We start from the raw sequence: 117396 nt of genomic DNA on the forward strand, positions 1-117396 counted from the left end.
TTGGCAGTTCTGCTTCCCCTTTATGGAGTAATTCTGTTAATGGGAAATAAAAATTAAAACTGACTAAAGCTGCACTTCTGGGTAGATTTTATAATAATTTATTACAATAATTTTTTATTAACAAAAACGTAATGATTTCTTAAAATATTTTCATTAAAGATAATCTGTCTGACCCCTGCTACAACTACACTGAGCTGGACGATCCATGGAGATCCATCAATAATACAGACAACTCCAAGTGTGACCAATCTGTTTCCTGGAGCGGCTGGTATCGTCTCTTCATTAACAACATGAGCGCTCAGATCCCAGACACGTGTGTTCCATGGGGTCGCTGTGGCACTGGTGTCCCACTGTGGATACGTGGTGGACACCCAACAGTTGAGGATGGAGTCGTCACTCGAGATGTCTGCGGTCACTGGGACAATTACTGCTGCTATTATGGGTTTTTTCCCATTAAAGTCAAAGCCTGTCCAGGCAATTACTATGTCTATGAGCTGGTTAGTCCAACTCACTGTAATTCAGCATACTGTGCAGGTAATTATATTTACATGAGCTCTTTCTACACATTCATGATATTTGTGTTTCTGCTTATTAATCACTATTCATACAAACTTTCAGACACTGGCAGCATTAACACCAGCTCTACAGCTGTCACACCAGTGACCATCTCACCTGGTAATGTAACACTGTGTCTATTGGTTTATTTTCTGGCCTGATGAATGTGATGATCTGAACCAGTGTCAGTAGTTGAAGATGCTAGAAATGTAGTTAAAGCTGGGTGTGCAGTTTTGTAGAGGCTACCCTTACACAAAGAAAATATATTTTCTTATATATGAATGATCAATATATTAAATGATTTAACGTATACTGAAACTATCCAGAATAATATATTGTATTAATATATTACAATATATTAAATAATACATAAGGAATTTACACTTTCATATATTGAAAAATATGTGACAATATATTTACTTATTACAATATATGTTATTTTACATTTAGTAATACACTTCATAATATATAGATTTACATGTGATCAGATATGGCAATGCATTTATGTAAACATTGAACATATGTTTACTCATGCAGTATGAACACATATAGCCAGAGACTACGGTTCAGTAACGCTCTGAGCGGGTCAAGCAGGACCGGTTACACATAACCGATGTCCCTCGTGTATACAGGTAGATTGATATCTAAAAGTTTATTTTTCTTCTTCTCACTAACATTTGAATTTTAAAATGAAATAAAATGCCACCAATAAAAGGAACTCGCTAGGTTAGTGAAAAGTCCATAGATAATGCCATCAGTTCGTAGTGCTGTTAACACTTCTCTGACAAGTGGATGATATGAGAACTGCTTTCCTGTTTGTTCATGTGACATTTAGGATAAAGCCCATTACTACATGGTGTGAACACAGTATAAGCTCATAGTTTTGGTTCAGGAGGAACTGTAAAAGGTGGCTTCTGTTTGTTTGTGTCACACTGCGACTGTCTGTCTACAACTCTGCATAGCCTCATGGAACGTGCTGATGACGTGTGATTTCTATCACAAACATTACCTACCCTAGCTTTAAAGAACTACTTCCTTTGCAAGCCACCATCCCTGAAAGAGGCCATTAAAAAAAAAAAATACTGACATCTAGTGAGTGGGTTGTGGCTATATCTGAAATCACATATTTCCCTATATAGTAGTTGAAAAACAGTATGTGACAAAAGAAGTATGTCCGAATTCACAGTACTCATAAAAGAGTAGGAAACAGTATCCAGATGACCCACTACTTCTGGCAAGATTCTGAAGTGTACATATGATGAACACTTTACTATCCCATGAGGCCACGGGAGAGGATTTATGAATGGCAGTGACACAACTGACGCATGATAATGACAACATGGTGTATGTAGTACGTCCAGATTACATTCATACTACACACATTTATACTAGATGTGCCCTTGCCCTTGGGCCCTTGGATGTTTACTGAGGCCTCTGGTTAAGTACTGTTTTATAATAATTCTAGCCACAGTGAAGTAATTAGATTTTACAAAAAAGTATTATATATTTTTAAGCAATACTTTTTTTAATGTTTTCACAACAGCTTATCCATCTGTTGACCCCTGCTACAACTACACTGACCTGGATGAACCATCAGCAGTCAGCAATCAAACTACTACAAGTGTGACTTCTTTGTCACTTGGAAGTCAGACGGCTGGTATCGTCTCTTGGTTAACAACATGAGCGCTCAGATCCCAGACACGTGTGTTGAGAAGTATAGCTGTGGCACTCTTGTCCCACTGTGGATACGTGGTGGACACCCAACAGTTGAGGATGGAGTCGTTACTCGAGATGTCTGCGGTCACTGGGACAATTACTGCTGCTATTACGGGTCTTATCCCATTAAAGTCAAAGCCTGTCCAGACAATTACTATGTCTATGAGCTGGTTATACCAACTAGGTTCTGTTCAGCATACTGTGCAGGTAATTATATTCACATGAGCTCTTAGTATTATTTGTGTCTTTGTTCATTGGTATTCATCAGTCATTATTTTTTCAGATGCTACTATCATCAGCAGCACCAATGCAACAGTCACACCAGAGACAACCTCAGCTGGTAATGTAGTCTGATGTTTCCTCTATTGGATTGTGTTTTGGCTGAATGTTTGTGGATCTGTAGAATTGAACAGATGTGTGAGTGTGTTTGTGTTTAAAGGTATAAATGTGGGGAAAAGGACTGTGAAATGTGCAGTTACATCATTATAGACATTTTCATAAGCATCTGTGCACAAGCTGTTATTAAGAGAAATCATGTTTAATAGTTTCCATAAGGTTGCATGGGCGATGTATGATGATGATATGATTATGTACATTTTGAACAGACTGAAAGGAGGTAGAGTGACATAATCACTTTTACATTTTAATTTCATGTTTTTCCACATTCCTTAAACTTTTTTTTTTTTTTGTCATTCTCAAACATTTTCCATTATTATACTTTTTTTTGTGTTTGATAAATATTTTACAAATTACATCTTTCTTTCATTTTGACTCCTACTGATCTTTTGTGTTTGGTGAATTCTTGCTGAAATAGCTGCTTTGTAAGAATAGATTTTTTTTTTTTTTAGTTAAAATTTTGCAGTTTATTGTCTTCATGCTGATTTCTGTCATTGCAGGTATAAATATAACACTGCCGAAAGGATGCACTGTAAGTTGAGTTTCTGAAACTGAAGTAGAGTTGGACTCAGCTCCTATCAATAACAGTCCAAACTAGAGCAGTGCAATACATTGTAGATATATGTGTAATGTGAAATATGAATGTGCTTTTCTATTAATTATTGATGGTTTTGCTGTCCATATAAGCTGTGAATGCTCGGCATACCCAAGCCAATGAGTTTGTGGACTCGCTAATAAATTAACACTATAAATTACTATAAACTTGAGGTGTCACATAAAGCTTACATAATAAAATGTTGAAAATATGTAACTGTCCATCATTCATTTATTGGCCAAACCACCATAATTTTGTGTAAGCAGGTCTCACAATACCTTTGGACCCTATACTCTCTGTTGTTATGAGAATAATCATCATCATTGTTCTGCGTTCTCATTGGTCTGCTGGCAAATGAGGGATTTTAAGCACTGGGAAAGCTGTCTGTGAATCGCTCGCCCAAGCAGAATTAAATTATAAATAACTGTCATGTATACCCAGATAGCAAGCAATGATCGAAACAATGTTAAATCAATGTTAATGTGTCAACGTTAACCTCATTGAATCAATATCACTTTTGCACTTTTCGCAATTAATGTTGAAAAAATGTTGAAATTTCAACAAAACATCAATGGTAATGGCATTGAATCAATGTTACAATGTGATGTTGGTTCAACATCATGCTTGCACATTAACATTGATTTAACATTGTTTTGATCATTGCTTGCTATCTGGGATAGGTATGAAACAGCTTTACAAACAATCTTTTTAACCACATTGTTGTTATTTCTGTTACAAACAAACTTTTATTCTAGTACTTCTGTGACAAAAGTTTATTAGTTTGGATATAAACACTGTCTACGGTAGTGAGCAAAATACAGAAAAGCACCTTTTTACAATAACTTGACACTTCAAATGAAGATACCAGTAGGTGGCGACAAATGTTTAAAAAATGTGTGTTTCATTGAATTATTCATTCAAGAGATGTTCAAAAACACTATCTGTGTCTCATTCCAGAGGCACTCAGCATAACCAGTAAAAGAAGTCACAGATCGCACATCAAAATCATCAAATTCTTCTCAATTTTGATTTCAGAATCTGACTTCTATAGAATGTCTTCAAAATTTTCTTGATCAGATCAAGAACATTAGAGCTCAAGTGCTTCCTGTGGATGTAAGTCTTTAAGAGAAAAATGATCAAATAATCAAATCAAATGTAATTGTCAGTTACATAATGACTGACATCACAGTTCTGATTAATTGGCTGTCTTGATATTTACATGTTCAGTAACTTTATTTATCTGATCAATTAGATTGTGACCAACCTTTTGAATATGGTGTTCAACGCTTTAAAGATTTTACAGTCATCATCATCATCATCATCATTATCAGTCAGCCCAGCCGAACTCGCCTCCTATGGAAACCGTGTGTTATTAATCAACGAGAAACTCATTTCTACATTGGTGAAGCCGACAAACACAAGTGACAATGTCAGTTTTGCTCTTGCTGCTGTAGGTGAGTGCAGACACAGTTATTATTAATTATTAAATATGACATCAAGGAGTTTATATTTGTTTATTTGGATCCCCATTAGCACTACCTAGATACTCTTCCTGGGGTCCCAGCAAGTAAAAATACAAAAATGCATTAATCAACCACAATAAAGTCAAGTCAATAAAACATACAAACCCAAAATTCTTTCCAAATATCAAAATTAAAGGATTAGTTCACTTTTAAATAAACTTTTGCTGATAATTTGCTCACCCCCATGTCATCCAAGATGTCCATGTCTTTCTTTCTTCAGTCGAAAAGAAATGAAGGTTTTTGATGAAAACATTCCAGGATTTTTCTCCTTATAGTGGACTTCAATGGACACCAAACGGTTGAAGGTCAAAATTATAGTTTCAGTGCAGCTTCAAAGGGCTTTAAACGATTCCAGACGAGGAATAAGGGTCTTATCTAGCGAAACGATGGGTCATTTTCGAAAAAAATGTAAATGTATATGCTTTATATAAACAAATGTTCGCCTTCTAAGTGCTTCCGCCAAAACCGCATTGCCGTATTCTCCAAAAAGTTTACGCTGTATGTCCTACGCCTTCCCTATTCAACTTACGGAAAAAATGTAACTGGCGCTGCGTTCGTTCCGTAAGTAGAATAGGGAAGGCTTAGGACCTACAGCGTAAACTTTTTGGAGAATACAGAAATGCGGTTTTGGCGGAAGCACTTAGAAGGCGAACATTTGTTTATATAAAACATATACATTTACATTTTTTTTCGAAAATGACCGATCGTTTCGCTAGATAAGACCCTTATTCCTCGTCTGGTATTGTTTAAAGCCCTTTGAAGCTGCACTGAAACTGACATTTTGACCTTCAACCGTTTGGTGTCCATTGAAGTCCACTTTAAGGAGAAAAATCCTGGAATGTTTTCGTCAAAAACCTTCATTTCTTTTCGACTGAAGAAAGAAAGACATGAACATCTTGGATGACATGGGGGTGAGTAAATTATCAAGAAAAGTTTATTTAAAAGTGGACTAATCCTTTAACAATTTACTATATGAAGACTTCAGATGCAAAAGCCTCTAAGTGCCATGATCTGAAATTTTCTTCTAACTTAAGCATTTTTATCAAGCTCGTATGTTTAGGTTCAGTTATTTCACTTTAATGGCAATGAAAAGGACGTATTAATTGCCATTAAAGTGAATTTTCAATTTGAGAAATGCAATGTTGTGGTAAAAATTTCGCACATCTCTTAATAACTGACAGACCTCTTTCCATAACTGTTATCATATTTTCTATCTGTTTTCACCACTTCAGCCTACTGTCTAATATAACTCCAAGAAGTCTTATTTTCCCTACCTGTTCAATAGACACGCTCTTTACAGACAGATTTAACTGTGGTTTGAATTTAACTTTGAAATTTGTTCCATATGCTTTTAGTTTTTGTCAAATTTAGAACCAACTTATTATTCCATACCCGCTTTATAACCGATTGTAATTCCTCATCCAGAGTAGTAGACAACTTCTCAATTGATGTTGCTGGTAAATAAAATGTTGCATCATTTGCATACATTAGTGTCCTTGCACACTTTAAAACAAGAGGAAGATCATTGGTAAAAATAGAAAATAATAATGGTCCCAAACAGCTTCCTTGAGGCACACCACATTGCAGCTCTTTCGCCTCTGAATAACTTCAATTATAAAATATACTTTGTACCCTATTAGACAGACAACTTTTAAACCAATGTACAGTATGAGGAGTAAATTTGTAACATTTCAATTTGTCCAGCAATAATTTATGATCCAATACATCGAAAGCTGAGCTAAAATGTAACAATACTGCTCCTACTATGTTATTGTCATCAATCTGAGCTAAGCAATCATCCGTCATTTGTGTTAATGCTGTTCCTGGTGAATGTCCCTCTCGATATGCATGCTGAAAATCAGAGAGTAAATTATTCTCCTTAAAGAAGAATTTAATCTGCTCACAAACTATCATTTCCAATACTTTGCTAAGGACTGATAACAAACTTATTGGTCGACTATTAGCACTATTAAAACCCAGTGGTGCATTTTTCTGTACAGGAATAAACTTTGCTTCTTTCCGAACTAAAGGAAAAAATCGTTTTCAATACTTATATTAAAGATGTGGCAAACAGGTTTGGCTAAACAGCTGTCTGCTAATTTCACAAGGCGACCATCCAAGTTATTTATCCCACTGGTTTATCTGTTTATAGTTGACAATTTTTGTACCACTTGTTTTATATTTACTTTGTTCAATTCAGAACACAGGGATGGCTTATCACTTTTCTTCACACAACATTTCTTCTCTTAGTTTATCAACCTTATTGATATAAAATTCATTCAAATAATTTGCAATTTCATATGATTTAGTTAAAAATGAATAAAATCTAGAAAGCAGCGGTGGATCACCAGTGACAGAAAACAATGAAAAATGCAGCTACAGCAAATATATAATGTGTAAAAGTATAAATATATAAAAGTATATGATCTAAATTGAATTTTAAATGACCTAATCGTTAATAGTGCTTATTTTTACATTGTCAATTAGCAGATTAAATCAACAAGTGATTAAATCAATAACATTTGATGTTACAAACATTGTTTTAAAGTAAACAGAATAGTTTAAACTAGTAATTGGATGAAATTTAATTGTTTGTCTTTTATTGTACTTTTTTTTCATTTCATACATTTTTTATTTGCACATTTGTGAATCGACTTTAATTTAAAAAATCATAACTGCTTATTTTCTAAAACAGAGGTTGAAATCTTTATGGTTGGACCAAATGTCACCTTAGATAAAATCCCTCGACTTGACACGACAAATTCTTCCGTGGACATTGATCTCATTGGGATCGCCAAGAACAACAATGAAACAAGTATGTGAGATGGTTTAATACAATTTTTTTTTTTTTTTTTTTGAAAATACAGTAGTCAACATTTGAAGTGGATCAAAAAAGTTAATCAAAGTTGTCCTAAGAACTAAGTTGTCCTAAGAAGAACGTTTTAGGACAACTTTGATGAAAGGTTTTGATCCACTTCAAATGTTGACTACTGTATATCACTAAACCACATTTACCAGAGGTTTTTTCTGAGTTTTTCAGAGTTTCTTCTGTTTCTGTCAGGATCAGCTGCTGTGACTTTCATGAGCTACAGCACAATGGAGAATCTACTGAAGCCCGACTTCTTCAACACATCAAATGACACAGTTAAAACCATGATGTCCACTGTGATCTCAGCTACTCTTCCCAAAACCACCAACACTAAACTCACCAAACCAGTCAACTTCACCCTCAAACACATCAGAGTGAGAGACTGAAATGTGTTTCTGTCCAACCTGAGAACTGATGAACATCTGAAAACATCTAATATTCAGTCTTGTAATATTTTCTGCATGTTCTTTCTTCTTTTTGCAGGAGTTTGACCCCAACGGTTCTCTGTCCTGTGTGTACTGGAATATCAGCGAGTGGATTGTAGATGGTTGTTCTGTTTTAGAGATCAACAGCAGCTACACTGTGTGTTCCTGTGTTCATCTGTCAACATTCGCTCTCATAATGCAAACCAGCCGTCCATCAGAGGTACGAGAACATGTCAGACAGGTGAGATTTACACCATGATGGAATGGTGTGTCTCAGGCCTGATACCAGAAGATTGGTTGAATAGTCTACCAACAGACTAGTTAATTAGTGAGGTGTTGTGATGTTTATTTATTTTTTATTATTATTTTTATATTATTATTATTTTATATTATTTTATTATTTTATATTATTATTTTTTGTGCAAAGATTTTAAGTGGATAAATTTAAAGAATTTACTTTTTAGTGTGCTTTGGTATGCTGTTACAGCCAACAGTTAGCTCTGTAAACACTCAGAGATGTTTCAAGACAAGTTAAAAACAAAAAACACAGGTGATAAAAAGAGCCGTTTACTGGAATTTGCCTCACACATTCTTGTTTTGATGTTTTCTCAGAGCGACTCACAGCTGGATTTGTTGTATTTGGTGTGTGTGATCGTGGGGCTGGTGTTCTTCAGTTTGGCCCTGTTGACCTTTGCCCTTTGTCAGAGGAGGCCTGGAGTGAATAACGTGGCTCGAATCAACCTCTGCATCAGTCTTCTGCTGGCTCACCTTCTGTTCCTGCTCACACAGCAGTTCCTGAGCCTCATACGCCCTCATCAGGTGAGAATGATGAAGGAGCCCTACAGCTCAGCACAGCCTCTCTGAGAATCATCATAACCGTCTCTCATATTCTCCAGGTGTTGTGTGATGTGATATCAGGTGTGCTGCACTTCCTCTTTCTCTCCGGCTTTGTGTGGATGTTCATTGAAGCTGTGCTGCTCTTCATCTGTGTGAAGAACCTATCACAGATCAGCTCCAAAAAAAGGGAGGTGCTTAGCACTGGATTCCTGTGTGTGATTGGATACACGGTTGCTCTGGTTGTGGTGGCTGTGTCTGTCGGGCTGGTTCCTGATGGCTACGGTAGCGAACAGTGAGTTTACTTTCAGTGGCTCAGTGATCAACACGTTCATCCATGTTTGTTCATTGATTTTTTTTTTTTTTTTTGCTCCAAACAGCTGCTGGATTAAAAGGGATAAAGGCTATATATGGAGTTTTCTGGGACCTGTTTGTGTCATAATAACAGTAAGCACATTTCTCATCATGACTTTATATTAAAAGGAAATCAGTGATTAATGATTAATTACTTTTTTTTTTTATCTTACTGTGCAGCTGAACATGATTCTCTTCATCTGCATCGTCATCATTCTGAACTCAACTTTGAAAAATCTGAATGCTGAAGTTTCACAGATGAAACAAACCAAGTAACAAACATTATGATTTGATCATTCCATAGAAAAATATATGTAGTCAGTAAAGACACATTAACTCTCTTTGTTTCTCTGCAGGACTATGACATTTAAAACACTGTCTCAGTTTGTGGTTCTTGGTTGCTCCTGGATTCTGGGTTTCTTCACTAATGGCAGGAAGGAGCTGGAGATCATCTTCCTGATCTTGAACTCCCAGCAGGGAACCTTCATCTTCCTGATCTATTGTGTCCTTAATAATGAGGTCAGACATCACTACAGACAGTCTACTACCAGAAAATCACCTCTCACCTACTTTATATTAAGTTCATTTTTAATTTTTTTATACATTTATCTTCTAAAATTAACCAGAAACTTTCTTTATGCAATACAGTATTAATTGATTTTGAAATATAACCTGGACATTTTCAGATTTTTTTTAACCAGGTTAAAACAATCTCTCATCTCATTCTTGTCCAGGTCAGGCAGAAGTACAGGAAGTTCTTCAGATATCTTTGCTGTGAACTCAAACTGAACACCATTAACTGTGTCCTCAAGAAACGCTGAGGACTATACCATCCAAATTCAGGAGAGGAAGTGCCATTATTATAAAAGTGATACTATCACTACTTTGATGTTAAATTATAGTCTCAGCTACAAGTTTCAGTTAACATGCTATACATTTACAGATGTCAATACTCTTATGTGAATCTATACATTTTTTTAAGTGCAACATTTCGTTGGTGGAGGAACTGCCATGATTTTAAGAACAATGTATACTGGAGTGATTTATACTTTCAATACACTAAATTAAGAAGGGAAAAAAGTAATCGTTTTTGACTTTAAAGTGTTTTATTAAAGCAGTGTGATAAATGTAACATTTCAAATCTTGTTTTCTTTTAAACAATCTATTTACAACTCTTTAAAGGGGACCTATTATGCAAAATTCACTTTTATAAGGTGTTTGAACACAGATGTCCCATATAGCAAGCAACCATCAAAATAATGTTAAATCAATGTTAATGTGTCAGCGTTAACCGAATTGAATAAACATCACTTTTGCACCTGCAATTAATGTTGAAAAAATGTTGAAATTTCAAAAAAAAAAAAAAAAATCAGTGGCAATGGCATTGTCAGTGTTCATCAATGTTACAATGTGATGCATCATGCTTGCACTCTCAAAAAATGAAACACAAGTACAACTGACTTAAAGCCACACAGCCTGAAATCAACTGAAGATAAAAGACATTAAATCTCTCAAGATCTCAACAGAGGATGATTGAACAACTCCAAAGAAAGCATTAACAGCTTCACTTATTACTAACCAGTTTGACTTTATTTCTGCCATTCATCTACATAAATTACTTTTGAGAATTAACAGAGATTTAGATGTTGATGTTTTATTGAAAATGTTTCACCATTATGACAATCAGTGTTTCATTTAGTCAGGTAGTTTGACTCCTGGCTTTTTATGTGAGTTTGTGTTCTTTGTAACAGTGTTTATACTGCCCTACTAAAGGAAACACTGATCACCACAGTGGTGAGCAAATTGTGACATTTTCAATAAAACATCAATAAACCTCTGTTAATTCTCAAAAAGAACATCTGCTGAGATCTTTTTTATTTGCAGTTGATTTCAGGCTGTGTGGCTTTAAGTCAGTTGTAGTTGTTGTTTCTTTTTCTGAGAGTGTAAGCATGATGTTGAACCAACATCACATTGTAACATTGATTCCATTGCCATTACCATTGATTTCTTTTGTTTGTTTTGTTGATTTTTTTAACATTAATTGTGGGTGCAAAAGTGATATTGATTCAATGCAGTTAACATTGACACATTAACAATGATTTAACATTAGTTCGATGGTTGCTTGCTATCTGATGTGTGTCCACAGTGTGTGTAAACAACCAGCCTATAATGGTAAAAATCCATCCACTCCTTTTTTTATAATCTCCATAAATCAAAAATAGTCTCTCCAAACGCATAGTTCCAGATTTCCCCCTACTCTTATGTAAGAGGAGGGAAACCATGCCCATGACTGGTGACGATCTGCCCTGTTAGCATAGATACCACACTAAGTGAGCCGCAGTAGTCCACCATTTCTGTTTCCTTGCTGTAGCAGCTGGTAATGTTTAATGTCTGCACCAAAAAAAAAAAACATTACAATGCTGGATTTGCACAAAAGATTAGCATGACGAGTTGAATCAAATTGATTCCACAACAGCTACATAAATGTTTCCACGAACCATTCAGAAATGTCCGGTTGCATTCTAAAAGTTGTAACTTCTTCTTGAGTCTCTCCATCAGTGTCCGACTCTGGTTCAAACATGTACAACCTGAATTCCAGAAATGTTGGGACGTTTTTTTTAAATTTGAATAAAATGAAAACTAAAAGACTTTAATATCACATGAGCCAATATTTTATTCACAATAGAACATAGATAGCATAACAAATGTTTAAACAGAGAAATTTTACACTTTTATCCACTAAATGAGCTCATTTCTAATTTGATGCCTGCTACAGGTCTCAAAAAAGCTGGCACAGGGGCAACAAATAGCTGAAAAAGCAAGAAATTTTGAGCAGATTCAGCTGGGAGAACATTTAGCAACTGATTAAGTTAATTGATATCAAGTCTATAACATCATTAGCCAAAAAAGGGATGTCTTAGAGAGGCAGAGTCTCTCAGAAGTAAAAAGATTGTGGAATACTTTAAAAACAATGTTCCTCAACGTCAAATTGCAAAGGCTTTGCAAACCTTATCATCTACAGTGCATAACATCATCAAAAGATTCAGAGAAACTGGAGAAATCTCTGTGCATAAGGGACAAGGCCGAAGAACTTTATTGGATGCCCGTGGTCTTTGGGCCCTCAGACGACACTCATCACTCACCTCGATGCCCAGACGTCTTCAAACTGTTTTGAAAAGGAGATGCTACACCATGGTAAACATGCCCCCGTCCCAACTATTCTGAGACCTGTAGCAGGCATCAAATTTGAAATGAGCTCATTTTGTGCATAAAATTGTATGATTTCAAAGTTTAAACATTTGTTATGTTATCTATGTTCTATTGTGAATAAAATATTGGCTCGTGTGATTAGAAAGTCTTTTAGTTTTCATTTTATTCAAATTTTAAAAAACGTCCCAACATTTCCAGAATTCGGTTTGTAAAAGGCTGAACACCGCTACTGACAATTTCTGACATTTTGGCTGTGTGAGATTCTCCAGTTTTGTTGTTGTATTCAAAGCGTGAGCTGTTAAATTCCCGCCCTCTTCTGGAAAGGGAACAGCAGCTCATTTACATTTAAAGGGACACGCAAGAACGTGTTTTTGCTCACACCCAAATAGAAGAAAATGATCTGTGGGTATTTTGAGCTGAAACTTCAGATACATTGGGGATACCAGAGTCTTATATTACACCCTGTGAAAAGGGGCATAATAGGTCCCCTTTAAAAACAGCTCATAACACACAGTATCTGATAATCCAAGTTTAGCTATTGCCTTTATGCAAAAGTATGTAACAAGAGAAAAAAAAAAAAAACAAACAAACAAAAAAAAAAAACAGAAGATTCTGGCAAGAGAATTTGTGAATCAACAAATTCAATTTCACAATTCAAAACAATTAGTAACATCAATTACCTGTAAGAAAAAAAAAAAACCATTATTTTGTATGAGAAATGAAACAATATCAGTAGTTTGAATCTTTTATAATTACTTAATTTTATTTACAAATTTGTCATCTAGCTGACTTTGAGCTTTTGAGTTTCTGACCATATAACTTCTGCATCAAGTGCTGTTTCACGTTCTTAGAAGTGGGAGGATCCGAGCACGGATCACTTTGGGTCACCACTATATTGGAAATAACGTGGCATTCCTAAATGGTCACATTAGACCGTATTAGAAGAAAAGGTACAGGCTGCTTTCACAGAAAGACATCCCTGAGGTGTCCAAAGGATCAAACTGCTTATAGAAAACTATATTATTGTAGCCCCGCACATCACAACATACTCTACTGTCCATCTTTGGAATAAGTAAACTTAGATGTGTGTAGTTCACAACAAAACGCTGGCCAAGAGGTCACAGCTGGAGACTTTCTGCTGGACTTGACCCAAAGGAAACATGGGTTCAAAATGTACATGACACAGACAAATAAACCAGTCTAGTCCAGCTATGTTTTGATTCAGATAGTCTCTCATTGGCAGTACATTACAAAATAACAGTTCAACAATTTCAGCAGCTCGGGGGCTCGTTATCGGGATGAGCTCAAATATTCATTCTTTAAATACTATGAAACCAAAAATTCCCAATGGCAACGGCTCCAGCATTGTAGTATACACAGCTCAAGAAGCTGGCAAAACACTTGCAATAGTGTCCTTGGCACTCTGGCTCAATCTTTCTGGAAACTTGACCTCGTATTCGACAATCAAGTCCCCACGGCGATCTGGGGATTTCGGAAGAGGAAGACCCTCCCCGGTGACACGTCGTTTCATCCCGGGACGAACAATGTCTTGAGTTGTTAAGTTGACCGTGCGACCATCCAGCGTTGGAACGTTAACCGTGCAACCACAAAGTGCCTGAGAAAGTAGAGAAGAATGGGATTAGAAAAATACAAAGAGAGTAAAAAAAGAATGAACAAACACTTAAAATAAGAAACTGTCTTACCTCTTTGAGTGTAATTTTTGCAGGATAAATGATGTCTGATCCGTCTCGTCTGTACACTGGATGTGGCTTATCCTTCACCACAAACACCACATCTGCGGGGATATTTGTTGGTGTCTCATCACCTTCCTTGGGGAAAGTAATCTTGGTTCCTTCTTTCCAGCCTTTCTTCACTTCCACTGTAAGGATCTTGTCCTCAGAGCGTGTCGTTCTTCCGTCAGGATTCAGACGCTTGCGGGAGATCTTCATCTTCTTGGTGCAGCCAGTCAACACTTCTTCTAGACTGACCCTCAGGTCGTGGGTCACTGGAGGGTCCTGTTTTTTCTCCAGTCTCCCACCGTGACCTTGTGTGTTAAAGGAGCGTGGGAAACCGCCCATGCCACCCATGCCAAAACTAGCAAATGGGTCATCAGTATCCATATTCTCATCCATGCCACCGTTACGGCCAAAAATGTGTTCAAAAGGGCTTCGCCCTCCGAAAAACTCTGCAAACATTGCATGAGGATCACCTTGGAATGTGTAGGTGAAATTACCACCAGTTCCTCCACCGCCAGGGATGCCTCCCTTCAGTCCTGCACATGGTAAACAAAGAGGTCACATATTACAGAATTGTAAGGTGTTGTATATAAAATTATAGAAAATGTATAAATACTAAACCAAGGGACCAAATGTACTTTTTACTAATACTGAGTATTTATTTTTTTGTTCATTACCTTGATCACCCAACTACATTGTTCCTAACTGAAATTTACTGCAACTGAACTTTTATACATCATTAATACTATTAGTTATTATAGTTTAAATCAGGGCCGTAACCACCATAGACATTAAAGGGGACAGGAAGTCCTGATGGGATGACAAAGATTTAAAAGTTAAATTTTTGTCTGGTCTGCTTCAGCAGTCTAACAGCGCTCGTCAATGCCAAAATGTTTGAGATGACCAATCAAATCAAAGAAGGCGGGGCTTACTGTTCACAGAAGATGAGTGCGAATACCAATCAAAGTCCCTTTCAGCGCGACGCTTTAGTTTTTGCAGTGAAAGAGTGCATGGTAGGGTGTAAGCAGATGTGAATATAGACCGCCAAGACCGCCTTCCGTATTCAACGTATGAAGAAAGTGTAAAACTCTTGCAGTTCAAAAAGCTTACGCTATGTCCTACGCCTTCTCTATTCAACTTATGTAAAAAGTCTAACTGACGCGTCACCAGTTTACACTTTCTTCGTAACTTGAATACAGAAGGCGGTCTGGTGGAAGCTTGATATTTTACTTTATAACTTGCTCAATGTGGATTTTTCAGAAGGCCTTTATTAACCCCTCAGAGCTGTGTGGAGTATGCGTTTATGATGGATGGATGCACTTTCTTCAACTCATACTCGTTCATACTCTGTTCACTGCCATTATAAAGCTTGGATGCGTCAGGATATTTATTAATATTTCTCCGATTGTGTTCATCAGAAAGAAGAAAGTCATATACACCTAGGATGGCTTGAGGGTGAGTAAAGCTTGGGCTAATTTTCATTTGAAAGTGAACTAATCCTTTAAATTGATTACTTCATAATTAGGTACAATAGACCTGGACCATTCTTATTTATTTTTCTTTACTCTCTGAAATCCCTTTTAATCATTTAATTCCTTAAAATAAAAATAACAATAGCATCCCCTCCCCACGTAAAAAAATAAATAAAAAATAAATAAATAATAAAATAAAAATACAAAATAAAAACATTGCTCAAGACATGGTTATGGTCTTGGTTTAAATTATACTTCATATTTTACCTTTTTATTCCTAAAAAATATTCTAGATTTGTATACAAATTTCTAGAAGGGGACAACCCTAGCCCTAGGCCAGACTGACAAGAGAAGCTTGCTGAACAACACTGAACATGCACAGAACTGCTGACAGCACTCCGCCTTTTTCTACCACGTGACCATCAGAATCTTCCAGCAAGCACAACATTCCAGAACGCGCCGCTCAAACAGCCAATAAGAATGCATCATCACAAATCAGATCTATTTAACGTAATTGTACAAAGCTGAAGTTTATTAACATTTTAGATTCACTAGACTAGGCTGATTTTCTCGACCTAAAACGCAACAGTTATGTAGCTATACATACGTGAATGCTGTCATCATCAACTAATCCAGTCAGTGATCTCATTTAAACACTAGATAATCTCTAAACACAATTGTTTAACATTTGAAGGAAATTATTTAAAACTAAATCTGCTAAAAGTGTCTCTTAATTCATTCACATCTCAGTGTCATTAAGCAGAGCAACAATTAGAGCCGTACGAAAGGTTACATCATTTTACTCACCTTCTTCGCCAAACTTGTCATAAATGTCTTTCTTTTTCGGGTCACTCAACACGTCGTATGCTTCCGCGATCTCCTTGAACTTTTCTTCGGCGTTGGACGACTTGTTTTTGTCCGGATGGTATTTGAGCGCTTGTTTGCGATAAGCTTTCTTGATCTCATCATCAGATGCGCCTTTCTTAATCCCCAAAACACTATAATAATCTTTCCCCATCTTCACCATTGAGCGTTTATTTTCTTTAAGTAGATATTCTCCAAAAATGAAACAGCGGTTTCAGACCAGTCCTGCTTGCGTTGCGGTGTTTTTCAGTTGAGTTCGGTTCGCATCAACTTGATAAATTAATTAGCAAATAGGTCTCAGGATAAATTTATTGCAGAGCTGTTGTCTCATCCACCTGCAGTTTTTATGCCATGCCTCGCTGCGGCACGTCCCTATTTGAAACCGTGAGGAAAGTTCGAGAAATGTCTCAAAGTCTCTGGTTGTTTCCACACCCGAACCACGTGAATATGCTGCTCCACCCAAAGACCCGCAGGACACCGATGAAACCGAAACTAAATTAAACTAAAATAAACTAAAATAAAATAAAACAGATGCCTCCTTTACAAATACGAAACTATGGCAATGGAATACACAAATGTAAACACGCCTGTGTACGTCGTAACGGACGCTTTTCGTCTTAGTAAGTCGCGCATTTGCATAATCCATTTACAGTTCTGACCGAGTGACCTACAAATACATTCTTCAGTTAGCGCGGTTTTTTTTTTTTTCTTTTTTTCATCGTTCTAATTTTTAAGGATGGGACCTATATAAAAATATATTTTTATTTTATTTGAATAAATTGTAATTTATATTCTAATTTATTTATTATAAACATCTATTTTTCTTACGTTTTCCTATTATAAAATTTTAATTAATTTATTGAGTTTTTATATATATATATCAGAATATTTCTGTTTTTTCTTTTTAAATTTCCTCTCTGTAAACTATATGTATAAAAAGAAATTAAAAATTAGGCCTTCTTCTAATATAAACTCGAACATATTTTCAATTAGCTTGGTATTTTACATACAATCTGTAATTGTTTTATAACAAAGAATAGTTGTCTTCAAAATACTGCTGTCACAAGCATGTTTTCGCCTCACATCACCACTAGGCGGCGCTTAATGTTTGTTTAACGCTTCTTGTGTCTAGTCGGATTCCGATTGGTTACTAGGTCAAAAAGGCGGCTCTGATGCGTTTCACCAATGACAAGATCGAGCGTAGGTCTCCGTATTTGTTGGAAAACGCTCAGCGCTCAATGCTCATTGGATGTGCAGCATCTTCCGTTCCTCTTGATTGGACTTCGTGCTTGTCTCTCACCTTGCTGGGATAAGCCATTCAAACTGCAACAATGAAGCATTACGAGGTAAGATATTGTTACTGATTTTCAGAGTTCTCATTTTATAGGCGTGTATGTCTCAGTTGATGCTATTGAGATGAGGAGTTGATCGTGCCGTATTAAAATGAATGAACTACACACGTTATAAAGACATTACTGAGGTTGCAGATTAGAGAACACACTATGTGACAAGCACCTCGGCCTAATAGGAAATAATTGCTTGGTATGTAGAATTATGAATCAGACAAGAACACACACGCATTCTGTTAGATCACAGATTATGCATACTGGACCTGAAGTAGGAATGGGAGATGTAGTTTGCATTAAATGCTCGCCTCGACCCAGAGAGTGATACCGCATCTCAGCAGATTCTGAAACAACCCCTGTCCTATATTACGACACAGTATGTGTAATAGGAATATCGCTTGCAACATAAGAGGTGGTTGTTGCAATTAAATTCATCCTCGAGATAGGCCTAAGGGTAAAATATCAATGGCTTTTCACAAACGAAATGTAGTTTTGAGTACCTCGTGTGCACTTGACTGACTAGTGATTTGACGTCACTTGTATTCACTAGTCGTTCGGTGTTTCAATAAATACAATTTGTAATTTCTGACCTAAAACAAAGGAGCTTTGACAGGACGGTGAGTATTAACTCAGTAAGTGTGTTCATGTGGGACTCGATCGTAGAGAATTAAGTCCAATCTCTTCTCTCCATAAACCCGGAAGTAGTTGGATGTTTCTGTGTGAATTTACTATTTGTGCACATCACACCTGACCAATGAAGAACTGTAGTCTTTAAGGATATTTTACATGCTGATGTAACACTTTGGCACACATTGAACATGTAGGACATGTTCGGTCAAAGTCTTGTTGATAAAACTGACATAAGCAATGTTCTATGATGTCCACAAGAGGACGCCAAAGGTTTTGAAGATCTCTCAGGGACATAAAACATATAATTCATCGTATTAAGTAACTAATAAATCAAGAAAGAATCAAAGAGGCGAACAAAACAAACATAACACATAAGATCAATAAGAGACACATTCGTGTCCGTTAATGTCCATGTTGAGCGCGCGGAAACCACTCACGTGCTTTTCTTTGGACAGTTTAACGGTCGCTCCTTCTGTCTCCTGTGTGGAGTGTTTCTGTAGTTCGTCTAAAAGTAAATTTTAAAGTAATATTGGTTCTGTTCCTCGCAGTTCTCATTCAGTTGGGGTTTCTCTCAGTGGCAGTGGGGTTTTCCTCCAGTGTCATCTGCTCATGCTCTTTCAAGTTATTAATAGTCTCTCTCTTCCTCCTTCCTAAAATAGTGCGGCTCCGAACGGCGCGCGCTACCCGATAAACCAATGAAAATCAGGGTAATTTTTCACCGCAAAATTTTGAAAAGGAAGCCTATTTTTGTAGAATGCTTTTTTTTTTTTTTTATGATAAAATTTATTCAGATTTTATATTTGATGAATATAATAAAAATATTATTATTTTTATTGCACATAATTACGAAAAAAAAAAAAAAAACAACAGAATCATAATTTCAAATAGCCAGAATGGGAGATTTGCTTAATTGTCATGGAAGTAATGCAACATATGTTTACAAGCTAATATATATATATATATATATATATATATATATATATTATATATAATTTCCTTTTTGATTATTTTTTATTTTATTTATTTAATTATTGTTTAAATATGACCAGGGCCCAGTTACATTAAGACTAGTCTTATAAGTTAGTCATTTTTTTTCTTCTTCTTCTTCTTCTTTAAATCTGTGCCTGACTTTTTAAAGTCAGTTACAAAAAAAATGCACATTGGCCTAATTTGATACAGACAAAAGCATTGTTGGGGGAAGTTACTTTTTAAAAGTAATCCCTTACAATATTGCATTACTCCCTAAAAAATGTAACTAATTGCGTTAGTTACTTTTTATGGATGCATTACATTACTTTTGTGTTACTTATTCTCACTGGGGCTGGGATGTTTGTTTGTTTTAACAACAACAACAGCAAAATAAGTTATATTTTTGGCAAATGTAAAGGCCTTTTCACACCAAAAGTGAAATTACTTAGATTCAGGCTGATTACAAATGTGATGTTTTTCTAAAGTCATTTTTGCTTATTAGTATGGTTGAATTGGCTCATTGAAGGTCAGCAGTAAAGATATTTTGTTGTAAATATAAAAAGTTACTTGAAAAAAGTAATCTGATTACGTAACTCAAGTTACTCGTAATGGGTTACCCCCAACACTGCTAGTGGGTCATACTAGATCTTAAGTCTTAACATAATGGCTATGTTTATGTAAACATATTTTTGTGAGAATAACCTTTATATTATCATTATACTAGCAGATTTACCCCAGCACAATGGTGCAGACCTAAAATCTTAATACTGTAATGGTTCTGGTCTCTAGATAAGAGCATGGCTCTGTTGCGTTCGTGTGTGTGTTCATGTGTGCATCCATAAGGCAAGTTATAATTAGCACATATTGGGATGACTGGAGAGGGGTCACGTTTCCTCTGGAGGTTCAGAGAAAAAAAGAGAATTGGGTGCATATGAGTGAGAGAAAGAGATAAAAGTTTTGTTTAATTGTTTGTGCATGTGTTTTTAGGAGGGCTGTGGGCCAAATGTACAGGTATAAATGAAGAAGAGGGTGACAACAACATAGAGGAAGGGGAGGGTTGAGTTAAAGCGAGAGAGAGAGACCGAGAGGGGTGGGGGCTCAGACAGACAGATTTATTTCCACAGCTGACAGTAAAGCTCATGCTTTCCAGAAAGTCCTGCACTCGTTTTTGGAGGTGAGAGAGGGGATACGAGAGGAAAGAAGTTTAAAAACTCAGAGAAAGTGGATAAATAAAGCAGACAATATGGATGCCTTGGCTTTAGAGGCCACTCAGCCCAAAAAGGCTCAGAACGGGGCCATGCTGGCAGCACCCGGGCTTCCCACCCCGGCCAAACGCAAACCTGCTAAAAAGACTAAGAAAGCTGTTGTCTTTTTCGAGGTGGAGATTCTGGACGCTAAGACGAAGGACAAGCTCTGCTTCCTGGACAAGGTAGGAAAGACACATACCTTCATTTGGATATTTGACCTCCTGTATGCATTACCCTATCTAAAACCATTTTAAACAGCATGATCTCATGCATAATTATGCACATGCACATTTTACAACCTCATATTAATTAAAAGACAACATGGGATGTTTGTGCTTTGAAAGGTTTATTTGTCATGCTGCAGCAGTGTTATATTACTATCATTAATACACTATAATAATAATAATAATTATTATTATTATTTTAAAAATTATTATAATTTTATTATATTACAGCTATTATTATTATTATTATTATTATTTTATATTTTTTTATTTTTTTATTAATGTTTTATATTTTCTCTTTTCATTTTAAAGTTTTAGTAATTTAGTTGTGTTTTGGTCAGTTGTATTAGTTTTGTTTTTTAAAATGTGTATATAGTTTTTATGAACTTCTTTTACAGTAGTACCCCAACTTAAACTACACAAAAATTAGAAATGTTGCCTTGGCACCTAACTGAAAAAAAAAAAAAAAAAAGTCTTGTTTTTTAATATTATATTTCAGTTAACATTTACTTTAAGAAACAAAAATGTTTTTTGATGGTTTTAGTTTTAGTTAATGATAATAACCCTGCACAGCAGAGCAATTTATGAACTGCAAAAAAGCTAAAATAATATTAAAATGTGAGAATAACTCAATGGAAAACGGCAACCAATCTGTTATGAACTTTGCAAGAACCTAAAAATCTTCCAAATCAGTGTTATTTTTCAACTACCCAGTTATAGATGCTACCTTGTAATCATTAGCTTCAGTCAATTCACTTACCATTTACTCTTGATTATTTTCAAATGAATGAAAACATTTTTCCCCCTGTAAAATGTGAAGTTCTCATCCCTACAGTGGTGCTATCTATAGAAAATGCTCGGGCTGTGCGCTCAGGGTTGTGGTTTACTCTTGCATGGAGCTGTACCTTTGGCTTGAGGTCTTGCTGTAGTCGTCCCTGTAAGGAGGTGCCGTAATAAGGCCTCTAGAATGTAAGGAGCCGCGCTGCAGGATTATCGAGGATTGCACTCGTATGTCCTTGGATTAACTGCCACTTCCCCTGCGATGTCACTGGCTACTGGTGTTGTGATGTCACAGAGGAATGCTAGCCTGCGATGATGACGTCATACGTACAAGGCAGAAAGAAATGACCAGCTCAGGAACATGCTTTAATACAGACTGTTTTAATATATATACTAATCACAGAGAATGACATTGAGTTTACTCAAGGTGCTTCAAAGGGTACTTTCAATGCTAAAAAAATAAATAATAGTAATATGTTGGTACTTTTTGGAAGTAAAAAGCCTTGCATGAGAGTGCAAGCACCAAGGTTGTTTTTGATCCTTAAAGGTGCAGTAAGCGATTTCTAAGAATCATTGTTGAACACTGTTGAACACCCCTCCCTTCATTGCTCCGCCCCCAAAATGCACAGTGCAAGTGGGTGTCTCTTTACCACAGCAGGTGAAGCAAAATAATGCTTCATGAAAAATGAAGTGAAAATGACGAGGAAGAACAAAAAATGAACATACAGTACACAAGTATATACAAGCAGGTGTTCATTGTTAGTCGGCAGCACCACACACTCAAATCCAATGTTCCCATATGGAGCAGGAATATCGCAACCTCTGCTTCTTTTTTCAGGCCTTCCCGCTTCAGTCTCTCCAGTGCTGGAAAGCTTTTCTAATATTACCTTGGGTCCTAAAGCGCTTGCCTGATCATAACCCTTTCAGTGACATTCCTCTGAGCTTTTCTCTTTTGTAATGTCTCTCAGACATCTCTCTTTCTACAGTCTTTCTTCAAATCTCCCTCTTGCTCACACTCTCCCCTCCCACATCTTGACACGCCCCCTACTTTTAATTTGCTCACTCTCTTTCCTCCCCATCATGTGTGGACATGCCCCCTATGGCTGATTGGCTCACTCTCTCCCCACCCCCATCATAAGTGGAAACACCCCCTACAGCTGATTGGCTCACTTTCTCTCATCCCCCATCATGAGTGGAAACGTCCCCTTCAGCTGATTGGCTCACTCTCTCTCCTCCCCCATCATGAGTGGGCACATCCCCTACTGCTGATTAGCTACAAGAGTTTTTCCAAAATCGCTTACTGCACCTTTAACACTGTGAAACAGAATTTACAGACATTTCTTAAGCAGGAGTGTCATATTGCAGTGGTTTTCATGATAAATACATCTTTGACCATATTCATTCCAGCACTGAGGTCTTGCATGTTCATTAAGTTTTTGTAGTATATAAGATCGTGTCGGTTGGAGAAAGAGGGGGAATCATTGGCATTGTGGTTTTGGAATAGCAGTTAATGTCTCAAATTCAATTATTCCTGCTTTTAGTTGGTTTCACATTCAGTAGTTATTTTGCTACACTGACAGAACATACACAAACATTAGATCAAGCAGTTTCTTGGAGGAATTGTTGAGGTGGAAGACGTCTAAAATCTCCCAGCTGTTTGTTAAATTCAACACTAGACCTTTGGGTCTTTTGGGCTATCTGGTCAGTTGGTCATGTTTGTGTTCGTGGGTCTGTTTGTTTGGTGTTTTGTTTGTCTCTCAGAACAGCTGCTGTACTAAAGTCACATCGCCTGGGGATTGTAGCTAAATTTACCCCTCATTTTAGACACACACTCTAACATTTGTATGATTGGCAGGTTGAGCCCAATGCCACTATCGGGGAAATCAAGTCCATGTTCCACAAGAGTCGTGAGTATAAATGAATTTCTGATCCTCACTCAGCTTTAACTTCCATTTAAAGGTTTGGGACTAGTAAGAAAGACATTTATAATGTTACAAAAGATTTCTATTTTAAATAAATTCTGGGGAAAAAACACTTCCATGCTTTCCACGTTATTAAACAACACAACCGTTGTCCACTGTTACAGTAATCAGAAATGTTTCTTGAGCAGCAAATCAGCGTATTAGAATGATTTCTGAAGGATCATGTGACACTGAAGACTGGAGTAATGATGCTGAAAATTCAGCTTTGATCACAGGAATAAATTATTTTAACATTTTACAATAGAAAACAGTTATTTTAGAGTGTAATAATATTTCACAATATTACTGTTTTACTGTATTTTTAATCACATAAATGCAGCTTTTTGTGAGCAGAAGAGATTCTTTTAAAAAACAATACCAACCCCAAACTTTTGAAAGGTAGTGTAAGTTTAAAATGTGTATTTTACTGTGCTGTAATTGTTTTCTTGTATTTTCCATGTTTGTTTCAGACCCTCAGTGGTATCCAGCCCGACAGTCCATTCGTTTGGATCCCAGTACGTATTGAACTTTTGTTCAACATGACTCCATTATCTCGAATGACTGATTGGACCTTAGATCTGTGTCTGCTGACATTTACTGTTAGCATGATAAGAGATTCATGCTGTCAAAGCTCTTGCAGGCTTTTTCTGGGTATTATATAAGTTGTCTGTGGTGTAGGTTTAAATAAGATTTATACCAAAATCAATATTAGGTTTTTACCTGACGGTACTAGATACTGTTTTTGGAGCAAACTGCTTAAGTTAAGCTGGAACCTGGTTACTGAGAAAGGATAGATTCTGTTGTTACATTTCCATTGTACATCTGTATAGATGAAGGTTTCTATTAGTAGACATTTGCTGATGCATTATGGGCTTGTGGTGCAGAGGGGAAGTCTTTGAAGGATGAGGACGTGCTGCAGCACCTGCCTGTGGGAACCACTGCAACCTTCTACTTCAGAGACCTGGGAGCCCAGATCAGCTGGGTCACGGTGAGAGACCACACACACACACACACACACACACACACACACACAGGTTTGTTTTGCTATCTTAGTGAGAACATTTCATAGGCGTAATGGTTTTTATACTGTACAAACTGTACATTCTCTCCCCCTGCACTACCCCGACCCCTAAACCTACCCATCACAGAAAACTGTCTGCATTTTTAATAAAACATTGATTAGTATGTTTTTAAAGGGTTAGTTCATCTAAAAATTTAAATTATTTCATTTATTACTCACCCTCATGTCGTTCTACACCCGTAAGACCTTCGTTCATCTTCAGAACACAAATTAAGATATTTTTGATGAAATCCGATGTTTCAGTGAGGCCTGCATTGACAGCAGTAACACTCCCTTTTTCAATGCCCAGAAACAGATCATGTGACTACAGTGGTTCAACCTTAATGTTATGAAGCGACAAGAATACTTTTTGTGTGCCAAAAATAACAAAATAATGACTTTATTCAACAATATCTAGTGATGGGCGATTTCAAAACACTGCTTCATGAAGCTTCGAAGCTTTACGAATCATTTGTTTCGAATCAGTGGTTCGGAGCGCGTATCAAACTGCCAAAGTCACGTGAACTATTGAAGTTTCAAAACACTTATGATGTAGCAAAGCCTCATTTACTGAAATCATAGGATTTTGGCGCTCTTAACTACTGATTCGAAACAAAAGTTTCGTAAAGCTTCGAAGCTTCATGAAGCAGTGTTCTGAAATCGTCCATCACTAGATATTGTTGAATAAAGTTGCTATTTAGTTTTTTTGGGCACACAAAAAGTATTCTCATCGCTTCATAACATTAAGCTTGAACCACTGTAGTCACATGAACTGTTTTAAATATGTTTTTAGTAGCTTTCTGGGCATTGAAAAAGGGAGTGCTATTGCTGTCAATGCAGGCTTCACTGAGCCATCGGATTTTATCAAAAATATCTTAATTTGTGTTCCGAAGGTCTTAAGGGTGTAGAACGACATGAGGGTGAGTAATTAATGACAGAATTAATCCTAAGAACTAACCCTTTAAAGCTATTTTAAATATGAGGACTCATGAAATGTTCTCATAAAACATGTTTACATCATAATACCAGTATAATACCCATGTCATTATACAAATTTGTGTCCTCATAAATCATGAAAACAAGCACACACACACACTGTGCAAATGAGCTCATACCATAGACGTTAGTCAGGGTAGCCCCATATTTAATTTTTGACAGGAGTGGAAATGAGGCTGTGAGGGACAGAATACAGTGCGTTCAATGGATTGTACTGTTGTTTAACAACAAACCAACTGTTCAGCTGACAAAACATTCAGTCGACAAAAACTCCATCAAACAGTTTAGATAGTTGTGAGTTATGAAAATGACATGAGAACAACCTTTACGCCATGTTTTAATGCCGTAAAGGTTGCGATAAGATTCCAGCGACAAGCAATTTGTCTGTCCACATCAGACGCGACACGACTACAAGACAATCAATCAAAAAGCACAGCCAATCAGAAGAGTGTGGGCGGAGTCTCTCTGCAAAGCACACTGCACTCGCAGCCAAATGGTTAAGCATATAATCAACTTCATAAATATTACACCATTTTAACTACAATTTTTGTCATAAAATAGACTTGTTCACATTGAGGTGTTTAAACGTTTATTTATTTTCAAGATCTGAGGTGAATTATTCATTGTCGCTTTCATTATGGCTATAAAGGTCACGCAAAATGCTATTAAAACTTGCATTAAATTCAAAAGCACATAATCTGTACTTGATATCGTCATTGTCATACTCTGTATGTTCTTGTTCCAGTCGCGACTCTAAGTCTATCCCTCACAGCTTAGCTTTCATCCACATTTAATTTAATATAGCGTCTAACCTGACTTAGGCAAGATTTCGTCTGACTGTTCATGTAAACCTCAGCCAGAGCTCATAGTCTACTAATGTTATAATTTCACTCGATTATGTGCATTTATATGTGCTTATGTGAGTGTTTGTGTGGCTGTGTGTTAATCTGTCTCTCTTAACCGGCCCGTTTAGTGTCTGTCACATTATCTCTGTGAGAGCATGAGATATTTATAACCTGGAAACGCGAACGTGTTTCCCAACAGCTGAGGAACTCGGCTCATGAACGCGTTATAATGCTTATGTACTGTCGCTCTCTCTCTTCAGGTGTTTCTGACAGGAGTACGCCGGCCCTCTGCTGATATATCTGATGTTTTACTTCCGAGTCCCGTTTATTTATGCACCTAAATATGACTTCACCACCAGCAAACACTGGGTCGTACAGTAAGTCTTGACACTACAGCAACAAATGCACAAGAAAATGCTTTTAATTTCACAGTTGACATTTGAGCATTTACTGTCATAACAATAAAGAAACATCTTTGATTCGCTCCATGCAAATGTTAATATCCATATAAGTATCTATTTCTGTGACATTTTGCCGTAGTAAAAGCTTCAGAGAGCTGATGGGTAATTCAGTGTTTTGTTGTTGTAGTTTGGCATGTATGTGTCATTCCTTCCACTACGTTAAGAGACTTTTGGAAACATTGTTCGTCCATCGCTTCTCGCACGGGACTATGCCGCTCCGCAACATCTTCAAGGTGAGATATACGACTTCCTAAAGGAGACACACACACACATATGCATGTGGTTTGTATATGTTGAATTCATGAGTGACATTTAAAGGATTAGTTCACTTTCATATAAAATTTTCCTGATAATTTACTCACCCCCATGTCATCCAAGATGTTCATGTCTTTCTTTCTTCAGTCGAAAAGAAATTAAAGTTTTTGATGAAAACATTCCAGGATTATTCTCCTTATAGTGGACTTCAGTGGCCTCCAAATGGTTGAAGGTAAAAATTATAGTTTCAGTGCAGCTTCAAAGGGCTTCAAATGATACCAGACGAGGAATAAGGGTCTTATCTAGTGAAACAATCGGTCATTTAAAAAAAAAAATGTAATGCTTTATATAAACAATTGATCGCCTTCCAAGTGCTTCCGCCAAAACCGTACTTTCGTATTCTTCAAAAAGCTTACGCTGTATGTCCTACACCTTCCCTATTCTACTTATGGAAAAAACGTAACTGGCACCGCGTTCGCTCCATAAGCAGAATAGGGAAGGCGTAGGACATAGAGCATAAGCTTTTTGAAGAATACGAAAGTACGGTTTTTGCAGAAGGCAATCATTTGTTTATATAAAGCATATACATTTACATTTTTTTAGAAAATAACCGATCGTTTCGCTAGATAAGGCCCTTATTCCTCGTCTGGTATCGTTTAAAGCCCTTTGAAGCTGCACTGAAACTGTAATTTTGACCTTCAACCATTTGGAGACCATTTAAGTCCATTATAAGGAGAATAATCCTGGAATGTTTTCATCAAAAACATTAATTTCTTTTCGACTGAAGAAAGAAAGACATGGACATCTTGGATGACATGGGGGTGAGTAAATTATCAGGAAAATTTTATATGAAAGTGAACTAATCCTTTAAGTGATTTCCTCATGATGTATGTAAATATATTTGCATAGTCATATTGCTAAATTATGGCATAATAAAGATGTCATCTTTCTTCAGATGTGGTCATCATTCAGGAAATTATTCATGACCAATCAAAACCTATATGATTGATTCATGTTGATCGATTAATCTTTATTTCTCTCTGAGCACACATCCTGTACTGGACTTATACTACACATAATAATAAGAATAATAGATAGATATGTCTAAGAAACAGCCACTGTGGAAACTGCTGGAGCTGGAAATGACTCTTACTGAAACTAGCAATTGTTCAAGTGTGAGCATGTCAAGACACGACTACGATGGAGAGAAACAGAGAATAATATGTTTTTGAATATACCACAAATACTGAAACTTTTACGATTCACACCCAGTGGCTTTTTAATTTATGCAGTTAATAATAGTCTGCTCTGATTGATTGGTCAGATGGTCCAGTCTGTTGTGATTGGCCTACTCTGCTCTGATGGAGACTATAGACTGGCATTATGCAAATTTTTTACATGTAGGTTGGTGCAGGAACCAACTGGAATAATACTGCCTTCACGTGCTACCAGAATTACCAGAATTACGAGTTTCCTAGTTGAAAACTGGACGTGAACGCCCTCTAGAGTCGTATTTACCACTGGGAAGCTCAGGGATAATTTTGACACCCAATTTTTCTGAGTTGTGCGTCCTATAAACTTTAATAAAGAATACCAGTCACAGCAGCAATCGTTCTCCTCTCTACCATGGTTATTTTTTTCCACAGCTACATGGTTTTGTCAGTAAAATAGTGCATATGAATAATCATTTGAAGAATATTGTTTGTTTTATACACAGCGGAAATAGCCTGTATTTGACCGAAATCCTAGAATCGTCAGCAACCTATCTAGGTAGCGCTGTGAATGACTTTTTATTACTTAAATAAGATTTTCCACCCAAAAAAGGGAAGAATAAATCTGGTGTCCTCCATAATTCCTGTTCTTTCCGACAACAAAGCACTTGAATGTTACGAGTTTGTAATCATGACTTGGAAGTAGGAAATTGTGGACAGCAGGTGTAGGAAACGTTACTGACGACTCGTTTCAGCAGTTCAGAATCGGTTCTTTCTTTTGGGAGAAAATAACTCGATTTATCTGCTCTGTGTCTTTGAAACTTAATAGGGGCATTTTAATAAATTGTCAATCTCCCTGTTCAGCCCGTCATAATAATATTTTTAGCTATTATCGGACCTTTGCAGTTATATTAATTCATGTCATTGGGTGTTTTTGCAGAACTGCACATACTATTGGGGATTTGCAGCTTGGATGGCTTATTACATCAACCACCCTCTGTACACGCCACCCAGTGAGTCCTTACTAACCACTTTTGGCTTCATGTACTGCTTCCTGCTTTTTTGTTTTTGCATTTATTTATAAATTACACTGGCATTATCTGGTGGTGTCATTTCTGACGTCAGCAGATAAGTGAAATGTGTGTTCAGCTTCACGGCTCACGCTCTTGTTTGCATTACAGCCTATGGAGAACAGCAGATCAGACTGGCCCTCATCGTGTTCCTGGTAAGATCAGCTCTTATACAGGATCAGTGTGATACAGTATATCCGTGTCATAATATCCGTGATGAAATTGATCTCAGGTCAGAGCTCAAGACTAATGATCTTTTTATGGCCACAGTTCTGTCAGATCGGAAACTTCTCCATCCATATTGCCCTGAGAAATCTCAGACCACCAGGTGAGATCCCATGCTGAAATTCTGGTCTAGATATACACTTTCTGTAACATATTTACTTGCCATTTTTTATCTGTTACTTGGCTCATTATTGGATCAAGACTGCCAAAAGTAAGGATTTTTATTTTTCTTCTGCAGGATCTAAGACCAGGAAGATCCCGTACCCAACTAAAAACCCCTTTACCTGGATCTTCCTGCTGGTCTCTTGCCCCAACTACACTTATGAGGTCAGGAAGTTCTCCGCTCAGATGTCCACATTCAACTGAATCTGCCGTTTTATTGAAAACTGTGCTGATTTGGCATTGTTTTGTGTGCTGATTCACACTTGTAGTTCGGTTTGCTTGGTTCGTTTGGTCTGGACCAAAAGAAACCAAGAACATTTAGTCCTGGTCTGCTTAGCGTTCAGATTGGCATTTTTATCACCAAACCAAAATATACTTAACCTAAAGGCACAGGGATACGTTCACAACCTGATTGGTCGGCGTTTAATACATATTGCCTATTTTGAAATGGAACTTACCGAACATCCAAAACATTGCTGTGTGCTGAGATAAATACACTCGTTGAATGTGTGAACATATGATGGTATTTTGACCAACTGAGAATTTGTGAAGAGTTTATAAAATGTGTAAAAGCGTCAAAACAGCGGCAGGAATCCCTCCATCACACACTGCTGCGAGAGACGGTTCTGACACCTGTACCGAACTGCGATGGGAAACATCACGACTAGGACGAGAAAAAAATATGTTTGAGTATTCTGTCCTTTTTAGGGTCTCATCTTCCTGTTTTTGGTTAGTTTAGCTGTCTTTGGTCCATGTTGCGTTCATATATCATTCGAACCGCACCAGAGGTCATTTGGAAGTGGACCAAGACTCATCTTTTCAGATGAGTAAAATAAAACCCGATCAATCCGGTTTTGAACGTATCCCTATGCCTTTTGGTTCGGCGATTAAAATTGCCAATCTGAATGCTAATCGGACCAGGACTAAGGGTGCGTTCACACTTGTTGTTCGGTTCGTTTGGTCCGGACCAAAAAGATCATTTGGTCCGATTAGCATTCAGATTGGCAATTTTATCACCGAACCAAAAGATACCGAACCTAAAGGCATAGGGATATGTTCACAACCTGATTGGATTTTGACGTATTGCCAATTTTGAGATGGAACATCCAAAACAATGCTGTGTGCTGAGATAAATGCGCTTGTTGTGTGTGCATAGCCTGCATATGATGGTATTTTGGCCAGCTGGGAACTTGTGAAGCGCTTATAAAAATGTGTAAAGGAGTCAAACAGCGGCGGGAATCCATCCGTCACACACACAAACGATCTGCTGCGAGGAGACGTGCGTCTGATGCCTATGATGGGCAAACTTGCGACTATGACTAGAAAAAACAATATGCGTGACAATTCTGTCCATCTTCCTGTTTTTGGTTCGTTTACATCTCTTTGGTCCGTGTTGCATTCATATATCATTCGAACCGCACCAAAGTTCGTTTGGAAGCGGATCGAGACCCATCTTTTCAGCGGTCTTGGTCCGCTTGTTTGGTGCGCACCAGGGTTCGGATGGCAGCGTTCACACGTTCAAATGAACCGCACTAACAGAGCAATCACACCAGGGTTCGTTTTAATCGAACCAAACATGCCAAGTGTGAACACAAGGGTGAAGCTCATGAAAAACATCAGGAAACACCTCAAATCTTAAGACAAAAATGGCATTACATGAATGCAATCTACCATTATATTTTTGCATTGTGAAAAATCATATGAATTATTTTATGTAAATAATTATTGTAATGATGACACCCTCCTCTCCCAAAATTTGTCATTACTGTTATGTGTAGTTTATTTCATTCATTTGTACTGTTTTTTTTTTTTTTTTTTTTTTGTACTTATTACATTACTATAATGCAGAAAAAAATATATATATTAATGAAAATAATTAAAAATTACTATATAAAGTAATGATTCATGGAGAAATGTGCTTAACTATCATGAAAATAACACCACAATGCAAAACAATCTTGAATGTCCCAAAAATATTATTTTCATTAAGCAAACCCTTTTTTCCCTATTTGGGTGAACGTCACAAGGAAATGTCCATGTCATATTTCACCCCAAAACCCTCAGTGTCTGTAATGATGTGTGTTATGTGTGGATTGTGGCTGAAGTATGTTCTATATATTGAACTGAATTTCCTCTGGTCTGTTTAACAGTTGGGATCGTGGCTGGGGTTCACTCTGATGACCCAGTGTCTGCCCGTGGCGTTCTTCACCCTGGTGGGCTTCATTCAGATGACCGTGTGGGCGAAAGGAAAACACCGCAGCTACCTGAAGGAGTTCCGCGACTATCCCACGCTCCGCTCTCCCATCCTTCCCTTCATCCTGTAGGACAGTCACGCAGTATTCCTCTCGTCTTTTTAACCTTTATTCTCTCGTCCTCCCCATCGTCTCTTTTATACTAAACATAGTCTGCCTCCATTCGTTTTACATCCGGCATTTGTTCACTGCTCATCTCTTAAAACGGACTGATTCTGAATAATAATAAAGTCTACTCAGATCCAGAACCTCGAAAGCTTCATTCTAATGGCTCAATATCGCCCCCTGTGGGTTGGATGATATCTTTATCATCATCAAAACTGTCAAGAGCATGTCCAGATCATAATTCTATGAAAATCAAGAAGAAAGTAGTAACTAATAGTTTGCACAAAGACAATAGAGCACATCTTAAGACCATAATTGACATTATTTTCATAAATACGCATGCCATGAATTGCGAAAACATTTTAGTACAATTGTAAGTATACAACACGGTAATAAAATCATTGTGTCTGGTCAATGCGATTTATTTTGTATTGTATTACTGAATATATATTGCATTATATTTATGAAAATTTGGAGAGAAAAGAGCATACTTGTCATGAAAGCAATGTCACAATACAAAATCTTTAATGGGTCATTTACTTTATGCAAAATATTTTTTTTCCCCCCTAGACCTGGACGTTTCTTCATTAGATTCCCCTCATCTAGTATGTAACATCTATAGAAGCTTTGAGGGAAACTGGTCAAACATGTATTTACAGTTTTTCCCCCTTCTGTATCTTGTTTGTGCTCCATTACTGGGATTCTGTATTTTGAGTGCACTACATGCTAATGATTTCTGATATGCACTGAAAATGTGATAGCTGTGACCTCAGTAAAGATGTTTAGTTCTGCTTTAATTCATTATGATGATCTCAAAACACTAACAGGAGGACCTGAAGTATCTGGTCAAAGACCATCGACTGTATTCATACCTGTAGAGACGAGTTTCCTTCAGACACGCCACACTGTATGTGATTATTAGTACATGTGAAGCTAAAGGTAACTTGGCGCGAACTGCAGATGTTAGATCTGTTTTGTTGACCTAACAATTTATATAAAAGAAAAAAAATAACTTATTGTCTTGTGATTTGTCCAAATATTTACAGATGGTAATGTGCAGTGTAATTCAAGAAAAGTGTGTAACATTTTATTATATTCTGCTAGACTGGTTGTGCAACTTACAAGTTTCTAGATAAAAGTCTGCTCATGTGCATCTGTGTTTTAAGAAAATGATCCATTCTGTTGAGCTCACAAGATAATCTTTATTATTGAGAGAGCTATTTATATACACAGAAACAAGAAAATGATGGAGAAATGAATGAAGGCGGGATATTTATGCTGCATTCGCCTCGATCCTCTTCTTCCTCAAGTTCAGTCTTCTCTCTCGCTCATACTCTTTCATCCTCATCACATAACTGCAAAGAACAAGAGAAACTCAATAAGACAACAGTGTTTTAAGAAATACACCAAATCATTTAAGCAAGCAAAAAAATATATATAACCTGACAGCAACATAATGTCAGCCCAGATCCGGCCCACATCTGGTCCATGTGTAATCCACATGTATCAGATGTGGGCCAGATCTGGGCCACATTATGTTGCTGTCTGGGTAGATATGTTTTTGCATGACTGGTGATCACCACAGTATGAAATGTGCTTCACATACACAAAAATAAATGTTCTTTATTGGCATTGATGATTCCATGAAGAACATTTAACATCCATGAAACCGTTTTAATTGCACAAAAGTTTCTTTAATTTAAAAAAAAAAAAAAAGGTTCTTCAGATTATTAAAATGTTGTTGACATTAAGAAAAAAAAGAAACGTTTCTTTTAAGAAGTGTTCACTGAAAAGTTCTTTGGGATTTATGTCATCACTGACCTTTATTTTTAAAAGCACTATATAACTTTTTGATTCAATACACCATCAATCCTTCCAAAACATGTTTTTGTCTTACCCTGATTTACTAAGGTAAGCCATTACCAATTATAAGTGTTTATATTTTAGACCAGGCAGGATGCTTTTTATGTGCGAGTGACATATGTACGCAATTTCACACATCTCTCCTCGTATCCGTACGTATATTTTTGTAAAAGTTTTTCCTCCGTTTAACGTGACAGAGCTGGTAATAAAACAAGAATCAACATTGGCTTGGCTTTTCGGAGATGGCGAAACTGAGGGATTTGAAATGTTGTAAAAGCGTTTTTATTACTCACCAGGTGAGTAAGGTATTTTATCAAACATAAACTGCCATATGTATCTCTCTAAGAGAGTTCATTGTTAAGCATTATCTATTGTGAAGGGTCATTTCATTATGGTTGTTGTAGCGCTGGAATTTATTTTCAAGGAAGTACTGTGTCTATTAATGGCTAAATCTACAGTAACATCTTCAGCTTGTCAGCTTGAAATCCTTTCCATCTAAACTGGTTATATCTCTTGGTAGTGAATGTTTTCTGAGCAGTTGGATAGCCATATTCATGCGCGATGTCACACAGAACCAAAGCACAACCAAAAATGTTCTTCTGCAAAATGCATGCAGTTTTGTTTTGACTGCTGGAGAGCCAAAAGTTACACAGTGGACCTTTAAGAGTCTATAATGATTTACTTAGTAACAATTGTAGGCCATTTGACATTTAAAACAGAGGACTTCAGTAATAAAGGTATTTAAATAATTATTAAAAAAAATGAAAAGTTGCAAAAACAGCTTCGGGGTTTTTTTCGTATACAGTTAATTATAATAATTTTTTTTTATTGTTTTGTATTCAGGGTAATGCTTAAATGTTTTAAATGTTACTCTTCTAAATTAATCTAGCAGGGATGTCAATTTAGTGTGAGCAGCAGATAACAGAATTACTTTTGGAACCAAATTAACTTTCAAAGGCAGATTTTTCAAGCCTGAGGATCCTGCATCAAACTGCTGATTTAAAATCAATTGAAAACAGTCTTAAATGGACTGCCTGCATCTATAATAGGACACATTTGTCTGAATACGTGTTAGTACAGACTGATTGAGAAGATCGTTTCTTACTCCTGATGTTCACAGTAGTCCCAGTCATGTCTCTCATGTTTGCAGGCCAAGAAGTTGGGGAAGTTGTCTCTCTTGCACTTCATGAGTTTGAGCAGGTAGTGTGCGCAGTAATCACGCTGCTCCACCGGCAGCATCGCCAGGTTCATCTGCTCCTGCGTCGCCACCATTGCTGAAAGGAACACAATGCAAACAATTTGAGCTTCACAATAAAATAAATAAAATAGACAATCTATAATTATATGTTAAGTTCATTCTTACAGTCGGTTTTATTACATGACAGAAAAGTGAACAAGATATGACAGATCAGCATTACCTGGAGTCAAATGGGAAAAAAGTTTGAAACCCTTCATAAATTAATATTACATATATATATATATATATATATATATATATATAATTAATCTGAACAACTTTGTTTTTAGAATTGACATTTATGGTGATTCTATTGTTCTCCTCATTTGTAAGTCACTTTGGATTAAAAAAAAAAAAAAAGCATCCGCTAAATGATTAAGTGATTCTAAGCAATTTAAAAACATGCTTAAAAAAAAAAAAAAAAAAAAAAAAAAATGATTTAAATGAAATCAAATAAATGCAAATGACTAATAAACTTCATTTTTGAGTGCAGAAATTGTACCCGTTTCATTTATGTATGAGTATGACTGATAAACATGCAACACATTACACTGATTCTTGAGATAAGGGACAAAACATTATTTTTAAACTGATATATTTGTAGACAAAGGTCTCAGCTAATGAACCATGTAAGGGAAATGTTTTTTCTGAAAATGTTTTTTTTTTTTTTTCTTCTAAAAATGTAGATTCACTTCAGAACTTAATTTTGTCTCAACTCCGTCAGATGCATTAAAAAGCATGATATTTTAATTTGATCCATCCAACAACAGTGTAAACTCTTCAATTATGTAATACTGGTGTTCGGTAAAGGAGCTAGTGAAAAAAATTAATTCTTGAAAATTTTTTCTTGGGTTAAGGTTATTATGATCAATTCGGTTCCTAAATTCCTTAATTATCTACCCTCCTATTTAATATTAAAGATATATAACCAATGTTCTTAGGTAAATCAGACATGATGTCATGTAGTTTAATTGATGTTTTAATATTTTAACACAATGAATTGAAAAAAGAATAAGACACTTCTTTCAAAATTAACAAAAACCTTCACCTGACAGTGTTAAATACCGACGGAGCTGACAAATACCGACCGAGTTGACAAATATTGACGGAGTTGACAAATACTAACAGAGTTGACAAAGCTCCAGCTGGGACCAAATATACAGTATATGTAAACAGAATCATGAAACAACATTAGAAGATTTCCCCATATGCAAACAACATTAAATCACATTATACAGACTTTTTGAGAGCACTTGTCAACCATGACGGAGTTGACGTCTGACGGAGTTGACAAAACTGAATATTTTTCACCTTAACCACATGTTGTACAGTGGAGCAATTTTGTTTTCTTTCTCAGTTGTAGCTGCCTTAATAAACATCAAAAATGCAAGATTTATCCCACAACTATTTACAGAAACTATTACACCGGGATGACGGAGTTGACATTTTAAAACTGTGAACGCAGAGACCTCAACATTGTTTGTATAAAATATTAAAAAATATATAAAAACTTCCAGGACTATGTTTCCTACTGTGAAATCTACAATGAGTAGGATATAGTAAGTGCTCTTCAGAGTTAAAGATGACCGTGACATTGCCTGATTTATTCAGAATTATAAAAAAAATCTGACAAAGTTGACACAAAGTGAGGACACAACTTTGATAGCCATTTTTTATGGAAAATATAATTCAAGATCAAGACTTACTTTTTGTATTGTTCGATATATTACAGAGCTCTACCTTTCAAATTAAATTCATATTTATGAATTTGTTGCCTTTTTAAACGCTGTTTGGCAGTTTTACATTGTGAACGCATGCTGAGAACAGGCTAAATTACATGTATTTTCCAAGTATAGAGCATGTATTTAAATACTAACAAAATAATTTAAAAATAAAAGCAATGAATGTCCTGAATATCCAGATTTCCTTTAGATGTAACTTTTTAAGTATCTTTATTTTGAAGAATTTATTTATTTTTAACATAAAGACGGCTTTTGTGTGTAGGACATGTTTTGTCCTTTATCTCAAGAGTCAGTGATTAGATTATTAGTTTATATTAAAAGGTATTGTGTTTTTGGGAACAATGTTCTTTAGTCAACTCTACATTAATTTGAGTTATAATGACACCAACCCTACAAAAACTCAGGTCATAACTCATAACTAAACAGACATTTTGGCATATTTTGGCAGGAGCCTCTGGATTGGACCTGAGGTTCAAAGTCAATCTGAGGACCTGAAGACTCGCGGGTCATATTTAGAGACTTGATTAAGTCTGACGGGGACGTATAATGTCTGAAATGCGCTGATTAAGTGTATTTGAGCGGTTTTATGTCACCTCTCTCCTTCCGCTCCGCGAAGCCCAGATTCGGGTCATATGCAGACGGCTTCTGCGGGTCTGGCGCCGCGTCTCTTTCCGTGATATAACTCCGCACGAGATGAGACCCCATTCTGAACGCAGTATATCACCACCGACAGCAAAAACAGTTTAACGTCCAACTACAGAGAATAATAATTCCGCTTACAATGCAGAAAGCAAATCAATTCTGCACACTGGCAGTCGGTCACCTCCAGAAACCATCTGAAGTTTCCGGTCTGCGCAGGAAGTAAACACGCGCAACGAGTAACACACTCCTGAACGTCCTCGACACTAATGATGCCGTTCCGCCTCAAGATCTCCCTAAAGGCTGTCAAAAATTAACTCAAAAATCAACTAAATCAATCGCTGATATTGCTGCTGCTTTCATAACACGTAGGTCAACATAACATACGATTTTCTGCTCCCTTCATTAATAAAAATGCAACAAAAGCGCAATCATTTAATATTTGATCACCGAGAGACAGTTGACATTAGCATTAATCGGGATCTATTAAGTATTAACTATTAAATATTTGAGATTGACTTTTATCCCAAACTCGTTATAATGTTCCATAAAGGTATATTAATAAAATTGACATCTTAAGTGTTTACTTGACGAGCTAACTTTCAATGCTTCAGAAATTTCAATTCATTTCTAAGTCCGAGAAGTGACAGGAAGCCCGCCACAGAAATTCAAAAACTAACGGTCAGCAAACTCGATCTGCATTTCTCTTCATTTAATGTATTAATTTTTTTTTTGTTTTGTTTTGTTTTTTTTTGTTTTTTTTAAGTAAAACCATGGTTAATTTGTGGTTACCATCTGTGGTTTTTTGGTTTTCAAAGTAAAACCATGGTTATTTTTCGTAAGGGATATTTTCTTAGCCTAGTTAAGTTAATTGAAAGTTGAATTTACTGTCTTGTTTTGAATATATATATAATATTGACATTATGGTGACCCTGATCAAACATAACTGAACCTAACAGATCTTCTGAAGCACTTGATAATTACAGACAGGTGAGTTGTATCAGGGACAGAGTTGGATGGATCTGAACTCTGCAGGTAGGCAACCTGGATTGGGAACAAGATTGGGCACCCCTGAATTAGAAAGTGGTTTCTACAGCCAGAGGGGTTTAATTAAATTTCCTTTATTAATGTCAGACACACATTCACATCAACACATGTATTTAACAACATCATTTTAAAATTTAATGTGAATAATAGGCATTAAATTTAATATTTCTGAGATTGTTTTCTGGCAGACCTAAAAGAGATCATAATCTCTTACTTATAAATCTCTTACTTACTATAATCCCTGTCAGAATGTGAAAAAAAACAAAAAAAAAACCATAAAGATATGGTTATTTTTCACTATTAATAATCATAATGTGCAGATTCCAATAGCAAGTGAGTTTAATCTCTTCTCTCCCTGTTGCACACACCAGGTGTTGGGCTGGTCGAGGATTGTTGACCTTGATCACTGATAGAGATCATCATCTCCATCATTTCTGAAATGACCCCCAGAGCCTTGGCCTGACCCTTGACCTCCACCTGACTGAGCTGCTGCAGGAAACCTGAAGATGAGTCAAAGAATGAAAGAGATTGAGGAATGAAGTGGCATGAGGTACCTTTGATTTGTGTGTTTGTTTGTTTGAGTACCTGAAGTTCCCGAATCCACGGCTCTGCTGAAGAGTCTGAGCAAACATCTCATACTTCCGTATGTCATTATCACTAACAGACCGACGAGCAAATCTCATGGCTTCCTCAAAATGATCCTTCCTGATCTCAGGCACCGGGTCATAATCATCATCCTGGAAACAGTTATGAAGGTATAAAGCACAGGTATGAATCACGTTTCTTTTTTTCAGAGTATATTACACTTTAAACCAGGGGTCAGCAACTATGAGGGGTGAGGGGTAATCACTGGCATGTGAGCAAAAGCAAGAGAGGTGTATGTATTTCATTCAGATAAAGTGCCTTGTACCTGCATTACAGATCTACAGGTGCTGGTCATATAATTAGAATATCATCAAAAAGTTCATTTTTTTATTATAAATTATTTTTAAAAATGAAACTTTCATATATTCTAGATTCCCTACATGTAAAGTAAAACATTTCAAAAGTTTTTTTTTTTAAATTTTGATGATTAGAGCGTACAGCTCATGAAAGTCCAAAATCCAGTATTTCAAAATATTAGAATATTTCCTAAAATCAATCAAAAAATGGATTTGCAAAACAGAAAAGTTAAAGTTCTTTAAAGTATGTTCTTTTGTGCACTCAATACTTGATCGGCAGGACATATTACAGCAAATGACTTGCTCCTAGCACAAATTACAGCATCAGTGAAGTGTGGCATGGAAGTGATCAGCCTGTGGCACTGCTGAGGCACTATTGAGCCTTCAGATCATCTGTATATTGTTGGATCGACTGTTTCTCATCTTTCTCTTGAAAATATCCCATAGATTCAGGTCAGGCATATTGGCTGGCCAATAAAGCACAGTAATATCATGGTCAGCAAACCACTTGGAAGTGGTTTTTGCACTGTGGGCAGGTGCTAAAGTCTTGCTGGAAAAGGAAATCAGCATCTCCATAAAGCTTGTCAGCAGATGGAAGTATAAAGTGCTTCAAAATCTCCTGGAAGATGGCTGCATTGACTTTGCACTTGATAAAACACAATGGACCAACACCAGCAGACGTCACGCCCCCCCCCCCAAATCATTATTGACTTCAGAAACTTCACACTAGACTTCAAGCAGCTTGGATTCTGTGCCTCTCCAGTCTTCCTTCAGACTCTGGGACCATGATTTCAGCATGAAATGCAAAATTTACTTTTATCTGAAAAGAGGACTTTCGACCACTGTTCACTGTCCAGTTCTTTTTCTCCTTAGCCCAGGTAAGATGCTTCTGACATTGTCTCTGGTTCAGAAGTGGCTTGGTAGTCCTTTTCCTGAAGATGTCTGAGTGTGGTGACTCTTGATGTGCTGACTCCGGCTTCATTCTACTCATTGTGAAGCTCTCCCAAGTTTTTGAATCGGCTTTACTTGACAGTATTGTCAAGCTTGCGGTCATCCCTGTTGCTTGTGCACCTTTGCCTACCCAATTTCTTCCTTCCAGTCAACTTTGCATTTAATATGCTTTGATATTTCACTCTGTAAACAGCCACCCCATTCAGTAATGACCTTCTGTGACTTACTCTCTTTGTGGAGGGTGTCAATGATTGTCTCCTGGACCATTGCCAAGTCAGCAGTCTTCCCCATTAGTGTGGTTTCAAAAAACAAAAGATACTGTAGGGATGGTCATTTAATGAAACTCAAATGTAAATATTCTAATATTTTGAGATACTGGATTTTGGACTTTCATTAGCTGTACGCTCTAATCAACAAATTTACAAAAAAAACTTTTGAAATGTTTTATTTTACATGTAGGGAATCTAGAATATATGAAAGTTTCATTTTTTTAAATAATTTACAATAAAAAAATGAACTTTTTCACGATATTCTAATTATATGACCAGCACCTGTACATTTTAAGGTAATCATTCCTCATAGTAACACAGCCTGTTTTTATTAAGTTAGGAGTTATAAATGCTATGTGAGAATTAAACTGCGCAAGTCAATGAAAGCGCGCAGCTCTGATAAACCATTAGCGTGACCATTGCACATCACGCGCACACATATGACAGCTTGTTCTGCTGTATATAGTCAATGCTATACATTTCGGAGATTTTCAACCAAGTACATTGAGTCCTATTAAACACACACACATACACACACATCAAAATGACTGTGATGCATGTGGAAACTCTGTTCATGCGTACCTGGTCACTTCATGTGTTTTCTCTGATTGGATAGCTATCCAATTGTGAAAAGACCAAAAAAGAGCATTTTTGTCAGTTGAAACTAGACAAAATGCATCTACTTGTTGAAACCACATATATAAATTTTACTCCTCCTACAATGGTAAAAACTAAACATGTGAGAGCATGTTATAATGGCTCCCGCTAGCCAGTTATGACAGAGCTACTGCAGCACACATTGCAGCAGATGAGGAGAAGACCATTTCTTCGGCAAGCTGATGTTCAAACTGACGCAAATAAAGTTCAGCGTCACATCCTGAAGCTCAACAAACATCTTCATTAAAAGTAGTGAGGCTAAATGATCTTATCAGTGCTGATGGTGCTCTCTCTCCAATTGCAGTCTTTGATCTTGAAATTGGCTGATGATAAATAAATTGAAGCTCATATCCTGCTCTCTTTGACGTGAACTCTGTTCAATTTTAATATAGCATGGGAATTAAAGATTAGATTTATATTCGTTTTGCGGAGACACATTTATGTTGCCAAGTGTAAATAGAACAGTTTTAACAAAATGGATAGCTATCTGAACAGTATAAATGCATGAATTACCAAATATAAATAGTCCCATTGGAAATCTGTTCTTCAAAGTCTAATTTAAACCTGAAAACAAACAAACTAAAGGATTATATAAAAGAATTTTATGAAAAATTGCTTCAGAAATATTTAAGGTTCTGTACTATTTCTATGTTTATATATTTCTATGAAAAATATGTATTTATACATGTGATTAACTCAGAAACTTAAAAATTGGCACTTCATGACAAAAAGGTTGCCGAGCCCTGCTCTAAACACACAGTAAAAATCACAGTATAAGACACATTAAAGCTGAGGGGTCTGATTTATCATAAACTAGAATGGTCTGCTCAACCTGAGACAAAAGACACAAGGGATTGGTCATAATGACCATCTAGTTTGACATTTGATTAGTAAGGTTGACTGGTTTATCTGTGTTTTTTAGCAAGAGTACTGTAAGTTGCTAAAAAAGAAATTTCCTAAACTGTTTGTCAAGATTGTTTCACTAAAATATTTAAAATTAGTAATAAAATCTGACATCAATTTTGCTTCTTCAGCTTAAATCACTCACAAAAAAACGATACTTTTCCTTACTGGCACAGTCTGTGCACATGCACATTCTAGAGAAGTGGTCTCAAACTCAATTCCTGGAGGGCCACAGCTCTGCACAGTTTTGCTCCAACCCTAATCAAACACACCTGATCCAGCTAATCAAGGTCTTCACGATTACTAGAAACTTCCTAGCAGGTGTGAATTGGAGCTGGTTGGAGCTAAACTCTGCAGGCTGTGGCCCTCCAGGAACTGAGTTTGAGACCACTGTTCTAGAGTAAACAAACATAAAAAATATATATTTTTTAACTAACAATACACATTTCCATTCCTACAGTCGCCATATTTGTTTGTGTTCTTCTTTATCCATTTGTGTTTTTCATGTAGTTTTGCTTTGTTGGTGGCCAGTCCCAAGTCTAGCTATGAAAGAGTTAGGAAACCAGGGCCCTCATGTATCAACGGTGCGTACAGACAGATTTGTGCGTAATGAGTGCGTAAGAACAGTTTTGCGCAAAGTGTGGGATTCACCAACTTGTACTTATACGTAGAAATGTGTGTAAATATAATCACACCTCTGAGCATGCTTACGCAGGAATCTAGTGGTAGAATAGCGACAATACACATAAAAAGCATTTAAGAGTGTCTCAGTATGCATTAAGCAATCCACATATGTCCCGTGTTTCCTTTAATTATAAAACACTCAATTTATCGTTTGTCTGGTTGTAAACACGATGCGTAATTGGTGTCAAACCCTATTAAAGACAGCTGTGAAAATGTTTGTCTTAGTGCAATGGCTTATCTTGCGCTATTGGAAGACTTGGCAAACAATGCGCTCTGCAGAAGATCGTGCTGATCTGCTTGGCAAGAGCTCTCTTTGCCATTATTGCGGTAAGGAAAAAACACAATCACGTAATTTTTTTAAAGGGAAGTGTTGTCACCATATAAGGTTCATTGGAGGCATTTCCGAATGCTAATGACCGTGAACGTGAACGAGCATGGTACTTACGCACATGTGGGATTTATCAACAATGATTGCTTACTCATGTGCGTAAGAACTGCGTGTGCACGTTTGATAAATATGGATTTTCTTGTACTTAGGGTGTACTCACACTAGGCACGTTTGCCTTGAACCGAGCCCGAGCGCGATTGTCCCCCCTCCCCACTCCCCCGCTGACCCGCACTCACACTGCACTTAACGTTCCAGGCCGGAGCACGCTTACGTCATATACGATGCAACTTTTTGAATGGAAGAAAAGAGGAAGAAATGCACTTTCGCTAAGATATTGCCTAATAGATTTATCATTTATGCCGCACAGCGATTTTCTCTTGCACGTATCAGAGGATTATTACGAAGGCAGCTGATGTTAATGGAGGAATTTGCAGCTTTACTCACAAACTACAATTCCTGTTTATCAATAAGGTGAGAAGCAGACCCGTTATAAACTAGGGTGACCATATGTGCCATTTTCCCAGGATACGTCCTGTCCAGGATTTCTAAGTTGCATAAAATGTCCAGTTTTGGTATTGTTTTCATATTTGCGGAAGGTAATGGCTGAAAAATAATTTGACCAATAGCGTGCATTATACATAATCGACCAATCGTGGCTTGCGAGAAGGCTGGATCTACAGAGAACGGTCGTATTTGCAATACTTTGACAACATTTTAATGCATTGCATGAAGAACAATAAGAACAGTGGCTTGCACAGACCTCCGTGTAGAAATCGCGTTCTGGGGTTACATAGATATGACCACTTTCACGATTAAAGAGGCAAGGGCTCAAGCCATTTTAGGCAATTTAGAAATCCTGGCACATATGGTCACCCTATTATAAACCCAAATACACTCAAATTAATTACATGAATTGATAAGTGTATTATCAAAGTAGTAATAAAGATGTTTGCCGTCGTAATGATGACAGTAGTACACACAAAAGTAATAGCTGTTCCGTGCTCAGGTGCAGTTAGTGCTCACACTGCATGCGAACTGCGCTCGAACCCAACTGAACCGCGCTCTGGCCCACCTCTTCCAAGCGGACCAGGGCCGGCTAAATGCAATCACACTTGTCAAACAACCAGGCTTTGGGGGTCAAACATGCTCGGGCACGGTTCAGAGCGCCTAGTGTGAGTACACCCTTAGGCACATTCTAAATTTCATTCGTAGGACAAAATATAGAACCTTTTCTATGCACTGTTGATACATGAGGGCCCTGGACTTTACCGCTCTCTTCAACACACGGCTAGATACCACAAAGTAGTGGCTTTCTCATTCACATACACACTAACCATAGCAGTCTCTTTCCTGGTTTGCCGCTGTCTCTCAGCACGGATCTCTGCCTCTATAGCTTCTCTGATAGCAAGCTTACAGGCCCTCTGACAGATCTCAGTCAGGTCTGCTCCGGAGAAACCCTCTGTAATCCGGGACAGATACGCCAGGTCTACGTCCTGAGGAGCACACAAAGAAACACTCAGTTAGAGGGTGGTTTCGTGTGGAGATGCGTGCATATGTGCGTGTGTGTAAATGACCTTAGCGACTGGAGACTTGCGGAGGTTGGCACGTAGGATGGCAGAGCGGGAGGCCATGTCAGGGAGAGGGATGTAAATCAGCTGATCCAAGCGACCAGGTCTCAGGATTGCAGGATCTATGATATCAGGCCTAGAGCGACAGACAGGATTAAAGTCTCAGCACATCCCTTCCTCACTTTATCCACTGCCAACAAATATAAGCAAGTTTTTTTTTACCTGTTGGTGGCGCCAATGATAAAGACGTTCTTCTTGTCACTCATCCCATCCATTTCTGTCAAGATCTGGTTGATGACCCTGTCAGCCGCACCTCCTGCATCTCCAGCTCCGCCCCCTCGTGATTTAGCAATAGAGTCCAGCTCGTCAAAGAACAGAATGCACGGAGCCGCCTGCCGGGCCTGTTACAACGACAACACAAACAACATGTGATACAGTTTTAACAGTTTGAACACACTTATACTTTCTAAATGGGGTTCAGAATGCTTTATGAGTAGAACATTAAAACCACATTTTGAGTTAACAGGCTAAAACACATTTGGCCACATTGCAGTTATAATGTAAAGAATAATGTGTCCGAATACCACTCAAAACTTCACAGTTGTGGTGAGATTGTTTATTAACATGATGTAAAAGTGACATAGTAGATTATATGCACTATCATTCAAAATTTGGGATCATTTTAAGATTTTTTTTAAAGTGACATTTATAATGTTACAGAGGATTTCTATTTCAAAGAAATGCTGTTATTTTGAACTTTCTATTCTATCAAAGAATCCTGGAAAAACACTTCCATCCTTTCCATACTTCATAAAACAACACAACCCTTTTCAACTGTTATAATAATCAGAAATGTTTCTTGACAAAACAACTTCGTCAGATTTGAGTTCCACCTCCGCAGCACCCAAACCTTCAGATAGTTCTAGGTTAGAAGCAACACCCGAAGCCACACCCTCTTCCGGTAAGATTCTTTGTTTTACAAGCTCAGTGCGCAACATCTCCTTAATCTCCTTCTTAAGTGCATGACGAGGTACGACAGTATTAAAGAAATCTGCAATCAATAAAAAATCATCTTTACGGCACTTATCAAATTGTTCATGTGTGGGCGCAATCGTAAATTTGTCCAATTAAAATTTTGACGTCATCACGCAACCTACACTTCCTCCCACACAAAGTAAAAACCCCAGGCAAACAATAAGTTGAATAATGCTTAAATCGACTCATTTTACTGATGAAAAAATTACAATTTTGAAATTTCATCTGAGAAAAAAATAGGACGAGCCCCCAATTTCATGTTACACCCTGTCTAGGTCAAAGGATGTAACATGAAAAAAAAGCGAAACTAAGGTATTTTATGGAAAATATGAAAAAAAAATGTTATTGATTTATAATACAATTGGGGATTTAGCCTCAGGAGGTGACAGAGCCGAAATAACAAACAAAAATAACAATTTTTTATATACCTCGTACTGCCCTAATCCACAAAATAAAAGAAAAGAAAATACGACGACTTCCCTAACTCCCTAATCCAAAAACAGGCAATAAAATTTAAACGAAAAAAAAAAAAAAAAGAGGCGTCAGTCTCCCTACCTCCAAAATTACTATATACAATTATATACAAGTAGAAGAGCTAACAAATCTGTACGGGGTAATCTGGAATCGAGGTCGGTAAACAGGCGGTAGTCAATATCACAAATATGGCGGTTCACAGGAAACAAACAAACATCATCTCTCGCAATCAAACACTCGAATACAACAGTCTTACTAATACACTAACTAGCAAAGTCAGGCAAGGAAAGCACAGTGAGTGAGCACAAGGCTAATGAAAGAAGTGATGAAGGATGCTTTTATAAACATCCAGGAGTCAGCTGACCAAGCAGGGCGTGACACTGATTTAGACTGCAGGAACCAGTCCGGTATTCTTCCTGAACAGAACACATACGAACACCTCCCACAACAGAAGAGAACACAGAAACGGTTCAAATGGGAAGCAAAAAGCATATTAGAATGATTTCTGAAGGATCATGTGACACTGAAGACTGGAGTGATGATGCTGAAAATTCAGCTTTGATCGCAGAAATAAATTACATTTTACAATATATTCACATAGAAAAGAGTTATTTTAAATTGTAGTCATATTTCACAATATTACAATTTCTGACTGTATTTTTGATCAAATAGATATTAAGACTCTTCTTTCAAAAACATACAATTCTTACTGACCCCAAACTTTTGAACAATAGTGTGTGTAGTCAATTCTTCTCTTGAAGAATCACAATTGGCTACAGGAAATACATTTGAGAGGCATGAAGGATGTTAAAGCCACATGCAAAACAGAGCCGTACTCTTTGACAGCCATTTGTTCACCTTATCAAACACATCTCTGACGTTTGCCTCTGATTCACCAAACCACATGGTGAGCATCTCTGGGCCTGCAGTCAATACAAAATATGGAGCAGATTACACACACAGATATACACTTACCCAGCCTGTGCTTTTTTTTTCTCACTGTTTTCTCACACACCAACCTTTAATGGACACAAAGTTGGCCTGGCACTCGTTGGCAATGGCTTTAGCTAGAAGGGTTTTGCCACAACCTGGTGGACCATAGAATAGAACGCCTCGAGATGGAGTCATGCCAAACTTCAGAAATTTATCAGGATACTCCACAGGATACTTGCCAGAGAGAGAGAGAGATAAAGTGAGCAGAAGAAACTGAATGACTACTTCATAGCTGTTTGTATGTGTGTGTATGTTTGTGTTTTACCTGCACAAGCTCCTGTAACTCTCGCTTCACCTCATCAAGTCCTCCAATGTCCTCCCAGTTTACCTGAGGAACCTCCACTAACGTCTCCCTCAGGGCAGATGGGTTACTCTGACTTAAAGCCCACTGGAAGAGACAAAAAACAATAGATATAGAACTGCGGTACATCTATGGAGCACCTAAATGGACATGACAATTGAAAAACTTATGAGACAGGAAGAAAAATGATGTTTTAATGCTTTTGCGTTCGCTCACAAAAGCATTAAAATACATTTTTTTTTCTCCCATTTATTTATCTTTTTTCTTACCATCACCATGTCCTTTTAGTGGCTTTGTATGGAAGCTTGTTTCCGCCACAGAATAAAAAATAAAAAAGGTAATTGCGACTTTTTTTTCTCACAATTCTGACATTTTTCTCACAATTGCAAGTTCACAGTTTGCAATTTTGCCTTTTTTTCCCCTCAAAATTGCGTGATATAAACTCGCAATTGTGAGATATAAAGTCAGAATTGCGGGATTTAAACTTGCAAATTACGAGTTATAAAGTCAGAATTGCGGGATTTAAACTTGCAATTGTGAGTTTATATCTTGTAATTCTAACTTTGTAACTTGCAATTGCAAGTTTATATCACGCAAATGTGAGATAAAAAGTCGCAGTTACCTTTTTTATTTTTTATTCAGTGGCAGAAACAAGCTTCCATAGCTTTGTGCTATATATATCCCTCGCAGCTTCATTTTTAGTTGGTTAAAGTAAATTCATTAATTTTTCTCATTTTGTCTGATTTGATTTCTCCCAAAGAATTTTAGCGGAAATATCTGATACAAAGTTGATACTTAAATACAACATCAAGATCTCCATTATGTCTCTGGATCAATGAAAGAGCAACGCCTGAGTAACAGATTTGTCCTCTGGTGTAGAATATTGTGTCTGAGTGTGAATGTTGAAGCTGACTTTGAAGTCATCCATGGTGACGGCCAGTGAGTTGAGAAGGTCTGCATCGATACTGTCGTCCTCCAGATCAATTAAGGTCATCTTTTTGCGGATGGCCTGCAGCGCTGCCTCTGAACACAGAGCGGCCATATCTGCTCCCACGTGCCCATGTGTTTCCGTGGCGATCTACCATAAACAGAAACACACAGTTTCAGAAATATCTGACATGAATTAGACACTCCTTCACTCTCTCATTCTCACCTGCTCCAGGTCCACATCTTCTGATAGTTTCATGTTCTTGGTGTGAATCTGTAAAATCTCCAGCCTTCCGGTGGAATCAGGGATGCCAATGTCAATCTCTCGATCAAAACGACCTGCACAAAGGAGCCAATGCAACACATACAACTGACCTTTCGGTAGAGAGTATGTTTTGGGCCATTCATTTATTGGGCCATTCATCTGTCGGCATGAATGTCCCTTATATGTGCATATGTGTATGCTCGCACCAAAACGCCGAAGAGCGGGATCCACGCTGTTCGGTCTGTTTGTGGCCGCCATGACCACAACATGAACGCGTTGTTTCAGGCCGTCCATCAAGGTGAGCAGCTGAGAGACGATCCTCCGCTCAACCTCACCGTGAGTCTACCAACATGACATAACCATCAAAGCAGTGACAAACATCAGACTGTACACAGTTACATAACATACCTGTCTCTTTCTCTTCTCCTTACCTTCTCTCGTTTCGGAGCGATTGCATCCAGCTCATCGATGAAGATGATAGCAGGGGCGTTTTTTTCAGCCTCTTCGAAAGCTTTTCTTAGGTTGCTCTCAGACTCCCCTGCCAGTTTGCTCATGATTTCAGGACCTAAGATACAAAAGCAACAATATAAAGCACAGGAAATGCACCACCAAAAGAGCATAAAGCCCTGGAAATACATCATCAAAGGCTGCAACCATGTCTTGAACATTGGGGGGACCATGATTTTGGAGGGGGTGTTATTTATTTATTTATTTTTTGTTCGTTTTTTATTATTATTAAAAGGAATTAAATAATTGAAAAGATTAAAAGGGATTTAAGGGAATAAGGAAAAAGAAATAAGAACGGTTAAAGTTCCAGGTCTGTTGTAGTTAAGTAATCAATTTAAACTATATTTGCAAATAATATATATTTTTTAAATATATTCACTCTTATTTGTATGTCTGATATGTCAAAAAAGCCAAACGTTTCTTGTCACATTCAGTTATCAATTGAATTAATCAAACAATAGCATGTTTTCAATTCAAAATGGCGAAATTTCATAAAAATGTTGAGTAGTTTGCATCACTGGATATTACTGTAGGTCACTAAATATTTCAATCATAAAACAGTTGTGATTCTCTACAGAAACATTTTTTTTTTGTTATACTGGTTGAAAGTCTCATCATATCCTGATCCGGGGATTTTCCAGCGATCCCTGGAAATCACTATGTTAAACTGTCTAAATGTATTTTTATAAATATATATCATCTGTGAAGGCATAGGATCATAAAATGTTCATCCAATCAATATATTCGGTCCGAATGAAATAATATGATATCCTACTTGCCTGTCAACGTATGTTTTTACATACCCTCACGCACCCCGTTCGTGCAGACATCATACATCATAAGCGCGCTTCATGTTATGCAGAGTTTATGTAGACAGACGTCAGTCACAGAGCACCACAAACAGCAGTCACCTTTTACAGTTTTTACTGGATCAAAACAACAAGCTTATGTTGCATTCACACCATAACTACCGTAATTAAGAGATGGCAACCTGTGCCGTTCTAACCGGAGCTGTTCAGTTAGACTCGGAATTATGCATTTCCATGTCAATGGTATCAACACCGAAATGTATCTGCAGCAGTCAGGTACAAGCTTTCTACGTTGTTTACGTTCATTATTATTGTAATGTTATGTGCTTTGAGACATGAGGTAGTTTAACACCATCTCCTGTGATGCTTTGTCAAGAGCAGCTGTGTGTGCCTTCATGTGTTTTGGAGGAGGCGTGGCTTTGGAGATGCCCTGAAGAGAGGGTGGGATATTATGATTTGAAAGCTAGCTCGCTATTGCTAGCCTCTCCGAAAATGCCCTATTGCATCTTTAAATGTTTAGCTACTTACTCGCCACATACTCTTTCACTACTAAAACGAGAGCGTCGCATTGGAATTCGCACTCGTCTTCTGTGAACAGTAAGCCCCGCCTTCTTCGATTTGATTGGCCAGCTCACTCATTCTGATGTTAATGAGTGCTATTAGACCGCTGAGGCAGACCAGCCTAAAAATGTAGTTGTCCCCCTCAATGACTATGGTGTTACAGCCCTAATTGATACAATATTTGGCACTAATTTATACAATATGATTTCTTGTTTGTCCAGAACAAAATCATTTGTCACAAGGATCATATGTTTGGCTATCAAGGTAAATACATTTCTGTCATGAAAACTCTGTTTGTCATGGTAATGGATATGACAATGGCTTTCGGTTCGGTGCACGTGTGTACCGAAGCATTACATTGCAACATTGTAGCCTAACCACCAATAATCGCAATAAGCTCCACCTTTTGTTACTTTCGATAAGAAACAAAGTGTCATCTTCAAATTCTGTCCACGAAATCATGAAATTCAAACAGAAAATGCCTTTTGACGTTCTTTGTGGCGTGACAGATCACTGTACAGGCGCCTCAGTTCAACCGGCAGCGCGAGCGCGGAGCGCGATCTCTTCCTCTTTAATACTAGTTACAGAATGAAAGAACATCTGAAGGTATGTTGAAAGATACAGTACAACTTACTGAAATGGTCATATCTCATGTAATTGCTCAATCAGTGTTTCAGCGGAAAGACATCAATGAATGCTTGTATACAATGTCATGTAGCATTTACCTCAGAAAGGCCATCCAGTGTCCTCCACAGCTTGTTAGTTCGCTAGAGAAATAAACTCTTTCGCTTAATATATGCACTGTATTAGCCCATATATTCATTATATTTCACTTAACCTTTTAGTGATGTCTTGATTATTTAATGTATGTTTATATAAATCTGTCATGAAAATGACAACCACTGTGTAGAAATGATTATATTTCAACAACGAATTGGAGTAAAAACATTTAGAAGGTAATGCAAAAACTGCCTTAGGTGCAGCTTACATATTTGCATACAATTTGTTATTTGAGTGTTGATTATTTTATCTAAAAATAAAAAGCAATTGAATTTAGGCTAATAGTTTGGGCTCAGTTGTTAACCTTTAATATTATAGTAGCATAATGTTCAAGTAAGGGCTCCCTTATATAGTTTATAGCATTAGCAAAGATATATATATATATTTTATCCTTAAGAAGCTTTATTATAAATAGTTGTTTGTTATATAATTTAATATATGTAAAGACAAAAATATGATTTGTTCAGTAAACCACTGTTTAATAAAAAAAAAGCTATTTTATGTTTAGTTTTCTCCCCACCTGCTGTACCGAAAACCGTACCGAACCGTGAGTTTTGTGTACCGTTTGTGTACACCCCTAATACAAAGTGTTTCAAAGCAGCTTCACAGTAAATAACAATCAATAATGCAAGCCATAAAATATGAGACAAATTCAAATTCTGCTGTAAAGCAGCTTTAAAAAGACAATTTTTCTGCTCGAGGCAATTCAGTGTTGATTCAGTTTAGTTCAATAACTTCATTATTCATCAATTATGAAATGAGTTTAATTTAGCTATAAGCAGCTCTACAGAAGACAATAGTGTCAATATTCAGCTCAAGTCAGTTTAAGTTTTGTTCTCATTCAAAAGTGTCAGTGCAGTAAAATGAATATTACTAAAAATTGTGTCTTTTATTGTTCACAGTTCCCGTTCCAGACTGTGGTTTTCAAGTGTGTGTTTGTACCATTGATAAGAAAGAAGAAAGCTCCCGTCTCATTGGCTACAGCACGAGCCACCAGCGTCTTGCCCGTGCCGGGTGGGCCGTACAGCAGAATCCCCCTCGGAGGCTGAGGAACGACAGTGAATTGGTGTTTGTGTGTGGACAGATATTTTGTTAGATGCGTGTAGTGATTCTTGCCTTCACTCCGATGGCTTTGAACAGGCCGGGGTGTCTGAGAGGCAGCTCCACCATCTCTTTGATCTGAGCCAGCTGTTTACGACAACCCCCGATGTCATCATACCCGATGTCATTCAGACTCTCCTCCTCATCCTGACACCGTCAACATACGGCATCATGACGTGGCGCTGATGTTAAAATGGAGAAACTGTACAGGTATGATGAAATCACACTTACCTCTCGTTTGATTGGTTCTCCCTCACAGTGGATAATAGTATCTGGGGCAACAATGCAGTGTGGGGAGGGGTCGGTTTCTATCACTTTAAACTCCACTGCTCTCATGCCTCCTCTGACCAGGAAAATATCACCTTCAGAAAGTGTAAAAACAAACTCCATTATCAATTTTGGTGCATAATGAAATATGTTGTGTAAACCAGCGGGTGTGTAGTAAACTAGTCCATATCTGTTGCATTGTTATTCTTAACAAAACTGAAACTATTAAAAATCATTTTTGTTAACTGAAAAAAAGCTGTAATAAAATAAAATATTGATATATCTGTGCTAATCAAAATAAAATAAGTTAAAGTACTAAAACAGATAATCGCATAAAACAATCACTTAAAAATAGAAATATTAAAAAAATAATAAAAGGCATAAAATTACAAACTAAAATGAAAAACTGAAAATATAAAAATTAAAGCTTTAATCAAAGTATTAATAAGTACTACAATATTATAAAAAATAATGGTAAAATACACTGTAAACCTGAATAAGTTGGCAAAACAAAAAATTTGAGGTAATCAGTCACATTATATTTCTTAAATTTAGAAATTCAATGTTTAAGTAAGCAGAACTGGAACTTAAAAAAAAAAAAGATTTTAATTGCTCTTAACTTGGAAATCTTGAGTAAGTTAATTCATGCATTTAACTTAAAATTATCATGTAATCTCAATTTATATATTTTTAGTAGAGGAAATTTAGCTATAATTAGGTAATTCAGCAAATGCTAATTGGTAACGCAATGCTTTGATAACATTAGCATAGCATAGATGCTTATAGATGTTATTACTGAAAGAGTATGGCATTTAACATAATCTCAAACCTTTGACCTTTTCTCAAACTAAGCTCATGCTCCACTCGTCACCATGATGGAAACCCCCCAAAAAACCCCACATAACAGAAGCTCTGGGATAGCAAAGCATGAAACACTACTAAATCCTCCACTTATCTTGCACAAAAAAACATTATATAAAACGTAATTTTACCATTTATTCTCCCTTTGGCAAAGCATGCTAGGAAATGGAAATCCTAGCCCAGTTTCAGGTAAATTTAAGTTTGTCTAAATTAAAAGAAACAAGTTCATAAAACTCAAAACAAATTAAACAATTCAGATTACTTAAATGTGCCAGTATCGTGAACTGAAAAGAAAAAGAAAGTTCTAAATACTCATAAAAGTTAATTTGATTTAACTAATTTGTTTACTTTGAGTTTGCCCTACTTAAACCAATTAATTATTTTGAGCGTTCAGGTTTACAGTGCAATAATACTATAAAAAAAAAATACTATATTTTTTACTATAAAAAATATTTTGTGATTATTGGCATTGATTGAAATCTGTGCCTGCTTGAAGTTCCTCACTAAATCGGCAGTGATGGATTCGATGGATTAATCGTTTTTCCAAAATTGTTTTGGTAAATAGCAGGCAAAATAATGATGTTGCAAACATTAGTACCACATCCTGGCTTATCATCTAATCCTTACCTAAACCTGATTCTTATCTTAAACCCAGCTGTCCAAATGTCAATCTAAAGCTTAAAGTTGATCCAAAACAAACACTCAATCCCCCGGTTTCATAGACAAGGCTTAAACCTAGACTAAAATGCATGTTTGAGCTGTTTAACTGAAAGCAACTTGTACTGACAGATCTTAAAATATGTCATTGCCATTGTTTTGTCTCAAGATGCACACCAGTAATGTTTATAGAAGCTACTTAAATGCCCTAATTGAATTAAGGCCTAATCCTGGCTTAATCTAAGCCCTGTCTGTGAAACCAGGCCAATAATATCAAACCTAACCCAAATGCAAACTCTAAATTTCAGCACACTAAATGAGCTTGTGTACCTTTGTGAACAGGTCGGTAGGCCTCCAGAAAATACGGCTTCAGAAAAACATCGAACAGGTTGCCCGTCAGCCCCTCAATAGTGTCATCAATGGGTAGAACATGGACGCGCTTCCCATATTTCACATCTGGACAGGCGTGGATACTATACACAGACATTTGTGTGAGTACCACAGGAGATGTTGCAGATGTGATTTTCTAACAACAGCTAAGTTTTAAATAAACGTATTTAATGATTTTGCTGGGAAATGAGACGACAGTAAAGCCTGATGTCATCACCGCACACCTGATGACATCACCGAGACGCACACGCAGGTTGTTGCGGGTGACCCTGTTCATGCGCACGCGCTCATTGCTACACGTGTCGTCTGTGAGAACAATGCAGACCGTCTGTTTTCGTTTCCGACCACGCAACACCACGGTGTCTCCGCGGAACATCTGCAGCTCCTCCATTTTAACCTGTAACACACACATACTCTTGAAAACTAAAGGTTCATTATTGGCATCAATGGAATCTTTCCATTGCACAAAACATTCTTTATAGAGAAAAGAAAAAAATGGTTCTTTTAAGAACGGTTTACTGAAAGGTCCTTTGGAAAACCCAATGGTTCTGTGGCATCGCTGAGAAAAACAAAAACCCTTTTTATAACTTTCATTGTTAAAAGATTAGTTCACTTCAGAATTAAAATGTCCTAATAATTTACTCACCCCCATGTCATCCAAGATGTTCATGTCTTTCTTTCTTCAGTCAAAAAGAAATTAAGGTTTTTGAAGAAAACATTCCAGGATTTTTCACTGGGGTTCAACAGGTTGAAGGTCGAAATTGCAGTTTCAGTGCAGCTTCAAAGAGCTCTACGCAATCCCAGACAAGGAATTTCTAGCAAAACGATCGGTCATTTTCTAAAAAAAAAATAAAAATGTATATACTTTTTAACCACAAATGCTCATCTTGCACTGCTCCGTGATGTGCCACACATTACGTAATCATGTTGGAAAGGTCATGCTGTACTTCCGCCTACGTCACACGTGACATTTTCAACATGATTACGTAATGCGTGGCACATCACGGAACAGTGCAAGATGAGCATTTGTGGTTAAAAAGTATATATTTTTTTATTTTTTTAGAAAATGATCTATCGTTTCGCTAGATAAGACTGAAATTGCACTGAAACTGCAATTTGGACCTTCAATCCATTGAACACCAGTGAAGTCCACTATATGGAGAAGAATCCTGGAATGTTTTCTTTAAAAACCTTCATTTCTTTTCGACTGAAAAAAGAAGGACATAAACATCATGGATGACATGGGGGTGAGTAAATTATCAGGAAATGTTAATTCTGAAGTGAACTAATCCTTGAAGAGTGCAGGCATATACATGGACATGTTTGGAAAACCTGTTTGAAACAATATTTTTGCAATTAAATTTGGTGCTCCTAGTGCTAGTGGTGTATTAATAACACACTGCAGTTTCATCATCATTCAACTTCGACCAGTGTTGGGGAGTAACTAGTTACATGTAACGGAGTTACATTTATTTTGTAATTAAATTACGTAACTAATCTGTGACAGTTACTGAGAAAAAATGTGTAATTAAATTAGTTATTTATGAAAATGTTAACAATTACAAAGGGGGAAAATCTGAATATTTTCTGTAAAAACCTAGGATATGTTGAATAATATAAATTTGTATTTAACCTCAGAACGATCTCAAAGTAAAAAGAGGTGCTAAAGTCTGATTTTGTGGCTGTGCTTTAAAATTTTATTATTATAATCTTAGTTGAACAGTTGCAAACATTTGTTAGAAATGTAGAAAAGTAATCAAAAAGTAATCAAATGTAATCAGTTACACTACTTTAATAAAGTAATTGAAATAGTTACACTACTTATTACATTTTCAATAGGGTAACTTGTTATCTGTAACCTATTACATTTCCAAAGTAACACTGATCACAACCATACACACAAAAAATACACATTACCTGTGACAAGCACACAATACTGTTGTCCTCATTGGTGGCTTCATCCACAACGAGTCGATTCGGTCGAATCTTCTGCTTCAGAATAGCAGTGGAGAAATCCTCCGACTTCGGACTGTTCAACACACACACACACACACACACACACACACACACACACACACACACACATTTTAACAGTGCACAATCCAATTTTCCACTACATTAACACAGTACATGCATGTTTTTTTACGAAAGCCAAGTCAGCACGTGTAAAAGCCTACCGCTGTTGTTTTGCTGAAACTTTCTTCAGAATCAGCGATATTGAAAATCACTGTATATAAATATTAAAATAGACTGCACAATAATATTACACTAAACAGCACAGATCAGTTACAATAGGCTGCATAAAATGTCACTTATAGAAATAATATTTATACTCATGAACTTCCAGAAACTGGCAGAAATAAAAACAGAATATCATTCAAGCATTTTGAACACAAAAGTGAATTTGTGGGAAAGGTTTCAGTTAGAAAACATAACAGATCAATAGTTCATGTACATTCAAATATAAAACAACTGAAAAAAAAATGCAGTATATTGGCCCAAAAACAGTTCTTGGTCGCACTAATGTGAATACAAACACACACACACACACACACATAGACTGCTGTCCTGGTCTCCTGTTTCTTCATGTGACACTGGTCTGTTTTTAGAGCAAAGTTATGTCTACTGCCAAGATCAAACTACCCAGACAAACAAACACATATACGCACACATTACTTTTCATGATCAAATCTATAATGAATCAGCTGTAAAAGATGCTTACAAACACTCTAACACTCTATAAAGTACTGAAATATTTAACTAAAGATTCAGTTTTTAGAAGAATCTTACATATGCAGTATAAACAAACACACACCGAACCCAAAGCTCAGCGGTTATACTCACTCTGAGGCTCCAGCGGCGGGCATGGTAGAGCAGGCTGGTAGAGGTGTTTGTCAGAGGAAAAGAGCCTGTTCTGGGGCCGAGACGATCAGAAATCAGCCTATCCTTATCCTAGAGGTCAGAAATCCAGGTCTAGCCTGTAGTCCTCAGTTCAGTGCAATGCGGTACAAAGTGTGACGCTCTGACTGCAGGCTCCATGCCTAGAAAATGTGTTTGTGTGCCACGTCTGAAACCCATCCCCTCACATATAAATAAGATTCTCCCATGTTACATGCACATGTACATAAACAGTGAGTAATTGTGAAACTATTTCAGAGTATTCCTTTGTTTTTGAATGTGTTTGCCCTGTTTTTTTTCCCCGCCCGGGCATTGTGTTTTCCACCCAGCTCATTCCAGACATTCCTCTCCTTCATCTAACAAACATACACAAGATTCATAAACTTCATTTTGGTCATACGGAATGTCATTTTTAATGCAAGTAATCAAAAAGCTTTCAGTTTTATTTTCATTACAAAACAACAGAGATAAACAGAAGCAGCAAGAAGACAAGAAATAGTTGCTGTTCAGTTCGATCAGCCTAAGGCTGAAGTTCCTCAAAATGAACTGAACATTAAAGTGTTAACGTTGGAAAGAGCACAATGAAGAAACACTTGGATATTCAATGATTTGCACAAAGATTGGACAATGCATTAGTCACTATCACAGCATCTACATTCATCAAGGCGGATGCTGGTCGCTTGTGTTGAAACTTATGGCTGACGGTACACATAATACATAATAACCCTGATGACATTTACAATTGGTTCCCAGACTGAACATTTTGGCATCTATGCCACCCTCTGCTGGCAAACCCTTGAATATTACATCTCAATGGTTGTAGCTTCTCATAACATCTAAAATGAGTTATCTCCTTTGTGTTATGTGGCATTTCTATAAGTACCTTTCTAAAAGTTTGTTGACATTCTTCTTGGTTAATAAGTCAGACTAGAAAAGAGGTACGTCATGGAGGCGGGATCAACATTGCAGTGAGTTCCAGCTTTTTATGTTACAAGTGGTCTTAAGACAACATTAGAACGTAAATCAACCTAAGAACCTCTGCACATTTTAGACAGGGAGTTATAAACGTCATAAAAACGAAGATATTATTTTATAAACAAACATACAAAGAAATAAATAAATTGACAGTTTGAGGAATTTGAGGTGCTACAATTGTCAGGTGAAACAAAGGTTTCTGTAATCTGAAATCAGTTTGACCTATTGCACAGAGCAAACTCATTCAGGGTTTCTTCGCAATGGAAATGAACCTGCCTTAAGTGACAGAATCAGTAACAGTCCCATTTACAAGTGTGATGGATCCATCTGTATGTGCAATTAGTTTAACGATACAATAGTCACTGGAGCTAAAGAGCGGGTAAACCAACATGTTAGCAATTCAGTGTGTCCCATTTCCACATCCAAGTCCCTTCCATTGTTATCTGATTGTTTTACATGTCCAGATGCATTCAAAAAGTTGTAACTTCTTCCTGAGTCTCTCCATCAGTGTCCGACTCCGGTTTGAACAATGTAAGGCTGAACACCGTTACTGACAATCCTCATTTTGGCTGCGTGAGATTCTCCAGCTTTGTTGTTGTTGAGCAACCGAAGTGTGAGCTGTTAAAGCTCTGCCCTCTTTTGGAAAGCAGGCGGGAGCAGCAGCTCATTTGCATTTAAAGGGACACACAAAAATTACACGTTTTTGCTCACACCCAAATAGGGGCAAATTTGACAAGCTATAAATGATCTGTAGGGTATTTTGAGCTGAAACTTCACAGACACATTCTGGAGACACAAGAGACTTATATTACATCTTGTGAAAAGGGGCATTATAGGTCCTCTTCAAATGGATCCTTCCATTGTTATTTGATTGTTTTACACATTTTTTTCTTTTTTTTTCTCAGTTCCCATAATATTCAACAATAGTGATATCTGATGAGCCGATATATATATTTTACAAACCGTGACGTTCAACAGCTGCATGGCTTCAGGGCTCTCTGAGGAATTCAGACACATTCTACAACTGCTGGTGAAGGAATATCTTCATTGCTTCACAACTTGGACTTCACCTCAAAAATGGAATGATATTTACAAAAGTTAAGCTCTGTCATCAATGGTGATATTCCACGTGTGAGGCCACAATGATATGGCTGGCAAATCCGAGATTAAAGGAGTCAAAGTTGCTTGCAGGCTTTAAAGGGAAATCCTCTGTGAGATGAGCCCACTTGATTGTGTGCAGGAGATCTGCATAAACCTTTGCGGAGATAATGATGCAAGACGCATGAACACTGGGAGGAACATTTTATGTTCAAGTTCTGTTTTAGAATGTCAGGAAAAAAAGAATACAGTCCATCACTGAAGGAAGACATTATCAGTGTCATTGCAAAAGAGTTACAAGAACAAATATCCAATCAGAATTTAACTGTAACCAGACAGTTTTTTAAACATTGGAGGACAATTTTAACAAAAAGTTACTGTGCACTGTGGAAACCATCCAGCCTTTATTTGGTTTCATGGGCAATATTGAAACCAATGAGGTCTTTAAAAAAAGATGTTCTGCCCTCTACTGGGCTGAAGAAGTTCTGCAGAAAAAAATCCACTTGATGAAATGAATTCAGGGTCAGATGTCACAATCCAAACAGTGGTATCCATCAAAGCTGCATTAACTGCACAGATCCACCAGCCTTTACAAAAAAAAAAAGTGACATTTCTTAAAAAAAGAAACTCTTTTCAGTCTTCTTTGTCCCAAAATCTTGCCATGCTTCTTTTTCCGTTTAGCCGTTTGAAAAAATATATACATTTGTATGTGTGACTATGTGTGTGACGGGAGCAAGAACTGTTTCTGTTCAGGAAGTTCTTAATATTTTTAAGAACATGTTGGTTCTGGGACTAGTAAATATTGTTTGGTAAATGTACATGCGAGTTACTTCATGTACAATCGCTTAATACATATACAAACACAAGTGCGTGTGTGTCTGTATCAGCAGAAAGCTTCGTCATCTTGGAAATGGGTCCTCTGCAGAACCTTCACGTGTCTTTCATAGATCTTTAGGGCGGGACCAAGTCTGATTGACAGGCCTGTCAGCACATCATTCCTCTGCATTAGTAGGAGGGACTTCCCGTCGATCTCCTGTCAGGGACACAGATTCAGTCTTTAAGTCTAGAGACGTATGCTTACTTAACGTTTCAAGGTTAATGTAGTTGAGTTCAGCGTACCTGTGTCCTGAAGGCGAGCGCCTGCTCCGGAAACCCAGCCGCGGTGAAGTAGCTGGCCACGTCTGCTACAGTCCAGTCCACCGGGCTCATGCCACTTGTCTCTGACTTCACAAAGCCACCTCTGAGACAGCACAGAAAATATGAATGGATATGTATTCATATAAAGAAATGTATGCTGAAGAATTTAATATCATGACTCAGTGTCAACCCTGAATCTTCTTCAGACAGTTTTCGTTTCTTTCATTATGATTCACTTCTATGATTCTGTTAGAAGGTCAGTTGGTATTTTACAGAGACTGCTGTTCTTTTTTTTTCTGCCAAACAAAGCCTTTTATCTATGCTCTTCCTTCAGTCTGTTTTTTGTATAATACTCACATTCCTTCATTCATCCCTCGTTCTTCAGCTGCTCCCGGTGAGGCAGAGGGAGTCAGCAGACATGACGACACTCCCACTTCCAGCTTAAAGCCTGGATGTGATGGGCAAACAACACACACAGCTATATAAAACAGAAATACACACAAAATAACACAGCACATACAATCACAATACAATAACACAGAACAACACAACTATTTAAACACAAATACATGAAGAATAACACAACTATTTAGAAAAATGCACACAGAATAATACTGTATGAAAACAGAATAGTACCACATAAAACAACACTAATAAACATCTATATAAAAACAGAATACTTAAATTCCAAAGTTTATTACATTTACAATTTATTTATTACAATTTAAAATAACATTTTTCTATTGCTCTGTTTTCTGTTTTCCATTACTCCAGTCTTCAGTGTCACATGATCCTTCAGAAATCACTCTAATATGCTGATTTGATGCTCAATAAACATTATTGTTTGTTAATAATTCTTATGTAATAATAATCCTTATTTCCAATGTTATATTTATATTTTTTTGTGGAAACCATGACACATTGATAAGGATGCTTTTCTTTCTAAGCATTTCTTTGAAATATAAATCTTCCGTAACATTATAAAATGTCACTTTGAGCAATTAATGCAACTTTGTCAAATAATATAATTAGTTTGTTTGAGAAAATGTAAACCAAATGCACACAAAATAACTACATAAAAGATAGAACAACAACAACACACAACTGTATGAAAACAAAATAATTACACAACATAAAAACACAGAATGACATCACACAACTATATAAAAAAAACAAACAACAGAATAGCAAAATACACACAGCTATATCCATAAACACTCAAACATGCAGAGTGACAATAACTGGCACAAAGATATTAACACAAACACACAAAATACAGGACACACAGATATGAATACACTCAATCAGAAAAACACCAAAACTTGTTCTAACAACTTACAGTTTCTTATAGGCATTGATGATGGAGCCTTTACAGTCTCTGACATCACATTCACCTGATCCTAAATATGAAAGAAAAATAGAGAGTGATTTACTCAGTAAGACTGTATTAAACAATAGGAAAAGGGGAAATGACAGTCAGCAGAATGAAAAGATTTTAAGTGAATAATGTAATCTCTATGAAAGCTTGTTTTTCCGCCACTAAATGAAAAAATAAAAAAGGTAATTGCGACTTTTTCTCTCACAATTCTGACTTTTTTTTCTCAGAATTGCGAGATTTAAACTCGCAATTGCGAGTTATAAAGTCAGAATTGCGAGATATAAAGTCAGAATTGCGTGTTATAAAGTCAGAATTGCATGATATAAAGTCAGAATTGCAAGATATAAAGTCAGAATTACGAGTTATAAAGTCAGAATTGTGAGATATAAAGTCAGAACTGCGAGTTATAAAGTCAGAATTGTAAGATATAGTCAGAATTGCGTGTTATAAAGTCAGAATTGTGAGATAGTCAGAATTGCAAGATATAGTCAGAATTGCGTGTTATAAAGTCAGAATTGTGAGATATAAAGTCAGAACTGCGAGTTATAAAGTCAGAATTGCAAGATATAAAGTCAGAATTACGAGTTATAAAGTCAGAATTGCAAGATTTAAAGTCAGAATTGCGTGTTATAAAGTCAGAATTGTGAGATAAAGTCAGAATTGCAAGATATAAAGTCAGAATTACGAGTTATAAAGTCAGAATTGCAAGATTTAAAGTCAGAATTGCGTGTTATAAAGTCAGAATTGTGAGATATAAAGTCAGAATTACGAGTTATAAAGTCAGAATTGCAAGATTTAAAGTCAGAATTGCGTGTTTTAAAGTCAGAATTGTGAGATAAAGTCAGAATTGCAAGATATAAAGTCAGAATTGCAAGATTTAAAGTCAGAATTGCGTGTTATAAAGTCAGAATTGTGAGATATAAAGTCAGAATTACGAGTTATAAAGTCAGAATTGCAAGATTTAAAGTCAGAATTGCGTGTTTTAAAGTCAGAATTGTGTGATAAAGTCAGAATTGCAAGATATAAAGTCAGAATTGCGTGTTATAAAGTCAGAATTGTGAGATAAAGTCAGAATTGTGAGATATAAAGTCAGAATTACGAGTTATAAAGTCAGAATTGCAAGATTTAAAGTCAGAATTGCGTGTTTTAAAGTCAGAATTGTGAGATAAAGTCAGAATTGCGTGTTATAAAGTCAGAATTGTGAGATATAAAGTCAGAACTGCGAGTTATAAAGTCAGAATTGTAAGATATAGTCAGAATTGTAAGTTATAAAGTCAGAATTGCGAGTTACAAAGTCAAAATTGTGAGATATAAAGTCAGAATTGCGAGTTATAAAGTCAGAATTGCGAGTTATAAAGTCAGAATTGTGAGATATAGTCAAAGCTGACTTTATATCTCACAATTCTGACTTTATATCTCGTAATTTTGACTTTATACTCTGAAAAAAACTCTGAAAAAAAGTCAGAATTGTGAGGTAAAAAGTCGCAATTACCTTTTTTATTTTTTATTTCACGGTGGAAACTAGTTTCCATAAATCTCTGTGGTACTAATAGCACCAAAAAGAATAATAATAAAAAAAAAAAAATTGTTTCCAAACAGGTTTTCCCAAACATTTATATTGACATGTCAGTACAAGCACAACCACACTCTTTATACTCTACAGGATAAAGTCAATCTATGAATGGCTTACATATCTCTGCACATTAAACAGGGATAGGAGAATGTTAAAATGTTAAAAGATTTTAAGTAAACTTTGTACTGCCTGTCATTACCTCCATGCTGGGATGTAGCTGATCAGGCGTTTCTGCGTTTTTCTCAGTACCGGCATCCTCAGGCTCAACAGATATTGTTTGCTCTGAAAGGGTGTGTGTGAGAGAGAGTGGTTTTAATGCTATCATTTCTGGTTATGACACAAGATTTCAAACTGAGATAAAGACATGAGATATAGACATTTGTCACACATCTGCGGGGTGCCCATGTCTGTATTCATTCACAGATTCCTTCAGCGCTGCACTAAAGACCTACAAATCTCACATCACACACACACACAAGCAGAGTTTGCACTGAATTCCAGCACTTGGGAAATTGGTGTTAGAAGCCATGGGACAATTATTTTTGTTCACTTAGCTACTACATAGAGCAGCAAATGAAAATATTCCATAAAAAGCCAAAACATAACTTAAAACCTCCAATGCATAAAAAAATACCTTCCACATGCCTTTCAGTGAACACCTTTGCTTCATCTACAAACAATTCAGCATCTTCAGCTGTAATGCCATGAGTAAGTCATATTCACTTTAGCTTTGATTAGACCGACAGCAAAAATTAGGTTTTTACAAAAATATAATTCTTGGAAATACATTTCAGTCTGTCTCGTGGTATCATGTTGACATTACCAGTGTTGGTGGTAACGCATTACAACTCAGTTATAAAATTATAAATCAGTATATATCAATATAAATATAAATTATAATCAGATTACTTTTTCAAGTAACTAGTAAAGTAATGCATTACTTTTAAATTTACATCAAAATATCTAAGTTACTTTTTCAAATAAGTAACTCAAGTTACTTTGTTTTCCCATGTACTGACTGACAGCTCTCCTGTCTCCATGTTGACAGAAACCAGGAGTAAGTGCAGAGGCGCTGTGAGAACATGATGGTTATTGTAGTTCTAGTCTAAGGCCCTGTTCATGTTCATTTTTTAAAACCATGGCCATTTGTCCACACGCAAACGAAGTATCCGGTCACTGAAAACAAACATTTTTGAAAACTCCTGCCAAGGCGAAGATTTTTAGAAACTCTGGTTACAGTGTTGTCGTGTAGATGGTGAAACCGGAGATTTTGGCTTATGACGTCGAAGCCGATAAGAACCTTTTTTTCCAGGCTTCTGATTGGCCAACATGGCTTTACGGTTAGGGTTATATCGCCACCTGTTGGTTTGGCATGCTTTTGACAGCGCTTCGTAACGTATTTTTGTTTTCATGTGGACGCAATTTTTTTTTTTTTTAAACAAAGTAGGGAAAACTATAAAAATTTATAAAATTAATTTACAAAAAGTCTATAAAAATACCCATGTAAGTGTGGACTGGGCCTAAATGCAAGCAGGCATTTACTCATCTCACTTGCAACAGATTCAGTATTCCTCCAAATGAATAAAAACAGTGAAATGCAAACTCAAAATATTACACAAACCTGCAATAATTAAATATGTTAAATTACACAAATATACTTTATGCATTTAATCTCACTTTATTAATTAAGTCTTTGCTGCTGACCTTTGATGATCCAAATCCAACCGTACTAATAAGCAAAATGACTTTTGGTGTGAAAAGGCCTTTACATTTGCCAAAAAATTTTCTTTTTTGTTATTAAAAAACAAACAAGCAAACCCAGCCCAGATGAGAAAAGTAACGCAAAAATGTAAAGCATTACTTTCCATAAAAAGTAACTAAGTAATGCAATTAGTTAATTTTTTAGGGAATAACGCAATATTGTACTTTTAAAATGAACTTTCCCCAACACTTGTGGCAACAGATGTAGATACACCAGATACTGACTGTCCAAACAAACTAATCTGTTTCAATTACTTGCAAAACGACAGTGTGGACAATCAATGCGAAACACAAATCTGATTTAAGTGCACTGTGAACAAACCCTTAGATCCATACGGCCTCTAGACACAGCATCTCCAAAAAGTCCTCATAATGCTACTTTCATCCTCCATTCCCTTTTAATGACTTGCTTACAGGTATGTCTGGCAATTTTCGAGTTCCAGATTGGTTTCCCCATGTGGATAAGATATTGTCTGAATTTATTAAAAGCCAGTCCTTGAGCAAAAAATACTTTTATAATTTACCTTTTGTAAGGTAGGTCAACAATTTATTCTGAGCAGGACTGTGCGTCAATAAATTCCACTTCCTGTCAATCAGATTAGCTTCCTGTGGGGTGTGGCCAATTTAATTCAAATTCTAACTCATGAATTGAATGGGAGCCCGTTCATAAACCCTGAATGGGTGAATATTAACAGACATATAGAGAGCTTATTAAAGCATACATTTCTGTGTAATATTAAAAAAAATTCTGGTACTTTTCTTCAAGTTTCATTGAATGATAATCAGTTTCGTTTAAGTAAAAACAAAGGGAGATTGTGAGATTGTGTGCTGACTAATCAACCAAACCCTTCTTGAACTTTAGTAACTGAGAAAATTAATGTGCTCCTCCTTGAAAAGAAACTCCTGAATCTGATGTACAGACTGTACACACTGTAAAAAATCCATTTTAATCAATATTGTGGTCTTGTTTTCTAGCACAAAAATCTAAACATAAAAATATCTTCAACCTGAAAACAAGATAAATGTACTTGAGAAGCAAAATTGCTTACGTGGTGTAAGATATTTGTTTTCATAGACATCAGTTTCTTTTATTAACACCACTGGCAAACAGTTTTTCTTGTTTACACACAAATCTAACAAACTTTTCTGAAGTCAATGCTTAAAACAAGCCATGTAAAAAATATCCTATCTTACACAATCCTATTTTAAGCATGTTTAGATGTGTTACTGGAAAACAAGACAAGATACTCATTAACAAAATGGTTTCCACCATAAAACAAGTACCTTCACTTCCACCCACGTCGACTTCCTGCTGTAAGGAGCATTGGTTTGACGACTCCAGCGATAAAGACGACAGAGATTTCCCCTCAGAAGTCACTGGTGAAGTGGTGACCTCCATGTCAGGTGATGTTGGGTCAGTGCAAGTTTTGACACCTGTGGGACCTCCATCACTGATGCTCACGGGAACATCCTCCGCTGAGCCCACTATGTTTTCCTCTGTGCCATTATCCTCACCCTCTACCTCCATCCTTTCTTCCTCCTTCACCTCCTCCTGACAAGAATATAGAGACACACCATTTCAATGGACTCTAATGTAGACTCAACAGCAGTCATTATAAAGCATTACTCAACGCTTTGTTTTAGAGCGATTTGAAAAGTATCTCAGTAAATGGAATGGATTCAAATCGTGACTGTACCTTACATCACATTAGTTGTACGGGAAAGAAAAAAACTCGACGCCTCCACTACGGGAAAAAGGCCAAATAGCGGTGTGCGCTGCGCGCGCCCCTCAAACCAAACGACCGTTTGTGTGTTTGTGTGTGTGTGTGTGTGTGTGTGTCCTCCTGTGCGACCTCCATCGTCTGCACGATTTTACGAATCGCGGTGTTCCCCTACAACAACAAATTCTGAAACTGCCCGAACATCCGCTGTAGATTTTCTTGTCAGTTATTTTGATCAGATAACAACGATTTATCCACGTACTAAGTAACTCAGCGGGTTTCATAATCAATTTGGCGGTAGTCTGTAAGTGAGCGGGACAGTGGCTTGAGAAATCTGATCAACGCAGAGAGGATAACAGCGCAAAAACAGAAGCAAACGCACATCGCTCAAACTGACTGGATGAGCCGCGCGGAACGGAACTAAGAGGCTTAAGCAGCGAGCACAGGGCGCGCTCCACTCTGGCTCGTCATGCAGCGAATTTCCGCCATCGCATCTGCTTTTACCTCGCATGACCGAAGTATCGCACTGAGCGACGGCTCGCCCGAGAAAACAGACGCGAGCCTCGGGTCCCCCCTCCCACCCTCCCTTTTACATTTTCCGTGCGCGTCTAACTTAACAGACACCGCCTAGTGAAAAATATCCAGCACAACTTTAACACAATCATTGGCCCTGTCTGTGAAATCCACTAACAGCGATGTCGTGCTGTCCACGCAGACATCAATGTTTCAGCACTGACGAGCGCGCTTTTGTGTATTGAGTGTCTATTAGAACAAGAGAAGCGACGGTGTCTCGCACGCACGCACGAGAGCAGGCAGGCGGGCGCTGCCGAGCGCGAGTCCGCACCTTTTGTGCTGAGACGCTGAAGTGAAACAGGGCAGAAACACACAACTGATGTGTCGCTTCTCTCGTCGTTTTTATCGCACACAACAAGCAGGAAAAACACGCTGTTTGCCGCAGACACACAGTTTGGATGTTCTGGCGCACACTTGTACGTGAGAAAAGAGCGGAAATCAGATGGTGCGGGGCTGCGCTTCTTTTTTTTTTTTTTTTCTTTAGCTTTTTTCTCAAAGCGCGATCATTTATTTATACGAAGACGGGGTGTAACGCTGCGCGCTGCGCAGACGTGTTGGAAATATTAAGTTACCTTTTTCGCGAGATGTCTGTCCTGCAGTGCGCTCTTCAGGAGTCGCGCGGACGGCTTGGCCGCCCCCATCCCCCTCGCGTGAAGAGTGATGTGGCCGAGGCGGGTCCTGCGGAGACGACCCCTCTCGATCTCGCGCTCCAGCACCACTTTGACGCGGTTGCGGGTCAGCTTCTCCCCGGGCATCCCGCTCTGTGTGCTGAGGTAGCCGAGTATCTCTTTCAGTCCCAGTGGTGCGTGGCCCCGTGTTGCGGCGGAGCCCCGATGTCTCTCGGACAGACTTCGGACCGCGGCAACCAGCCTATCGCCCAAATCAGCGCTGCTCTCGTCCGGAGACTCCGGCGCCCCAGAGCCCTTGAGTTTGGGTGACGCGGGGAGCTTGTTCCTCGTAGGCGGACTGCTGACGGCCGAACTGGCGCTCGAGCAAGTTTTCGGTTCTTTCTCGTCATTATCACTGCCCTCGTGGCGAGCGCCGAGCGTCTCGTCTCTCGCACTTGAAGCATCGCGTCCCCCCGCCACGGTGACTAATCTCTTGTCTTTTGATGCACTTGCTTTCACGCTCCCGGCGGAGCAGACCGTTGCGCCACAACTAACAAAACTGTTTCCGCTAGGCTGTGGTAAAATCTTTTCTTCCTTCTCGAGATTGGAGGGCGAGGTTTGAGGCAGGGGGTCAGGAGGACACAGGTTCACCCCACTTTCCTCGGGCTCCCTATCCTCGCACTCTTCTTGGTCCGTGAGACTGAGCGCGCTGTCGCCGTTGTTATTGAAACTGGCGTGTTTGGTTTGTTCACGCGCAGACTCGCCGCCGCTGTCGGTGGTTTGCTCCGTCCTCTTTCTGCATTTTCTTTGCACTTTAGCAGCGTTTCTGTAGGAAATCGACCCCTTGTAGCTAACTTTCAGCACAGTTTGCTCCTGGATCAGTTTTTCTAGTTCAGCCCTGGTTTTGTCCGGGTCTGACCCGTGTCTTCTTCGGACCATTCGGCAGATCCTTTCCAGGTCCGGTCGGGCTTTTCTCGAGCGCAGGGAGTCGATGGTTTCCAGGATCCATTCTCGGTATTTCGGCTCCGACATGTTGCAGCACTGGTTCCGTTTGCTTTGGCCGAGCGCCTCTCTCTTGTCTCCGAAGTGATCCGCTGCGAGCCCGGCTGGGAATGAAGCGGAAGCCTCGCTGTACGCCTGCGTTTACCCACTATGTGCGCTTAAGGTGGACTACTTGCGAGGAGAATCATCCGCTACGCTCTGCGCCGATGCGAGGCGCTCATTTAAGGTGGTATTGCAGAGTTACACGTTTTGCGCACCTCGTCAACGGGCGTTTGTTCACGCTCGCGCTGCAGTCCATTACACCTTATCCAACAGATTTTTTTTATTTTATTATTATTTTTTTTCATATGTGATCTCTATATTAATTTAAACGCATCAGCATTTAATTGTTAGATGACAGATGGCTCGCTGGTTTCACGTCACTGACAGCTGTTTACAGATACATTGCAACAAAAATATTATGAAAAACGTTATCTACAAGTGGTAGCCAAAACTGATTAAAAATAAAAACAGCTAAAAGTTTAATGAAAGTCCTAAATTAGTTTAATTGCAGAATGTGTTAACTATAAATCTGGTCTAAAATTTGCATTGTAATAATTAGTGAAAGCAGCATGAAGGAATTGAAGAGCTGACCTTTAGAATTGTATCTAACCTGGCATCTAGTAACATGAATTATATTGCTTATTTAAAAATTCATACAGGCATATATTTGCAGAAGGCTTAGAGTTGCCTTTATACCCAAAACACATTTACTAACAGTTGTTAGATCTTTAATGTATGGGCATACATCTTCTCAATCTTTTCATTTCTTATCTCTGGTAATACAATGACCAGATGCACTTTATAATGCAAACATGTTATACAAACTGCTAAACAAATTCAGAAGTGTTTCATCTTGAATATAATGGATGACCACACTTAATATACTTAACTTGTTTTGGAGGTTCTGGAGCAGTGGGTGTGAAATAGTCCCCTCAACTCATCTCTCAGTCTTCGTGAAAAATGGTGCAGTATCCCTCTATACACACAGTTCTGCCATGACATGCTGCTGCTGTACAATATAACGTACATGAATTACCCATAGCAGTTCTATCCAACTTATTTTTCAACGTGGATGTAAGGTGTTTTCTGTGAATGTGCGAGACATCCGATTTATTAGCCTCTATAGGGAAACAACGAGAAGAATATCTAAGTGCAGTAAACTGTAAAACTGTAAAACCAGCATGTTTATAATTAAGAAATTAAAATAATATGGTAAGAAATACCAGTTTGAAATATCAAGGAGCATAACGAGCTGTTTTGTACAGATGAAAATAACTGGAAGTGAGTAACACCGGAAGCCAGACACATTAAATTTTCAAATGGCCGCGCCCGCTTTTACCTGAAAAATAAGGTGGATACAGGTGGAGCTGGGGAAGGTGGAGGGTTTCTGAAAGCTCGCTGCAGTTATTGCAAACGCTGACCAAGTATTTGAAGGTTGAGCAGCGAGCTTATTGGCTGCTGATACAACAGGAACCAATCAGCTGTGCCCTTTAGAGAATGATGTGATTGCAAACAGATTGAATTAAGGACCAATCAGCAGGGCCTAAAATTAACACTCGCTTAGTGCCAAATTAGAGTAAAATTAGGTGTTGGTGAGTATATAAAATTGTATCAGTCGCCAGATGGCCAGTAACATTTTAATGAAATGTGAGGGGACGTAATGTGAGAACATGAATGACGCTCTGTACAGTTGACAGTCAGTGCTGCATCATCACGAAAATTAATTCAAATATTCAAGTGCTAGAACACGTGAATGGAAATTCATTACTAACGCGCTATGTGAGAACTTCAACATCCAAAGCGCGCCCTGAAAGACACGTTGCAGTGTGCAAATACTAAGTTGAGCTCCCTTTAATGCCTTCCTTTGCTTGAACAGACAAATTCACACAAAATATTGTCAAAAAAAAGCTTGTCTCGGCGAGTATCCTAGTAAACAGTTAGGTCTTCAAATTGTGCATTCCCTCTTAAGGGGCTCGCACACCGGACGCGAAGCTCAGCGCCGCGACACGTCTTTAAAATTCAAACGCATTGTTCTCTATGAGTGTACGCACACCAGTGGTGACATTCGGCGCCTGTCCGCAGCACCCAGCTAAGACTCGGAAAACAATAGAAAACAATGCATTCGAATTTTAAAGACGTGTCGCGGCGCTGAGCTTCGCGTCCGGTGTGCGAGCCCCTTTAAAGTGACAGCATTCTAATAATCCTGCTGCTGTCTGTGCTTTTAATGTTAACCAATCAACAAAGAAAAAAAAAAAAAAAAAAAAATCGCTCACTGCTCTTGAATTTTAAAAAGGATTTGAATATAGTGTTATTTATTTGATTAGCCTACTTTATTAAATTTCTGTACCTGAAAACTACTGTTAAACCTGCCTGAAAAGCACTGTTTATTTAATTTGTATTTTTGTTGTATTATATTTTTTTGTGATGTTGCTTGTAATTTGATTACTTGTCTTTTAAAATGTAGGCTATTAAATTTATATTAATTAAGCTAGCAGTTTTAGCTGTGTTAATGAAATTGGAATAGACTAGAGCGGAGGTGTCCAAACTACGGATTTCAAATGGCCCGCAGCTTGTCTATTAAAATATATTATATGTGGCCCGCCATGCATAATTTACAAATCATGCAGTTTCACAACGTCAAAGTGGCAGTACTAGATTTTAGGCCAGGGAAACAACGCGAAACGAAACAGCGCTACTTTTACGCACTGCGCAGCGCGCGACTCACAAGCTCACAAATGTGTTTACTTGCTGAGTGTCTCAACCACATGACCACTAAACAGCCAGTGTGAAGTGTTCGAGTTCGGCGTAGAGGTCATGAAGCCATTCTAAATATAGAAACAATATTTTTGCTTTTTACCATGTAGTGAGGTGCCATGTGTGGTTTTACCTGCGGTGATCTAATTAGAGTACTTTTTCATTTAAATAAGAGTAGAGTTCTAACTCAGTAACATTATTTAAATTTCACCCTTTAAAAACGAGGTTGTTAAAAGTTTACAGGTTTACAGATATTGCTTGTGTAATAAATAATAAATCTCTGTCCCATCTCAAGCTACTCTACTGTCAGCTCAAGCCTTTGTCAAATCTGTCATGTTATCATGTTATAATATATATATATATATAAAAATAGAAAAGGAACTGGCCCCCCAGATGTGTCCACAACATTGAATCTGGCCCCCTTTTAAAAAAGTTTGGGCACCCCTGGACTAGAGGATTGTGAATTTTCACTAGTATCTCAAATATTGGTGTCATAAATGCCTGTTTTTGTTTCATGGCTGGTAAAAAATGGTTTTGGCCTGTAATTTGTTTCTTAAGTCACCTGCCATTGGCAGGTGTGGCAAAATGTTAGTTTTAGACCCTATCAGCCTGCCCCATCTAGAGTTTCATGACAGAACTTTGTATTTCAGAGCTTATTTAGTAGCGATGGGAAGTTTGGATAATTTTGCTGACTCGGATCTTCGAGTGCACTGTAAACCTGAATAAGTTGGCAAAACTCAAAAAATTTGAGGCAATCAGTTGCCTCAAAATTTTTAAGTCAAGAAATACAAAGTTTAAGTAAGCAGAACTGGCAGATTTTTATTTTGTACTCATACATTTTAATTGTTTTTAACTTGAAATGTTTGATTCATACATTTACCTTAAAATTTTCACGTAACCTCAATTTTTATTAGTTTTATTAGCTATAACAAGCTAATTTAGAAAATGCTAACTTGCTAACATGTTAACAATATCATGGTATAGCACTTGCTGAATGATTGCAGCAATATAGGGCATTTAACATATTCGCTCTCAAACCAAACCGCATTCACTGCTTGATGGTATCTCTCCAAGAACCCACATTATCAGAAACTCTTCTGAATTAGCATAACAAAACAATCACTGCAAAATCTCCCACTTAACATTAATCTAACACTTAATTTTAGCATTTACTCTCCCTTTTGAGTGCCATGGGCAAAGCATGCTGGGAAATAGAAATCCCAACCAAGTTTCAGTTAAACTTAAGTTTGTCTAAATTAAAAGAAATGCGTTTATTAAAATTTAAAACAATGAAAAACTTCAGTTTACTTAAAATATGTCAGTTCTGTTTATTTGAAAGAAAAGAAAGTGCTAAATACTCATAAAAGTTCATTTGTTTAATTTAGTTTGTCCTACTCAAACCAATTATTTTGAGCGTTAGGGTTTACAGTGTGTCTTTCAGCAAAATGAACTAATCTTTTTGCTCGTTTCAACAGAATATAATTCAATAGCCAAATTCCCCAACACACCAACTTACGCAAACATTGATCAAATTTAAAATAAGAAAACACTATAATGCAGCCAAGGCCAAATTATGAGAAACAGAAATTATTAATTCATTGCTTAGCTGGGTCTTCAGGCTATGCAGTCTGTTAGTTTATCTCACCTCCTGATCCGAGTCGTTCGTCACATCCCCACAGGCTGAAGCTATGCAGTCTGTGAACGAATCACTCTCTGAGACAACTCGTTGTTCCCGAGTCATATTAAAGATTCGTTCAAAATGAACGAATCGTTCATGATCGACCCGTCACTAGACAGCATGTCAAATAGGACAGAATCTGCAGACAAAAGATGGAACTTACTAAAATGTTATACATAAAGGGACGTAAAACCGGTTTGGTATTTATAGTAATACTTTATTGGAATGATTCTTGTGGTGCAAAATATCACAATTAACTTGAACCATGTCCTCAGGAGTAAGCACTGGTATCCACTGAGTTCACCTCCAGCTTAGAGGAGATATTTGTAGCCTAGAGAGTTGCGTGTAAGAAATTCTCACCCAAAAAGGAGCCAGATGCTCTGCACCCATTCAGAGAGAAGACTTTGCCTATTTAAAAATGCAGTAATGGAAGAATAAAGGGGGAAGAGATGGCGAAAACGGAGAGAGCGATGCGGCGGCTCGCTGGAGAGTGTCGACCGACCGCAAGGCTTCGCCGTGTGAATCGCGCACAGAGCGTGTGCAATTTCGTCAGGTACTAGAAATGTATAACCCAATGAGAACCGTAACAATTATAGTATTAACAATACTAAACAAACGAAACGAAAACATTCATCCCCTCCTCTGCACGAAGGCTTGACGCGGTCCGCTGTCGACTCATCGCAGCCTGCTATCTGTCAGCTAGAATCAATGAAACGACTGATGAGCCAAAATATTGACACTTGTAGGATTTCATGGCACATTTCATAGGTGAAAGTTCAAAGTTCATCAGTGAATATTTTACAGAGCGCAGTGGACCTACAGCTGAAAGAAGAAAAGAAAAGAGGTGCTCATATTATGAAATCATGGCTTCTTTTCTATGCCATTTTCACTTTGTCATCCCTTTCAGTGCATTTTAAGAATAAAGAAACACATGACAGTATACAGGACCAAAAATATTTCGGTTATTACACAGGAATACATATTTTTTCGTTCTTTTTTTTTTTCTATTTTTTTGTATGGTTGTTATGGTGACCTAGTGGAGAACTTGCACCTTAGCGGTAACTGCTCAAGATTAGAGATATAACTAACCCCGTCTGTCTTTGTGCGGAAACAACAATCCCAGTCCACAGGCCAACAATTACACCCTATCAAATCCATCATGATTAATATCACATGAACAGAGATTTAAAAAAAAAAAAAAAAAAAAAAAAAAAAAGAGAAAATTACAAACATGATTAAAATAGAGGAGATGATAAAGGCCTCACTGTTTATCCCTGGAGGTCTTCTCTGCACTCTTCCGCTGGTTTCTCTGCTGTTTAACAGGAGGAAGGATCGGTTTTAAGATTCATGCACTTTTTCTCCTTCTCTCTCTTTCTCTCCACCTATATCCCTCTCTCTGATTTCTATCGTTTCTTCCTCTAGAACTCGGCAAATTCTTTTGCACACTTCTCCGTGAACGACACACGGATCTCTTCTTCCTCGTAGTCGTCGAAGTTGCTGGTGTCCCCGGGACCTCTGCATTTAGGCACAAATGGGGCCTCCACCTGTGGAAACACACAGATAAAGAGATATTTACCCGATCTTAAAAATTTAAAGACTAGTTAATGTTATCATGTTTTCACGCTTGATAGACATTTGAGCATAAAATATGGGTGCACTTCTATTATTTTCCTTACTGGTACTCACTAGTAACAATGTATCTCTTCGCTCTTACTTTTAAATATGACAATGATCATATAATTCCCCTTTGTTTTTGAGTACCAACAAAAATCACACAATATTATATATGCTTCTTTTCATCTAACAACATTTGTCATCATCATTTGTGCTTGGTTTACCCTTGACATGGATCATATGTGACCCGTGCTGGCAAAGTGAGTCGGAGTGCGCACAGGCTAATTACGAGCCACAGGCAAAACAAGTGAAAAATGTTGATTTTGTCAAATTTGAGTAAATATATTTTTCCTAGATATCTGGTTTTGACAAATTGACTTTGCTGACTCTATCGAATGTGACAAGAACTAGAAATAACAAGAACTCATTTTTTTCGTGACTCATTTTGCCAAAAATAATTTTCAAAAAATATATACAGATTAGAGCTGCATGATTCTGGATAAACTGAGAATCACATTTTTTTTGCTTCAGATTTTTTATTTCAAAAACAAAAAGTAATTTACTAGAGGTTCTGACAAAATGTTAAAGGTGCAATGTGTAAATTTTAGGAGGATCTATTGACAGAAATGCAATATAATATACATAACTATTTTTTCAGTGGTGTATAAATACCTTACATAATGAACAGTTATGTTTTTATTACCTTATAATAAAGCAATAAGTCCCAAGAAGCCGTGGTTTACAGTGAATTTATAACAGCTAAGGGAATTTATAACGCCCTTAGCTGTTATAAATTCACTGTAAACCATGGCTTCATGGGGCTTTTATAAAACGGTTACCACACAATACAAATATTAAAGCCAAAAAATATGTATCAATGCAACTTTCATGAAGTAGAATCATTAAAAGCCTTCCTTCCGCTGGAAAAAATAGTCCCTGACTGTGAACAGCAAGAGAAGTTACATGATTATGCCATTAGATGGCAGCAAAGATTGTCTTTATGAGCGAGTCACTCAGTCGCAAAGACTTTTATATTGAAACTTGTTGTGAACACGGAAAAAGACACAAATGACAAATGCTTTGACTAACGTTGTCAGTGTCAGCAGGGCACGGGAAACCCCATTAAATGAGGACAAGATCACAGCAGACATTCAAACGGATTTTTTATTATGAACATAGGACTGACCTGAAGGAAAATGCTAAATCTGAATGCAGTTAATACGCTCGGTCACTCGATATCTACAATACTCTTGTACATAATGCAGTAAGCTTAAATGAACAAAATCAATTGAGAACAAACACATGTTCATGTTGCTAAGAGTGTCAGCTGTATGTTTTCAGGAATTTTACAACGGCTTCGAACGCGGCTCAACCATTTAGAATCAAGGGCCGGAACTATCCGTTTTATAATGAGCCATTTCTATCTCATACACCGCGGGTCCCCTTACATGTTAAGTCGCCATTTTGCGCCGGCATGTTTCTACAGTAGCCCTAAACGGACAAACTGCTCTAAAGAGCGTGTTTGATTGACTAGCTACTTTCTGCTGTCTCAGATGACGACATCGTTGTCCTGTGTTGGTAGTTTCTCTATATTGCAATTCACAATCTCACCACTAGATGCCACTAAAATTCACACACTGCACCTTTGCTGCAGTCTATTTAAAACGTTTAATTAATCTGAATGAATTATTTAAAAAAAAAAATCGGTTTGGATGAATGATTCAATAGCCACGTTTACATGTACACTTTTTTTGTCATTCCAATTAAAATCATTCCGACTGAAAGATTCGGTGGACTGTTTACATGAGACGTTATCTAATCCAATATGGTGTTTACATGTGCCGGCGCGTTTTAAATCTGAATGACTTTGTGACATGTGCACATTAGCCCATGTCCTGTTTGCCGCCTTTTATTCCTGTCAACATGGAGTTCCATTATTTCTTATGCGTGCTATTTTTATGTAAAGTGTTGCTCTTAATCAAGCAACAGTGTGAATTTGTAGCATATTACTGCTGGAAGGTATGAGGAAAAGATGGGCACAGGAAGCTGACCTGTTTGGTGGCGGTGCATCTCTAAGGAGCATCTCAATACTACCCCTCCCTCCTCCGAAAAGCAGAAGCGTGTGGATGAAGGTCCGTAGTAATTACGTAGTTCCTTCAGTGTATTTAATAAATGTGTTGTTTCAGTTTTACTTCAGTTTGATTTTGCCGCTGCGATTGTGCATTCTGACGACCCCTGGCCTCTTGACGTGATGATGTAGACTCAAAGTAACGCATTTACATGGCCGAATTTTTACTTTGTTCGGTTTATAAAAAGGTTTATCCCACCCCTCTCAAACTTATTACAATTTAATACGGTTTGGGCATTTTTATTCCGATTGAGGTGTTTATATGGAGCATTTTCATTCAGATTGGACTTTTAAACCGATTATAATGCTCCATGTAAACGCACCTAATGACTCATTTATAAATACTTCACTTGTTGTATTACTGCATGACTCAATGTTTTTGAACTAATCTCTTGAATGAATGATTCAATGACAAACACATTTTTTAACAGTCACTTGTCGCCACCTACTGGCGTAATGATGTAATTGACAATCGTTATTTGAAGCGCCATGTTACTTTCAAAAGCTGCTTTACTCTATTTTGATCGCTTCCATTGACATCAGTGTTTATATCTGAACTATAAACTTTTATCCCAGTACTTCTGAGGTCATTTGAATATTTGTAACAGAAATAATGATACTGGGGGACTACTCCATACCTATACATGACAACTGCTCTTTTTGGGTTAGTCATAATGCAATATATAATAAGAGATACAAGAATGAAGCCCCGTTCACATCGCCAGTGACACGCAGTGACATGATCCCATTTTTTTCAATGGAGTGCTGGCGATTTCCGGCGACATTAGCGACAGTGACTGTTGGCGTCAGAATGTAGGAGCGAGTCATGTGACAAAAGTTCAAAAATGTTAACTTCATGAAAATGTGCAGCGAATTTAATGAGCAACAACCAATACGAGTGAAGACTGTGAAGTTCATGTCACCGTCTCGAGTGAAGGCAAGACAGGACAAAGTGCTTGAGCGATTTCACTGTATATGATTTGACTATAACCACATACATGGATGTAAGTCTAAGTGAGTTTGATTCATACACATTGATAGTTTGTGTGTTGTTAATTATATGATGCAGTGAGCAGTTTAGAACTACTGCAGTTCATATTCCAGTTTCCTCTGAATTATGTTGATTATTAGGGACAAAGAAAATTAATTATTTGTAAAATTCGAATGAATTTTAGTATTTTTGGACAGATGAGTGAATTTAATTGTTTGATTTATTGATTGTTAATCTGGTTAATCTTAAAATTAAGCATTTTCCCATTTCACAGACAAGGCTTAAGCTAGTCCCAGACTAAAATGCATGTTTGAGCTGTTTTAACTGAAAGCAACTCGTACTGACAGATCTTAAAATATGTCAGTGCCATTGTTTTGTCTCAAGATGCACACCAGTAATGTTTTTTTCTAGTGTATGTTTATAAAAGCAACTTAAATGCCCTAATTGAACTAAGGCCTAATCCTGGTTTAGGCTAAACCCTGTCTGTGAAACCGGGCCTTTATGTATTATATGTACTTTATGCATTCTATTTATGTTTCGTCTTTTCCCTTCAAAATGTGTGTTTTAGTGGCAAGAAAACGGATACATTGTCTATTCTACAACATGGAATAACCGCCTCACCGCCAGCTTTACTGATGGAGCTAAACACTGAATACATCAGATTACTGTCAGTGATTAAGGGATTGTGTGGTTCCTCACCCTCCGCTGGTAAATGGCTATCCAGTCAGTAGTGGAGAACCACTTGTGTCCTTTGATGTCGTTAACTCCGTTTTTAAGGTTTCCGTAGCGTTTGGTGAGATCCACCTGCAGCAGGTTTCTCAACAGGTCCTTCAGGTCCGAACTGAAGTGCGACGGGAATCGTACCTGTGATGAGAAACTGTGCTTGAGCAAAACTAAACAACCACAAAGAAGGAAGCCAAGAATCTCAGATACTGCAGAAAAATGTGATTCATTTAGAAATCTATAGGCTCTAGTTTGGCAAAATTACCTTTCCTGAGACAATCTTTTCGTAGATCTGAATGGGTTGATCGGCGAAAAATGGAGGATAACCAGCAGCCATCTCGTACATCAACACACCCAGAGCCCACCAGTCCACTGCCTTATTATAACCCTACCAGAGAAAACACTTGAAATCTTACTTTGCAGACTAAATGTTAGTTGAGCTTCAACTGCGTACATTTATGGGAAGATGATTTAATCTAGTGTCTGTTATGTAAGGAATAACTGATAGAAGGCTATTGAATTATTAGAAAATAATGCACACCCAAGGTGGTAATGCGGTCACGATGCATAGTTGCAAAACTATTTCACTGTTAAAATCGTCAGAGCAGCGCTGACAATAGGTTTCTGTGCGAGTGTGTGTCTGTACTATATGTGTGTGCGTTTGAGTAAGAGAGAGAGAGAGATGATTTGTCGCTTTTATCCTACTGTTTACTATATTTATTTGGTTGGTCAGTGTTGTTGTGGGTTTTGTTTCTTTTGCTGTTGAAATTATAATAATTATAATAATTATAATAATTTGGCTAAGTGTAATGCGGTCAAGATCTGCCTGGAAATACTTTGGCCGTGCATTTCCTTGAAAATAATTATACACCTTAGAACATTTGTGGTACGTCATCCAATCAGACTGAAGCATTCAACAGCCCCGTAGTGTACATTTTAATATTAAATTGTTTTATTTCAGACAAATGACGTGTTTGGAGAACTGTGCAGAACTAAATCATCTGTCAGCTGAAGGCTCTTGCAGTGAAAGCGCTTCATTAATTATAATGTGAGTGCTGTAGTTTGTTGCATTGATTGTAGACGTGTCTCCGTCTCTTCAGGGAAACTAGGACAGCGTGGCTCACCTTGCTGAGGATGATCTCTGGGGCCAGATACTCCGGGGTCCCGCACAATGTCCACGTGCGGCCCTTCACCCGCTTCGCGAAACCAAAGTCTGTCACCTGAAACAAAGTTGCCGCAGATGACTGTGTGATTTATACACAGAACATGCATGCTTACATGCCAGAAACATTTCTTTGATATCATTCTCATATTAGCCATGAGGGGGCAGTAACGGTGAGATTATGAGCTGTATGTGATTGAAAGCACATCCACACTGTTCACATCACAGACACACTTTTGGCTACATTTACACCCAAATATGATTTTTTGTAACCCTACTTTTTGGGTTACAGCAAAATAGCAGTGATTTTGATATGTTTCTGTTCATCTAACACAACATTTGTCATAATCTGTGCTTGATTTACCCTTGATATGGATCATAAATTATTTTCCAAATGGCACTATATTAAATATTACAGTGAAAAATACTTACTTTAAAATACATACTGATGTAAAGTAGGTCACAAATGTTGACATCTGCTTTATACAGTAATGAAAAATATTTATAATTACATTATTAATTCTGCTAATTAAGAAATTTAAGACTGTAAAAAGTGCTTCATGTCAGATTCTAACTAAATATTATATTATATTAAATGATATTGCGATGGATTTTATGTTTCTGTTCATCTAACACAACATTTGTCAGAATTTGTTCTTGACTTTTGACTTCTTAAATATTAGTTTAAAATGCATATTAATACTATATATGTAAAGTAGGTCACATGTTGACATTTGCTTTAAGCAGTAATGATAGAAGTTCAAATGTTGCTACATTAATCGTGCTAAATAATTAGCTATTAATGCTAATTCAGAAATGTAAGACTGGAAGTCCAAAGTTCTTCATAATCATTTCACATAATAACTAAATATTATATCATATTAAATAACTTTATGAAGCTACAATGAGTTTGATAGGTTTCTATTCATCTAACACAACATTTGTCATGATTTGTGCTTGATTTACCCTTGAAAAGGATCATAAAATATTTTCCAAATGGCACTATATTAACCCTTAAACGTCTTTAGTGACCCGGGACGTCATTTACCACCCTCGAAGTTAGACATCAACCTTCTTAGTATTTCTCAATCTATTCATTTTATAATAAGATAAATTGTCTTTTTTCTAATAGTTTTTTTGTAAAAAGTGTATAGGGTACACTTAATAGTACATAATAGTCTAAGTATATATATATATATATATATATATGTATCTGATGACTCACTAAGTGTAATTCACCTTTATTCCTCAAGGTGGCAATGTCTGACACACAATGATGGTGTGAGCAATCGAAATATAGCTTTTAGAGACAATGAAGACTATAGATTTTTAAAATATGGTTCAGATGGCGAATACGAGCCAGATGCTGAATGTAGAGGGGAAAAACATCTGCTCAAACTGAACCCTTCCAAGTTACAAAAGGTAACGAAATTTGCTTTATTTTATTGCTTTGTAATTGCTATTAAAATATCAAGAAAGTTTTATACTATTGCAGCAGTTGGAGAGCCATCAGTGTTAGATATAGATCCGGGTCGCTAAAGACCCAAATATGTAATAATGATTGGCAAAAACTTGAATTTAATGGTTAACATTTACAGAAAAAATATTGGTTTAAAATACACATTGATGAATATTAATGTAAAGTAGATCACAAATGTTGGTATTTGCTTTACACAGTAATGATAGACATTCAAATATCACATGAACATCCTCACAAAAAATACTGGGATGAGCGGAAAAATTGAGCACCTTAATTTGCTGTGTGAAAACAGCCGAAAATGTGTCTGTAGGCAGTCATATCGGACTGTTCATGTACTAAGCAATAAATATGTGTGTATCTTTAATTTGAATGTAACTCAGTGTACAGTGGCGTACATATGTTTATTACCTGGATATAGCCCTGCTGATCGATGAGGAGGTTCTCTGGTTTAAGGTCTCTGTAGATCAGGTCAAGGGCATGCAGATATTCAAAGGTCAAAACTATTTGTGAAGCATAAAAGCGCGCATGGGGTTCACTGCAGAAGAGAAAGACAGCAAGAGCAGAAGCCCGGGAGAAAGACAGAGAGAAACAAAGAGAAAACACACATGAAGGCATCTGTAATAATAAAACAGATGGACTGTACCTCAGTGCATCAGTGATTTACTGTAGTTTGTACAAATGTTTACTGTATAGAAACATTGCACAAGCACATTCTTGTCACAAAGAAGTTTGTGAGGTTTGAAAGCAACAGATAAAACATTGAGGCTTCAAAAATAATGAAGAAAGTCGCTTTGATACTTGTTACCTAATTAAATAACGCTCATAGATTTTTAGATGCAACCGTATATGTTGATGCTGCTAAGTGGTTCATTTTAGTAGCCCAACAAATAAATATTAAGCGAGGAGTGTTTTAACTCAACTGAGATGAAACCACAGTCTCACATTAGGCACATTAGCACAGCTTTCAGCACAGGATTTCACTATGGTGACCTGGAAGTCATTTTTAGTTCTTTAAAGCTGCAGTGCGTAAGTTTTGCCTCTTTGTCGCCATCTCTGTTTAAAACCTGCAATTGCAGTTATTTGTGGAATTATCATCTTTACGTGGGTTGTGCATCGGCACGGCTCCTCAACGCGGATGAATCTAATGTTTGCTGTCAGTCACCGCACCAGTGTGGATACTGTACTTCGAAATCACAGATTCTACGTCTTGGAAGTATGGCCAAAATAAAAATTTTCACCGAAAAATGTCATCTGATCAAGTAACAAATCTGCCACTTTTGTTCTGACCAACTGAGAAAAAAAGCATTATATTAAATCGCGCTGCCAATGGTGATTAAATCTAACGATCGCTTAGCTCGGATCACGTCAAACCGTGCTAATTATTATTATTGTTATACTTTGTTCTCAAATAGTTAATGTTAACAACATCAGCACTGTGTGACTATGTGTATTTAGTGTGTATTAGCGTTACCCCTAGATTCCAATTTCTGTACAGTCTAATCTCTAACGTTAATTTGTCATACCATACAATCAACGCCATCAAAATGATAAGTTTAATTATTGCAGCTGCTCTGAGAAAAGGCTATAAATGATCCGCCATCCTCACATGATATAGCCTACTAGTTGGGACTCCTTCTTTATGTAAACAGACGTGACGTAATGACGCAAAGACGAACGGCTGCATGCTCGAATTTCCCATGGAAACCTACCAGTACCACTCTTAAAAATATAATTTTTTTAATTTATTTTTTTATTTTTTATTCAGAGATGCCACTAAATAACCTTTTTTTTGTTGTTGGTTCCTCAAAGAACCTTTCAATGCACAGTTCTTTAAAGAACCTTTTTTTCTTAGGGCGTTTTCACACCTGTCTCGTTTGGAGCGTTTGTTTTGGAACCTGGTACGTTTTCTCCCTTAGTTTGGTTTGTTTAAGCATATAGGAACATGGACGAGATAGCCTGAACAAGGTGGCTTCGGCCCGATTGAAAACAAACTCTGGAGAGGTTCGGTTGAGGTGAGAAAGCAATTCAGACCAACAAACCAAGTGGTTTCATAATTCATAATGGGAAATGTGGTATATAAAATGCAGCAGTGTTTGATTCTGTGAGTTTTTGTGGTTGAGAAACAAAAAGCTCCTCTTCATCTTAAAATGTGGTGTAATTGCTCTTCTCTGTGCATTGCAAGAATGCTGTCCCAACAAAGCCTTGATTCCCGCTCTAGCTGCATTATAAATTTTATATATATATATATATATATATATATATATATATATATATATATATAAATATATAAAATATACCTACAATTTTTTAAATGTTAAATGTTTAAATATAAATATACTTTATCAGTCAGAGCAGGAATCATGGCTACATTCGTACAAGTTATCGTGCGTCACGACAGCTACAGATAAAGCCATATTAAACCCATGGAATGAACTTGTCAATCCATCTTGATGGATGACGCAGAGGAAACTCTGACCAATAAGAGGACAGTTTTATTCACATGTGACTGGCATAAACACATTTTGGTACACTTTTGAAATTTTGCTTTGTGAAAAAGAACCGAACCAAGAAGAAAATGCCATGTTGTAACAAATTAAGTCCCTGTTTTGGAACAAAACAAACAATCTAAAGGTCTGAAAACCCCCTTAGTGTGAAGAACATTCTAAAAATCTGAAGAATCATTTTTCACTATATAGAAGGTTTTGTTCAATGGAAAGGTTCCATGGATGTTAAAGGTTCTTCATGGAACCATCGATGCCAATAAAGAACCTTTATTTAATTTTTTTTTTTTTTTTTTTGATGTAGGTCAGATGACCAGATGATCACATTTTGCATTTGGAATCACATTTTAAAGAGGCCAAAACAGATGCAAAAAAAAAAAAAAAAAAAAAAGTAATTTCTTTTGATTTCTTTCTTTGAAACAAACAAGATTAAATCTGTCATAATAAATATAAATACAACGTGATATCCAGTCAGAGGTTTACACACATTTGACTATTCGACTGTTTCTCATCAGTCTTAAAAGCATTTGACTTTAAGGGTTAGTGCACCCCAAAATGAAAATTACCCCATGATTTACTCACCCTCAAGCCATCCTAGGTGTATATGACTATCTTCTTTCAGACGAACACAGTCAGAGTTATATTAAAAAAAATATCCTGACTCTACCAAGCTTTATAATGGGAGTAAATGGTAACCGAGATTTTGAAGCCCATAAAAGCACATCCATCCACCATAAAAGCAATCCATACAGCTCCAGGGGGTTAATAAAGGCCTTCTGAAGCGAAGCGATGCGTTTGTGTAAGAAAAATATCCATATTTATAACTTTATAAACTAGATTTACTGGCTTCCATACGCGAGTACAGAACTTTGACCTGATGCATGACGCATTGACAAACACGGAAGCGCAGAGGAGAGAGCAAAACAAAACACCGGTCACGAATTATAAGTCTAAAATGAGAACTTTTAAAGAGAAATGTCAGAGGAGCTCGAGTTGTCCATCTCTATTTGTTTTAACCATGAGAGACGTCTACTTTCACGTAAGCTTACGCTACTCCAACATCCGATGTCATACATCGAAACTTGACTCTCTGGTGAAACCGTGGACGGACGTTACCGGAAGATAGTGATTATGGTCTATAAAGTTATAAATATGGATATTTTTCTTACAAAAACCCATCGCTTCACTTCAGAAGGCCTTTATTAACCCCCTGGAGTTGTATGGATTACTTTTATGACGGATAGATGTGCTTTTATTGGCTTCAAAATCTCGGTTACCATTCACTCCCATTATAAAGCTTGGTAGAGTCAGGGTATTTTTTTAATATAACTCTAATTGTGTTGTCTGAAAGAAGATAGTCATATACACCTAGGATGGCTTGAGGGTGAGTAAATCAAGGGATAATTTTCATTTTTGGGTGAACTAACCTTTTAACGGCTTTGGCTTAAATGCGTGACAATTGTGATTTTTAAGAATGAGTTGAACCAGATAGTGACGGAAAAGCACCAAGTCATACATGTGAACTCCTTTATTACGCTATAAAAATGGGTGGGCGGAGCTGGAATCTAGATTAGAGTCTTCATTTTGTTTTAATCACAACATCATTACTGTATTTTCATTTGTGTTTATCATGGTTTTTATGACTTCACGATTTTTCTAAGATGTGGAAAATAGTCAGAATGAAGAATGAGTGGATGTGCCCAAACATTTGACTTATCGTATGTGTATGTTTGTGTATTTTTTATTTATTTGCAAAACTTAAATTTCAACAAAAATACAACATTAGAGAACAAAACAGAGTGGGGGAATACAGAGAAAAAAGACAATTTATTTAAAAATGGTCCTACTTTTGTAGCTTTTGTATTGTAGGAGATTTTTTGAAATGATGATAATAGTAAGCGTAAATCTGAAGCAAATACTGTACAGCTGGGTTTAAACTGAAGGCATGTACAGTTGTGTATTTGTGCACTTCATGTTGCTGTGCCCTGCATTTCCCCTCAGAAACTAATAAAGCACATCAAGAATGTAAATATATTCACCTGAATCTGCCGATTCTACGCAGGTGTGAAAACATCTCCCCTCCCTGAACGTACTGCATCACCATGTAGAGATTAGTGTTGTCCTGCAACAAACACACGCAAACAAACATGTCCGTTACATGCGCTATCATCCAGCTATTCCTGTTCTGAACAGTATTCACCTTGAAGGAGTATTCCAGGCGCACTAAGAAGGGGAAGCTGACGGCCTGCAGTATCCTCTTCTCATTTAGAGTGTGTTCAATCTGCTTCAGCTTCACCACCTAAAGAGAAACAGAGTTAGGGAACGCATCCATCACGTCTAACTGCGATGTCATGGCGTATGCGTCTAGCCCTGCCCACCTTCTGTTTGTTAAGGATCTTCATGGCGTAGTGCTGGCCGGTCTCTCGGTGTCTGACCAGCATCACGCGACCGAATGAGCCAGTGCCCAGAGTTTTCAACCGGTCGAAGTCCTCCAGACAGGCTGTGTTCTGCAGGACAGACGAAAGATTAAAAAACTCAACTACATTTTCACTTCTTTCTAAGTTCCTAAGGAGTTCTGAGTAGGGCTGTCATGATTCCTCGATTCAATTCATGTACTCGATTTTTCCTCGATTGCAATTTGCACGTGTTGAGTAATTCTGTGAGTTTGAGTTGCTTATAATGTACATCTGGGAACGTAATGTGTGCCATTTCATCAGATTTGTAACTTATAAACTGAAGCAAACACGTTTCTAAATATGCAAACTGTTCATCGCAATTTCAAAATAAGAGTTAAACCCTCGCTCTGAGTTTGCATGTTTTGATGTCCACATGTTCTTGTTCGAGAAATTACAGTGGCTGTATTATTTCTACCATAATGAAGTGGCCAAATATTAAAGATTAAGTAAACAAATTCTCCAATATTAAGGATTTGATCTGCTGCTACAACAACAATCACAAGGCTGTTGGCACCCTCTGCGGGCATTTGTTATAATACATAATGCATTTTCTATTTTTATTACCACAAAAAATCTGATTACTCGATTAATCATCAAAATAATCGATCGATTACTCGATTACCAAAATAATTGTTAGTGACAGCCCTAGTTCTGAGTGTTTTTTAGCATGTTGCCATGCAGTTTCTAATAGGGATGCACCGATACAAAATTTCTGTGTCAATATATGATTAAAGAAAACACATTAATTTACATGTCTAACTCACATTAACCTAATTTTGAAAATCAAAATTGATGATTCTTATTTGTATGCAATTTTACAGTATTTATTATAAATGATCTATCTGTGCACATCAGTTTTTTTTTTTTTTTTTAATTCATGTGCCCTCATAATCCTTAAATCAAAATAACTTCCCTTCCCTCTTGCAGCGACATCTCTTCTCTGATGACGAGGGCAGGGCAACCTGTCACTCACATGAGATCCACCAATAGCAAACCACAATCATTCAATTCCCCACAGAAAAAAAATCAAGCCCCGCCCCACATTTGTTCTTTTTTGAGAAGACGTTTCACTCAAATATTCAGCACAATAGTGAAGAAACCACCTGGTATTAAGATTGAGCTTATCCACTTTCAACCACTTCCAGAGGTAGTCAAAAACGCATTCGACCGGATTGCTTTTGTAGTGTAGACGTTCATGTGGTCAAATGCGTTTGAACGGCCACAAAAGACCGCCGTCTCTCTGCCTACTGACCTAATGTGTAAACATTATGGGAAGTGCGCTAGGCAGACGGGACTTAAACTTTGGTGGCTGGAGATCCAAGTTTGGTTTGAAGACAAAAAAAATGTACCAAGCACAATGTTCTCTCACCATTCCTGATTTCGAACACACACCCACTGTGTTCGGCCGGTCTTGCAACTGTCAGAGCAGAAACAAAAGCTGCTGCTCTCCGTATGTTTTTCCATTGTCTCCTTTCACGTTATAAATTGTGCAAGCTTATTTGGTCCATTAGATCGAATGGACCAAATAAGCCAAAAAAAATAAGCCCCCCCCCCAAAAAAAAAAAAAAAAAAAAAAAACATTTGCCTGCCCATAGACCCTCCCCTGAAAGTTGAAAGTGGACAAAAGAGATGGATTAAAACAGGGAATGTGTCTCCCTCGTCCACTTAATACCAGGTGGAAACAGGGCCTTTTGCCTCATTTCCACCGAGCGGCACAGTTCAGTACAGTACGTTACGCAATTATTTCTGTTTCCATTGTCAGAAGTTCTGAATGGTATCAATACTGAACCGTACCGTACCACTTCTTTGGGACCCTTCCGTTGGGGTACCCAACACAATAGTACCAACAGTACCGGTACCAAAAGGGTGGAGCTATGCTCACTGCAGAACGTTGATTGGTTGACAGAGAATCGTCACTTGAGCGTGCTACAAGGTGAATGACAACACAACAGTCCTTCAGCCTTTGTTTAAACAAAGCTGCTGTATGTCCTCCATTGTCGTTTACTGTCACTTTCTTCTTCATGTGAGAATGACATTGATCACTACTTTCTGGCATACACCATGACTATCAAGGGTACTGCTGGCGGCAGAAACGCAAGCCTGATCAGGGTTTACCGTCCCAAATCGTACTGTACTGAACTGAACTGAACCGTACCGCTCAGTGTGTTGGGTTAAGCTTCTCTGTATTTGATCCATTTGTGTTTACACGAGCCTTCTTTTGTTGTACAATATCTAAAAGTTAAGCATAACATAGCATTATGAGTTTTTATAAAGAATCACTCACAGCAGACTGATGAATTATTCAAAGTAATTTCACACAAGAGACATTTTCTTCTCACACAGCACTAAATTGAACATGTTTCCCCGCCCCTTTTGATTGACAGGATATAACTGGCACTGATCATTGCTGTTTTTAAACAGTGAGCCGATGTCCGATAGTGAATTGCTTTTAGGCTGATATTGGCCGATATATCGGTGCATTTTTAGTTTCTATTACCAGTGTCTATGTGGTTTTACCTGATCTCTAAACAGTTTTATACATTTGTAGACATTTTTAATGACACATTAGTATAATACAAAGGAAGAGTTGCAGTTAATAGTCTCTTATGGGCCTGATTAACCACACTCTCCATAAAACAAGCTTTCAATAAAACATTTGCAATTGGTTTGTAAACAGTGGTTTTATGCATGTTGTTTGAATTTTTGCTGCATTTACACAGTTTTGACCAGCAGGCGTCACCAGCACGTTTTGAACGAATTGAAACGGTGAATCATTTTGCGAAGCAATTGTTTCAATTGATTCAAAGTTTAGAAAAGCTCCCATCACTCGTTTCTAGAGTGTTTTGGGTGGTCTCTTGCTGGCCCAAGTCAAAGGAGTGTGTGATCTTCTGGGTTTGTTCAAATGGCCACAGCAAACACAAATGACCATTAATCATTCTACTGTGGTGGTCTGTAAACTCAGAGTGCACCTGAGAGCACACAAACCTGGTTTAAATGACCAGGTGACACTTATTTAACATAATACAATACACCAGCTTTGAGAACTATTTCAAACACCAAACCCTCCCTTCTGTATTCAATGCTGCAGACTCGTTTTCTCTTTCTCTACCCAAATGCAACATGCTTCCCTCCTCTAGTCCTCTTACCTGTGCAGGACTCTCCCATTTCCTGAGGAAATCTTCTTTGGCGAAGGCCAGAAACTCTTTGACTGTGGGAAAAAAAAACAGAAAGTACACTTAAGATTACAATCAGCAACACTGATCAAAACTTTGCTGAAAAACCTGTTGCACACAAATCTACTTCTGTCATCTGATTGATTTGATAGTTTAGACTTTTTTGGCAAGTAAAAGCCTTTTAGTATAATCGTAAAGGTTGCGATATATGTGTCATTTTGCTGTGACACATTTAATGATTTTTATAAAGTAATGTAAGAATGACTTTTATATTGTTATTAATAATTTCAAGATGAACAGTTACTGGACTGAAGCAGCTTAGGTTTACTTGATTATCCATACATCATTTTTTTTTTTTTTTTTAAGAAAAATCATGTTAAAATGTGAGGGTCAAATATGATCCATCAAGCTTTTGAAGAATGTTTATTTGTTCATATCTCAAGTCATCTTACAGGGAGATATAAAGTGATAAGTGATATTCGTTATGCATTTTATGCAAGTAGTCTGTTATACTGTTAAAAATGGCATTGATTTACATAATAAGCTAGCCTATTTCATCAGAATTTCATCGTACTTTTTGGCCACATAAATATCAGCAACTGCACCAGATTGCATAGTTTTGCTCAATTTGGACCTTTGAATAAAATTGGGCTGTTTTTTTCTTGAGTATGAGCTTCATATTCTCACTATAACATACTATTTAAGCCATAAAAGCCTGATGTATTGAATAAGTTTAGAGGGTTAAATGTGGTAACATGCCAAAATCAGCAATGCAAAAATTTCACATGTGAGTTGATTCAACTTCAGCTTCCAATCTGAGCTCCATTTAAACCTTTCACCATTTTAAAATCCATTCTGCAGATTTTCCCACAAACTCAGATGGAGATAAATTACGGGTTGAAGGTATAAATTGCTGATCCCAGACGAGGAATAAGGGTCTTATCTAGCGAAACGATCTGTCATTTTCTAAAAAAAATATATACTTTTTAACCACAAATGCTCATCTTGCACTGCTCTGCGATCCGCCACGCATTACGTAATCACGTTGGAAAGGTCACATGTGCCGTACGTGGAAGTACCGCAGTAGGGTGAAAAACTCCATCTCATTTTCTCCTCTAACTTCAAAATCGTCCAACATCATTGTTTTACCTTTTTTTGTAAAGGGCGTTTGACTTAGTCTTTGCACATTCGCTTTGTAGACACTGGATCGGTACTTATTATTATTATTATTATTATTAAAACTTAAATTATTATTTTTTTGAGAAAATGGCCAATCGTTTCTGTAGATAAGACCCTTATTCCTCGTCTGGGATCATGTAGAGCTCTTTGAAGCTGCACTGAAACGGTCATTTGGACCCACGATGCACATCGTTTCAAAGCTGCTTCACAGAAAATTATGACGTTAATGTTTATAATATCTTCATGTCTTACAGTAACATTTAAATTAGAACTGATAGGGTTTACATTTTTGCAATGACACAAACAATAAAGCAGTTGAGATTTGCTATATAGTATATCGCTTTACACAAGTAAACTGTACGTGGATAAAGTTGGATATACTAGTCTTTTTAACCCCAGGTTAAGGCCACATTTAACCCTGGGTTAAGCAACTTAACCACTGTTTTTGCACTACCAAAGGTATGCGTTACGCTGAGTAATTTCACAACAGACAAACCGATCATAAAAAAATTCCTGCCTCAAAAAATATTAATACATTTTGTACAGTCACAGAAACTCAAGCGTCAGCATTTGAGGGAAACGGTTAAAGACCATGAGCAGTTTTTGTTCCTGTTTTAACACATTTCATACTGAATCAGGAAGGTTGGGTGGGGCATATCGAAGGACTTATCGAATATTTATTCATTGACATAAATAGTAGCCAGTAGCCAATGGTAGACAAAACATGCAAGACGGTGGCGTCACTAATTTTGATTGGTTTTCCAGGGTTTTATATGTGTAAAGTATGAAATGTCTAAACCAGGGTTATTATGAACAGTGTGAAACATGAATTACTTATCCCAGGGTTAAACATTTTCAAGTGTGAAAACCCAACAGAGAAGACACCAGCAAGGCCGTAACCATCGAAGATGTTGAGAAGAACACATAGTGGTCAATCAACATGGTTGTTTTCAATGTCAGATTTTTCATTTTTTATATTTGGTTCCCTGAATCTTAATATTAAATCTCAGGGCTGTTTTCTTCAGACCTTCTACACATCTGGACCCATCAGATACACATATATAGACCCTTTTCTATTGAATAAACATCCTTGACATATCATATACAGGGTGCAGCATAAACACACACACACAAAACCCCCAAACGAAGCGCTGCTCGCTCTTTTTTAAGCATCAACACATTGTTTGAGCCTGCAATCGCCATGACAGCATCAGCATCATCTCTGCTGAAGCCTCGCACATGCACGAGCATATTCCCGAGGCTTGATGAGCATCTGATGATGCCGATCGCCATGATCGATGATGATGACTAAACAGAACGATTGGGAAGCATTAAAGACACCCACCGCTTTCCATCTCGTTGCCCCGTTTGGCGGCCGGCGTGTTGCCCATGACTCTGGGCCTGTCAGGCGCTGGAGAGCCGCAGGTAGGGAGGGATGCTGCCGCGCCTGTCGCGCTTCGGCTCTCGCGGTCCGTTCGTGCGATTGACGTCTGCCGATCGGCTTTGAATGTGAAAATAGGGGACGTTGACGCGTCCGACCTCTTCTCGGATAAACAGCGATCCCTTATGAATGCAGCAGCGGCAGCAGCATCCGTGTTTAAAGGGCGGACGGGCCGCCAGCATCAAACCGAACTCGGGCGTCCTTTCCTGGCCTGGCTCTCCGCCGCACCTCCGCGGCCCCGCAGTCCTCTCTCTCGCCTCCCCGCGGGGGTGTTCCGTGAGCGGCGCTCGCAGGGGGGGGAAATCGCGGCCGAAAAACACGGGTGCAGGTTCGGTGAGATCGTTCATGCAGCTGCGCTTCCCGTGGCCATCGACACAGACTCCGCCCCCGGACTGATCCCGCCCCCCGCCTCACCCCATTGGTCAGACGGAGGAAGACGGACAGATGTGTGGAGTGATTGACACTAATGAAGCTGTTATGAGTTGTGATTAGTCGATATCGAAACAGAACATAGTTCCTTTTCATGTTCCAAATGGACGGAACATTATGACTGATGTTATTGACTGAATTAAACTTATAAAATAATATAAAATAAAAACATATATTGAACATTTCTACAGGTGTTGTCCTGAGAAAAAAAGACTGATCCTATCCAATAGAAGGACATTTTATCATTCAGTGTGAAGTCAGGTATCACTTTAGGCCCGGAAAATATGAACTGTAAAACAAATCAGCTAAAATACAAAAGGGTAACACAAAATATCAAATCATTATTTCCCTGTGTATAAACTAGCCACGTTGCAGGGATATTATGGTTCACTAAAACTAAAACCATTAAAAAAAGTTTTACTTGATATAAAATAAATGTTAATTAAAATAAAATATAGAAAAAATATATATAATATATAATTTATTCAAAATTACCAACATTTAAATAATGAGTCAATACATCATCAATTCTTCATCCAAAACGTGTTTTTTTTTTTTTTTTTTTTTGACCTGTCGGGACGGTTTTTGCGGGAAATCGCATGCATACGTCACTCGCCCGTGCGTGTCTCGTCATATCCGTAAATAGAGAAAATATGATGTGGGAGTGACATAGGTTAGTTGTTGCAACAAGTTTAAAATGTTGACATGGAGCGGCTATCTCCAACCTCAACTGTTTTAAACAAACGCCGAACAGAGGAGAGTCTGCTGGCAAAAAGAGAACGTGACAGAGCATAGACATAATACATATTTATTATTTATAAATATTTATTATGTCTATGTGACAGAGCTCATAATAAAACCCGGGGTCATATCCATCCGCAGTCAAGCAGAGCCGAAGCACAACCGAAACAATGTTCTTCCGCAAATTGCATGCAGTTAAACTTGTTTTATTTCAGCAACATTCCTCATTTTTATTTAGTTTAAATTGATGTACTAAAATAACTAAGCTGAAAAAAAATACTATACAGACCTATTGAGAAGAAATTAAAAAATGACAAAACACAACAAAATTACTAAAATTTTCAAATTAAAACTTGATCCTTCAGAAATCATATGCTGATTGCTGCTCAAGAAACATTTATTATTACCATTAATGTTGAAAACAGTTGTGTACATTTTTTTTCAGGATTATTTGATGAATAGAAAGTTCAAATAAACAGCATTTAGAAAACTTTTGCAACATTATAAATGTTTATACTGTCACTTTTGATCAATTTAATGCGTCCTTGCTGAATAAAAGTATTAATTTCTTTCAAAAAAAAAAAAAAAAAAAAAAAAACCTCTTACTGACCCCAAACTTTTGAACAGTAGTGATAATGTTACAAAAGCTCTCTCTCTATATATATCAGTGGTGTGCGGTGGTGGCTTAAAATGAGGCAACGTCCTCATTTATGTCCCTGTTACACAATTTTCCTGGTTAAGTTAATATTACATAAAAAGAGAGACCAAATACAATTCTGTTTTGCATTTTTACACTGTGTAATGTTCTATTTATTAAACCCAAGTATAAATTTCATCAAGTTAGTATTTTATGCATTTTTACATTTATTCCAAAATAATAACTAAAGGCAGTAACAATTTAAACAATATATATTATTTATAAAGTGATATTCAGCTTTTCTTTTTAATAGTCAATTTATTTTCAGCAGTCATCAAACTTGTACACACTGGTCACTCACTCAGACACGAAGATGTACCTTTAATTTCACCATGCTGATTGCTCACTAAAAACCCCCGCAGTCATCATGTTTTCAGGCCATTCCGAGTTTGATTTTGACATGAAATAAAGTGGTGATATGTAAGTGACAGTTGTTTACTTACTTTTTAATTAGTCTTCCCATTAATGCCATCATTGTATCCATTCAGGCTGATTCGACGAGAATGCACACGAAAACGAGGCGGGATTTATGGCACGAACCAATCATGTGCGATCGTAACCGATCGTATCCAATCATAGCGCGATGGAGGCATTGCCTCCTCTCACGTGACTTTCCCCCATTCATTCTCAATTACCCCCCACTAAACCCACTGCACACTTTGGGGCTCTGCTTTGTTTCTATGAGCTGAAGGGAGGCACAGAGATGCACAATCCCCGCTGTAACTTCACCTGCGGGTGTTGCTGTTTGACAGTGTTTCTTTAGAAAAACGAGTGACTTTTACACTTTTTAATGTCAAATTTTGTAACATGTGCGTTGTTTTATTTTTGTAATATCGATTATTTTCTCATCCAGTTTTTTGAGGAGGAACTGCCTCCCTTGCCTCCTTGGAGGAAACGCCCCAGGTAAAGATATATATATATATATGTGTGTGTGTTTGTGGTGTAAAAGAAAACGTGATTCATCAGACCAGGCCACCGTCTTCCATTGCTCTGTGGTCCAGTTCTGATGCTCACGTGCCCACTGTTGGCACTTTCGGCGGTGGACAGGGGTCAGCATGGGCACCCTGACTGGTCTGCAGCTATGCAGCCTCATATGCAACAAACTGTGATGCACTGTGTATTCTGACACCTTTCTATCAGAACCAGCATTAACTTCTTGAGCAGTTTGAGCTACAGTAGCTCGTCTGTTGGATCGGATCACTGATCATTGATAGTAAAATAACAGTGCTCCATTGTTCCACGTAAACTGCATAGTCATCCTGAAAATTCTTTGAACATAAAGCAAAGACTCCACTAGTTTCAATTTTGTATTTTATTTAACTTTACTATCTTCCAACAGCACACGAGATGCCAGTGTGTCCATCTGTCGCCCCTCTGACCCAGTCTGCATATTTCCACAGACCCAGATCAGAGGACAGAGAATAGAGGGAAGGAAAATGATACTATGGGACGAGAGCAGAGGGAGTGATGGAGGGATGAAAGGAAGAGTAGTTGTCTGATGTGATGTGTGGATCAAAGGTGGAGCAGCCCAAAGTGCCATCTCTAATAGCTGTTGCTTAGCAACATCATAAAAAGACACACACAGGGTGTGTCTGTATAAAAGAGCGAGAGGACGGAGGGAAAACCAAAGACAGTTTTACAAAGACAAAAGTTCATATTTATTCAATCGAAGACTTCTCATAAACAAATATCACATGGGATGAAAAAAGGCAACCAAGGTACCAATATAAACCAGGCATTCAGATTAAAACCGAAATAACAAAACATCTCTGAATAATCTCACACCCAAACAAAACAGAAAAAGAGTTGGAATTGTGAAGGTTTCCAAAGATCAAACATATCTGAACAAAAACACTCCCAGAAAAGTTCTGATTTCTGACCGTAACGTATCACAGCGTGAATCTCACGAAAACATGTCAGTCACATTTCACCCCAGAATTAAGAAAACAAAGCTTACAGATGTTATTCCAATTACTCTCATTATAGCATCTACCATGATGTATAAATATAATTTACACCAGTTATTATTACATTATCATCAATAAAAATGTTCTATTATTATTATTATAATCATTAATCATGTTGCAGTAATGAAAATGAGCTTTTTTTGAATTATAATAAAGACAGCATGGGGGAATTATTTGTAAAAAAAAAAAAATCTCAGAATGTAAAAATAATAAGTGTCCTAAAAATGCTTAATTGCATTTAAGCTAAATATAATTTCTAATTTCTGTAATTGCGCAGAGAAATGTGACTCGAACATGTTTTGATGACCTGAACATGTTTCCACTAGTGATGCGCACCAGAGGAAAACAGAAGAAAACAGTCCGTGTCTGCTGGTGCCGCCCCCTGGTGTTCAGGACAGGGAGTGCAAGAAGAGGCCTGCGAAGTCCCTGACTGCTCCAGCTGTGGCATCAGAGCAATAGTAAGTGCCAGAGGATGGAGATGAGTGCGTGTGTGTGTCCAGTCACAACTGTGAGAACATGTAGGTGTATAAATACAAGATAATACATTTATTACTTTATGTATGAGGTTGTATGTTGTTGTGTGTGAGTTCTATAAGCAGTCCATAGAGTTGTCAGGCATGAGTCCAAGGGGAGGGGCTTTGCCGGGCATGGAGGTGGGCGGGAGCATGGTGTTGGGGGCGGGATCTACATTCTCTGAATCTTCCATCTTGTCCACAGTTGCTTCCCAGTTTATGTGGAAACGGGTCACCCGAGGGTTCGATGCCAAGATGTTCCTTTGTAGCTGCGAATCGGCACAAAAAAACATGATGAAAAATCGAAAAGAACAATGATTTGGTCTTTTAAAGACTCAATGCTAACATTATTCCTTAAAATATAATATATTAGTACAACTTTACAACAAGGTCCTACTAGTTACCATTAGTTAATGCGCTAATATTAACAATGAGCAATAATTAAAGTACATCTGTTCATTGTTAGTTTGTTAGCTCAGGTCCGTTACATAATATTAACAGATACAACTTTTGATTTTAAAGGGTTAGTTCACCCAAAAATGAAATTTCTGTCACCAAGTACTTAACCACATGTCGTTCCAAGATCTTCGTTCATCTTCAGAACACAAATTAAGATATTTTTTAATGAAATCCGAGCGCTTTCTGACTGACAGCAATTTAATTACCACTTTCAAGGTCCAGAAAAGTAGTAAAGACATTGTTAAAACAGTTGACGTGACTGCAGTGGTTCAACCTTAATGTTACGAAGCGACAAGAATACTTTTTGTGTGCAAAAACAAAACAAAAGTAATGACTTTATTCAACAATATCTTCTCTTCTGTCATTATCCTACACTGTTTACGTTCAGAGCTTCCAGGTCCTACGCCAGAACGCCAACTCAGTATTGGCCGGCTCGTTATTTTTGTTTTGTTTTTGCACACAAAAAGTATTCTCAACGCATCATAAAATTAAGGTTGAACCACTGTAGTCACGTGGACTATTTTAACGATGTCTTTAGTACCTTTCTGGACCTTGAAAGTGGTGATTATATTGCCCTCAATGGAGGGGTCAGAGAGCTCTCAGATTTCATCAAAAATATCTTAATTTGTGTTCTGAAGATGAACGAAGGTCTTACCAGTGTGGAATGACATGTGGGTGAGTACTTAATGACAGAAATTTCATTTTTGGGTGAACTAACCCTTTAATATTGTATTAGTAAATGTTGAAATTAACATTAACTAAGATTAATAAATGCTTTAGAACTATTTTTCAATGTTAGCTCATGTGAATTAATGTAGTTAAAGGGGTCATGACATGAGAAATTAAATTTGGCTTTATCTTTAGACATATATGAGGTGTTTGTACTATTAAAACATCCTGCATGTTTCAGAGCTTAAAACATCCTTCTCATTATAAACAAAACATTCATTTAATCAAGCTCCAAAAACAACTCGTTTTGATACTGTGGGTTGACGAGTTTATGGACACTGAATATGTTTTTTTGAGGGAAATGTGACGTTACGTGATATCTTGTTGACAAGCTGTTTTTGACGTCTTTGAAGCATGGCTGAAGCACTGAATGAGCGATTACATGAGACAGGATTTATTTCAGTAAATTGTCCTGTATCTATTTACATACTTTTTAGTATTCATTCATGCTTATTTCGCTCTGTAGCCCATAACTGGTATTGAAGATGGAGGAAGAGATGATTCGTTCACGTGCGCTGCGCGCTGGCGCTTCACTTGATCTGAGGCACGCCACATGATCTGTCACCGCGTTAAAGAGCACCAAAACGGTACTTGTTTGAATTTCATAGTAAGACGGACAGAATTTGAAATCTGAGACTTTCTTTCTTATCAAAAGTAACAAAGCACAAAGCTTATTGCGATTTAATGGATGGGAGGTGCGCTACAATGTTGTGTTCATTTATCAGCTGTAAACAGGCTAGAGTAATAGATTCTTGGGATATAAGAATCGATATCGGTTTGTAAAAATGAGAATCGATTAAAACTTTTACCCAGCCCTGCTATGTAACGACATTAGCCAATCATAACAGTGTCCGTTTACTGACAAGTCAGAGCTGCCCCTTAAAAAAGGATAATTTTAGGCCGAGGGTCAGAATGAAGGGTAAAAAGAACGTTTTTCAACATATATTTGTTGTTTTGTGCAAAAACATTATTAGTGAACCAAGAACATGTTCAAATAATAAATAATAAAAATCCATGTCATGACCCCTTTAACCAATGATAACAAATGGAAACCTTAATGTAAAGTGTTACCAATATATTATTAGTAAAACATATCTCAGTAGTGGTGGCTGTTTCCCATTTCTATGCTTTAAAGCAAACTGTTTTATGTGTCAAATGTGAAATGAGTTTTACATATTCATTGAATGGTTTAAGAATCTCTTAATTCGCAACAGAATGAATTGATGGAAATTCGGGATTCTGTAACAACACGCACAATGGCAGCGACCCGGAATCGTTTAGCAGAATGAATGAATTACAAACGATACTGGACTATAAACGGCAGCCACCTGCCTCTTTGATCTGACCGCCATTACCACATTTCAAATGCAGCAGATCTGTGTTACACAAATACACTCTCAATATATAACATGCATAATGTGTATTGAGTGTTAATGGGTTTTCTTGTCTACATTCACTTCCTCTTTCATATCTGTATCCCTGCTTTATTCCAATTCAACAGTAATAGTTTAATCATGTAATCAGTCAACAAGTAAAATCATAATAATTTCAATATAAATATATTAATGTCTATATGTTATATTGATGTATATAAATCATTATATAATTCATAAAGCATTATGTGCTCATTCATTAAAAATCAGCAATGAAAATATGCTTTGATCATTTTTTTTTTACAAGATTTTTACTGTTTTACTTCTTGCTGTTAATATCTTTTTTTTCCATCCACCTATTTTTATGCACATTTTGGGATTTTGCATTAAAAAAAGAAAAAGCTGGATGGAAACACCAAGATGCGCATAAATTCTAAAAATGCGCATTAAAAAATTCAGCGCTCAATTGAGGTAGATATGCGTTATCAGATAAGAAAACATGCGCATAAACTATGATGGAAACACATTTACCCAAATAAATTCCTCGATGTGCATCAAAAAAAGTCATGTGACTTTCAACAATGGAACAGCATAACTGGACCAACCAGCAGACTTAAGTGTTTTGTGGGTGGAGCCAACCTGGTGGCAGAAAATGGCAGTTCTGCAGTAGCAGTCTGTGGAAGCCACGAAATAAATCTCACTTCTGCTGACTTTTTTCTCGCAATTCCAAGTTTATATCTCACAATTCTGTGAAGAAAAATCAAAATTGCGAGATATAAACTTGTTATTCTGTCTTTTTTCCTCAGAATTGTGGTATAAACTCACCATTGCGAGTTGTAAAGATCAAATTGGGAGATATAATCTCACATTTGCAAGAAAAAAAGTCAGAATTGTGAGATAAAAATGTTATAGGTTTATTATTTCACACTGTAACTGTAGGGCTAATATATTATGCCCCCTATGAACTGCATATGTGAATAAAATAAATTAGACCTATTGTGTACATCAAATTCATGCTTTAATAGTAAAATAATCATCACAGGTTTCATCAGTCCAGTATGTCCGTTTAATGACTTGCAACCAAAAACGTCTGTGTTTTGCTTCAAATGCCGTCTTTGATGACAGTACTCTATAAAAATTAAGACCTTTTTTGCCAATTTGTGGATTTTGCCTGTTTTCCTCCACTTGTTACCCCTGTTTTTCTGTGACCAAAATGTGCATGCAGCTGCAAGTGTCCTAACTGTGATGTCTGCTCTAAAATGATCTTCTGCGTTCATCTACGCGCTCTGAGGTGCAAGTTATTATATACAAAAAAGACAAACAGGGGCTTCTCCTACTGCGGCAACCTACATTTTTCTTCATGATATTTAGCATCAGTTTATCAGGAAGTGATTATTTTGTTCCCTTCGACTCGCTGGATGGAAATGATGCTTTATTCGTTAATTTTTTATGCAATATTCCATTTTTAAATTGACTTTTTTTGTTTGTGTACATTTCATTTTAAAGGTTTCATGTAAAATTTAATTTTTCAACAGCAGTATAACCATAATTTGTGGAATTCTACTTAAAAAAAAAAAAAAAAAAAAAAAAAAAACCATTAAAACATTTGTGCTGTAACATTAGCTATGTTTCCATCCAAAGTTGTGAATTTAACAAATTTGGAATTTCACATAAAACATTTACGAATAAAGCACGGTTTCCATCCAGTGAGTCGAAGAGAACAAAAAACGTCACTTCCTGATAAATTGGCGCTAAATATTACTAAGAAAAATGGAAGTTGCTGCAGTAGAAGCCACTGTATATAATAATTTACGTATATAATACGCAATCATGTGAGATGCTTCTGGGAGGGAATTATCCCGAACTTTGCTCAGGCATTTCAGAATGACCAAAACAGCATTTCAGATGCTGTGCAAAAAGATCGGTCTGCTGATTGGTCCAGTTATGTCATCCCATCGCAAAGTCACATCCTTTTTTGATGTGCATCTAAAAATTTATTCAGTAAAGTGTTTCTATCGTAGTTTATGCGCATGTTTTCATATCGCATAAAAAATTTATCCGACTCAGTTGAGCGCATACATTTTTTTGCACATTTTTAGAATTTATGCACATCTTGGCATTTCTATTCAGCATTTTTTTTTTTTTTTTATGAGATATCCCACAATGCGCATAAAAATGGTGGATGGAAACAGCTATTAGTGGGTAAAGCAGGATCTAAATGTAATGTCTCACCTGTGTGTAGTCGGGTTTGACTGGTGGGTTTTCCCGAAGCTCAGGGTCTGTGTACTCATTGTTGACATAGTAGCCAATGCGAATGAATTCCTGTCCCCGATAGGTGCATGTGATCAGCACTACGGTCACGCCCACTGCATCACTCTCAGGGATCAGCCCTGTGTTTGGAGCGTCCGCCTGTCAATCAGGTCAAGAGAGAGAAACTCTTGGTTCACTCATTAAATAACCTGTTATCTACAAAAAGCCCTGTGTATTTCAAGACTAATCTAAGTTGATTGTAATGATGCCGTCCACTGTTTCCAAAAGATAAATGCAGATCAAATCTCAGTGCCTCATCTAAACATTTTTCTCTCCAATCCACTTTGTGCACTTTATGGCAAATTTACAGATCTACTTTCTCAGTTCATCTCTAGGTGGCAGTGCACTGCAATTTATTTACCAAGAAGGTGTTATTTATACTGCTTAGAGCTGAGATTTGGATGCAGAAAGATGAACCAGGAATTAGTATTTCGGCCCACCTGAAACACAAACATGTGTCTTCCTGCAGGAACTGGGCCGACCAGAACAGAGTCCAGAATCTGGTCATACTCCTCACTCTCTGCGGAGCCCACGTAGATGATCTTCCACTCTAGATCTGAGAGAGAGGCAGAAACCGAGGGATAAGACACATTCAGTGACAACATATTCAAATCTCTCAATTGCACAAGGTCTTTCCAATGCAATGAACTCAAGACAGAACATTTAGTGGAAAATTACCACAAGGATGCGAGTTTACATGCTTGACAAATTGGACAACCTTTGTAGTCCTTATATTTGTATTTCATGTTTCATATGTGGTTATGATATCAGAAGTATCATTTGAGGTTTTGTATTTGTATTGTTAACCACAAACATTATTTTACTTATAAACCAAAAACTGCTATTCTTAAAATGTTAATTTGCCTTCAGGGTTGGGTGGTTGGCCTACATATTGATGCCATGACTGAACAACTTTTTATGAGCATTTTATGTGGCCATTAAGTGTCATATCTAATCACAGTTAAATTGGTTTATATAATATATAATATATATCTTTCCTTTTTCACTATGATAATGCAAATGCTGGGAAAAAGTAAAAATGTCCAAAAGCATGACAAAGAATAGAAAAATAGGAAAAAAAGAAACAAATTCTAAACAATATTATTATTGTATATACAACAAATAGAAACTTGCACAGAATATAATGACATAACAACATTACATTATATTTATATACATAAATAGATAAAAATAAAACGAATAAAATTGTAATGGCTCACAAAAAACTTGGGTATTATAAATTACAAGTCTGGGAGAAGATGTTTTCAAACTCTACAAGAAAAAACATGATTAAGAGTGTCCATTTTTGAGTATGGATATACAATTTACCAAACAAATTAAAGAGGCTAACTAACTTCACGAGTCTTCGCTTATTTGTGTTTATACAATAAAACAATGCCTTTCAGTATAGAAGCGAATTCAATGTTGACAGTATATGATACTAAAATAAAGCGCAACTGAATCTCAATTTCTTCTGCCCCGAAATCTTCATAGCGCTTCCCGACACGTGACGTCAGACAAATTCCAACCAATCAAAGCCAGCACAAACACACTGATCACGCCTCACGTCTCCTATCAGACCAATCAGGGAAACAGGGGCGGTCACGCGCTGTCATCGAACTCCCCGCCGGCGCCAAAATATTAAGCGCGTGAACATTAACAACTGACAATAAGAGCTTTCCCGCTTAAATCACCATGAATATGCGTATGATTCTTGCTGTTTAAGTAATAACGATCCTAAAAAGCCAACTAAAGAATTCGGTATTGGACTATTTACACATTATTTGCAAAATACCTGTTAAAATAGTGTTAATTTTTGAAATCTTTCACCTTCAGGTAGGTCCTCCATGCATTCAAATGTGATTTCGAACTGAAACGGGTTTCCAAAAGGACTGGGATTATCCAGAACAGCCACGTTTAGCACCTGCACTTTGGCCATGATGGTTCACAGGGATTGATCCACAGAAATCGGCCTTGTGTTTACGGAAGAGATCCTCTTAAAAACTGCCCAAATTACTGAAGTCTGAAGTAAATCCAGCGGAAGTGTGAAACCAGAGTCAGATTGACAAAAATGTCCTCTACTGTAGCAGGTGAAGCAGCAGGGTTTTCTCTTGATGGGGGTTATTTTGTACTTTTTAAACTAATCAGACGGTCGCCACACATCCATTTCCCTTACTGCTGGAACATCTTGAAGAACAAATAATTTAGTACAGAATTTGAATGAGCATGGATTTAAGTAACCAAATTAAATCAAAATCCGTCCTTTCTACAGGATCCTGCAGAAAAACGTCCCAAGATGCAGCAAAGACACTGAATGACAGCAGCAAGTGCTGTGGATCTGATGTCTTTTTCTTCCTCTCTTCCTCTCACTTTAGTGGAATAAACTTGCTCTCTGCTGTAGCCTGCTGGAGTGGAGGAAATATCTCCTTTGTGCAATAAAGCACTCGAGAATGAAATATAAACAAAAAATGCTGTGATAATAGTCAATTGACCATTTTAATGAAAACAGAAATCAATTCAAATCTCAAGCAGCTTCACAGACACACAATATCAGCACAATAGGGGGAATTATTGCAATATGGGGCACTTTAGACTTTTGTAGTTTGTGATTTTTACCTCAACACGTCAGCTGGAATAAGATCATACTGACATAGAGCTGCTTGTGATAGAGCAAGACATGAACACATCAGATGTTACTCTTTCACATGAAAACTCAATACATGATGAAATAGACTGACATTGTCTTAACCTCAATCAGAAATGATACAATCACAATAAGAATGATTCGATAAGATAATAAAAGTTAAAGCATGATAAGGCTAGATGAAACCTATTTCTCACAAAACCCAAACGTTCAATCACATCAGCCCCAAAGTTTTCACTAATGAGGAACAAATGAGGAGCATCACAAGCAATTCATGAATGAACAATCCTTGCAGTAATGCAGTGACAAGTTTCAAGAGTAAACTAAAGTTGTACAGAAATAAAAGAAGAATTTTTCTTTTAGTATTTTTTTTTATGGGACGTTCATTTATTTGTGGTTGCTGTTGTGATTATGTTTGTGGAAGAGATGTGTCTCATTTTTATAATCTCTAAAATAAATACATTGATATCTATCTGTGTTATACCTGCCAGCTGGAGTGCCCATGATAACCACCAGAGGGCACTCTCCGGTCATTCTTCCACCACACGGGCCTGGCCCTCCGTCCCTTCCCCGGTTCTGCCTCCGTGCTGCTTCCCTCCTGGATTTATGTGACCGTCTGCTCCTTAAAAGATTAGTTCACTTTAAAATTGAAATTACCCCAAGCTTTACTCACCCTCAAGCCATCCTAGGTGACTTTCTTCTTTCTGATGAACACAATCTGAGTTATATTAATAAATATCCTGACGCACCCAAGCTTTGTAATGGCAGTGAATGGGTGCAACAAGTATAAAGCTCAAGAAAGTGCATCCATCCATCAAAAACGTACTCCACACGGCTCCGGGGGGTTAATAAAGACCTTCTGAATCAAAGCGATGCGTTTGTGGAAAAAAAAAAAAAATCCACATTTTACAAGTTATGATGTAAAATATCTAGCTTCCACCAGACCGTCTTCAAGCGTAACTGACGATGTGTCAGTTACACTTTTTTTTTTCCATAAGTTGAATAGGGAAGGCGTAGGACGTAGCATAATCATTTTGAACTGCGAGAGGCATTACACTTTCTTCCTAAGTTGAATACAGTGTTAAATCAGTGTAATTGTGCTGTAATCTGTTGATGGTCTGATTGAACTCTTCAACTGTGTTCTTGTAACTCTTGAACAGAGATTCTCTCTCTGCTTTGTTGAAGATGTGCTGCAGTATGATGAAGACCAGCAGAAGAACACAAATGAGCCCGAGACACACTGTCATCAACACCAAACCCCTACTTCCTCCTGACAAACAGGACAAAAACACACAAATATCAATTAGCCTAACAACAATTCATATTATTAGACATAACATTTCAAATCAGCTCTCCTATGTAATCCAGCTTTGTCTTTATATATAATGGGCTTTTAGAGAATGTGTTCTGTTAAAATGACAAACTGGAATTGTTAAAATATGCAAACAAGAACTTATGCAGAAAAAGTAAATAGAAAACTACTTCCACGAAATACACTTCACATAAAAGCAGAAACATTCACACAGTTTTCATAGAAAGCCATGACTGAAATTGTATGTACATTTTTCAGTTCCTGTATACTTTCTGCTTACTTTGCTTTTGAGCTTGTCCTGTATCTGTGACTCTATATTTGAGGTCCACACGTGTCACGTCTTTGTGTTTAACATTTTGATAAATGTTATCTAACTCCATTATTTGTCTTCACAGATGAGGGGTGTTGTTTAGAAATATGAGTAGTGTTTTTAAAACAGTACTAAACCTACACAGGAAGTGATTTTCTCTGCATAACGAATGGGTTACAGAATCATATGATGAAGAAGTGGTAACAGATCACTAGAGATTTTTTTCTTCTTCTTTGAAGCATATGGATCAGCATGCTTTCTTCACTTCTGAACAAATGAAAACCATGACAGTAAAGTTTTAACAAACTTTGGTCTGATTGGTCAGATCTGTCAAGTAAAGAGCATCAAACTCTTTAACAGGTCTCTCTCTTTCTCTCTGCTGTGATGGTGATGCTTTCTGGGCCTGTCGAAATACCCATTCTTGTGGTCTTGGCCACGCGTGTGCACGTCACAACAAGTATCACTGCTAGAAATTTTACGTGCTTAGAACGTGCTCCCCACTGGTGTCAAGGACGTTGCCTAGTAACATTCCCAGACCGTTCCGAGATGGTCACGATGTGGAGTTCTTTTAAGGGTTGGGGGACGTTATTTGTCGGTCCTTCACAGAACATTCAGGATGTTCAATGAACATTTAGGGAACCATATTTCATTTGGAAATTTGATCCCAGCTTACAGAATTTTGTTATAAGAACGTTCTCTAAATATTCAGTGTTGGTTCTGGGAATGTAAAAAATGTTCAGTTTTCTTGACATTAGAGGAACGTTTTTATAAGGTATGATGTTCCTCAAACGTTCTTTAAACTTCATTTTGATCTAAAATTCAACATTCTAGGAACGTTGTTTTGTAACATTCCAAGAACATAAAATGTCCAGTTTCCTTAATGTTAGTAGAATGTTATTTAAAGGTTAGTATAATGTTCCTGAAACATTCTTTCAATCATTCAAACACCTGCTGTGAACAAGCACTGAAAGTAAGAGAAATAAGAACACAAACTACAACTTTCTTCAGCCACAGCCTTAGATGAACTGAAGATAAAAGACATTAAATAGTTTGAGGTCACCATCATGGAGATCAGCATTTGCTTTTGTTGAGTTGCTCCTTTATCAGCATTTATAGGTGTTTTCAGAAAACATTTCTGCTTTGATAAAACAGATCAACATGCCTGATTTAATTACAGACAAATAACAGCATTAAAATGGTTTACATAACTGATTTTTTTTGTAGTTTTGCTTATTTTTGGACATGAAATGTTATATGGAAAGAGTAATAAACTCAAATGATGTGATAAAAACCATTTGTGTAATGTTGTCCAAAACTATTGAAAAGGTTAAAAGAGACACACTTAGACATCAGCACTCATCATACAAACCTCAACAATGGTGACAATAATAAAAAAAAAAAGCAGCTGTATAATTTATTCATGCCGCAATGCATGCTGGGAGACATGAATGTGTTTTGTATGCTGGCATGAAGCATGTCACCATTCTTGTGTTTCATATGTCAAATGTTGATGTCTGTGCGTGTATAAACAACACAAAACATGTTTTAAACAGAAAATTAACAATGACAGTGTTATTTATACACTCACATCAACATTCAGTATCTGAAATACAACAATGTTACAAATGTTCTTTTTTTACATTGGTTGAGTTTTGTATTTCTCAATAGCATTTTCGTAAATCAGAAGTTACAAAAAAAAAGTATTTTAAACCACTTTAATGCTGTCATTTGTCTGTTATTAAAAACAGACATGTTGATCTGCTTTATCAATGCAGAAATGTTTTCTGAAAACATCCGCAATTGCTGATAAAGAAGCAACTCAACAAAAGTCAAAGGTCAAGAGCTCAACTAAAGCAAACGCTGATCTCCATGATGGTGACCGCAGACTAAACATTTTCGATAAGACATCAACATCTGGATCAACACGCACATTCCCAAATTTCTATATATCCTAATTATTGTTAATATGTAATTCATTTTTCCAGGAGCTCTTTGCTTCTACCTTCACTTAAATTGCTAACAGTGATTGTAAATTAATTGCCTAAATTATTACATTATTAGCTGACTGCATTCTCTAAATTGTAATGTTGACATGCATTCTCTGTAAAGCTGCTTTGAAACAATATGTATTGTGAAAAGCGCTATACAAATAAATGTGAATTGAATTGAATTGAATCTAAACCTCTGTTCATTCTCAATAAGAACTTCTTTAAACATGTGACAGAAATAAAGTCAGTCTGGTTAGTAATAAGTGAAGCTGGTAATGCTGTTTGTGGAGTTGTTTAATCAGATCTTCAGAGATTTAATGTCTTTTATCTTCAGTTCATCTAAGGATGTGGCTGAAGAAAGTTGTAGTTTGTGTTCTTATTTCTCTTTCTTTCAGTGCTTGTTCACAGCAGGTGTTTGAATGATTGAAAGAATGTTTCAGGAACATCATACTAACCTTTAAATAACATTCTACTAACATTAAGGAAACTGAACATTTTCATGTTCTTGGAATGTTACAAATCAACGTTCCTAGAATGTTGAATTTTAGATCAAAATGAAGTTTAAAGAACGTTTGAGGAACATCATACCTTATAAAAACGTTCCTCTAACGTCAAGAAAACTGGACGTTTTTTACGTTCCCAGAACCAACACTGAATATTTAGAGAACGTTCTTATAACAAAATCCAGAATGTTCTCAAAATGTCCTTGATTTGAAAATTAGAGCTAAATTGACTAACATAAGCGGCTGTTCAAAAAAAAAAAAAAGCTATAAAATTAACGTAAGATATCCTAATCTATTTTCTAATTTTTGCTCAGAGCTTGGTTGAAATTTGAACTCATACAACATAATGTTCATCAGGTTACTCTGACGTGAACATTACAATCAAGCCCATCTGAGTTCAAAATGTGCATCACAGGTATCAAGTGTTCATATTTTTTTTTTTATAAATAATGAAGTTCATCATCATAAGCAGAAGTCACTGTTGTGAGGTTCTCAACAGTTTTGCAGGACCCATGGAGACCAAATATTTACAAAACTGACCTACCTTAAAATCTCCTTAAAATCAAACAAATCAATAGTGTCCCAACAGTGGAGAACCATGTCCAAAAACAGGATATTGAAGATAAAAATGGATAAAACTGTATATAAATATTAGTGCTACGATCTGAAAGTTTTTGTTTTAAACTTGATTTTTATCTACAGGACAGGTTTGAGGTAAAATAATGTGTAGCTTTTATTTATTAATGTTCAATTCTGGAATTACATTAGTGTCAAAAGTAATGTTTAAAATTAAAACATAAAAATGTCAATTAATTGGTAGAAAGTCACTTGAGCCAAAGCCACTTGAAGGCAAGCCTGCAACCTTTAGCCAAAAAAGCGTAACGGCTAATGCTAACGCTCCGGCTCTGGCGGTACGCAGGGAAGGAGACCAGAGGCTGTTTTTTGAATGGATGTCAATGGATGAGAGGCTTCACTGTGCTGATTAAACAGCTTTTGTGAGGAAATAGCTAATCATTTAATTAATCGACAGCCTGTTTGCTAATCTTCAGCATGTTTTACACTAAACAATACTTTTGTTAGGAACTACAGGTGCTGGTCATATAATTAGAATATCATCAAAAAGTTGATTTATTTCACTAATTCCATTCAAAAAGTGAAACTTGTATATTATATTCATTCATTACACACTGACTGATATATTTCAAATGTTTAGTTCTTTTAATTTTGATGATTATAACTGACAACTAAGGAAAATCCCAAATTCAGTATCTCAGAAAATTTGAATATTGTGAAAAGGTTCAATATTGAAGACACCTGGTGCCACACTCTAATCAGCTAATTAACTCAAAACACCTGCAAAGGCCTTTAAATGGTCTCTCAGTCTAGTTCTGTAGGCTACACAATCATGGGGAAGACTGCTGACTTGACAGTTGTCCAAAAGATGACCATTGACACCTTGCACAAGGAGGGCAAGACACAAAAGGTCATTGCAAAAGAGGCTGGCTGTTCACAGAGCTCTGTGTCCAAACGCATTAACAGAGAGGCGAAGGGAAGGAAAAGATGTGGTAGAAAAAAGTGTACAAGCAATAGGGATAACCGCACCCTGGAGAGGATTGTGAAACAAAACCCATTCAAAAATGTGGGGGAGATTCACAAAGAGTGGACTGCAGCTGGAGTCAGTGCTTCAAGAACCACTACGCACAGACGTATGTAAGACATGGGTTTCAGCTGTCGCATTCCTTGTGTCAAGCCACTCTTGAACAACAGACAGCGTCAGAAGCGTCTCGCCTGGGCTAAAGACAAAAAGGACTGGACTGCTGCTGAGTGGTCCAAAGTTATGTTCTCTGATGAAAGTAAATTTTGCATTTCCTTTGGAAATCAGGGTCCCAGAGTCTGGAGAAAGAGAGGAGAGGCACACAATCCACGTTGCTTGAGGTCCAGTGTAAAGTTTCCACAGTCAGTGATGGTTTGGGGTGCCATGTCATCTGCTGGTGTTGGTCCACTGTGTTTTCTGAGGTCCAAGGTCAACGCAGCCGTATACCAGGAAGTTTTAGAGCACTTCATGCTTTCTGCTGCTGACCAACTTTATGGAGATGCAGATTTCATTTTCCAACAGGACTTGGCACCTGCACACAGTGCCAAAGCTACCAGTACCTGGTTTAAGGACCATGGTATCCCTGTTCTTAATTGGCCAGCAAACTCGCCTGACCTTAACCCCATAGAAAATCTATGGGGTATTGTGAAGAGGAAGATGCGATATGCCAGACCCAACAATGCAGAAGAGCTGAAGGCCACTATCAGAGCAACCTGGGCTCTTATAACACCTGAGCAGTGCCACAGACTGATCGACTCCATGCCACGCTGCATTGCTGCAGTAATTCAGGCAAAAGGAGCCCCAACTAAGTATTGAATGCTGTACATGCTCATACTTTTCATGTTCATACTTTTCAGTTGGCCAACATTTCTAAAAATCCTTTCTTTGTATTGGTCTTAAGTAATATTCTAATTTTCTGACATACTGAATTTGGGATTTTCCTTAGTTGTCAGTTATAATCATCAAAATTAAAATAAATAAACATTTGAAATATATCAGTCTGTGTGTAATGAATGAATATAATATACAAGTTTCACTTTTTGAATTGAATTAGTGAAATAAATCAACTTTTTGATGATATTCTAATTATATGACCAGCACCTGTATATGTAGATTTTAGCTTGATAAAAGTGTATCTTTTTAAGAGAAGGCAGACTAGGGAATGTTGCGACAGGTAGGACTCACTTACGGCATTACTAACAGCAAATGTGCCGCATTACTGTTTAACAGATAGAACAATAGATATTGTGTAAAAGCCACTGGAAGCCAAAAAAGCGCTAAAGCTAAGGCTCCGGCTCTGGCGGTACACAGGGAAGGAGTTTTGAATGGCAGGCACTGATGTCACTGCCATTACACAATAGGCTGAGAGGTTTTTTAAACGGAAACGGTGGTGCGCTGAACGCCCTGTTCTGATGATGCAAGAGTTGCAACTATGGCAGCTGAGAAGGCCATTCCTTTACTCACCCTCAAGCCGTCCTAGGTGTATATGACTTTCTTCTTTCTGATTAAAACAATCTGAGAAATATTAATAAATATTCTGACGCATCCGCGCTTTATAAATATTCTGACGCATCAGTGCCTCTATCCATCATAAACATACACCACACAGCTCCAGAAGGGTTAATGAAGGCCTTCTGAAGCGATGCGTTTGTGTAAAAAAAAAAAAAAATCCATATTTAACAAGTTATGAAGTAAAATATTTAGCTTCCACCAGACCGCCTTCCATATTCAAGTTACGAAGAAAGTGTAAACTGGCGTCACGTCAGTTACACTTTTTCCGTAAGTTTAATGGGGAAGGTGTAGGACATAGCGTTTTACACTTTCTTCGTACATTGAATACGGAAGGCGGAAGCTAGATATTTTACTTCATAACTTGTTTAAATATGGATATTTTTTTACACAAATGCATGGCTTCACTTCAGAAGGCCTTTATTAAGCCCTCAGAGCCGTGTGGAGCACACGTTTATGGTGGATGGAGACACTTTCTTCAGCTCATACTCATTGATCCTGTTCACTGCCATTATGAAGCTTGGATGCGTCAGGATATTTATTAATATATCTCTGTGTTCATCAGAAAGAAACAAGTCATATACACCTAGGATGGCTTGAGGGTGAGTAAAGCTTGGGCTAATTTCATTTCAAAGTGAACTAATCTTTTAAGTGTCTTGCTCAGGGCCACAGTAGTGGCAATTCCTGTCAAACTCACAACTTTCTGGTTCCATTTGGAAGTCCAGATCCCCAAACACTGGACCACCCCAGACTTACTGAAATTAGGGGGGAAGAAAACACAAAAACATCCGAAAACCTTAATGGTCTTTGATGATTGATAGCCATGACAGTGACTCGCATATGATTCAATCAAGAATTTTAAATGATTTGTATAGGAAATTACTGATATTCATACACATTTTCTACTAAAATCATATACCATTGCATACTGTTGTCATGTAAAACTCATATAAGACTTTTACAGTATTCATATATGACCTAAAAATCGTTGTATGTGTGATTTTTAGTATGTAAGTGGCCATAATCGGTCTGATTTTGTATATGACATGTATTGGACTTATATGAAACACATAAGGTAATTCTGGCTGATTTGAGTTGTATGATTTTAGCATAACTAATGCTAAAATCAATTGCTAAAACTAATTGTTGAAATTGCTGGATTTCATGCTGTAAAATCACAGAGATCCTATAATCAATAAATAATTAAAAGACACATAAAGTCAAAGTTTAAACACAGGATGAAATCAGTGAATCAGACAGGTCCAGATAAACACCAACAAACAAGTTGGCAGTTGCATTTAGAATTTTATGAAAAATGTCATGTTCACATTGCCCCAACAGACATTAACAAACATTGATTGAACACTGTCAGTCAGGTGAAAACAAACTCTGACCAACTCCAACAGACGCCAACAGGGGTAACACACTGATCAGACAAGACCCAACAAACGTGTTTGTTGGTATTTGTCTGAGAGGTGTGAATTGGATTTATGCAGGAAACTGGTTTGTAAACTGGTTTCACACTGTGAAAAGTGTGAAAGAGTCTTAAGGCTGTGTCTGAAAGTCAGTTGTAGTTCTTGTGTTTGTTTTTTTTTTTTCTTTTCTGGTCTTGTTTCTCTGTCCTTCAGTGATTCTGATTGTCAGGTGTTCATCAGTGTCTGAATTCACTCACTTCTTTTCATTCACTCTATCAAGTGGACTATATTGGTGAACTAATGTAGGGAATAGTGAATGAGGATATAGGGTGTGATTTGGAACACACTTTGTCAACGCAGTGTCGACTTTGAGCACCATTAATTCACAGTATATTCCTGTAGGCTACTTTCTTGAAAATGACAAATATTACCTAGAATGAATTGTTTTTACGGTATATTACTATTTCAATGGAAAATGAAGATCAACACAACCTTCAGACAACAGCCTAAGTCCATCAAGCACCACACCACAACCATAAAAGACTTTCCATATATAAATTCTCCTAAAAGAAAGCTCTTCTTTACTTTACTGCACTTTCACTTCTGCTTTAGCTTCTGCATTCTGTTTAACTTAAAGTAAGTTAAGGAGGCGAAAAATTGGATGAGAAAATAATACACAGTATAAAAATAAAATAATCTCGCTTCCTGTTTTCATGTACTTTCTGTATCTGCAAATCATTCTGCAAAACTAATTAAAAGGTAACTAAACAACTCACCCACTCAGATATCACGGCTTTGTGTCACGTCACATTCAAACTTGAAATGATTTAAAAACACAACCTGTGAGCAATCAGCTTAGTGAAAGGCCTATTTTAGGCTTCACTGTTAAACCTTGCTGTAAAAAACAGCCAATTCTGACAGTAACATACAATTTTCCATTAATACAGTAATATACTATAGAAAAAAAATGCATTCTGGGTAATATTTGTCATTTTCGAGAAAGTAGCCTACAGGAATATACTGTGAGTTAACATCGCTCAAAGTCGACACTCAGAGGCTGTGTTCCAAATCACACCCTATACCCTCATTCACTATTCCATACATTAATTCACTAATATAGTAAACTTGACAGAGTTAATGAAAAGAAGAGGGTGAATTCAGACACTGATGAACTCCTGATAATCAGAGTCACTGAAGGACAGAGAAACAAGAACAGAAAAAAGAGAAGAGATGAGCAGAAACACGAGAACTACAACTGACTTCAGCCACACTGAGTGTCAAACCAGTTCACAAACCAGTTTGACATTATTTCTTTCATACATGTACAGAAGTTCTTGTTCAGAATTAACAGATTTGGATGTTGATGTTCAATTGAAAATAAAAATATATTGAAGTTTGCAGTCACTATCGTAGTGACCAGTGTCTGCTTTAGTTGGGCTCTTAACTCTTTAACGTTAGCTTTCTCTGGCTGTTGTAACTGAGTGTTTATAAAACACGTTTGTTATGACAGGAAAAAGTCAACATGAAGTTAATCAGGGTTTTTTTTGGTTGTTGTGATGATGCTGTAATCATCTTGGACTTGTCTAATTCACTGATCTCTTTCTGTGTCTAGTCTTTGATTTAATGGGTATTTTACGTTTATTAATTGCACTTTGTCGGTGATTCAACAGCGTAAGAACCAGCAATGTTTCAATAACCAGTTATTTAGAAAAATATTGAAGTCATACAGTGCATAAAATATTTTGAGCTCCTGCATAACTTGGACAGCAGAGACATCAACAATCAGAATATGAATCTCAACAATGGTGCCAGCATAGTCCAAAACTCCCAGCATGCACTGCAGCATGAATAAATTATGCAGCTGAATGGTACTTTTTTATTGCCACCAATGTTGAGATTGATGTGCTGATTTTTGATATCTGTGTTTCAAACTGATTGTTGTTGGAACTCTTGTTGTAGCTTCACAGTGGTAATAATATAAAACTTTAGACTGTTCATAATGTAACACAAGAGATTAAACAGTATGAGTTCAACAAACTTCCACATTTGTTTCCGCCATCTGTGGAGTACAAAAATAGTTTAAGCAACCAGTGGGGAAAAAAGGGGAAAAAAAAAGCTAATGTGCAAAAAGTCAAGGGTCAAGAGCTCAACTAAAGCAAACACTGATCTCATCAATGGTGACATCAAACCAAACATTTTCGAAGAAACATCAACATCTAAACTTCTTTAAAACTTAATTCTCAATAAGTTCTTCTGTAGAAATAAAGTTAAACTGGTCAGTAATAAGTGTAATAATGTGTAATGGCTGGAAGACTTTTCAGTGATCATCATTAATGCTCAATCATCTTTTACATATTTACTTAATTATCTCACTGCAACACAGCATCAATGTTACTTTTACTTTTTGTAATGTTGACACTAGAGGACGTTCCTGTGGGGTTGAAAGGTGTAAGATAAAAAGACACACCCACAAAATGTATTTTAACAGTAACAAACTGTAAGTTAAAAATATGTTATATATATATATATATATAGTTTTGTGGGTCACCATTGTGCTGAAGAGTAGAGCCTGTGCTTAAGTTCAGGAGATCAAAAAACATAGATGATATGCTGTGTGTTGTTTTATTTAACAGATGGCGATTGTGTAGTTGCTGATGCAGTGAAAATCTCTAAACATCTTGAGTTTTCGTTGAAGGGTGTGTCCGTGGCTTGACAAAGTCTGATGTTTCGCCATGAAAGGGAAATCACATTTTGAGGGCCTAAACATGCTCAAAAACTCATGAAACTTTCCAGATGTGTCAGAAGTGTTGACAATTTCCATCTGATATGGGTTTCAGAATAAGGTGTGGCAAAATGGCTCGATAGCGCCACCTACAAAATTTCAACAAAGTGCCCCTGACCCTACGTCTCATGTACAAGTATGAAATTCGGTACACACATCTAACAGCCCAATACCTACAATACCTATTTGTGCAATTTCCAGATGTTGTACTTTAATGAACTCCTCCAAGAGCTTTAATCAGATCAAGGTCATGTTTGGTCAGTCTAATCTAAAGGCCTTTGCGATGTTAAATTGTGAAGATCTAGAGTTTTCACTAAGGGCGTGTCCGTGGCGGCCTGACAAAATTCTATGTTTCGCCATGAAACAGGAAGTTGTTGTAACTCGGGCATACAATGTCCAATCTGACCTAAGCTTCACATGTTTTATTAGAGTCCTGGCCTGAAGACATCTACATGGCAATAGCCACCTGCGGGCAACAGGAAATGACATGTTTTACATCTAGAGTTTTTGTTGAAGGGCATGTCCGTGGCGGCCTGACAAAGTCTGATGCTTCGCCATGAAAGAGGAAGCTGTTGTAACTCAGGCATACAGTTTCCGATCTGCCCCAAACTTCACATGTGTGATAAGAGTCCTGGCATAAAGACATCTATATGACAATATTCAGTTAGTCATAGTGCCACCTGCTGGCAACAGGAAATGGCATGCTACACTGTAATTCACTCCCAGAAACACATTTTAATATGCCACGAAGTGCCAAACGTACTAGAAATACGTTAAATCATGCAACACTTGGCTGAGTGCTAATGTATGTGATTAATCCCACGAAACAGGAAGTTGTTGTAACTCAGGCATACAATATCCAATCTGTCCAAACTTCACGTTTGATAATAGTCCTGGCCTGAACACATCTA

At 37.2% G+C, this 117396-nt stretch overlaps 8 protein-coding genes across 9 annotated transcripts; 2 read left to right on the forward strand and 6 right to left on the reverse strand.

Annotated features, from left to right (window-relative positions):
- The first annotated feature begins 4526 nt into the window (after positions 1-4526).
- On the forward strand, positions 4527-13089 carry LOC127519360 (adhesion G protein-coupled receptor E3-like). Its single transcript, XM_051907007.1, has 10 exons — positions 4527-4716; positions 7481-7600; positions 7847-8028; positions 8138-8299; positions 8692-8898; positions 8976-9208; positions 9294-9360; positions 9448-9539; positions 9624-9786; positions 10002-13089. Exons 1-10 carry the CDS (start codon positions 4536-4538, stop codon positions 10086-10088), a joined length of 1494 nt encoding a protein of 497 aa, XP_051762967.1. The 5' UTR covers positions 4527-4535; the 3' UTR covers positions 10089-13089.
- A 128-nt stretch (positions 13090-13217) lies between these two features.
- On the reverse strand, positions 13218-17241 carry dnajb1b (DnaJ heat shock protein family (Hsp40) member B1b). The gene is made up of 3 exons (XM_051907026.1): positions 16493-17241; positions 14181-14749; positions 13218-14092 (listed from the first exon to the last, which is right to left on the reverse strand). Exons 1-3 carry the CDS (start codon positions 16710-16712, stop codon positions 13859-13861), a joined length of 1023 nt encoding a protein of 340 aa, XP_051762986.1. The 5' UTR covers positions 16713-17241; the 3' UTR covers positions 13218-13858.
- A 304-nt stretch (positions 17242-17545) lies between these two features.
- LOC127519390 (very-long-chain enoyl-CoA reductase-like) lies at positions 17546-33360 on the forward strand. Its single transcript, XM_051907067.1, is given in 13 exon segments — positions 17546-17895; positions 20873-20923; positions 23601-23652; positions 24177-24221; positions 24591-24694; positions 26868-26879; positions 26881-26984; positions 27196-27301; positions 29475-29547; positions 29716-29759; positions 29875-29932; positions 30068-30156; positions 32142-33360. Coding segments are annotated over 13 exon segments (927 nt in total). The 5' UTR covers positions 17546-17880; the 3' UTR covers positions 32316-33360.
- A 165-nt stretch (positions 33361-33525) lies between these two features.
- ndufb7 (NADH:ubiquinone oxidoreductase subunit B7) lies at positions 33526-38063 on the reverse strand. The gene is made up of 3 exons (XM_051907051.1): positions 37784-38063; positions 35317-35485; positions 33526-33703 (listed from the first exon to the last, which is right to left on the reverse strand). The coding sequence occupies exons 1-3, from the start codon at positions 37893-37895 to the stop codon at positions 33622-33624; spliced, it is 363 nt and encodes a 120-aa protein (XP_051763011.1). The 5' UTR covers positions 37896-38063; the 3' UTR covers positions 33526-33621.
- Positions 38064-38934: 871 nt separating this feature from the next.
- zgc:136908 (Transitional endoplasmic reticulum ATPase) lies at positions 38935-58214 on the reverse strand. Its single transcript, XM_051906978.1, has 19 exons — positions 58010-58214; positions 57083-57194; positions 55390-55562; positions 55106-55248; positions 53222-53352; positions 53006-53137; positions 52832-52934; positions 49664-49797; positions 49439-49574; positions 49194-49306; positions 48954-49118; positions 48005-48127; positions 47766-47913; positions 47605-47669; positions 45460-45638; positions 45244-45373; positions 45004-45162; positions 39462-39613; positions 38935-39376 (listed from the first exon to the last, which is right to left on the reverse strand). The coding sequence occupies exons 1-19, from the start codon at positions 58030-58032 to the stop codon at positions 39280-39282; spliced, it is 2418 nt and encodes an 805-aa protein (XP_051762938.1). The 5' UTR covers positions 58033-58214; the 3' UTR covers positions 38935-39279.
- A 233-nt stretch (positions 58215-58447) lies between these two features.
- Positions 58448-75761, reverse strand: samd1b (sterile alpha motif domain containing 1b). 2 transcript variants are annotated; one of them, XM_051906989.1, is made up of 9 exons: positions 75629-75761; positions 74331-74502; positions 68852-70940; positions 67270-67537; positions 64424-64506; positions 62613-62673; positions 61631-61721; positions 61256-61376; positions 58448-61169 (listed from the first exon to the last, which is right to left on the reverse strand). In XM_051906989.1, exons 3-9 carry the CDS (start codon positions 69917-69919, stop codon positions 61020-61022), a joined length of 1842 nt encoding a protein of 613 aa, XP_051762949.1. In that variant the 5' UTR covers positions 69920-70940; positions 74331-74502; positions 75629-75761; the 3' UTR covers positions 58448-61019. The 2 variants fall into 2 exon arrangements, with proteins under 2 accessions (XP_051762949.1, XP_051762957.1); XM_051906997.1 differs by lacking the exons at positions 74331-74502; positions 75629-75761 and having other exon boundaries at positions 68852-70993.
- Positions 74560-93646, reverse strand: prkacab (protein kinase, cAMP-dependent, catalytic, alpha, genome duplicate b). Its single transcript, XM_051907015.1, has 10 exons — positions 93116-93646; positions 90565-90626; positions 87341-87469; positions 87163-87261; positions 87002-87084; positions 82870-82996; positions 80944-81039; positions 80085-80207; positions 79796-79960; positions 74560-75907 (listed from the first exon to the last, which is right to left on the reverse strand). Exons 1-10 carry the CDS (start codon positions 93159-93161, stop codon positions 75782-75784), a joined length of 1056 nt encoding a protein of 351 aa, XP_051762975.1. The 5' UTR covers positions 93162-93646; the 3' UTR covers positions 74560-75781.
- A 3066-nt stretch (positions 93647-96712) lies between these two features.
- asf1bb (anti-silencing function 1Bb histone chaperone) lies at positions 96713-104814 on the reverse strand. The gene is made up of 4 exons (XM_051907036.1): positions 104259-104814; positions 102869-102984; positions 102351-102527; positions 96713-97826 (listed from the first exon to the last, which is right to left on the reverse strand). The coding sequence occupies exons 1-4, from the start codon at positions 104365-104367 to the stop codon at positions 97635-97637; spliced, it is 594 nt and encodes a 197-aa protein (XP_051762996.1). The 5' UTR covers positions 104368-104814; the 3' UTR covers positions 96713-97634.
- Positions 104815-117396: the final 12582 nt, after the last annotated feature.

Source organism: Ctenopharyngodon idella, chromosome 1 (genome assembly GCF_019924925.1).
Source record: "Ctenopharyngodon idella isolate HZGC_01 chromosome 1, HZGC01, whole genome shotgun sequence".
NCBI lineage: Eukaryota > Metazoa > Chordata > Actinopteri > Cypriniformes > Xenocyprididae > Ctenopharyngodon > Ctenopharyngodon idella.

What these genes read in the sequence shown, in the direction of transcription:
- ndufb7 (XM_051907051.1), bottom strand. Translation starts at nt 37,895, where the DNA reads ATGGGGTCTCATCTCGTGCGGAGTTATATCACGGAAAGAGACGCGGCG. An exon ending in CGCGGAGCGGAAGGAGAGAG is followed by an intron (nt 35,486 to 37,783) that starts GTGACATAAAAC and finishes TGTTCCTTTCAG; the next exon opens with CAATGGTGGCGACGCAGGAG. An exon ending in GACTACTGTGAACATCAGGA is followed by an intron (nt 33,704 to 35,316) that starts GTAAGAAACGAT and finishes TGTTCTTTGCAG; the next exon opens with TTATGTGATGAGGATGAAAG.
- dnajb1b (XM_051907026.1), bottom strand. Translation starts at nt 16,712, where the DNA reads ATGGTGAAGATGGGGAAAGATTATTATAGTGTTTTGGGGATTAAGAAA. An exon ending in TGACAAGTTTGGCGAAGAAG is followed by an intron (nt 14,750 to 16,492) that starts GTGAGTAAAATG and finishes TACCATGTGCAG; the next exon opens with GACTGAAGGGAGGCATCCCT. An exon ending in CAAAAATTACACTCAAAGAG is followed by an intron (nt 14,093 to 14,180) that starts GTAAGACAGTTT and finishes CTACTTTCTCAG; the next exon opens with GCACTTTGTGGTTGCACGGT.
- prkacab (XM_051907015.1), bottom strand. Translation starts at nt 93,161, where the DNA reads ATGGGCAACACGCCGGCCGCCAAACGGGGCAACGAGATGGAAAGCG. An exon ending in CAGAGATCATCCTCAGCAAG is followed by an intron (nt 80,208 to 80,943) that starts GTGAGCCACGCT and finishes TTTCTCTGGTAG; the next exon opens with GGTTATAATAAGGCAGTGGA. An exon ending in AAAAGATTGTCTCAGGAAAG is followed by an intron (nt 79,961 to 80,084) that starts GTAATTTTGCCA and finishes TTCTCATCACAG; the next exon opens with GTACGATTCCCGTCGCACTT.
- zgc:136908 (XM_051906978.1), bottom strand. Translation starts at nt 58,032, where the DNA reads ATGCCCGCCGCTGGAGCCTCAGA. An exon ending in GTATTGTGTGCTTGTCACAG is followed by an intron (nt 55,563 to 57,082) that starts GTAATGTGTATT and finishes TGTGTGTTACAG; the next exon opens with GTTAAAATGGAGGAGCTGCA. An exon ending in TCACCATGGATGACTTCAAA is followed by an intron (nt 48,128 to 48,953) that starts GTCAGCTTCAAC and finishes TGTCTCTTCCAG; the next exon opens with TGGGCTTTAAGTCAGAGTAA.
- LOC127519360 (XM_051907007.1), top strand. Translation starts at nt 4,536, where the DNA reads ATGGTGTTCAACGCTTTAAAGATTTTACAGTCATCATCATCATCATCA. An exon ending in TCACCCTCAAACACATCAGA is followed by an intron (nt 8,029 to 8,137) that starts GTGAGAGACTGA and finishes TTCTTTTTGCAG; the next exon opens with GAGTTTGACCCCAACGGTTC. An exon ending in GCCTCATACGCCCTCATCAG is followed by an intron (nt 8,899 to 8,975) that starts GTGAGAATGATG and finishes CATATTCTCCAG; the next exon opens with GTGTTGTGTGATGTGATATC.
- asf1bb (XM_051907036.1), bottom strand. Translation starts at nt 104,367, where the DNA reads ATGGCCAAAGTGCAGGTGCTAAACGTGGCTGTTCTGGATAATCCCAGT. An exon ending in GACACATGTTTGTGTTTCAG is followed by an intron (nt 102,528 to 102,868) that starts GTGGGCCGAAAT and finishes CCTGATTGACAG; the next exon opens with GCGGACGCTCCAAACACAGG. An exon ending in TCAAACCCGACTACACACAG is followed by an intron (nt 97,827 to 102,350) that starts GTGAGACATTAC and finishes GCCGATTCGCAG; the next exon opens with CTACAAAGGAACATCTTGGC.
- samd1b (XM_051906989.1), bottom strand. Translation starts at nt 69,919, where the DNA reads ATGTCGGAGCCGAAATACCGAGAATGGATCCTGGAAACCATCGACTCC. An exon ending in ACAGACATCTCGCGAAAAAG is followed by an intron (nt 67,538 to 68,851) that starts GTAACTTAATAT and finishes TATTCTTGTCAG; the next exon opens with GAGGAGGTGAAGGAGGAAGA. An exon ending in AGCTACATCCCAGCATGGAG is followed by an intron (nt 62,674 to 64,423) that starts GTAATGACAGGC and finishes TTTCATATTTAG; the next exon opens with GATCAGGTGAATGTGATGTC.